We start from the raw sequence: 110441 nt of genomic DNA, 5'->3' as shown, positions 1-110441 counted from the left end.
TGCCTAGGCTGAAACAGCTGTTGAGATAAACCCAAGCCAAGTAACTGTATTGCCAAATCATAAGAATGTATGTTGATTTAAACCATTAGGTTTTAGGGTGATTTGTTACACAGATTTACTATCTGATGGCTTTTCCCGGTGGTTCAGTGGTAAAGAATCTGTCTACAATGCAGGAGACACAGGAGATGTGGGTTCGATCCCTGGGTTTGGAAGATCCCCTCGAAGAGGGCTTGGTAACATACTCCAGTATTCTTGTCAGAAGAATCCCATGGACAGAGTAGCCTGGTGGGCTACAGTCCAGTGGGTCACAAAGAGTCAGACATGACTGAATCGACTGAGCATGCATGCACACACTATCTGATGTGATTTATCTCAATACACTATTAGCATCAGGACCAAACCTTTTAGTTCCATCTTAATTCTTAAAGATATTGAAGTAAATCATTATTCCAGGTGGTGGTAGTGTTTATCTTTATACTTTTATAAACTGTTGTAAAAATGCCATGCATTGGTTAAAAATTTCACACACTTATCCTTTCAGCTCTTAAATCATATTTTTAACTTCTTGAACATCAGCCAATGCTTAATTCTCTTCAGGAAACACAATATTTTTGCCCTCAAGAAACATTCTTTTATAGATTTATCCTCTGTGAATGTTCTTGTACTTAGAAAACTTTTTGTTTCTTATTGAGCATGTAGCTGCATTTCATAGTGGTAATATTTAATTTATGAACACTAAAAAGAGGCCCTCTTTAAAGTTCAGCCTTTTATTTTTTAGTTCATTAATTTCTTCAATGTGCATCTTTCTCTAGCCTGTCATAGTTCTTGCTATAGACTGTTTTACAGTAGTAACTTTATTTGTGTCTAATCAAAAAAGACACACTTTGGAAGTTCCCTTGTGGTCTAGTGGCTAGCATTTGGCACTTTCACTGCCATGGCCTGGGTCCAATCCCTGATCAGAGAACTGAGATCCTGCAAGTCATAGGGCTTGGCCAAAAAAAAAAAAGATATACTTTATTTGCATGGATATATAGGACATATATATGAGCCAATTAGTCATATTTTAAGATGACTGAGTTAGTGGCTCTAGCAGACTCTTGTCATTTGCTATATTTGATGTCTTGAGTACAACACACCCTTCTATCATAACTTTGATTTCCTTTTAGGTGGACTCACCTGATGCATGGTCTTGGTGAGGAATAGTGCAGCGTCTCCTTTTAAAAGCCCAATGAACAAGACTATTCCATCCCCTGTTCCTGTGCTGTCAAGAGATAGATGTGAGACCCATGCTCAGCCTGTTAGTCCTCTACCCCAGGACTTTGCAGCTTGAGCTGGTGGTATTAGGGTATGGGGTTGCTGCAGTGGATAGATCAGTGAGTAGATCACATTTCTGTAGCATGACATTTGCTGTGGTCTCTACTGCTTAGACCGCTTACTCTTTTGTTCCTATCCATTTCCTAAGCCTAGTCATTCCACTTTCTGAGTTGCTAATATACTTTCAGTTAAATATCCCCATTTTGAAAAGTGAGCCAGAACTGATTTCTGTTTTAGAACAAAAAACCCTGACTAAAATATTATCTGAAGATTGGAGATGAGAAGTGGGCTTTCTGTAGTCTACTCCATTGATTAAACTATGAGTGTATGTAGGGTTCTATGCATTTGCCTATGTTTGGAAAAAGGTCGTAGCAGTAACATGGATAAAATTCACTAAAGACTTCTTGGTAAATTGTATTTTGGAATGTCTGTAAGGAACAGTCCTTTCCATAACAATGATGATAATAGCAACCCAAGCATTAAAATAACCACTTATTATATGCCTTTTTACAATAGGCATTTATTTCTTAGAAGGTCTCAATCTTATAACAGCCCTATAAGAACAATTAATCCCATTTTATAGATAACATAACTGAGATTCCGAGAGGATAATAATTTCCCAAAGTCAGACAAGTGGTAAAAAATCAATCAGCATTCCCATCCAGTCCAAATCTTGTCTTTTTGTCCTGCCATGTCACCTCTCTTCCAAAAACAGAAGATTCTAGCCCAGAATACCTTGTTAAGTCTCTGCAGTTACCTTTTTAACCAGTAGAATATGCATAGACATAGCAAAAGGGACTAACACATGATTGAGAAGACAAAGAAGACTCATAATCTGCTGTCTGCAAGGTGGAGGCTCAAGGCAGCCAGTAGTATTGTCCTAGTCCAAACCTGAAAGCCTGAGAACCAGAGGAGCCAGTGGTATAACGATCTGAGTCTGAAGACCCAAGAGCCAGGAGTGTTGATATCTGAAGTCAGGAGAAGATGGATGTCCTGGCTCAAGCCTTTTCTTCACCTTTGTATTTTAATATGGTCCTCAACAGATTAGGTGATTCTCACCTGCATTGATGAGGCTAGGTCTTTACTCAGTCTATGATTCAAGTGCAATTCTCTTCTACAAACACCTTCACAGATACACCCAGAAATATCCTTCTACTAGCAACACTGGCATCTCTGAGCCTAGTCCTGTTGACAAAACTCACCATCGTACGCCTCAACCTAAAGTTGTTTGTCGGGTTTTTGTTTTCATCTGAAGCTGTTTGTCAGATTTTTATTTTTTCTTTTCTTTTTTTCACCTTCCTTTTGTCTATGACATATTAATTCTGCAGACACCAGGGGCTGTTTTGACCCACCATTCCTCTTTTTAGAATTTATTTTCTTCCCTTTATTTTCCTGAAATATATGTCTTGTCTACTTTGCCTAAAGTTTCTGGAAATGTTTCAAAGATTTAAATTTTTTAAAATTTAAACCATTTCAAAGATTTAAATGTTTCCTTCAATGAGCAAAGAGTCTGATGGTGGTATAGGGCAGGAAGTGAAGGTGGGGACAAGGAGGACAGGAGAGACTGTAGTATTTGGGGGACCATGGACTCTGAAAATTTTGGTATAAAAGAAGAAAGGCAGGTCTGTGCTTTCAGTTCAGTTCAGTTCAATCGCTCAGTCGTGTCTGACTCTTTGCAACCCCATGAACTGCAGCACACCATGTCTACCTGCCCATCACAAACTCCCGGAGTTTACCCAAACCCATGTCCATTGAATCAGTGATGCCATCCAACCATCTCATCCTCTGTCGTCCCCTTCTCCTCCTGCCCCCAATCCCTCCCAGCATCAGGGTCTTTTCCAATGAGTCAACACTTTGCATGAGGTGGCCAAAGTATTGGAGTTTCAGCTTCAGCATCAGTCCTTCCAATGAACACCCAGGACTGATCTCCTTTAGGATGGACTGGTTGGATCTCCTTGCAGTCCAAGGGACTCTCAAGAGTCTTCTCCAACACCACAGTTCAAAAGCATCAATTCTTAGGCACTCAGTTTTCTTTATAGTCCAACACTCACACCCATACAAGACCACTAGAAAAACCATAGCCTTGACTAGGTCTGTGCTTTAGAGACAGTATAATAAACTTTCTGTAATGATGGAGTTATATTGGTCTCAATTATTTTATATTTCAGGTAATGGAAACCTCATTTCATAACTATTTAAAATCCCTAGGACTAAGGATTAAGTGGATTCTGGAAAGAATATTCCCACTCAAATTGCCCAAGGAAGCCTTTTTTATTCTTTTAAACTTATCTAAAGTTGAAAGTTAATCCATCGATGGAAACTGTATTAAGAATTAATTAGGATTTTGGTCAGGGAGAATGGAAAATAGAAGGTGCAGAGTGAGGAGGGAAACCCTTTATCTAGGAACTTAATGACTTTAAGGTAGTTTTTCATATAATTAAGCTACATTAATGTAATACAATGTAGCCTGACTACATAGTTGCAATAGAGGCAGATGAATATAAAAATATACCATTGACATAGAGTCATTGTAACTGTTTGTTTTTCACTAGTTTTCTTATTCCAATTACTTACACCAATGTACTTACACCACATTATTATGTTTAATTTGTTGATTTATTCTAACCTCATGAAGTAGATGATGATATGATGACCATCAATAATATGATGATCAAGGCTTGAATGCATGTCCAAAGATTAAAAGTGAAGAAATGGGATAAACTAGTAAAACAAACCATGAGTGAACATGACATGCATACCAGAAGGCCTTGCCTGATGGTAAAAGTGCTTGAAAGCTTATCTCCTCCCACTGCTTGCCAAGTTGAGGGCCCTCTGTCACAGTTAAACCTAAGAATTGTGGCAAAGTTTCCCCCGGGGGGTCTGTGACTTGCAGCCAATGGCCTGGTGCAAGGCTTCTGCTCACTCTGTGTGTGCAGGTGCTGACCACATAGCTGCCCTCAGGGGATTTGGGGGCAGCCCCTACTCACGAAGCTTCCCTCTCCCTTGTGTCCTGTCTGTGACCTGGGTCTTCCAGCTGAGGGCCCTAGACTATGCTGGCTTCACTGTAGTATGGTATAGTCTGGGTGGGGGGAGAGGGTGAAGAAAACTGGAAAGACGACTCCAACTGCCACCCCCGGTCCCTGAAGGAACCACAAGGTCTGGGCCATGAGCAGGTCATGAGGACGATATTCCCATAACCTTCTCTAGTATCCTCAGAGGGTGCTTCTTAGCCCTGACTTTCCTTGCTGTTGTTCAGTCTCTAAGTCATGTCTGACTCTTTAAGACCCCAAGGACTGCAGCATGTCAGTCTTCCAAGTCTTTCACTATCTCTTGGAGTTTGCTCAAATTCATGTACATTGAGTTGGTGATGCTATCTAACCATCTCATCCCCTGCCACCCCCTTCTCCTTTTGCCTTCAATCTTTCCCAGCATTAGGGTCTTTTCCAATGAGTTGGCTCTTTGCATCAGATGGCCAAAGCATTGGAGCATCAGCTGCTTACTTCAGCATCAGTCCTTCCAATGGATATTCAGGGTTGATTTCCTTTAGGATTGACTGGTTTGCCCCCCTTGCAGTCCAAAGGACTCTCAAGAACCTTCTCCAGCACCACAATCTGAAAGCATCAATTCTTTAGCGCTCAGACTTCTTTATGGTCCAACTCTCACATCCATACAAGACTACTGGAAAAACCATACAGACTATATGGACTTAGTCAGCAAAGCGATGTCTCTGCTTTCTAAAACGCTGTCTAGGATTGTCATAGCTTTCTTTCCCAAGGAGCAAGCATCTTTTAATTTCATGACTGCAGTCACCATTTGCAGTGATTTTGGAGCCTAAGAAAAGAAAATTTGTCACTGCTTCCACTTTTTCCCCTGCTATCGGCCATGAAGTGATGGAACCAGATGCCATGATTTTAGTTTTTCTTCTGTTGAGTTTTCCTTGCTGAGTCCTGCCAGATAATTATCCTTATCCTTAAAACAATGACTGAGGACTCCTAGGAGAGAAGCACATGGGTATCCTAGTGGGTACTTCAAGACACCAAGGATCCGAGTCAAGGTCAAGACATGCCTGTAGGACCTGTTCTAACTCACTGCAGGTTCCTCTTAGGCTCCTTTCACGCTCAGACCTGCTCAGTGGGGCTGCTGGGGACTGTCTTTTCTCCACTTCAGAAGAGACAACACAGGAATTTTGAGGAGGAAAAAAACTCATAAAGAGAAATGAAGCTAATGTTTTATTGAGGAACTACTGTGTCTCATACACTGAACTACATATTTCATTGAGGGAGAATAAATATTGGGACAAGACAAGCCAGGAACATGGAAACACTTTGCCTTCCAGATGTGTTCCTAGGTGCTCTGCTGGGGAGGAAATTAGAAAATTAAAAAGAGGGTGAAAAAAAAAAAGGAAAAAAGAAAAAGAGGGTGGGGGGAGCCTCTTTTTTTTTTGGGGGGGGGGAGCCTCTTTTATCCAGTCCTTAAACTTCATCCCCCAGGATTTCTGTCTCTCTCCCAAGACAGGGAAGAGACACAGAGGCACTGAAAGATATGGCCATCGAGAGAGACCCACATTCTCTTCCTATGTGCAGAGTGATGACTGCTATCAGTGTCAAGGGGCAGAAGTTACTGCTCTGGAAATCTCTGCTGTGTCCAGCAGCCCACTTAACCCCTGAGCTACAGCAAAGACAGAAGCACTGCCCCAAAGCTCACCTGCACCCTTCGGTCCCTGCTGGATGCTCTGGACCTGGGAATGAACCGTGCACCGACACATCGGATTCACTGAAAAAAGGGGACAAGGTTAGAGAGGAGGTGGTGGTCAAGGGCTCACAGAGGCACCTTTTCCCAACCACATGCTTCATACTTCCCTTGACCACTCCAGCTGAGTCGCAGTGGAACCTGGTATGTTAAGGACATCCCTGCAAGCCTCACCTCATTGGTCCTTCACCTATACCTTTCCTTGGCTGGAGACCTTACCTAACAGCCCTTACTCATTCACCACTGATCTACACAAGCTCCTGGTCCCTGGCTGGGGCAGATGAACTGGAGTGGAGGCATTTCTTCAGACCTGAGCTGAAAGATTTCTGAAAGCACAGAAGTAAGTGTCAGTCCTGGGAACATTCAATTAAAAGGGGAAGAAAGGCTGGCAAGGGGGCTAACATGTAGACAGAGTTTCAGAGGATTCAGTACCCAGAAAGGCACAGGGTCTTGAAAGGTTGGTAGACTGCTGCCTGATATACCTGTGCATGGGCAATGTCATGGAGGCCCAGCAAGGGCAACCCCTGAGGCCTGGTAGGACCAAAACAAGTCTAAGCTGGGGACATCCAAGTCAAGTTCAGAGAAAAATAATCAGTTGTTTGGAAACTTTCATCAAAAGTATAGCTCATTATAATTTCCTTCAAAGATATAGATTGTGTAAGTATCTTTCTATTATGTTGGGCTAATATCACAGAAAAGATACTTAATTTTCAATAACACATGATTTAATCAAGGGATAAAAAGAATCTTGCACTTTAAACAAAGTTTTGTTGTCTCTGATGTACCTCACAATGATATTGTCACATCTAAAATAAAGATTCCTGTGCATTGCTGTTGACCAAAGTGGTTCAGGAAAAGTTCAAACTCTGAATGTGATGAAGTCTTAGACAAAAAACGTAGTAATATCCAGGAAGAAAATGGGATGCCATTATGTGAATATATACCAGTTACCATCACCTTGAGGTTTTAGTTTATATTTAAGCGGTGTTTCTTTTTTGTGTTCCAAAATACGTCATAAAATATTGTCTTAAATCTATAGCATCTTTGTATGGATTCTGGTGCCAGAATTCTAGTTTCAAAACTAGACTTTGTCACTTTTTAGCTGTGTGATCTTGACTAACTTACATACCCTCTCTGTGCCTAATTCCCTCATATATAAACAATACTCTATATGATCAATTAACCTATGTCAAGCATAAGAACAAAGCAAGTGCTACGTTAAGAACTGGTTATTATTATCAGCAGGAGTTATGATATTTCATTATTATCTCTGAAAGCAGAGTTGGGAGGAGAGTTAGACTTCTCAGATACACTGACATATGAATTGAAATGTGAAGAAGTAGAAATCAGACAGGGATAGAAGGTGAGGGTAGTAGAAGGGGTTGTTCCTGAGGAAATAGTCTGAGCTTAGTCCCAGAAAGGGGGAGGGATGCAGAACATGGCATGTCCAAATTTCCATTTTTGAATCATTTCCCAAATCTTCCATTTTGAGCTTTGAATAAATCAGAAGGAGAATGCCAGCATCTTTAGCACATGGGACATACACACAAGATATTGAATAAATGAACCAACACATGAATGTGGACTAGACATCGAGGCCTCACATGTGAGGACTGACACCAGAACCTGTTCCTGTGAAGCAGAGTAAACTAATGTCCTCCAAGGGGAAGCTCTGTGTCAGATGGATTTGACCAAAGAGAAGTCTACTCATTTCACATATCCATAGATGATGGTCTGGAAGGCCCCATGCTGGACAGTTTGCACTCAGGGTAAGCATCCCACATTCCGCATGACCACTGTATGTGTGTTCCTTGGCAATAAACTCCTGGCTCTGTCCCACTGTGTTTCTAGCTCCTGGCACAGTGCCTGGGGTCAAATTAGTGCTTAATAAATGTCAGTGGAATGGATGAAAAATATGAAATGCCTGTCTTCCCAGGGACAGATAGTAAATGCTTTACACCTGGAAATTTTAGTGATTTGGCTACTGGCTGTGTAACCTAAGTAACTTGCTTCTCGAGACCTTGGTGTGCTCTTTATGAGTGTAGTGCATTGTGGTTGGGTCACTTTAAGTAAATTACTCACCATTCCTGTATCTCGGTTTCTGTATTTGTGAAATGAGGAAAACAGCAATAATAATAAAAAGTGAAGATTGAATTAGTCACTGCATGGTAAGTGATTATAACAGTATTTGGCACATGGTAAGCACTCAATCTTTGTTTCTATTATTTTTATTATCATTTTTTATTTAATAGCCCAAACTAACCCAACGTCGCTATGCATTTGGGTTACTATACAAACAGTTTCTTGATCCGCATCTCCAGAAATTAGAATCAGTAAGTCTGGGTTGGGATGGGATATTTGTTTATCTTATGGCTGATTCTGTTGTGCAGTCAGATTTATTGGCTCCAGAGCCATGCTCAGTGCTATGGGATGCTGTCTCTATAGATGGCAGAGTGAACGACATCCCCGTGTGAATACCATGTGGTGACTCTGACCTGGTTTCTTCCAATCTTAGGTTGTGGTTCTGTTCTGTATCCCAAATATGCACAGTTCAGAGTAACCCTATGACATAAATTCAGGACATATTTGATTTTGAAATTAAAGCAGCCACAATTTTGAATCCTTGAGGATTTTTCATTATTTGGCCATCACTGATTCACTTACACAATCTTGCCTGGAAGGTTTAAAAAGTGAATACCTAAATTAAATCCATATGAACTTTAATAGGTACCCTCAGCAGGCACAGTAGTCTTCACCCTGCTGGAGTCTATGTTCTCCCTTCCTTTGTCCTGCAGGTAAGGCATTTTGAAATTTTCTAGAGATCTTTTAGGGACATGAGATCTTCAGCTACTTGTTTGATGTACACCAGGCTCTCCTTGTCCTTCTGGTTAATATCTTCATGGGGACGTTTCACTCTGGAGGTCTTCTGCAGTCTCTTGGCACAGGGCATTTTAACCGTCTCCTTTCATGACTGGGGGACACTTAGTGAGGGCTGGGATCCTTTAACCTCCCGGTGTCAGTTAGGATTTTCCCTAAGTTTATTCTTTGTCTTTATGTGAGCTTACTGGGTGTCTGGAGGGATCTTCAGGATGGAAGTGCATCTTTGGCACCAATATGCTGGGCGTCCCTAATGCATCTAGTGAGTGCATTTTGTCATAATATTACAAGAGCTTTTTTTAAAAAAGGTAAAAGAACTGGAAAGAGAAACATCAAAAGCCTCTCTTGGGATGAACAGCTCTTCTTTTGCCCTAAGAATTGAAAAAGGTAATGGGAGGGAGATGAATTGGAAAAGAAATGTGATTATTTTATTGTGGGTAAAGGACCTAGCCTACAGTAATTTTGGAAAAGTGACTTCTTGGAGTCAAGGTAGTAATGCCTGATTGCCTATTGTCAAGTTCTTAGCTATCTTTGTGTGTCCAATGAAACCTTCGTTTGATGGGAGGCATGCATGCATGCCAAGTTGCTCAGTCATGCCTGACTCTTTATATCGCTGTGGGCTGTAGGGTTCCGCCAGCCTCCCCTGTCCATGGAATTCTCCAGGCAAGAATACTGGAGTGGGTTGCCATGCCCTCCTCTCGGGCATCTTCCTGACCCAGGGGTCCAGCTCAAGCCTCCTGCATTGCAGATGGATTCTTTACCACTAGCGCCACCTGGGAAGTCCACAGGAGAGGCACCCCTCACCCCTTATATGACAACTGTGCTTGGTTCATGAGGTTTTGGTGAAGCTGACTCCTCCTTCCTCACTCTGGTGAAGGGAGGGCTGTGTGCCATTCATGCCCTAGGCCAGCTCAGCCCAAGTTCTTAAGACTTCTGCAGGAGCAATCTGGAGCCTGAGCACTAAACAAGCAGCAGCAGACTTGGAGCAGCCAGAATTCTCCTGCTACCAAGAGAACAGTCTAGGACTGGACTCTGTGTGATTACAAACTGAGGCAAGCAAGCTGTAGCTAACTTCCATCTATTTATGTTTCCTGTGGGCTTGATTCTCTATTTGCACTTCATTCTCCTCTGTTGATAGTTTTTTGTCACAAGTTTTCTCATGAAGTGAATTAGGAATATAACTAAATGAAAAAAATGGAGTGAGACATTTTATATAAAATATAAATGCATGAATATCTCCATTTTCAGAGAAAGATAATGAAACTCAGATCAAATCATTGTCTTGGTAGGTTTTTGATATATCCCACTCAGCAAATGGCAGAACTGTGGCTAGAACTCATCTCTTTACTTCCAGCCCAAAGCTCTTTAAATACCAATGTATTTAATTAAAATATAACATGCTATACTATGCATAATTATATATGATGTGTAATATAGCATATTAAAAAACACAGACATTACTTTGCCAACAATAGTCCGTCTGGTCAAGTCTATGGTTTTTCCAGTGGTCATGTATGGATGTGAGAGTTGGACTGTGAAGAAAGCTGAGCACTGAAAAAATGATGCTTTTGAACTGTGGTGTTGGCGAAGACTCTTGAGAGTCCCTTGGACTGCAAGGAGATCCAACCAGTTCATCCTGAAGGAGATCAGTCCTGGGTGTTCATTGGAAGGACTGATGCTGAAGCTGAAACTCCAATACTTTGGCCACCTCATGCGAAGAGTTGACTCATTGGAAAAGACCCTGATGCTGGGACAGATTGGGGGCAGGAGGAGAAGGGGACGACAGAGGGTGAGATGGCTGGATGGCATCACTGACTCCATGGACATGAGTTTGAGTAAGCTCCGGGAGTTGGTGATGGACAGGGAGGCCTGGCGTGCTGCGATTCATGGGGTCACAAAGAGTTCGGACACAACTGAGGGACTGGACTGAACTGAACTGAGTATATCCATTGTATTATAGTCTATTGTCGCTATTCAGTTGCTAAGTCATGTCCAACTCTTTGGGACCCCATGGACTGCGCTGCATCAGGCTTCCCCATCTTTCACTATATCCCAGAGTTTGCTCAAACTCACGTCCATTGAGTCAGTGATGCTATCCAACCATCTCATCCTCTGCTGACCTCTTCTCCTCCTGCCCCACAAACTGTAGCCTAACAGGTTCCTCTGTCCATGAATTTTCAAAGCAAGAATACTGGAGTGTGTTGCCATTTCCTACTCCAGGAATCAAACCCACGTCTCTTGTGTCTCCTGCATTGGCAAGCAGATTCTTTACCAACTGTGCCACCTGGGAAGCCCATTATAGTCTATAGTACTTTAAATACTCAGGTTATTTCTTTTAAAATCTAGCTCCCTGTTGTTTTTCCCCTGTTTATGCATCTTCATGGAAATTGCTTCTCACTGAGAGTCATTTTGTCAGAGTTCTATTGAAGAAACAAATGTAAATGTGCAATCAATACTTCCTTGGAGGGCTGACTTGCTTTAACTGACAGTCTCACCCATTGGGTGGCAGCTTCCAGGCCACCTGTGTGCCATCTACTCCACCAAAGCAGCATTTCTGAGAGAGCAATAAAGAATAAAGGCAGATGTTACAAACCTGACTTCCTCTGGAAACTTAGGTAAAAAAAAAACAGAGCAGCAGTTGCCAGTAAACCAAGCAGAGATTCCCCCAACCCCCACCTCCATCACTGCAGCCAGAAGGTGGCCCTTGTCTCTCCAAACCTTGAGGATAGAGGCCGGGACTCAGGCTGGAATCCTGCGGATACTCTGGGGGAGGGGAGTGAGGTGGGGATCGGGCAGAGGCCTCAGTGGGTTTTGCCTTGGCTAGACGTGGTGGAGTGGATGTTCAATTACTCCTCCAATGACCTGGAATGTACTCCACGTCTCTCTGGTTAGTGTGAGGCTGGCTGTTAACTTTCACAGTCTCTGGTCTCTGCTTCCCGTACAAGTCACTGAGGAATTTCAAACATTTTTTTTTTTTTTTCTTTTTCGGCTGTCCCATGTGGCTTGTGGAATCTCACTTCCCCAAATAGGGATTGAAAGTGGGCCACGGCAGTGAAAACACAGGCCTGGTGCACTAGGGAATCCCCAAGGAACCCTAATCTTCTTCTTTTTTTTTTACTTTTTTTTTTTTTAATTTATTTTTTAATGGAGGAAAATTGCTTTACAACGTGGTGTTGGTTTCTGCCGCACAACATGAATCAGTCATAATTATACATATATCCCCTCACTCTTGAGCCTCGCTCCCTCCCCTCCAGCCATTCCAGCCCTCTACGTCATCACAGACCACCAGGCTGCGCTTCCTGCACTGTATAACAACTTTTCACTAGCTTTGTGTTTTGTACAAGATAGCGTATATATGTCAATGCTACTTTCCGTGGAATCCAGATCTTAACCAAATGCCCTTCGGTGGTAAAAAACCTGTCTGCCAATGCCAGTGCAGGAGACGTAAGAGACGCGAGTGCAATCCCTGAGTCAGAAAGATCCTCTGGAGAAGGAAGTGGCAACCCACTCCAGTATTCTTGCCTGGAGAATCCCATGGGCTGAGGAGCCTGATGGGTTACAGTCCATGGGGTCTCAAAGAGTCGGACACAACTGAAGACTTAGCACACATTGAATGGCACGCTTGCAGTCTTTCCTCTAGAAGGGAATCCCATAGCCCTGGCTCAAGTAACCCACAAATGACATTTAATAGCGGTGCCTCACTCCACTGGGCCCGCAGGCCATTGTCAGTCTCAAATAACAGTTTCCAGAATGTTCTGTGGTCAGAGAAGTTGAAGGACACGCCTCCTCCAAAGGGGCCTGAGCTGCTGCCCAGGGCGACATCTCGTGATAAAACTGATGTGGGATTGGGGGAGAGCCTCTCGGGGTCTCAGAGTGAAGCGCCACCAAGTCCCCTCCCCTGACACCGCCTGGGTCCCTGGAGCTCTGAGGGCGAGGACAGGGCAAGACATTGGACCTGAAGGGGTAAATGGGCTGTCAGAGGGTGTCTCTTCTGCCTGACATCTCACCACCTACCCCTGCCTCTGTCCCCACATCCCAGATTTAATCCTTAGAGCAGGGCTGTCCAACGGAACTTCCTGAGATGCTGGAAATGTTCGACGTCTGTGCTGCCCAGCAGACTACATACATATGGCTGTTGTGAACTTGAAATGTGACTGATGTGAATAAAATAATTTATTTTTTATTTTAATTAATTTAAATGTGGGGCTTCCCTGGTGGCTCAGACAGTAAAGAATCTGCCTGCAATGCAGGAGACCTGGGTTCAATCTCTGGGTCAGGAAGATTCCCTGGAGGAGGAAATGACAACCCATTCCAGTATTCTTGCCTAAAGAATCCCATGGACAGAGGAGCCTGGAAGGCTACAGCTCATGGGGTCGCAAAGAATCGGACGCGACTGAGCAACTAATAACAATTTAAACGTAAATAGCCATATGTGACAAGCAGCCCCTGTATTGAACAGCACAGGTGTAGAGGCATTTACCCTAGAGCTATGAGGATGAATTCTAGGAAGCCTTTCTCTGGCTTGCTGACTGCAGCAGTGTTCTTTCACCTTACTATCTCTTCCACCTTACTATCTTCTTTTTCTACCAGATTTGTAGCTCCCCTAAGGCAGCTATTTATTTTGGAAGATCTGTTTTTGTCAGAAAAGATTTAGCTCTTCATAGCTCTGGTCGCTATAACCACCTTAAAGTGTTCTCACGATCCTACAGGATCCCTGAGCCTTATGTGAAAACCTCTGTTTGAACTGTGGGATCTCACCTTTCACAGGGATATTTCCTGCCTCAGTCTGGATGAGGCCGTAACTGTCATCAGCTGTAGAGTAGTATCCTCCAGCCTATCTGCATCCCCCACAACCCGGTGATAACCAGTATTTCCAGCTCTGCTCCCTGGAAATGCCACGTTTTCATCCCCAAACTCTTCTTCATGCCCCCCCTGTGCCAGGAAAAGGTGGTTTCCCCTGTGCCTTCAGACACGGAGCAGACAAGAACCAGTGTCTTCCCTTCAATCTCCTGCCTTCTGGGGCAGAGTTTCCATGGAAACAGAAGACACAGGATCCCTGTGCAAACAGGAGACAGAAGATATGACTTGACTCTGGGGAACATCAAGGCTGAAGTGGTTGGTATCACCCTAAACATGACAGCAGATAGAATTGGCAATTTTGAGCAAGATCCGAAAACAGAGATACTTGCAGACAGAATTGAGGATGGTGATTGTCAGTTCTGAGTATATGTCTGTGGGAGGCAAGTTCTTCACTTCCCAGCCTTCAGTCACATGAGGTTTCTCACCTCATAAGGTGCTCACTTCAGGATTCTGATTCCCCTAGGGGGCCAGAGTGGGCAGTTCCAGGGAAAAGTCCTTGGGTTTGTGTTTGGTGACAATGGGTAGAAGTCTTGTGTTGAGAACTAGGAAGGAAATGGAAAATGTTAGCCTTCCTTTAAAGTGACATCACACAAAAAGGTAAATTGCTTTTCTCCCATCCTTTCAGATCTACTTCAAGACCCCTGCTTCAATACGGTCTTCTCTAACTGCCCCAATATAAAATGAGTCTCTATGTTCTTTCAAATCCTATTGTGTTGGATTTGCTGCTAAGCTATTCTCTGGCTGTCAGCTCCTTCTACAGCCTCTATAGCATAGGCACCTTGTATATATCTGCCCAGGAGGAGGAAATGGCAACCCATTCCAGTATTCTTGCCTGGAGAATCCTGTGAACAGAGGAGTCTAGAGGGCTACAGTCCATAGGGTCGCAAAGACTCGGACACGGCTAAATGACTGAGCACACACACAGTATATATCTGACTATGTTACAAGAGGAATGTGGTATACCTGCCAAGGTTCTGTAGTTCTTGAAGTCTCTTGAAAACTGTTTTATTCCTAAAACACTATTATAAATGAGAGGAGCACAGGATAGCATCAGTATCTCTCTACCACAGACCCCCATTCCTACCTCGGGGAAAAGGAGGAACTAAGGTCTGAACAGTGCCCTGCTCTACCTCTCTTTTCCAGACCCAACCTCCCTTTTCACCAGAACTCACTCCACGTGTGAATCTGGGGTCTCTGACTCTGTTTTCAGACACAGGAAGCCACTGTCTGTGCCTCGTACCAGGAAGACCCTGAGTCTTTTCTTCACCTGGCAGCAATCTGGAGCTTTGGGGGGGCTGCTCCAGTCTGATACCAGGTCCTAGACTTCTCTGAAGAGATGTAATTGAAGTTGGGCATCTGACTCTGAAAAGAGCAGAGTCTCAGATCAGGGTTACTGGACTCCTGTTGGTGGGCCAGAGGGTGTTGGCTACCAGCACAAGAGTTGGAAACAGTTCTAAAGAGAACAAGATCTCAGGGCAGCAAGGGTCAGAACACCTGGAGAGACCCATCTGTGTCCTCAGCACTATCGAATAGATCTCACAGAATCAGTTCAATAACATCACCACCCATCTCCCTGACACAACTGAATTATCACAGCTTCTGCCTCTGGCTTTCTAGCAAACTTTGATAAACACACCCTCTCCTTCCGCACTCCTTGACCAGCCTTGTTTGCACCCAACCCTGCTATACCTGGAGTATGGTTATGACCTTGAACTTTGATCCTTTGGGTTTCCCTGGTGGCTCAGTTGGTAAAGAATCTACCTGCAGTGCAGCAGACCCGGGTTCCATCCCTGGGTTGGGAAGATCCCCTGGAGAAGGGAACGACTACCCACTCCAACATTTTAACCTGCAAAATTCCATGGACAAAGGAGCCTGGCAGGCTGTCATCCCTGGAGTCGTACAGAGTCAGACACAACTGAATGCCTTTCACTTTCACTGCTATACTTGGAGTGTAATCATTACCTTGACCTTTTATCTTTACAAGGTTTGAAATCCTTTCCCATAGAGATACATAACATTCTCCAGAAATTAGTAATATATAAGCCACTGTTTCTAGAGGCTGGTTTTGGTACCCTAAAAAGCTTGATTCCTTGTAAAAGCAGCAAGTTTTTTCCCATCCTTGTGGTAAAACATTTCATTCAATTCCCCTCCCTCTCTTCCCCAGCATCTCAGAATCACTCCATCTTCTTCAAAGATAGAGTGAGGGAAAAAAAAAAAAAAAGATAGAGTGAGGGACCTGGAGAATCAGCTGGCCTGCAACAGACGGCAGACATTCAATTCATTCCTTGATTTTCCATCGTCTGCGTGCCTGGTGAAACCTTGCACTCACTTTCCTCACAAAACCTATGCATTCAGTCTATTCAATGACAGTTTTGCTTTTTCCTCATGAATTTGATCCTTTGCTCAGGAGCAGGTGATTTCTGAAGTCTGACCCTCTTCTCTCTCACTTGAAGAGACTACTGGGTGTATAGGGTCACTGGGACTCAAGTTCAGGTTATAGCACTTCTAAAGGAAATCAACTCTGAATATTCATTGGAAGGACTGATGTTGAAGCTGAATCTCTAATACTTTGTCCACCCAGTGCAAGAGTTGATTCATTGGAAAAGACCCTGATGTTGGGAAAAATTGAGGGCAGGAGGAGAAGGCAGGGTAACAGAAAACGACATGGTTGAATGGCATCATCCACTCAATGGACATGAATTTGAGCAAACTCTGGGAGATAGTGAAGGACAGAGAAGGCTGGTGTGCTGCAGTTCATGGGGTCACAGAGAGTTGGACACGACTTAGCAACTGAACAACAACTTGTGCTTTCCAGCATGTGTCTCTTGAATAGTGTTTGAAAGGAAATTACTAGTCCATCTTTGTTCTTAGGCTCATCATGCTCTCTCTGTTCCAGGATAGACAGATGCTTTGCATGTCATTTTTACCACTGTGATGGTCCGCGGAGAATGGAAGATAGCACAGCTCCTGATTGGGTGACTGATGGAGGAACCTGACATGAATCAAGTTTCCACTAGGCATCAGACACCTGTTAGACTCTTTATATGAGGTCGTTGAGTCCTCACAAATACCCATGGGGTCATTATCATCACGTCTAATTTGTAAGCATGTAAATGAGTGGAGGTTTAGACCTTTTTGCCCATGGTCACAGAACTAGAATGCAGCAAAGGTAGGATCTGAACTTCATTCACTAAATTTTAGGACCATAGTCTTTCTACTAAACCACGCTTTATGCTTGAGAAGGTTGCCAAAACCCTCACCCTCTGCTTGGTAGTTGCCAAGCAAGCGATGAGCCCACATTACTCTGGGGTAGTTCTGGGACTTTCTTTCATGAATCTTTATTAATATCAGGGTCTGAAATGAATCAGGCAAATGAGTAAGTAGTTTCTTTTCCCACACCCAAAACACTTCTGATTCTTGTTCAGACAAGAAAATAAGAAGCTGAAACAAGGTCAGTATGAAATACTGAGTTTGTAGGTAAAAATGATGGAAAAGACAGGAGTTTGTTCTGAGCCTGGATCAAAAATTTGAGTGAGATTGTGCCTGTGAATATTTCTTTCAGAGCTGCCTTCCTGCTCCTAATAGGGACTTCCAGCTGGGGCTCCCCACCCCCCCAGGAGCCTTAGTGCACCTGCAAACAGATGAAGACATTGTCTCCTTGCCTGCCTTTCCTTTATCAGGTTTGCCCTCCTCCTCCTGCAGAAGAGGTCAAAGAGCAAGCTCTTGAGCAGAGCAGAGCAGGAAGGTGTCAGGAATAGAGAGGTAGAAGGACTAGAATGACTGGGGCTCGTGGAAAGGGGGACACTTCCCTGCATCTGTGGGGAGAAGGACTGCTACAACTGCCCCAGGCTCCTGTGCTGGCCATGACTCCAAGGCCATGAAGAAGAAACAGAGATGAACTTACAGGACGCTTGTCAGCCAGGGACTGCGATAGAGAGAGAGACATGAGAAATGAACACAGCACAGGTATCCCTTCCTCAGCTGCACACTCACACTTCCTCTACCTTTCTGGGCCTTTTCTACGTCACCCTGTCCCTACCCAAACAATGATGGACACTGCTCAAGTTCATTATCAGAGCGTATTGGCTACTCCAGCAGTTCTGTTCTTTGTGTTTTTGTTTTATTTTGTTTTGTTTTTTCAGTCCCAAATGCTGGTTTAGAATAGCATGGAGGCAGGAAAGACAGAGGAGAAAGACCTCTAGCCCTTCCTTTTCCTCAGCACAGATCTCCCCTACCTGCTTTCTGGTTTGACTTTGGTGTCCAGAGGAGGGTTTAGCAGAAGTCTGATCTCACCAAGTCCTCATATGAGGGATTGTCTCTTTGTACTCAATAGAGGCAACTTCCTTCTTCACTTACTCATTCATTCAACAAGCATTTGGTAAACACTTACTGTGCCAGGAGTGGGTCTAAATATTAGAGTTACCAAGAATTAAACACTGCCCCTACCCTCAAGATAATTACAATCTAATGGAGGAGATGCTAAATTGATAAGGAATCACAAGACAGTGTGATAGGGCCATGACAGTGGGAAGAGAGAGAATTATTAAGAACACAGAAGTGTACTATCAAGGGTGAAACAGATCACCAGCCCAGGCTGGATGCATGAGACAACGCTCAGGGCTGGTGCACTGGGAAGACCCAGAGGGATGGGATGGGGAGTGAGGTGGGAGGGGGGATCGGGATGGGGAACACATGAATCCATGGCTGATTCATGTCAATGTATGGCAAAAACCACTACAATATTTTAAAGTAATTAGCCTCCAGCTAATAAAAATAAATGAAAAAATAAATAAATAAATAAAAAATTTTTAAAAATAAAAAAGAACACAGAAGTGGGTATAAAACTTCTCTCTTTTACTGAATAAGAAAAGATCATTTAGGTAGTTTTGCAATATTACAGGAATACATCAGAGTAAAAATGCTAAGCCTATTATCAGAATTGAAACTCATTATTTTTCAAATATTTTGATATTATTTATATTTTAAAAAATAAAACGGTCCATGTGTACTTTCAATTCCACAGCTCATTAGGTTTCACTATTTCCTCCCAGACACTTTTCTTGTATGTATATTTGCTTAGCCTAATTTTAGCACTTGTTAAGATATATTTTAGAATTTTGCTCTCATTACTTCAATATTATCATATCATGATAAATATATACAATGAAACCATCATTGTATATATTATCTTCTCCATGCTTACCCTTTATTTTAGATTCCCGGACCTGGGTTTACTAGGTCAACATGGATGCCATTTTTTAACTGGCTTTCCAAACATGCTTTACCACTTCTGTTGCCAAGAGCAGTGTATGACTACACCTGCTTCACTCAATCTGCCCACACTGGAAAATTAGCATTTAGCCTTCTGGGGTTGTTCTTGTTGCAAATTTAATGACTGTAAACGGTACTGCCATGTTTTAGTCGGTGTTTCCTGAATGGATTTATTCATTCATAGAGGAAATATTAACCAAATGCCAACTATGTGCCAGGGACTCAGCTAGGTTTTAGGGACAGACAATGCTTTTGGTGATGCTGATGGTCAAGGAAGCAGCTGCTGGAGGAAGTAATTTTTAGCAGATCATCATGATCTTTATCCAACTTGGGGAGAACTGACATCTTTATAACATTTCTATCTTAGTGCTCCTATCTAGACTAATGACATGTCTTCATTCATTGAAGTTTTCTTTGTACAGCTTTATAGATTTCCTTATAAGTCAAGAAACATTTTTATCACGCCTATTCTTTCACTTTTATGGCTATTTTAGATGGAATTTCTTCACTATAATCTGAAAGTAGTATTTGACAATTTTCAAGGATGTCACTGTTTTGGATGTTTATCTTGGATCCTCCTAATTAATTAATTCATATGCATGTACTTCTAACTATACCGCAAAAAATCAAGAATAGAAGCTGTATAGTTTGTAACGCAAGCAAGTGCCAAATAAGTATGGTGGGATGTATAAAGAATGAATAATGTATTTTAAATCTTGCCTTCCAATGTGTACGCCTCTTACTTTTGCTACCAATGTTAGTGTATTGGCAGAATTTAAAAACTATAGCAAATAACAATGACAGCAAGCATCTTGGTTCTAGCTCCAATTTGAACGGCAGTTTTAGTGCTGTTCTGTTATGTATAATATTGACTGTCAATCTAGAACAAGCATTCTTTGTTATGTTAAGTAAGCAGCCTTCTGAAATACTTATTTTAGGAATAGATATTGATTTTTTTATATGGGCTTCCCTGGTGGCTCAGATGGTAAAGAATCTGCCTGCAAAGCAGGAGACTGAGGTTTGATCCCTGGGGGAAGATCTCCTGGAGTAGGAAATAGCAATGCACTCCAGTATTCTTGCCTGGAGAATTCCATAGACAGAGGAGCCTGGTGGGCTACAGTCCATGGATTGTAAAGAGTCGGCCAGGCCTGAGCAACTATCACTTTCACTTCATTGATTTTTAATACCTATTCTAATATCTTTGGCATCTGTTTTCACCATTTATTTTTATTTGGCATTTTGATGTGGCTTATTATGTAATAACAATAGACTTACACATTCTTCAATTCTGACACAAATTCTATTTGGTAGTAGTTAGTGTAAGATGGAAATAGCAACCCACTCCAGTGTTCTTGCCTGGAGAATCCCAGGGACGGGGGAGCCTTGGTGGGCTGCCGTCTATGGGGTCGCACAGAGTCGGACATGACTGAAGCGACTTAGCAGCAGCAGCAGCAGCATCATAAGATGGAAATACTTCACACAAGCAAATTGCTGGTGAGGAGCCCAGGTGGCACAGTGGTAAAGACTCCACATGCCAATGCAGGAGACACAGAGATGCAAGTTCAGTCCCTGGGTTGGGAAGATATCCTGGAGTAGAAAATGTCAATTTGCTCCAGTATTCTTGTCTGGGAAATTCCATGGACAGAGGAGCCTGGCAGGCTGGTTTCTAGGGTCACAAAGAGTTGGACATGACTGAGCGAGTGAGCATACACAAGGAGCACACAAATTACTAGTGAACACTCTGTAAACATTAGCATTTCTATTGTCATCATTTTTATTTTGATATGCTGCTAAAGTCTCATTTGAGAAGATAAAGATGCACATTCCAAGAAAAGCTCACCCAGTCCCTTCTAACTCTAGAGAATGTCTGAGTGCAAAGCCCGAGGGAAGACTTTATGGGCATCTGAGCTGAGTGCTCTGAGGAGGCTGATCAATCCATCCCATCCAGGTTCTGTTCTGTGGTGCCCACTCTTCTAGAACCTCTAGCAAGAACCATAGCACCATGGAGTCCTGTTCCAGGAGACTCCGAGGAACTTTCTCTTGGAAATTGACAGTTGTACTTGGATCTGAGGACAGAGGCTGTCCATAGTGGCACCAATAAGCATGGCCCAGAAGATTTTAAAAAGGGGAAGCCAAGGACACTGATATTTGCTAATTGCCGTTTCCTCTGCTATGGGTTCTAGGGAAGTGAAATTGTTCTCTTGTTTATAGATTTACTCAAATATAGATCAACAGTGTAGCTAAAGTAGTTGAAAGTCATCCAGAAACATGAGACTTGGTATCTCATTATAATAATATTATATAATATTATAATCTCCTTAGTTTCTGTCTTTGCGGGGGTGGGGGGGGTGGGTTCATTTCAACTACTGCTTATTTGGGTTTGCCAGGTGGCGCTAGTGGTAAAGAATCCACCTGCCAATGGAGGAGACATAAGACGTGTGGGTTCAGTCCCTGGGTTGGGAAGATCCCCTGGAGGAGGACACGGCAACCCACTCCAGTACTCATGCCTGGAGAATCCCTGTGGACAGAGGAGCCTGGTGGGCCACAGTACATAGTGTCTCAAAGAATTGAACATGACTGAAACGACTTGGTATGCATTGCTTATGTACAGTCTCACGGACTGAGTTATATAGGTGAGTCGTATCTTCCTGGCTGTGTTGTGTTGAATGAAGCTGACGTAAAGAATGACATATCTTCTATTTTCCTGGTAAGATCAACAACTTACTTGATGTCTCTCAACAGAATGCTTCTCATCTATCACTTGTTTATGCTCCATGTGGTTCCTTATAGGTAGTTTCTACTCTGCCCACAGCCTGCAAACATACTCATATGCTCTAAGGCTGAATTGTCTCTCACCTCGAGCAGAAATCTCAACTTCTCCACTAAAAGTTGCTATGTAAAAACACTTAAATTAGTACCTGACACATATACGAAATAAATGATTGAAGGGAATATCTGTCTGTCTGTCCCATACTCATTGTGCACCAAATTGTTTCCATTCACCTCCAGAGTGTATTCATGACTAAATTACTAAATCACAGCTCAAAAAATAAAACCTCAAGAAAGAAAGATGTTGGTAAAAAGGGAAGTTGCTTTTAAGCAAAATGCCAGCAATCTGGGAAGATAGGGGACTCAGTGTTCCCCAAAAACTATCTCCAAAGACGCTGTTGGACCATGAGAGTTTTAAAGGAAAAAAGGGAAGTGATCTGTTAATCACTGAGATAGGGGAGCAGAGTCATCACCATCCCCCACTGTGTGCAGGCCCATTGACTTCTTGTGATCTTCCTCTAGATGCTAGTTTGGTCACATAGTTTGTTTGCAAGATTACTGAAGAGGAAGCTAGGGAAGAGATCTGGTTTTCTATTAATTACTTAGTCTTCATTTCTACTTTTTGATCTAGGAAAGAACCAACAAAGTGTTGTGTGATCAAATGATTTGAAAGCTGTGCTAAGCCTGGAGATGAGTAGAGCCCAGGGTAGGGGGTGGAGTTGGAGGTGGGGCCTTGGTTTAAAAGCTAGTTACAATGTAGCTTTGATAAAAATAACAAGAAAAAGCATTTCTTGCTGAGGGCAGTTTCCTGCCAAGAGCTGCTTTCACATGCCCTCCAGCTCCTCCACCCCTGGGTTTTCTAGTGATTCTATCCGGCTTGCAGGTTTCCTGGGATATGTCCTGCTCCAGTTCCACAGGTAAGTGGTGTTCAGTGCACTGAAGCCCATGGGTGATGATGATATCACTCATGTGGCAGGAGTGCTTCCTTGCAAAGAGTACCTCCAGGGTGGGTCCTCTGTTTTAGCATCTGTCCATCACTGCTAGTGTCCACCACTGTCCATTTAGCAGTGTCCATCACTGCTGGATACTTTCAAGATGCCCCTCCCAGTAGTGGAGCCTATGGCTGATTGATCTTGGGATGTCCTGGGACACAGACAGAACCTGGAAGCAGTATGAAAGAGATACTCAGGAGAGCCATCTGTTCAGGAGCAGGTGACTACCTCTCTCCTGGACCCAAAGCCTCTGTTTCTTTTCCTTCCCCTATTCTCATTCCAGGTCTACCACTGCCTCTGCCTTGTCAACTAAAAAAAAATATAGTCACAACCTAAAAGTTGAGAGTTATTTTATTTGGTGAGAATGTTTAGTTAGGACTCTGAGCAGGGAGCCGTCATCTCAGTAGCTCTGAGAAAATTGATCCTAGGAGGTGGGAGTGGGAATCAGGCTATATACAGTTCAGTTCAATTCAGTTCAGTCGCTCAGTTGTGTCTGACTCTTTGCGACCCCATGAACCACAGCACGCCAGGCCTCCCTGTCCATCACCAACTCCCGGAGTCCACCCAAACCCATGTCCACTGAGTTGGTGATGCCATCCAGCCATCTCATCCTCTGTCATCCTCTTCTCCTCCTGCCCTCAATCTTTCCCAGCATCAGGGTCTTTTCAAATGAGTCAGCTCTTAGCATCAGGTGGCCAAAGTACTGGAGTTTCAGTTTCAACATCAGTCCTTCCAATGAACACCCAGGACTGATCTCCTTTAGCATGGACTGGTTGGATCTCCTTGCAGTCCAAGGGACTCTCAAGAGTCTTCTCCAATACCACAGTTCAAAAACATCAATTCTTTGGCGCTCAGCTTTCTTTATAGTCCCACTCTCACTTCCATACATGACCACTGGAAAAACCATAGCCTTGACTAGATGGACCTTTGTTGACAAAGTAATGTCTCTGCTTTTTAATATGCTATCTAGGTTGGTCATAACTTTCCTTCCAAGGAGCAAGTGTCTTTTAATTTCATGGCTGCAATCACCATCTGCAGTGATTTTGGAGCCCAGAAAAATAAAGTCAGCCACTGTTTTCACTGTTTCCCCATCTATTTGCCATGAAGTGATGGGACCGGATGCCATGATCTTAGTTTTCTGAATGTTGAGCTTTAAGCCAACTTTTTCACTCTCCTCTTTCACTTTCATCAAGAGGCTCTTTAGTTCTTCTTCACTTTCTACCAAGTTTGCAACAAAGGGAGCAGTCTGAACATCCTTAAGGAATTCAGCATTCTATGTATGGGAAGATACAGGCCTCTGGGCTCACTGGATTCATTCCTTTCATATGCACTTCAGCTATCTGGGGCCAAATCCTGTTTCCTTAGTCACCTTAAGGAGTGGCAGGTGTGGCAGACGGGCTGCTTCCGGCCCTGCCCAAGCCCCACCCCTACCTCCCACTCCTCAGCAATCACCACGGGGTGGGGTGAGGGTACAGTTTGGGGAAACTTCATTCACTTTTGGAGGCCATAAATCACTGATGGTTGTGACATTTCTTGTTTGTTGATATGGCAGGAGATATTTCCATTTCATGGCAAATAGATCCCATTTCATGGCAAATAGATGAGGAAACAATGGAAACAGTGACAGACTTATTTTGCGGGGCTCCAGATTCACTGCAGATGGTGATTGCAGCCAGGAAATTAAAAGACACTTGCTCCTTGGAAGAAAAGCTATGACCAACCTAGACAGCATGTGAAAAAGCAGAGACATTACTTTGCCAACAAAGGACCATCTAGTCAAGGCTATGGTTTTCCAGTAGTCATGTATGGGTGTGAGAGTTGGACTATAAAGAAAGCTGAGCGCCGAAGAATTGATGTTTTTGAACTGTGGTGTTGGAGAAGACTCTTGAGAGTCCCTTGGACTGCAAGAAGATTCAACCAGTCCATCCTAAAGGAGATCAGTCCTGAATATTCATTGGAAGGACTGATGCTGAAGGTGAAGCTCTGATACTTTGGCCACCTGATAGGAAGAACTGACTCATTTGAAAAGACCCTGATGCTGGGAAAGATTGAAGGCAGGAGGAGAAGGGGATGGCAGAGGATGAGATAGTTGGATGGCATTACTGACTCGATGGACATGAGTTTGAGTAAGCTCTGGGACTTGGTGATGGGGAGGGAACCCTAACGTGCTGTAGTCTATGGTTTCACAGACACGACTGAGCGACTGAACTGAACTGAACTGATTTCCATTTCACACCTTCTAAACTGAAAGTATTCATTCCTTTTTTGAAAGTAACAAATTGAATTGTCTGTTAGGAAGGCCTTAGCCCACAGAAACACATAAAGTCTTGTTTATTCTTCTTAGAATTATAGAGGATTTGGTATTTAGGAACCCAAAGGCCTGTTGTCCACCTGGGGGTGGAGGTGGCTGTTCCCCTGTTTGTCCCCACACCCCTGCCCTGCATACACATTCACCCATATATACTCAGCAAGTATGGACCAAGGACATACTTCACTTCTTGTCAATTTCTTGCTTAAAAAAAAAAATAGTCTAGGACTTCACTAGAATATAATACATATGAAATGACTTGAACATATAATGGCAGTTTGTACAGTTGACCTGGTTCAAATAGGCCACTAGATACTTCTCCAGCAAAGATGGGTTTATTTGGAATCAGGAAAGAATTACAGTTCAGGGTCTGCAACCATGGTGAGTCACATGTAAGTCCCCACACAGCATGGGAAGGAGAATGCTTCTACATATGGAAAGGAGGTGGAGAGGGCTACAGTAAACTGAGTCCAGGACTTCATTAGCTGCTGAGTCTTTCCAGAAGCAAGTCTTGCTCCTTCTCTTCCTGGTCCGGCTCCACAATCGCCACGGGGTGTGAGAGCGCCCCCTGGTGGTCCCTGGCTCTAATTGCAATTCCTGTTCATTAACTTTACAGTGGAGATCTAAGCTGGCTTCTTGAATTTGATAGCTGCCCTTTATGAGATATGAATACAATTGTGACTACCTCAGATGAGGTCTCTATTCCTTTCTGACTGTGTTTATTATATTGTGCAATGGTGAGGAGTGGGAAGAAGGAAAGGTTTTAAAGGTCTGAAAAGGCCTTCACTATGCAGTCTTGCTGAAATTTCAAATATAGTAACAATAATAAACAGAATCATCATCACCCCCATCATCATAAGAGCTAACTTGCACCTCCCCTTATCACCAAAGAAGAGGCAAAATATTTGGTACATTTTTGTTTTTATTTTGGAGGCACTGTCTTTCACATTTAAGTGTGCCCCTCCGACCCAGTCACTGAGCAGCCCAAACGACTGTCAGTTCTGAGTGAGGCCCGGGGCAAGAGGCCACTCTGCAACGAGTCCAAGTTGCCATGGAAGCTGCTCAACTGTATGAGGGGTACGATTCAGAAGATCTGACGTTGCCTGAAGTGACTGTGGAAAGAAGGACGTTGCATGGGGCATCTGAGGAACGGGGAAAGGAGAATTACAACACAGGATCCTAAGAGTTTAGAGCAAAACTATATACCCTCTTCTGGAGATAGCTCTTAGGTAACTCTTCTTCTTTTGAGAAGTAGCATCAAAGTTGTTACGTGGTCTTACTGGAAATCAAATGCTTAACTGTGGGACATCAAGTGACCACACAATCTGAACTTCTCCTCATGAACCGAAAGTGAAACTGTTAGTCATTCAGTCATGTCGGACTGTTTGTGACCCCATGCACTGTAGCCCACCAGGCTCCTCTGCCCATGGAGTTTTCCAGGGAAGAGTACTGAAGTGGGTTGCCATTTCCTAGTCCAGGGGATCTCCCCAACCCAGGGATCAAACTGGGTCTCCGGCATTGCAGGCAGTCTTAACCATCTGAGCCACCTGATGTATAATCATAGTGTGTATCTTTAAGAGGGGAAAAAAAAAAACTGGATTCAAGCAGACATAACTAGGTTGTATGAGCAGGTAACACAGGTTGCTATGGCAGCAACTTTTGCCTCATTTCATCCTCTCTCTCAGTCCACACCTACAGCTTCATGTTGAGTTCCTTATAACTAGTTAACTAAAGAAGAAAAACCAGTGCCTGTTTCATGATGACTTTGTACAAAATGCTGAAATTAATTGGAAGTGAACCACTATAGAGTTACGACCCCAACTAGGATTGTTCTTGAAAGAACATGATGAAGGGAATCCTTCCAAGGGGCAGAACTTCAAGCATTATATATTGGTCGTCTTCTCAGTCAGTCTGACTTTAAACCAAATGAATTCTGATTAATTTATCCTTACAGTTGAGGCTCAAGGAGCTCCCCTCCATGGGGCAGGAAGTGCAGCTTTTAGCTAGGGAGATAGAACCAGCCCTGGAGATGAGACACAGTTACTGTTTCCAGAGTGCAAGTCTGGGTAAGAAGCAAGCTGAGAGTTCTCTGCACCAGCAAACAGGGCATACAACAAGACTCCCATTGTCCTTGAGGCTGTAAAGAAACTTACATACTAGAAGAGAAGGCAGATGTTATACAAATAAATAATTATGTAAATAAGATGATTTCAGACTGTGGGGCTTTCTATGAAAGAAACACAATAGAAATCAAAATATGTGGGCAAATAGAATGAAACAAGCAACAACAATAGCAAAAAAGAAAATAGCTACTATTTGAATGCTTAGTAAATTTCAGACATAGTTCCAAGCCCTTTGAATATGTTAACTCATTTAATCATCACAAAATCTTATGAGAAAATAAATTAATCTCATTTTAACATGAGGAAACTGAAGAATAAGAAAGTTGAGTATCTTGTCCAAGGACACAGGTCACAGGTGGAGGCATCTCCCTGGTTTCAGAGGCAGATTAGTGTCAAGGTTCCCACAGCATCCCAATTTTTGATGCCAGTTTGTTTCTGACCTTCCTGATTAGTTTTCTAAAAGAAATTGTGTTTTTTAAACAATAATCCCCCATTTCTATTGAAGGTCACATAAGTTGGTCCATGCTCCCTGATACCAAAAGAGTGCTGCCAATATTTTATGAATAAAAGAGAAATTTCCACTTTCAGTAGATTGAAACCTGTGTGGAGAGCAAGGCTCTTCTCTTTACCATATTAACATTAGTGTTAGGGGACTTTCTTTCCATCATGTATTAAGGACAAAAAATTGTAGGTAGAAATATTTAAGGCACCTGCTTAATCTGAAGCTGAAACTAAATGACAGGGTTGGATATTGAAAGCAGAGGTTGATCACAAGAATACTACTGTATTCTGGACATGGATCATGGATTTATCTGTAAGATTCCGTTTGCTTTCAAGATCCATCTCAATTGCCGAACCCCTGGAAGACTGATGGCACAGACGATGTTCCATCAGTAGCCCCCTGTATAACCTGCTCTTCTCTTTGAAGAGCTCTTAGTCCTGCCTCGTTAGCATTTCTTAGCAGATAAGGCTGTCTTTTAGGACAGACAGACCCTGGTCGCACAGAAAGACAGGCAGGCAATTAGAGTACAGATGGGTATAGCTACAGTGCTCCCTTGGCCTCAAGTGATGGGAGTCACACTCTTGTAGCATTAGAGAGAAGGGGCTTGGATAGATATCTATCTAATATCTTGGATAGATATTTATGACTCTAGTTTACTGACAAAGAGAGCTAACCTTGCCTGGAAATCATAAAGCAAGAACAGAAGTTGTAGATTTTCTTCTTCTTCTTCCTGGAACTGTCAAAGAAAAGAAACCAGCCACTTGCACAGAATTGCTCATTTTCCAATCTTTTCAATTTGCAAACTTCTGAGAACTTTCTCAGCAACCTACTAACCACTACTTCTTTCTTTTGTGCTTACTTCCCTCTGTTCCTTTTTTACCCCTCACACCACATGTAAAGCAGTCCTGTCCTAGTTAAAGGGCTGAAGAAATAGCAGTTGTTAAACATTAATTATTCATCAGTAGAGAAGAGGGAACTTCCTTCAATCCAAGGGAGAGAGAGAGAAGAATTTACAATTATCAGGGAGGGTAATATGCAAATATGATTTCATCTATTAAAAGGACAATGCAGGGAGGAAACTAAAATGCCAAAGGGATCTGTGAGAGGTTATTGCATTGTAAGTTATAATCCTTGATATACATGTGCTTTTACTTATGAACAAGTCACTGCTTTTGGTTTGTGTATTAAGAATATGTCCCCCTGTAAGTGCATAGCATAGGTGAAAGTGGATGCTTTAACATATATTCCACCATACTTGCTTTTGGAAAAATGAAGCTGTTCTCTAGATGGAATCACCCAAGGATTATGGTTCTTTTAGGGCTTCCCAGGTGGTGTTAGTGGTAAAAAAAAAAAAAAAAAAAACAACCCACCTGCAAATGCAGGAGACATAAGAACTGCAGGTTTGATCCCTCAGTCAGGAAGATCTCCTGGAGGAGGGCATGGCAACCCACTGCAGTATTTTTGCCTGGAGAATCCCATGGACAGAGGAGCCTGGCGGGCTACAGTCCACAGGTTCACAAAGAGTCAGATATGATTGAAGCGACTTAGCATGCCTATGGTTCTTTTAAAGAGTAACCCTTAGTCCATGGTTCTGAAATTGTCCCTTGCTGTTAGGTTGTCTGCAGTTAGGAATCCCTGGCTTTAATTATTTCTGTCTGGCATCTAATTTTCAGATTTTTGAGCATCATGACACTACTCTGCTCAAAGAATGCAACTCAAGAAGTGGCTTGTCTTCTGGATTACGCACGGGTATTTCTTCTCCTCAGGCCAGGTTTTGGTTTCATGTTTAGAGAATTTAGAGAAGTTTCAGCAGATGTCCTGTCTTTTTACACATGGCTAGAAGAGGCATTTTCATAAATGAATATATCTTTATATTCTACTAGATAACTTTGGCATATTAAAATACCCTGGGCAAAAGTATAAGGCAAAAGACACACCATGAATATCTACATCATACCTAATAAAGGATTACTATCTATCATTAGTTCATGGGTCGTCCCAGGGGGCTCTAGCGGTAAAGAACCCACCTGAAAGTAATCACATAGTTCACTAGAAAAAGAAGATTTCAATTTCTAGAAAGAAATATAAAAATATTATCACAAACTATTGGTTTAAAAAAATAGAATACCCCAAACACATGAAATGATATTCAAGTTTGTTAATGACTAAATAAACTGTAAGCAATCAAATATAACTTCTACTTTCATATATGTAAAAAAAAAAATACACCATCCAAAGCTGGAACTCATGTACTTTTCTGGAAAAATAAAATATAAATTTGTATTGAATTAAGAACTTTAATATTCTTTATACTCCTTTTCTAAATAAAAATTTATTGTGAAAAAAAATCAGAGATGCAGACAGAAGTTATTACGTTTGAAAATTTTTACAAGAGTAGAAAAAAAAAAATCAAAATTCCAAAATGGAAAAGTGGTCATTAGAGTATACCTATATGGTGCAATACTATATAACTATTAAACTCATGTTTTAGAAGAGCATTTAAGAGCATAAAAAATGTTGAAATATGTTAAGTACTGAAGGAAAATGATATCAGAGGGAAACTTGGATCTTCAGGAAAAGTTAGTAATATTGAAGTAGCAAATATCTGTAGAAAAATAGAAGATTACAATTTTCTACCCATTTAAAATATGTGTGGCTTCTTAAAACATAAATTATAACCATCACTTACGTGATTTTTTTACATGTATGTAAATACAGTACCTGTGCCAAATATAACCTGTGACAAATATAAAGAATTCAAAAGCCAGGGATATAAAGATATCTATATGGTTTCAAACTTTCTACATTTTCTATGGAGAAGTAGAAACCTAGTTTCAAGTAGATCAGGAAAGATTAAGAATGTGTATTGTAATCTCTAGATTAGCCTCCAAAAATAATACAAACATATAGCTAAAAAGATGATAAAATTACCATATTTAACATACTAAAATAAGATACTGAAATATACAAATAATTCAAAAGAGGGAAAGGTGGAAATAAAGGAACAAAAAACAGTAGAGAAAAATTAGAAACAAAAATAAAATTAATAAATCCAGCTATATAAATAATTGTATGAAATGTTAGTGGTCTAAACACTAATGAAAGGAAAGAGATTATCTGAATAATTTAAAAAATAAGGTCCAACTATACATTGCTTACAAGAAACACACTTGGACTATAAATACAAATAGATCAAAAGTATGTGGATAGAAAAACATATTATTCAAACAATCAGCATAAGAAAACTGGGGTGGTTACACTAATATTGGATAAAATAGACTTCAAGACAGATTATTATTAGAGATAAAATAGAATTTCATAACGATAAAAGAGATAATTTCAGGAAGCCATAATTATTAATGTGTATACATCTAGTATGAGAGCCTCAAAATATGTGATGCAAAAATTGAAGGTAAAAATGGAAAAATTGGTAATTCCAAAATGGTAGTAGGAAATTTTAGCCTTCTTTTCTCAACTTTTGAAAGAACATTAGTCAAAAGCTCAATGAAGATGCAGAAAATTTGAATACCACTCTGAACTTCCTCAACTTAATTGATATTTATAGGAGACTTCAAAGTTGCAGAATACATATTATTTTCAATTGTACATGGTATATTCATCTAGATAGACTATCTACTGGGTCATAAAACAAGTCCCAATAGGTCTGAAATGATTGAAATACTAGAATGTTCTCCAATAACAATGCAATTAAATTAGAAATCAGTATCAAAACCATGTACAAGTCGCTGTGTCCTTGTCTTTTAAAATAAAAGGCTGACTCTAGGGTTAATGACCAGGGAAAGGGAAACTGGTAAAAATTAGACTATAAATCCACCAAATAGCAGAATCACTGAACTTCCAGTTCCCTGAAAGATATAGATAAAGGCCTGACAGGCATTCCTAAGTTGTTTTTACAGGAAGCGGATACCCTTCAGATGAAAACTGAACACAAGAACATAGACTGAGTGAAACCAGAGGGTTGATGATGCTTGAAACTTCACCTTGATGCCAACCAATCCAAGAATGGTCCATGAGCTGATCATGCCCTGCTCCTTGAACAATGTAAGACTCCTCACTAACTCCTTCTCACTAACCACTATAGGGTGGCTGACACAACCTTGAGGGCATTAGCCTACTGTGGCCCCTTTGGCCTCTCAAAGCAATAAAAGCTACCCTTTTCTACTTCACCCAAAACTCAGTCTCTGTCTTTCTGTTTGGCACCAGTGAACAGGGGCCAAGTTTCAGCAACACTAGGACTAGTCAGGTGTGAAGAAAGAAACAAGATAACTGGCCAAAGGTAAACAAAGGCCCGGAAGGACTGTCCTATATAAAGTGATTTAAATCACCTCTTTACTGCACTCTTCATTCAGGATGCCCACACTCCTCTCCAGGCCTGTTTCTGCCTAGCTTCTGACTTAAATCAACTGCTTCTCTGAGCGCTCTCTCATGCATTGTGCTGTGTCTCTAATGATACTCTTTGTACTTGTTTTTACAGTTTTCGCCTCCTTGAAACAGTCTTGCTTTCAAGCGGGGAAAAGAATCAGAACCAGTTTGTCTCTAGCCTCTAGCCCATGGATGTCTAGTGGTTAGGTCCGTGGTTTTCATCCAGCCTACCTACATTCAATTCCTGGGGAGGGAACTAAGATCTCTCTTTAGGACCACTCACTGTTTGTTCTCCCTCCAAGATCACTACTGCACACAAAATAAGCAGAGGAATGAAATAATAATGAAAGAGTAAGGCAGAAAAAAATAGTCAATCAATAAAGAGAAAATCTGATTCTTTGAAATGATCAACAAAATTTAGAAACTTCCTGCTAAACAGATCAAGAATAAAAGGAAACAGATACACCAACAATATTAGGAATGAGAGGCTAGCACTACAAATACCTCAGACAGTAAAAAGGTAATAAAATATTATATAAAATGGTATGCTAACAAATTTGACAATCAAATGAAATGGGCAAATTCCTTAAAAAATGCGCATTGCCAAAATAGACACCAAAAGAATTAAAAAAAAGTGTGACTAGTCCTTTATGTATTAATAACTTATATTTCTTGTATAAAAAAAAGCTTTTTCACAAAGAAAAATCCAGATTCAAGCAGCTTCTTCTGATGTATTCTATTAAATATTTTTAAGTAAAATAATCAGTCTCACTCAAACTCTTTCAGATAGGTAAATGTATAATAACAATGGAACGACGTAGTGTAGAAGTAGACCCACATTTAAATGGTCAGTTGATTGTTGACTGAGTTGACAAGGTGATCCAATGAGAAAAAGTTAGGTTTTTTTTCCTTCAGGAAATGATGGTGAGATAATTAGATATCTGTGTGGGAAAAAAAAAAAGTGACATCAACTTTTACTTAATTATGCATACAAAAGTTAATCTGAAATGCATCGTGTTTCTAAACACAAGAGCTGAAACTATTAAATTTCTAAAAAACAATATAGAAGAAAATCTTCATAACATCCAGTTAGGCAAATTATTTTAAAACAGAATACACAAAATATGAATCATAAGAGAAAAAAACTGATAAATAATTTTCATCAAATTTAAGATGGTTGCTCTTGGGAAGATACAGTTAAGAAACTGTAAAGGCAAGTCACATAGCAAGAGAAAATATTTGCTAAGCATGTATCTGACGAAGGTGTACATATCCCAAATAAGTAAAGAATTTATTACCTTAGTAATAAGAAGACAAAGAATTCAAATTATAAAGAGGCAAGAGAGCTTATTCAGCAAATAGTCCTGGAACAACTGGATATTCACAGGAAGAAAATGAACACTTTTCCCTCATACTATACACACAAAAATTTTCACTCTAGATGGCTCCTAGGCTTATATGTAAGAGTTAAAACTATAACATTTCTAGAAAAACAAATAGGAAGGAATCTTTTGATTTCAGGGTATATGTTCTTATATAAAAACACAAAGCTTGCCAATAAAATGAGAAAGTTGATTAACTGAAATTTATCAAAACAAACAAAAAAAATCTTCTCTTCAAAGACACCTTTTAAAAAGTGAAGGGCAGGCTATAGACATGGAAAAACATTTGTAACACATAAATTAGACTGGGAAATTAAAAAAAAAAAAAAAAAACTCTTTCAACTCAATAATAAAAAAATCCAGTAAAGACAAGGTAAAATGTATGAATAGACACTTCACCAAAGAAGATCTACAAACTGTTAATAGGGAATTGAGAAGATAGTCAATATCATTGATTATTGGGGAAATCAAATCACAGTGAAATAATGGTATACCACACTACACACTCCTTCAGTTCAGTTCAATTCAGTCCCTCAGTCATGTCTGACTTTTTGCGACCCCATGGACTGCAGCATGCCAGGCCTCCCTGTCCATCACCAACTCATACTCATGTCCACTGAGTCAGTGATGCCATCTCAGCCTCTGTCATTCCCTTCTCCTCCTGCCCTCAGTCTTTCCCAGCATCAGGGGCTTTTCAAATGAGTCAGTTCTTTGCATCAGGTGGCTCAAGTATTGGAGTTTCAGCTTCAGCATCGGTCCTTCCAATGAACACTCAGGGCTGATTTGCTTAAGGATGGGCTAGTTGGATCTCCTTGCAGTCCAAGGGACTCTCAAGAGTCTTCTCCAACACCACAGTTCAAAAGCATCAATTCTTCAGTGCTAAGCTTTCCTTATAGTCCCACTCTCACATCCATACATGACCACTGGAAAAACCACAGCCTTGACTAGACAGACCTTTGTTGGCAAAGTAATGTCTCTGCTCTTTAATACGCTGTCTAGGTTGGTCATAGCTTTTCTTCCAAGAAGTAAGCGTCTTTTAATTTCATGGCTGCAGTCACCATCTGCAGTGATTTTGGAGCCCCCAAAAATAAAGTCTGACACTGTTTCCAGTGTTTCCCTATCTATTTGCCATGAAGTGGTGGGACCAGATGCCATGATCTTAGTTTTCTGAATGTTGAGCTTTAAGCCAACTTTTTCACTCTCCTCTTTCACTTTCATCAAGAGGCTCTTCAGTTCTTCTTTGCTTTCTGCCATAAGGGTGGTGTCATCTGCATATCTGAGGTTATTGATATTTCTCCTGGCAATCTTGATCCCAGCTTGTGCTTCATCCAGCCCAGCGTTTCTCATGACGTACTCTGCATGTAAGTTTAATAGGCAGGGTGACAATATACAGCCTTGACATACTCCTTCTCCTATTTGGAACCAGTCTGTTGTTCCATGTCTAGTTCTAACTGTTGCTTCCTGACCTGCATACAAATTTCTCAAGAGGCAGGTCAGGTGGTCTGATATTCCCATCTCTTGAAGAATTTTCCACAGTTTCTTGTGATCCACACAGTCAAAGGCTTTGGTGTAGTCAATAAAGCAGAAATAGATGCTTTTCTGGAACTCTCTTGCTTTTATGATGATCCAATGGATGTTGGCAATTTGATCTCTGGATCCTCTGCCTTTTCTAAAACCAGCTTGAATATCTGGAAGTCCACGGTTCATGTATTGTTGAAGCCTGGCTTGGAGAATTTTGAGCATTACTTTACTAGCGTGTGAGGTGAGTGCAATTGTGCAGTAGTTTGAACATTCTTTGGCATTGCCTTTCTTTGAGATTGGAATGAAAACTGACCTTCTCCAGGCCTGTAGCCACTGCTGAGTTTTCCAAATTTGCTGGCGTATTGAGTGTAGCACTTTAGCAGCAGCATCTTTTAGGATTTGAAAAAGCTCAGTTGCAATTCCTTGACCTCCACCAGCTTTGTTCATAGTGATGCTATGACTTCACATCCCAAGATGTCTGGCTCTAGGTGAGTGATCACACCATCGTGATTATCTGGGTGGTGAAGATCTTTTTTGTATAGTTCTTCTGTGTATTCTTGTCACCTCTTCTTAATATCTTTGGCTTCTGTTAGGTCCATACCATTTCTGTCCTTTATCGAACCCATCTTTGCATGAAATGTTCCCTTGGTATCTCTAATTTTCTTGAAGAGATCTCTAGTCTTTCCCATTCTATTGTTTTCCCCTATTTCTTTGCACTGATCAGTGAGGAAGGCTTTCTTCTCTCCTTGCTATTCTTTGGAATTCTACATTCAAGTGGGTATGTCTTTCCTTTTCTCCTTTGCTTCTTTTCTTTTCACAGCTATTTTTAATGCCTCCTCTGACTTTTTTGCATTTTTTGCATTTCTTTTTCTTGGGGATGGTCTTGATCCCTGTTTCCTATTAATGTCATGTACCTCTGCCTATAGTTCATCAGGCACTCTGTCTATCAGATCTAATCCCTTAAATCTATTTCTCACTTCCACTGTATAATTGTAAGGAATTTGATTCAGGTGATACCTGAATGGTCTACTGGTTTCCCCTACTTTCTCCAATTTAAATCTGAATTTGGCAATTTGGAGTTCACAATCTGAGTCACAGTCAGCTCCTGGTCTTGTTTTTGCTGACTGTATAGAGCTTCTCCATTTTTGGCTGCAAAGAATATAATCAATCTGATTTCAGTGTTGATCATCTGGTGATGTCCATGAGTAGAGTCATCTCTTGTGTTGTTGGAAGAGGTTGTTTGCTATGACCAGTGCATTCTCTTGGCAAAATTCTATTATCCTTTGCCCTCCTTCATTCTGTACTCCAAGGCCAAATTTGCCTGTTACTCCAGGTGTTTCTTGACTTCCTACTTTTGCATTCCAGTCCCCTATAATGAAAAGGACATCTTTTTGGGTGTTAGTTCTAGAAGGTCTTCATAGAACCATTCAACTTCAGCTTCTTCAGCATTACTGGTCAGGGCATATATTTAGATTACCGTGACATTGAATGGTTTGCCTTGGAAACGAGCAGAGCTCATTCTGTCGTTTTTGAGATTGCATCCAAGTACTGCATTTTGGACTCTTTTGTTGACTATGATGGCCACTCCATTTCTTCTAAGGGATTCTTGCCCAAAGTAGTAGATATGATGGTTGTCTGAGTTAAATTCACCCTTTCCAGTTCATTTTAGTTTGCTGATTCCTAAAATGTTGACGTTCCCTCTTGCCATCTCCTGTTTGACCACTTCCAATTTGCTTTGATTCATGGACCTAACATCCTAGGTTCCTATGCAATATTGTTCTTTACAACATTGGACTTTACTTCCATCACCAGTCACATCCACAACTGGATGTTGTTTTTGCTTTGACTCTGTCTCTTCACTCTTTCTGGAGTTATTTCTCTGCTGATATCCAGTAGCATATTGGGCACCTACAGACCTGGGGATTTCATCTTTCAGTGTCCTATCTTTTTGCCTTTTCATAATGTTCATGGAGTTCTCAAGGCAAGAATACTGAATTGGTTTGCCATTCCCTTCTCCAGTGGACCACATTTTGTGAAGACTCTCCACCGTGACCCAACTGTCTTGGGTGGCCCTACATGGCATGGCTCATAATTTCATTGAGTTAGAGAAGGCTGTGGTCCATGTAATTAGATTGGTGTTTTCTGTGATTGTGGTTTTCAGTCTGTCTGCCCTCTGATGGAGGATAAAAGGCTTATGGAGGCTTCCTGATGGGAGAAACTGACTGGGGTGGGGGTGGGGGGTGGTGATTGGGTCTTATTCTGATGGGTGGGGCCATGCTCAGTAGATATTTAATTCAATTTTCTGTTTATGGGTGGAGCTGTGTTCCCTCCCTGCTATTTACCTGGGGCCAAACTACGGTGGAGGTAATGAAGACAATGGTGACCTCCTTCAAAAGATCTCATGCATGTACTTCTACATTCAGTGCCCCCAACCCTGCAGCAGGCCACCACTGACTCACGCCTCCACTGGAGACTCCTAGACAGTCACAGGCAAGCCTGGTTCAGTCTCTTGTGGAGTCACTGCTCCTTTCTCCTGGGTCCTGGTGCACACAAGTTTCTGTTTGTGCTCTCCAAGAGTCTATTTCCCAGTCCTGTGTAAGTTCTGGCAGCTCCATGGTGGGATTAATGGCAACCTCCTCCAAGAGGGCTTATGCCATACCCAGGCCTGCTGCACCCAGAGCCTCCATCCCTGTGGTAGTCCACTGCTGACCTGTACCTCCACAAGAGATGCTCAAACACAGTTTTGTCTCAGTCTCTGTGGGATCTTTAGAGCATGCTCCTTAGAGCAACCAAAATTAAAGACGGAAAATGCCAAGTGTTGGCAAGGATGTCAAGCAACTGTAACTATCAAGCATTGCTTATGGGGGTGTAAAATGGTACAGCCATTTTGGAAAAGAGTGTTGCAGCCTCCTAAAATGTTAAGCATCAATCTACTATGTGACCCAGCAATTACACTCCAAAGTGTTTACAAAGTAGCAGTGGAAACATATGTCCATTCAAAGAACTGTACATGAATTTTCATAACAAAGGAAACAATCCAAATGTCCATTAAGAGATAAGTGGATAATCAAAAGTGGTATATCTGGATAATGGAATATTTATGCAGCAATAAAATATATACACTATGAATACATGAAACAATGTGAATGAACCTCAAAATCTTTCTGCTTGGTAAAGGAAGCCAAGCACAGAAGAGTATGTACTCTATGATTCTATCTGTAAAAACATTAAAGACTACACTGAAATCTACAGTGACAGAAAGCATATCAGTGATTATATAAGATAAAGGTGGAGGGAAAAAACTATTGCTTAGGAGATAAGGAAACTCTGGAGGTGATGGAGATATTTGGGATCTTGATTGTGGTAGTGGTTTCACCAATGCGTGTATTTATCAAAATTCATCAAATTGTACACTTTAAATAGGTGCAACTTACTATGCATAAATTATTAAATTATTTATAAACAAATAAAATAAATGTAAAGAAAAAAAATTATAATAACATCTTTAATCCTAATGCCTCAATTGTTACCTTTTGACTAAAAGTGAAAGTGTTAGTTACTCAGTGGTGTCCTACTCTTTGTAACCCCATAGACTGTAGCCCGCCAGGCCTCTCTGTCTATGGGATTCTCTGGCCAAGAATACTGGAGTGGATAGCCATTCCCTTCTCCAGAAAATGTTCCCAACCCAAGGAGTGAAACTGGGTCTCCTGCATTGCAGGCAGAGTCTTTACCAACTAGTTGGAAACAAAATTTCCTCATGAATCTTCTCCCAAATATTCCTTAGACTCTCCCTGACTACTTACAGATACTCTATCTGCCTTCCATTTGAAGGCTTGTATAAGGGGAGGAATGTCTTCCATACACTTGGAACTATTCCATGGGCTTAGATCCCCTCTGGTGTCCCTCTTTCTTGTTGGCATTTCCTGATTCTCTTCATCTTAGATATTGCTGTCCTTGGTGCTGCTTGCACTTCTGGCTTGCACTCCTGAAGAATGACTTTCACTATCCATGGGAAGCTACTTCAACCTTGTCTTTCTCCCTTAGGGATTTTTTTTTTTTTTCCCTATCAAGTCAATAGAGAAAATCTGGCTTTTGCCACCACTCTTAGATGGGCTTCCACAGCTGGTCTAGTGGCATGTTCCCTTTTCCCTGTATACTTTTATTCATTCTGGAACTCAGAGGGGGGAGACATTTGGAGCAAAATTTAGGCTCAGACACAGACCTGTATTCCCTGCTCTTGCTAAAGGCCAGACATACATTATTATGGACTGTATAGTGTACCTATTAACACAGAACAAGACATGTTAAGTCCCTCTTTCATAATAAAAATATTTATTTCCTCTTTAAGAAGGTGATCATTTTTTCCCTCAGCAAATGACCTTACTCAGTCAGTCAGTTTAGTTGCTCAGCTGTGTCTGACTCTTTGAGACCCCATGGACTACAGCATGCCAGGCTTCCCTGTCCATCACCTACTCCTGGAGTTTACTCAAACTCATGTCCATCAAGTCAGTGATGCCATCCAACCACCTTATCCTCTGTCATCCCCTTCTCCTCCCACTCTCAATCTGTCCCAGCATCAGGGTCTTTTCCAATGAGTCAATTCTTCACATCAGGTGGCCCAAGTATTGGAGTTTCAGCTTCAGCATTAGTCCTTCCAATGAGTATTCAGAATTGATTTCCTTTAGGATGGACTGGTTGGATCTCCTTGCAGTCCAAGGGACTCTCAAGGGTCTTCTCCAACACCACAGTTTAAAAGCATCAATTCTTCGGCACTCAGCTTTCCTTATAGTCCAACTCTCACATCCATACATGACTACTGGAAAAATCATAGCTTTGACTAGACAGACCTTTGTCAGCAAAGTAATGTCTCTGCTTTTTAGCATGCTGTCTAGCTGGTCATAGCTTTTCTTCCAAGGAGAAAGTGTCTTTTAATTTCATGGCTGTAGTCACCATCTGCAGTGATTTTGGAGCCCCCAAAAATGAAGTCTCTCACTGTTTCCATTGTTTCCCCATCTATTTGCCCTTAAGTGATAGAACTGGATGCCATAATCTTAGTTTTCTGAATGTTAAGTTTTAAGCCAGGTTTTTACTCTACTCTTTCACTTTCATCAACAGGCTCTTTAGTTCCTTTTCACTTTCTGCCATAAGGGTGGTGTCATCTGCATATCTGAGGTTATTGCTATTTCTCCTGGCAATCTTGATTCCAGCTTGTGCTTCATCCAGCCAGGCATTTCTCATGATATACTTTGCATATGTCAAATAAGCAGGGTGACAATATACAGCCTTGATGTACTCCTTTTACTATTTGGAACCAGTCTGTTGTTCCATGTCTAGTTCTAGCTGTTGCTTCTTGACCTGCATACAAATTTCTCAGGAGGCAGGTCAGATGGTCTGGTATTCCCATATCTAAAAGAATTTTCCACAGCTTCTTGTGATCCACACAGTCAAAGACTTTGGCATAGTCAATAAAGCAGAAATAGATGCTTTTCTGGAACTCTCTTGCTTTTACGATGATCCAGCAGATGTTGGCAATTTGATCTCTGGCTCCTCTGCCTTTTCTAAAACCAGCTTCAACATCTGGAAGTTCATGGTTCACTTACTGTTGAAGCCTGGCGTGGAGAATTTTGAGCATTACTTTATTAGCATATGAGATGAGTGCAATTGTGTGGTAGTTTGAGCATTCTTTAGCATTGCCTTTCTTTGGGATTGGAATGAAAACTGATCTTTTCTGGTCCTGTGGCCACTGCTGAGTTTTCCAAATTGGCTGGCTTATTGAGTGCAGGGCTTTAGCAGCAGCATCTTTTAGGATTTGAAATAGCTCAGCTGGAATTCCATCACATCCACTACCTTTGTTCATAGTGATGCTTCCTAAGGCCCACTTGACTTTGCATTCCAGGATGAATGTGAAGATCCCCTTCTCCAGGGGCTCTTCCCAACCCAGGGATGGAACCCAGGTCTCCCACATTGCAGGCAGATTCTTTACCAACTGAGCCACAAGGGAAGCCCAATGATCCTGCTAGTTGAATTCACTCAGTTCAGTTCAGTCGCTCAGTCGTGTCCTACTCTTTGCAACCCCATGAATCGCAGCACGCCAGGCCTCCCTGTCCATCACAAACTCCCGGAGTTTACTCAAACTCATATCCATCGAATCAGTGATGCCATCCAGTCATCTCATCCTCTGTCGTCCCCTTCTTCTCCTGCCCCCAATCCCTCCCAGTATCAGGGTCTCTTCCAATGACTCAACTCTTAGCATAAGGTGGCCAAAGTATTGGAGTTTCAGCTTCATCATCAGTCCTTCCAATGAACACCCAGGACTGATCTCCTTTAGGATGGACTGTTTGGATCTCCTTGAATTCATTGGTTGAGGATGAAAGCCTCAAGGGAGATTGTGTTCTGATATATCTTAAACTTTCTGATGTCTAAGATTCTGATACCCATGGGGAAAAATATAAAATTTGAAATACAAAATACTTTTATGCTTGAGTTGTTTTCAAGTTTACAAAGTGTAGTTGCATTATTTATTTACAGTTATCAACAATGGCTGGTGTAAAATCAACAATGCCCATAAATTGTATCAGTTGAGGTGCATCAGTCCTCAATGACCTTCTAGCTTCTTAAGTTCTGATTTTTTGTTTTCAGAGATAAAAAATTTCTGTATAACATTAGGTAATAGAGGCTAACAATTTCATTTGTCCCTTTTCTGCCTCAGCAGGACTCATGATAAAGCGTTTCTGCCATTTTTTTCTGACATGCTTAAAAAGATGTTTTATTCTTCATTGGTAGACACCCAAAGCCTGTCAGTCAATTGAGGAATTGATTAGGAGTCACTGAGCAATGCAAAGGCTGTCCTCCTTTGAGCCTGCTAATTACCTTCCATCTCTACATACACTGCCAGCTCAGCTCAAGAGGGCTCCTGATTGACACTAAACTTTTTCATCTGAGTCATGTGAATCACTAGCTCTAATGACTTTCTAAGATTGGTGTTGATGCTTCTGTAGGCATCAAATAGTGGATACTGAATAATTAAACAGTAAAATTGAGCTGCTACTGGTAGGAGGAATATTTGATCTTATGAGAGAGGAAGTATCTTGAAGACTACAATTCTGTGTGGGTTGGGATGCACAAACACGGACACACCAGCATCGATCTTATCTATGTATCTAACTATTACCTGTCTATCTACCATAATTATCATCCTCAATCATTTTTCATCTATCTATGTATAAATCTGTGCTAGTCTGCTCTGGCTGTCACAACAAAATATCACAGACTTAGTGGCTTAAACGTCAAAAATCTATTTTATCGTAGTTCTAGAAGCCCAAGATCAAGGTGCTGGCAAACTTGGCTTCTGCTGAGATCTCTCTTCCTGCCCTCTCTGGCTTTATAGATGCCTGTCTTCTTGTTTGTCTCCACATGGCCGTTCCTCTGTGTGTATGAAGAAAGAGAGGGCTCTGTTGTCTCCTCTTCTTCTTGCAAAGACACCTGTCCACTTCAATTAGGGGCCATCCTTAAAATCTCATTTAACTGTAGGTACCTCCTAAAAGGTCCTATCTCCAAGAATGTTCACACTGAACTTTGAGATAATACAATTGGCCCATAATACTGTTTAACCAGACAGTTTGGAAGCTCTTGCCCATTAAACTGAAGAAGGAAATAGCAACCCACTCCAGTATTCTTGCTGAAAGAATCCCGTGGACAGAGGAGCCTGGTGGGCTGCTGTCCATGGGGTCACACAGAGTCGGGCATGACTGAAGTAACTTAGCAGGCATGCATTGGAGAAGGAAATGGCAATCTACTCCAGTGTTCTTGCCTGGAGAATCCCAGGGACAGAGGAGCCTGGTGGGCTGCTGTCTATGGGGTCGCAGAGAGTTGGACAAGACTGGAGTGACTTAGCAGCAGCAGCAGCAGCCCACTAAACAGAATGGGTTGTTTTTGAAAATCTTAGCACTGATGTATATTTCATGAAGAAATAGTATATCTGTGGACAGAATGAAGCTTTTTGGTCATTTGCAGTGAGTAGCTGGAACAACGCATGTGCACCAGAATGTCATCAATGACACTATCAACAAAAATGGAAAGGGAAACAAGATGTTTAGAACAAACAAACTCTTTGTGTAGAGACAGTACCCTAAAAGTTTTTTGATCCCTCTCAGATCAATTTTCAATGACTGCATCCTTGTGATCCTGGCTAGACTGCTTTTCCCTTCTCTTTAACAGGCCTAGGAGCTGAAGGCCTACCTGCCTTGCATTTACAAGTATCCCTATTGTGAAAAGACTGCAGAATTCACTCAAATGCTGCTCACTCTGTTCCTAGAGAACACACAGACTTGGGCGCAGAGGAAGTTGGCAGAACTTTCACACAGTCTCACGTCCCCCATTGTCCAGTCTTTGGGATGCTGAGCACTGGAGGGAAAGAAGAAGTGTGGCTGAAGATAACTAAGAGAATGGCACAAGCTGCTTCAGAGGGTCTCTGAGCCACTGTGGGTACAGAGCTACTGGTCTAAGGCTGATAATATGCTTGGAACGTTCTCATAGTTTTCTGCAGCGTCTTCAAGGTCACTATCTCCAATGCTGGCTTGCCCTGCAGAGTCATCTGGATACGCCCTCTTCACATCTGAATAGATGACTGTGGACTCCTAGTGGAAAGGGGAAAAGCACAAACAGTTAGTACCAAAATGTAAGTATGGAAGAGCAGAGGGGAAAGAAAGCCAGGAAATATGACTCACTGTATCTTCCTGATGTTTCCTTGGTGAATTTGCTGTTGAATTGGAAGAGGAAAGAAAAGTATTAAATTGTGGGTAACGTACTGTAACTTACAACATACTCACAAAGCATTCTAAACCAATTTTTCCTCTGCTGACTCATTTCCTAACCGTCTCCTCTGATGAATTCTTTCAAGCCCTCACAGACCAAGTATCCTATCCTCACACACACACAGTAAAGCCTTTCCTCTGCCCTTAAAATGTCCATAATGACTTTCCTGAATATGTCTTTCTTTCTCCACTGCTCATCACAACTATAGCAGAGAAGCCCTGCTGTTTCCACCTCCCCACCTCTATTCAGCACCTCAATGGCTTCCAACAACACAAGAGATGACTCTACACATGGACATCACCAGATGGCCATTATGGAAATCAGATTGATTATATTCTTTGCAGTTGAAGATGGAGAAGCACTATACAGTCTTCAAAAATAAGACCTGGCGCTGGCTGTGGCTCATATCATCAGCTGCTTATTGCAAAATTCAGGCTCAAATTGAAGGAAGTAGGGAAAAGCACTAGGCCATTCATGTTTGACCTAAATCAAATCCCTGTGATTACACAGTGAAGGTGATGAACAGATTCAAGGGACTAGATCTGGTAGACAAAGTGCCTGAAAAACTATGGATGGAGGTTCATAACACTGTGCAGCAGGCAGTGACCAAAACCATACCCAAGAAAAAGAAATGCAAGAGGCAAGGTGGTTGTCTGAGGAGGCCTTACAAATAGCTGAGAACAAAAAGAAATGAAAGGAAAGGATATAAAGAAACAAAAGCAGATATACTCAACTGAATGCAGAGTTTTAGAGAATAGCAAGGAGAGATAAGGAAGCCTTCTAAAGTGAACAATGGAAAGAAATAGAGGGAAACAAGAGAATGGGGAAGACTAGCAATCTCTTTAAGAAAATTGGAAATACCAAAGGAACATTTCGTGCAAAGACAGGCACAATAAAGGACAAAAATGGCAAGGACTTAACAGAAGCAGAAGAGATTAAGAAGAGGAGGCACTACACAGAATACACAGAAGAACTGTATGAAAAAGCTCTTAATACCCCCAGATAACCATGATGGTATGGTCACTCACCTAGAGCCAGACATTCTGGAGTGCAAAGTCAAGTGGGCCTTAGGAAAGATTGCTACAAACAAAGCTAGTGCAGTTGATGGAATTCCAACCGAGCTGTTTCAAATCCTAAAAGATGATGCTGTTAAAGCACTGCAATCAATATACCAGCAAATTTGGAAAACTCAGCTGTGGCCACAGGACTGGAAAATGTGAGTTTTCATTCCAATGTCAAAGAAAGACAATGCCAAAGAACATTCAAATTACTATACAGTTGCACTCATTTCATATGCTAGCAAGACTTTGCTCAAAATCCTTCAAGCTAGGCTTCAGCAGTAAGTGAACCAAGAAGTTCCATACGTACAAACCGGATTTAGAAAAGGCAGAGGAACCAGAGATCAAATTGCCAACATATGCTGGATCATAGAAAAAGCAATGGAATTCCAAAAAAACATCTACTTCTGTTTCATAGACTATGCTAAAGCCTTTGACTGTGTGGATAATAACAAACTGTGGAATATTCTTAAAGAGATGGGAATACCAGACCACATTACCTGCCTCCTGAGAGACCTGTATGCAGGACAAGAAGCAGCAGTTAGAACTGTACATGGAACAGTGGACTGGTTCAAAATTGGAAAAGGAATATATGAAGTTTGTATATTGTCAGTCTGCTTATTTAATTTACATGCAGAGTACATAATATAAAATGCTGGGCTGGATGACTCACAAGCTGGATTCAAGATTGCTGGGAGAAATATCAATAACCTCAGATATGCAGATGATACCATTTAGTGGTAGAAAGTGAAGAGGAACTAAAAGCCTCCTGATGAAGGTGAAAGAGGAGAGTGAAAAAGCTGGCTTACAACTCAGCATTCAAAAACTGAAGCTCATGAAATCTGGTCTCATCACTTCATGGCAAATAGAAAGAGGAAAAGTGGAAGCAGTGACAGATTTCATTTTCTTGGGCTCCAAAATCACTGGGGATGGTGACTGCAGTTATGAAATTAAAAGATGCTTGCTCCCTGGAAGAAAAGCTGTGACGAACCTAGATAAGTGTATTAAAAAGCAAAGACATCACTTTGCCAACAAAGGTCCATTTAGTCAAAGCTATGGGGTTTTTTTAGTAGTCATGTATAGATGTGAGAGTTGGATCATAAAGCAATTCTTCTCTGGACACTGAAGAATTGATGCTTTCAAACTGTAGTACTGGAGAAGACTCTTGAGAGTCCTTGAACAGCAAGGAGATCAAATCAGTCAATCCTAAAGGAAATCAGTCCTGAATATTTATTGGAAGGATTGATGTTGAAGATGAAGCTGCAAAACTTTGGCTACCTGATGAGAAGAGCTGACTCATTGGAAAAGACCGCAATGCTGGGAGAGATTGAGGACAGAAGGAGAAGGGGGCAACCAAGGATGAGATGGTTGGATAGCATCACCAACTCAATGGCCATGAATTTGAGCAAACTCAGGGAAATAGTGAAGGGCAAGGAAATCTGGTCTGCCTCAGTCCATGGGGTCACAAAGAGTCAGACACAACTTAACAACTAAGCAACAACAACAATGTCTATATTGGTCTCTTGGGAGAAGGAAGTAACTATGATTCACTTCACTGCACAGAGAAATTAGAGGAGGCTTCTCCAATGGCAGCTTAGGATTCTAAGACCACAAAGAAAATTCCCAGTAAGCCAAAGATTTGCAGCATTAACACAGAAAATTCAATGTGTATATTTCTCCTATCCTCCCAAGAGACTATTTGGATTTCTTTCATTTACTTAATCACCCAGTAAGCATTCAATGAATAATGACCTACTATTAAGCATTAGTAATCTATAAGAAGGCAAAATTGACACAAACTCAGTGCATATGATCAGGAATCTTACCATTAAGGAGAAAAATAGAGATGAAAACAAATTCAACAAGTATTATTAGCACCAAGATAAAAATGCATATTAAACTATGCTGCTGCCCCAAAGAGTAATCAGTTCCTCTCAGGTTTGGAGGTAGGGAAGGCTGATAGGAATCATTGTGAGTTTCGCAGTGATAACTGAATTATGCCTTGAAATGTGACTAAGGGTTATAGGCCAACTAGAGGCAAGAACATTACAAGACTGACAAGAAGCACAGAATAGCTCGTTTGATCAAGGAAATGCTGAGAGTCTAACATGGCTAAAGCAAGGACAAAAGGCAGAGCTTAGAGGAAGGACAAAAGCATGCAGGGAGGCAAAGGTCGTGCTTTAAAGTGAAGAATCATTGAGGGCAGTTAATCTAGACAATGATGTAATCAACTGCGCATCTCAGAGGGATCATGCCGGAAACAGATTTTTAGAAGGTTGGAAAGTTAAAGTCACTCAGTCGTGTCCAACTCTTTTCAGCCCCATGGACTATGAAATTCTCCAGGCCAGAATACTGTAGTGGGTAGCCTTTTCCTTCTCCAGGGGATCTTTCCAACCCAGGAACCCAGGGATCAAACCCAAGGTTGGAAGGAGAACAATATTGGAAACAAAGAGACCAGTTAAAAGAATTACAATTGTTTACTCATCAGATAATAAAAGGCTTAATTTAGTTATTATGTGCATTCATTCACTAAAAGAAAATATTTGAGGGGGCCTATAGTTTTCTAAGCATAACACTAGATGCTATTGACATATTAGCAAAGAAATACAGTATCTGTCCTTAAAGAATTTATGGGGTAATGATGGCAGTGTACACAAGTAAGAAGGAATAGATATGATTATAGGATTTATGATATAAGAAGAGTAGTTAATGCCTTTCATATTGGATTCATATTTGAGATGACTCTTTGATCAAAACTCGCTTGGTGGATCTGATAAAACACTGCCACCTTACCTCTACTTATTTCAAGTTTGTCTTACCTGAATTTTCTTTTGCATGTTGGGTGCTCCAGATCTCGGAATAAACCAGGTCGCTATCTCTAGGATTCACTGTGAAAGAATAGATTACAGATGGCTGTAGTCAAGACCTCACACTACAGACTCTTCTTCCAGTCACCAAGTTTATAATCACCTTCTATTCCTGACATAGGGCCAGAAATGACATTTTAAAATTGAATGTGACTGAACTATGGACTATTGCTCAATCTCTCTTCCCTCCCTGATTCATTCCTGGAGCTCTCTGTCCCTTAGGAAGTCCTCACCATTGTCATACACTGGCTGCAGTTGCACTGGGTCCGGTGGCTCTTGGGGATTTGTGTTGGAGGTTCTGGAAGCTTCCTGAAACTCCCTGGGACTGTAACTGTGATGAGAGGATGAGAGAAAAAAAGAGAAATGTATTTGTGGATTATATAGAATTTCAGGAAAATCAATATGCAGGAAGAGGCCAGCATGGTTATGTAAAATATCATGGCTGCTTACTTGAAAAGTCTGCATGGCTCTTTTGAGAAAATGTCAGAAGTATGATGCAAGATATAGCCAGGGCAACATTACAGAGAAGACCAGCTGAGGCAAGGTCAGAGGGCAAAGACTACACAGATCAAGATCCCTTTGATAGAGTAAGCACTTGTATTTACCTATTTTTAAAATTATTCTCAAAAGTTGAAATGCTTCAGCATCAATTAACAGAGGCTTCTACATTCCCTCAGAAATTGGCCTTTCTCTTTTTTTAAGTTCCCTTTCAGTTTTCTACCTCATATTATAATGATCTACATTTCCTGTAAAATACCATGAAAGCTCTTCAGGAAAAGTATTTTTTTCCAATATCATTTCATTCCACAGTTAACATTGTGAGTTGAACACTGCCAGCATTCAATCATAGTCTTGTGAATAAGTATATGAGTGGGAAAATGAACAATAGGGGAATAAATAAATATAGCCTTAAGAAAGATGATGTCATTAAGTGGTCAGTTCTCTGCTGGAGCACACTTAAGGAAGAAGATAAATTAAAATGGATGGATAGTAAATAACATTAATTCCACATATAAGTAAGTATTTTGTTGTTCAGTTGCTTAGTCATGTCTGACTCTTTGCAACCCCATGGACTGCAGCATGCCAGGCTTCTCTGCCCTTCACCATCTACTAGAATTTGCTCAAACTCATGTCTATTGAGTTGGTGATGCCATCCAACCATCTCATCCTCTATTGTCCCCTTTTCCTCCTGCCTTCAGTCTTTCCCAGCATCAGGTCTTTTCTAATGAGTCAGCTCTTCACATCAGGTGGCCAAAGTATTAGAGCTTCAACTTCAGCACCAGTCCTTCCACTGAGTATTCAGAATTGATTTCCTTTAGGATGGACTGGTTTGATCTCCTTGTAGTCCAAGGGACTCTCAAGAGTCTTCTCAAGCACCATGGTTCAAAAGCATCAATTCTTTGGCACTTAGTCTTCTTTATAGTCCAAGTATAAGTATGCTCATTCACAACTATGATTGAAAGTAGCCTTCCTAACCACATTTCAGTTCAGTTCAGTTCAGTCACTCAGTCGTGTCTGACTCCTTGCAATCTCATGGACTGCAGCATGCCAGGCCTCCCTGTCCAGCACCAGCTCCCGGAGTTTACCCAAACTCATGTCCATTGAGTCGGTGATGCCATCCAACCATCTCATCCTCTGTTGTCCCCTTCTCCTCCTGCCTTCAATCTTTCCCAGCATCAGGGTCTTTTCCAAGGAGTCACTTCTTCACATCAGGTGGCCAAAGTATTGGAGTTTCAGCTTCAACATCAGTCCTTCCAATGAACACTCAGGACTGATCTCCTTTAGGATGGACTGGTTGGATCTCCTTGCAGTCCAAGGGACTCAAGAGTCTTCTCCAACACCACAATTCAAAGGCACCAATTCTTCGGCGCTCAGCTTTCTTTATAGTCCAACTCTCACACCCACACATGACCACTGGAAAAACCATAGCCTTGACTAGACGGACCTTTGTTGGCAAAGTAACGTCTCTGCTTTTTAATATGCTGTCTAGATTGGTGATAACTTTCCTTCCAAGGAGTAAGCATCTTTTAATTTCATGGCTGCAGTCACCATCTGCAGTACCACATTTATGTCATAAGAATTTGAAACTTAAAAAAAAAAATATTGGGGTATAATCTGCAATGTTGTGTTAGTTTCAGATGTACAGCAAAGTGAATCTGTTATAACATATACATATATCTACCCTTTTTTAGCTTCTTTTTCCATGTAGGCCATCACAGAATATTGAGTAGAGTTCCCTGTGCTATACAGTAGGCCCTTATTAGGTGTCTATCTTATTAATATATATTGTAACATGTGTGTGTCAATCCTGTTCTGATTTCTCCCTCCCCACCAAGCATTTGAAAATTTTAATAGGAAATCCAGCAAAAATACTTTTAAGTGCACATAGTTTCATGTTCTATCCTGGAAACATAAATAAAATGAAAAGGCTAGCAGCACCAGAAGCAGAAACCTTACCTAGGTGTCCCAGTGGTAGCAGGTCTTTCTGAAAAACAGCAAAGGAACATTGATGATAAGTGATCTGTGTCGACAATGTGCTATATGTTAGAATGTCCTTTCCCTGAAATCAAATTCATTCTAGATTTCAGCTATGGCAAATCTTTGAGAACATCTGGCTCCACCCCTTAGGTCATGTTATAGAGAAGGAAGGTGGGATCTGAAGAGATGTTTGCACAGAATCACAATTATTCTCAGTCATTCAATCAATAGAATGAACTCTACGTAGTTTGTAACTGAGTGGCAGAAGAGAGACAACTTAATGTTTAACTCTAGGCCAAGTGCTACCCCTCTTCCCACTTCTCTATTCTGACTGCAGCCCCATGAGGGGGTGACTGTGGCCTACAGAGGGGTTGAAATTAATACTGAATTGTTACACAAGTACGGTTCAATGGGACTACAAGACTCTTGTAGTCAGACCTTCCTTTGTCTATGACCTTGCAAGTCCATTTCAACAGCATTTGGTGCGTACCATTTTCTTCATATCCCTTCTTTCCTTCCTTTTCACTTAACTCCAATTTATCCTTCCTCCTCCAGAGCTTCCCCTGATGAACATAGAACCCTGCTATATTAAAATTACCATATTGCATTGTAATTATGAATTTCTGTGTTTGCCTCTAACACTGCTTCATGAAAGGGTGTGTTACTTGAGGGTATAAAACTCATCTTAATTATTTTTTTATTTCCTGTGCTTAGAAGTTTGAAAATATTTAATAAAGATTTGTTAAACAACTGAACAAATTAAACTATGTACTACAAGGACTAAAAAACAAGTTGACAATTACCTGAAATGAAGTGAAGTGAAGTCGCTCAGTTGTGTCTAACTCTTTGCGACCCCACAGACTGTAGCCTGCCAGACTTCTTCATCCATGGGATTTCCCAGACAAGAATACTGGAGTGGGCTGCCACTTCCTTTTCCAGGGGATCTTCCTGACCCAGGGACCAAACCCATGTTTCCTGTGTCTCCTGCATTGGCAGGTGGATTCTTTATCACTGAGCCACCTTTACATACCACAAAAAATGACTGATTCATGCCTTCAAATCCTGTCTTTGGGAACCAGGTGTCCTGACTTAAACTAAAGCTGTGTAAGTGTGATCCTGGCCTGTATCTCTCTCCTCTGGAATTGTAACCTCATCAATCAACAACCAATATTCTTACTTGTAGACAGGTTATCTAAGTTCAGGGTGCATCTGAGAGTCAGACTATCTCTTCATTTGCCTGAAGGAAAACAGACCCAAAACGTGGCTATTTATAATATAAGCTAATATTCACTGAAGATATTTTGGCCAAGCACTGTGCTAAGCAGTTTACACAGATTGTCTCATAGTGCCTATAATGGTGATACTATTATAATGACCATCACAGAACTAAGGAGACTGGGGTTTGGAGGGCGTTACATTACCAGAATGCTAATCCGAGCAGTTATAGAGCTAATAAATATACCACTCCTTTTGGTAACTTGGAGAGGAAACAGTCAGGCTTAAGAAGCAGAATTCTTCATTTTTAGAAGAATTTGGAAGGCCTGAGCTTTTCCCTGAGAAGACTGGTCAATAATGAGATGGAAGACTTTGCTTGGAGGGAAGTACAGTAGGTAAGATTTTGAGTTGTGATAGGCAGAGACCCTCTGATTGGTAGCCTGTCAGAATTTCTTAGTCATGTTTGACCTTTAAAACAACAATTTCCCCTTAATCTGGAGGACAGAACCTCCTGGGCCTCTGACCTCATGGACCACATAAAACAATGATTGGTAGTCTTTCCTTCTCTTGTGTTAAATGAAATCCAGACAAGCAATGATATAGAAAAGTAACTTTTTAAAGTAGGAGGTACAACCAGCATTTTACAAGTCACCAAGATGTAATGGGGGCTTCCCTGATAGCTCAATTGGTAAAGAATCCAGGACATCCCAGTTCAATTCCTGGGTTGGAAACATCCCCTGGAGAAGGGATAGGCTACCCACTCCAGTATTCTTGGGCTTCCCTTGTGGCTCAGCTGGTAAAGAATCCATTTGCAATGCAGGAGACCTGGGTTCAATCCCTGGGTTGGGAAGATCCCCTGGGGAAGGGAAAGGCTACCTATTCCAGTATTCTTGCCTGGAGTATTCCATGGACTGTATAGGCCATGGGGTCTCAAAGAGTCAGACATGACTGAGTGACTCAAAAAAAAAAAAAAAAAAAGATGTAAAGGAGAAAATATGGACTTAAGGGCTAGGGAGACCCCAGTTATGCCCTAACTCTGACTCTTACTAGATATACATGAATCTGGAAAGGTTGCTAACTTCCCGAATTCTTCATTTCTTCATCTTCAATATAGTTATAACAATAGTGGTTGAATTGAAGTCAAATGTACACAAAACTGGACACATTAAGAAATCACATATAATAGAGTCCAAATGAATGGTAGATGTTATGATGAGTACTATCAGGGTTAGACTCCTTGCATTGGTCATAGCAAATGCCCTCTTCCAACAACCCAGAGAAGATTCTACACATGGACATCACCAAATGGCCAATACCAAAATCAGATTGATTATATTCTTTGCAGCTGAAGATGGAGAAGCTCTATACAATCATCAAAAACAAGACTGGGAGTTGACAGTGGCTCAGATAAACAACTCCTTATTGCAAAACTCAGATTTAAATTGAAGAAAGTAGGGAAAACCACTAGACCATTCAGGTATGACCTAAAACAAATCCCTTACAATTATACAGTGGAAATGACAAATAGATTCAAGGGATTAGATCTGATGGATGGGGTGCCTGAAGAACTATGGACATGGAGGTTTGAGATATGGTACAAGAGGCAGGGATCAAGGCCACCCCAAGAAAAAGACATGCAAAAAAGCAAAATGGTTGAGGAGGCCTTACAAACAGCTGAGAAAAGAAGAGAAGTGAAAGGTAAAGGAGAAAAGGAAAGATGTACCCATTTGAAAGCAGAGTTCCAAAGAATAGCAAGGAGAGATAAGAAAGACTTCCACAGTGATCAATGCAAAGAAATAGAGGAAAACAATAGAATGGGAAGACTAGAGATCTCTTCAAGAAAATTAGAGATAACAAGGGAACATTTCATGCACAGACGGGCTCAATAAAGGACAGAAATTGTATGGACCTAACAGAAGCAGAAGATATTAAGAAGACCTGGCAAGAACACAGAAGGACTATACAAAAAAAGATTTTAATGACCCAGATAACCATGATGGTGTGATCACTGGACTAGATCCAGACATCCTGGAATGTGAAGTCAAGTGGGCCTTAGCAAGCATCACTATAAACAAAGCTAGTGGAGGTGATGGAATTCCAACTGAGCTATTTCAAATCCTAAAAGACGATGCTGTAAAAGAGCTGCATTCAATATGCAAATTTGGAAAACTTAGCAGTGGCCACAGGACTGGAAAAGGTCAGTTTTCATTCCAATCCCAAAGAAAGGCAATGCCAAAGAATGCTCAAACTACCACACAATTGCACTCATCACACGCTAGCAAAGTAATGCTCAAAATTCTCCAAGCCAGGCTTCAACAGTATGTGAACCGTGAACTTCCAGATATTCAAGCTGGATTTAGAAAAGGCAGGGGAACCAGAGATCAAATTGCCAACATCTGTTGTATCATCAAAAAAGCAAGAGAGTTCCAGAAAAACATCTATTTCTGTTTTATTGACTATGCCAAAGCCTTTGACTGAGTGGATCACAACAAACTGTGGAAAATTCTGAAAGAGATGGGAATACCAGACCATCTTACCTATCTCCTCAGAAATCTGTATGCAGGTCAAGAAGCAACAGTTAGAACTGGACATGGAACAACAGACTGGTTCCAAATTGGGAAAAGAGTATGTTGAGGCTGTGTTTTGTCACCCTGCTTATTTAACTTATATGCAAAGTACATCATGTGAAATGCCAAGCTGGATGAAGCACAAGCTGGAATCAAGATTGCCAGGAGAAACAGCAAAAACCTCAGATATGCAGATGACACCACCCTTATGGCAGAAAGAGCCTCCTGATGAAAGTGAAAGAGGAGAGTGAAAAAGTTGGCTTAAAGCTTAACATTCAGAAAACTAAGAGCATGGCATCCGGTCCCATCACTTCATAGTAAATAGATGGGGAAACAGTGGAAAGAGTGAGAGGCTTTATTTTGGGGGGTTCCAAAATCACTGTAGATGGTGACTGCAGCCATAAAATTAAAAGACGCTTGCTCCTTGGAAGAAAAGCTATGACGTAGACATCATATTAAAAAGCAGACATTACTAGGACAAAGGTCCATCTAGTCAAAGCTATGGTTTTTCCAGTAGTCATGTATGGATGTGAGAGTTGAACTATAAAGAAAGCTGAACATTGAACAATTGTTGCTTTTGAATTGTGGTGTTAGAGAAGACTCTTGAGAGGCCCTTTGGACTGCAAGGAGATCCAACCAGTCCATCCTAAAGGAAATCAGTTCTGAATATTCACTGCAAGGACTGATGCTGAAGCTGAAACTCCAATACTTTGGTCAACTGATGCAGAGAACTGACTCATTTGAAAAGACCCTGGTGCTGGGAAAGATTGAGGGCAGGAGGAGAAGGGGATGACAGAAGATGAGATGGTTGGATGGCATCACTGACTCAATGGACATGAGTTTGAGTAAGCTCTGGAGTTGGTGACGGACAGGGAGGCCTGGCATGCTGCAGTCCATGGGGTCACAGAGTTGGACATGACTGAGCAACTGAACTGAACTGATCAGGGTTAGTGCTGCACAAAAATTGTATACATAATATTATTTGAAAAAAAATATTAGGTGGCTGTGAATATCAGTCACAAAATGATGTGAAATGGTGCCATTTTTCATACAAAGAAGCAGAAAGATAAAAGACCATTGATTGACCTGAGAGTAGAAGTAAGAAGACATGCTTAACCACCATCATTAAGATGTTTTTCATTAAATTGAGATCCAGTTATTTATTTGCTTGATTTTCAGTATAAGCCCTAAAAAAAGGAAAACAGAATCATTTGGCCTGATAGAAAAGGAAAGTTTGTGTTATACCACAGAGAAAGATAGAAAGTCAAGGATTAGTAATTCCAAATATAAAGTCTTGAAACCTTATAAGCACCCAAAGCACTGAATAAAACAGCCCATACATCCCAAGATTTCTGATCCACGAAAAGCATTCAGAGAGAAAAATTAAAGCAGTCACATAAGAACAAAGTCAAAGATGATGGCAGATTTCCTGCCAGAAGCCATGCATACAGGAAGACAGTACAGCAACATCTTTTACATGTTGAAAGAAAAAAATTTTTTTTTCAACTTAGGATTCTATGCCAGTAAAACTATTTCTCATAAATGAATGCAAAACAAAGACTTTTATAGTCATACAGAAGCTGAGATAATCAATCACTAGCAGACCCATCCTACAAGAAATCTTTTAAGCAGAAAAGAAATGATATCAGATGAAAATATGGATACACACAAAGGAATGAAGAACACTGAGTGTTAACTGTGTGAGTAAATGTATAATATTTTTTAATTATATGTAAGTTTCTTTTAAAAATAACTGATTGTTTACAAAAGTAATAACAATGTACCAGCGAAGGGAGAAATGGAGTACACAATGATAATATTCTTATGCTAGACATGCAGTGATGCTACGTCACTTGTAAATAGACAGATAGTTAGATATGTATACCATACACCTTAAAATAACCACTAAAATAACAAAACAGAGTTATATAGCTAATAAACCAACAAAGGAAATAAAATTGAATCACAAAAATACCCAAGAGGGTAGACAAAAAAAGGAAATGGAAAACAAAGAACAGACGAGACAAGCAGAGAGCAAATAGGAAAATAATAGACATAGGAACCTAGTTGTATCAACAATCATATTAATGCAAATGGTCAAAGTTCTTAAAGTTAGAAAGTAGAAAGAGACTGCCATATTAGATAAAAAACAGAATTAACTATATGATATCTATAAAAATATGCTTTAAATATAGAAGCACAAATAGGTTAAAATTTTAAAGAATGGAAAAAAGAAATATCAAGCTAACATTAATTATGTGCATACGTGCTCAGTTGTGTCCAACTCTTTGTCACCTCATTGACTGTAACCCTCCAGGCGCCTCTGTTCATGGGCTTCTCCAGGCAACAGTACTGGAGCAAGTTGCCATTTCCTCCTCCAGGGGACCTTCCCAACCCAGGGATCGAGCCCACGTCTCTTGTGTCCCCTGCTTTGGCAGGCAGATTCTTTACCACTGAGCCACCTGGGAAGCCCAACATTAATTATATAATTTTTTATTCCTGGTAGTACAATTTACCTCGAAATATTATTTGATATAAATATATTAATATAGGCTCCTCTTTCCATGGGATTCTCTAGGCCAGAATATTGGAGTGGATAGCCATTCCTTTCTCCAGGGTGGTCTTCCCAACCCAGGGATCAAACCTGGGTCTCCTGCATTACAGGCATATTCTTTACTATCTGAGCCACCAGAGAAGCCCTATAGTTAATACAACATTAATTAATTTTTTGTTAATATCAAATAGTGTTTCAGGGTTAAATGATACCACCAGGAATAAAAAGGTCACAAGGTCATAAAGTCATAAAGGATAATGTGGTCATTTCATCAAAAACACATAACAGGGATAAATATTTGTGCACCAAATAATAGAGTTTCAAAATACTTGAAGTAAATCTGATAGAATTGCAAGAAAATATGAAAAAACCCACAATTATTGTTGAAGATTTTAATATGCTTCTCTCAATAATCAATAAAGTAAGAGAAAAATCAGTACAGATATCAAAGACTTCAGCAACACTATCAATCAAATTCACCAACAAACTCATACTACAAGAAATGTTAAAAAGAAATCCTTTAGGCAGAAAGAAAATGATACCATGTGGATGCGTATATATACAAAGAGGAATGAAGGATTCTGGAGGTCATAACTAAACGGGTATTACCTTGACATCCAGCCAGAAAAAGAAATGACAAGAAATAAAGCTACCAAACCAATATCCCTTATGAATATAAGTGCAAATATTAACAGAATTTTAGCAAATCAAATTCAAAAATTATAACCAAGGAAGGTTAACCCTAGAAATGCAAAACTGTTTCAACATTTAACATTCAAAATCCAATATCTGTATCAGTAGACTAGAAAATAAAATCATATGATTTTCTCAACCTAGAAAAAGCATTTGTCATTGTTCTATAAAAACTGTCAGTAAGTTACAATTTGTAGGGATTTCTTCAGCCTAATAAACTGTAGCTACAAGAAATCCACAGCTAAGATTATCATACGTAAATGGTGAAAGTTCAAATACTTTCCCCTCCCTGAGCTCAAGAACAAGACAAAGATGTATGTTCTCTTAACACTTCTGTTCAACATTGTCCAGGAGGTTCTAGGCAGTACACTAAGGAAAAAGAAAACAGGAATCAAGATTGGAAAGGAAGGCATAAAATTATCTTTATTCATAGATGACTTGGTCATCTATGTAGAAAATCTGATGAAATCGACAAAACTAATACTAGAACTAATAAGTGTGCTTAGCAAAGTTGTAGGATATGAGACCGATATAGAAACATCAATTGAATTTCTATATACTAGCAACAAGGGGCTTCCTTGGTGGCTCAGAAGTTAAACAATCTGCTTGTAAGGTGGGAGACCCGCTCAATCCCTGGGTTGGGAAGATACCCTGAAGAAGAAACTGGTGATCCATTCCAGAATTCTTTCCTGGAGGATCCCACGGACAGAGGAGCCCGGCGGACTAGAGTCCACAGGATCACAAAGAGTTGGACATGGCTGAGCAGCTAACACACACATAGTAGCAACAAACAATCAGAAACTGAAACTTTAATTTCATTCTCAGAATTTCTTAATTTTATCTAAATATCACTATATTTAAATAGTATTTAAATATATATGAGTTTATGGATTGTACCTATGGCTATTGTTTATTTCTGTTGTTTTTACAGATGAAGGACTTTCTCTTTCATTCTTTTTATTTTCAGTAAGCTTTGGACTGAGGTTGGAACAGTAAATACTTAACTTTCTAATTTTTAAATGGAAACAAAACTCTACTCTCTGATTTAAAATTCAAATGAAACACATGGAATAACAACTTCCTTAAGAAATTTGTTCTGCCTTTTTATCTCTGCCAATCTGTGTGATCAGTACTTGGAAAAGAATAATCAACCTTTGTAGGATACACTACACAAGTCGAAATAATAATAGCAATGGCAAAAGTCACAACATCGAAGAGTAAGATATAGCCACTTACCTGAACTCCTTTGGGTCCTGAAGTGATGCACCAGAGCAGCAGCAGCAGCGAGGCCAAGGATGCTCAGTAGCCCTGCGGTGACTCCCTCAGTGATAAGGGTTGTTTCGTTACTGGGTGGTCCTAAGTGAAGAGACCTGTATTTGAGTTCAGTGCCAAATACATTTCATCCAGACAAAAACTATGTAGGTGGGGGAGTAGCTATATATTAGGACAGGTTTTTGCCAGGTTCTGATTTCTCAACTGGAATCATTTCCAGTATAATTTGTATTTTTAAAATAATAACACAGGGAGAGTGATTGCCAGAATCTAACATTAAAATTTATTTCTTTTCCCTCCCCTGTCCCCACAAAATCAGTATCAATCTCCAGAAGCCCCAAGCCTTGGTTTCATGTTAATAACTCTTTGACGTTGGGAGGATTTGTACAGTCTATTGGAGAAATATTTTGTTGACTATAAATGTAACCTGTAGTCCGGGTACCACCAACCTACCTATGATGCTGAGTATCACCATCTCACTGTGCTGTACCCCTAGGCCATTGTCAGCCCCACAAGAGAAGTTTCCGGAATGCTCTGCCATCAGAGTGAGGTTGAAGGATGCTCCTCCTCCAAAGGGGGCCTCTTTGCTCCCCAGCGTGACATTCTTGTAATAAAACCAGTACAGGATTGGGGGAGAGCCTCTTTGGGCCTCACAGCGAAGCTCTAACACATCTCCCACCACAGCCTGGGCCCCAGCAGGACTGAAGGTGATGACAGGATGGGACACTGGAACTGAAAAAAGCAGCATAGCTTATGAGCAGTCTTGGTTAAGTAAGTGCAAAATAATTTAATAAAGGAAATATCCAGCATAGTTCAGTACTAGGAGCATGGACTTGGAATTCAGGAAAACCTGAACTTAAATCCCATCTCTGCTCTTTATTAATGGCAGAGAAAGGATTTAAACTCAAGTTCCTTGGTGTCTTAGATAGTAAAGAATCTGCCAGCAGTGCAGGAGACCCAGGTTCAATCTCTGGGTCTGGAGAAGGGAATGGCTACCCACTCCAGTATTCTTACCTAGAGAATTCCATGGACAGAGGAACCTGGCAGGCTACATACAGTCCATGGGGTCACAAAGGGTCAGACACAGCTGAGTGAATAACACTTTCACTGCCCTTTATTAGCCCTGTGATCTTGATGTTTTAAAACATTTTACCTTCTCCAAGTCTCAGTTTATTCCTTTGTAAAGTGGAGGTAATAGTAAGAATCATGTATGTAAAGCACTCAATAAATACTAGCTACTGTTGCTGATAGGAATAATTACTAGAAGCAAAGTTTTTTGCTCCATATTATTAATTTCTGAGACTTAACTTTAAACCTAGACATCCACACCTATTTGAAGTATCCTCTACTCAGTTACCTTGTTTTATTTTTCTACTTAGCATTAGCACTAACATCTATCAATCTGTTTTCTATGTATCTATCTATTTATCATGGTTATATATCTGATTCCCCCAATAGAATGTAAGCTTCATAAGAATGAGGACTTAACTCTTTGTTCATTTTTGTATTTCCAACTGCTAGAATTTTGCCTTGGCATGTAATAGTTTATCAATAATTGGTGAATAAGTGGATAAGTAAATTAATCTATATTTGGCCCCAAAATATCCAGATACAGAAATAGCAACAAAGATTTCCATTTTAATTTGTGATTATAGAAATAGGGAAGCCAGGAAAAACAGAAAATCATTATGTTTTAAATTAATATATGGAATTATTCATCAATAATTAAGAAATAGGGAAGCCAGGAAAAACAGAAAATCATTATGTTTTAAATTAATATATGGAATTATTCATCAATAATTAATTAACGTGAAATGTGAACTGTAAGATTGCTGATTCTGTTAAGTTGTGAGGAAACCCAGGTAAACCAGGCTGTGTGCAGTGCTTTAGATACAAATGGTGCGCTTCATTGGCAAGAGAAGTTTGGCAAGGATCTAGAGCTTAGCTTTGCATCTGAGATAGGGTAAAGGAGAGGGGTAATGGAGACAATCAGTTGAATGGGGATAATTCAACTCAAAAATGCACCATCTGCTGGCTATAAGGCAGATGGCACCAGTGGTCTCATTTGGGTAGAAATGCCAAGTCATGCTTTTGTAAAATTCAAACAGATAGCTTGAGTTTTGCCCTTCTGTATATCCTTTACAATATACAATGACTTGGGCCAAATGCTAAGGGTCTCAGGGTCTTTATATGTTTGTGCACCTCAGTTTGCCTTTTCACCCATGTCACAACTTCATATATTTTTATTCAATTTTTATTGCTGTAAAATATACATACATACCTTAAAATATTCCACCATAAACTTTTAAAGTGTATAGTGAAGTGGTATAAATACTTTCATAACATTGTGAAGCCAACACCATCATCAATTTCCATAACATTTTTCTTGTAAAACTGAAATTACATACCCATTAAACAATATGTCTCTATGCTCCTTCTCCTCAGCCCCTGACAAATATCAGTCTACTTTCTATTTCTATGATTTTGATTACTCTGAATATATTATATAAGTGGGATCATATAGTATTTGTTACTTTTGACTGGTTTATTTCACTTACAATAATGACCTCAAGATTCATCCATGTTGTTGCATGTATCTGAATTTTCTTTCTTTATAAGTCTGAATAAGTTCCATGTCAAGTGTATACCATATTTTGATTACCCATTTATCTTTTAATGGACACCTGGGGTGTTTCCATGTTTTAGCTATTATGAATAATGTCCTGTACATGAGTATACAAATGTCTTTGTGAGAACATATTTTCAATTTTTTCTTTTTTGTGGGGGGTGAGCAGTATTCAGAAGAACAATAGAAAGGGGATGACTAGAGATCTCTTTAAGAAAACTGGAGCTACCAAGGTAATATTTCATACAAAGATAGGCACAATAAAGGACAAAAATGGCAAGGACTTAAAAACAGAAGAGATTAAGAAAATGTAGCAAGAATACACAAAAGAACTATACAAAAAAGGTCTTAATGACCCAGATAACCATGATGGAGTGGTCACTCACCTAGAGCCAGACATCCTGAACTGCGAAGTCAAGTGGATCTTAGGAAGCATCACTACAAACAAAGCTAGTGGAGGTGATAGAATTCCAGCTGAGCTATTTCAAATCTTAAAAGATGATGTTGTTAACGCACTGCACTCATTATGCCTGCAAATTTGGAAAACCCAACAGTGGCCACAGAACTGGAAAAGGTCAGTTTTCATTCCAATCCCAAAGAAAGGCAAGGTCAAAGAATGTTCAAATTACTGTACAATTGCACTCATTTCACATGCTAGCAAGATTTTGCTCAAAATCCTTCAAGCTGGGCTTCAACAGTACATGAACCAAGAACTTCCAGATGTACAAGCTGGATTTAGAAAAGGCAGAGGAACCAGAGATCAAACTCCCAGCATACACTGGATCATAGAAAAAGAAGGGGAATTAAAAAAAAAAAAAAATCTCCTTCTGCTTCACTGACTATGCTAAAGCCTTTGACTTTGTGGATCACAGCAAATTGTGAAATATTCTTAATGAGATGAAATACCAGTCCACATCACCTGCCTCCTGAGAAACCTGTACACAGGACAACAAGCAGCACTTAGAACTGGACATGGAATAATGGACTGCTTCAAAATTGGGAAAGGAGTACATTGAGGCTGCATATTATCACACTGCCTATTTAACTCATATGCAGAGGACACCACATGAAGTGCTGAGCTAGATGAATCTCAAGCTGCAATCAAGATTGCTGGAAGAAATATCAACAACTTCAGATATGCAAATGATACCACTTTACTGGCAGAAAGTGAAGAGGAACTAAAGAGCCTCTTGATGAAGGTGAAAGAGGAGAGTGGAAAAGTTGGCTTAAAACTCAACATTCAACAAACTAAGATCATGGCATCCAGTGCCATCACTTTATGGCAAATAGATGGGGAAAATGAGGAAACAGTGTCAGATTTCATTTTCTTGGGCTGTGAAATCACTTCAGACAGTAATTGCAGCTATGAAATTAAAAGATGCTTACTCCTTGGAAGAATAGCAATGACAAGCCTAGACAATGTATTAAAAAGCAGACATCATTTTGCCAACAAAGGTCCATATAGTCAAAGCTATGGTTTTTCCAGTAGTCATATACAGATATGAGAGGTGGACCATAAAGAAGGCTGAACACCTAAGAATTGATTCTTTCAAACTGTGGTGCTGGAGAAGACTCTTGGACAGCAAGGAGATCAAACCAGTCAGTCCTAAAGGAAATCAGTCCTGAATATTCATTGGAAGGACTGATGCTGAAACTGAAGCTCCAATACTTTGGCCACCTGATTCAAAGAGCTGACTCACTGGAAAAGACCCTGATGCTGGGGAAGACTAAGGGCAAGAGGAGAAGGGGGTGACAGACAATGAGATGTTTGGATGGCAACACTGCCACAATGGACATGGGTTTGAGCAAACTCAGGGAGATAGTGAAGGTCAGAGAAGGCTGATGTGATGCAGTCTATGGGGTCACAAAGAGTCAGATATGACTTAGAGACTAAACAACAACAACTCACCAGTGGAATTTCTGTGTTATATGGTAGCTCTATTTTTAATTTTCTTAGGAGCTTCCATAGGGGTCTCAATAGTGATTTCATCATTTTACATTCCCACCAAAATTACACAACATTTAGAATCAAACTCCATACCCGCCAGAGATGCTCAGAGGTCTCAAAGAAAACCTTGTGTGCACCAGGACCCAGAAACCCCACAGAGACTGAGACAGAGCTGCCTTTGAGAGTTTGAGTATCTCCTGTGGAGGCATGGGTCAGCAGTTGCCTGCTGCGGGGACAGGGACTCTGGCTGGCTGCAGCAGATCTGGGTCATGCAGCATGTGGCATAAGCCCTCTTGAAGGAGGTCACCATTAGACCCACCGTAGAGCCATTGAGCAGATGACCCACAAACTGCAGGACAATTATACCAAAGAAATTCTCACACTGTTAAGAAAGTTCTAGGACCCACAACAGATTTCCCAACCTGGAGATCCTGCAAAGGGACTGGGAACCCCCAGGGAATTTGACTTTGGAAGACAGTGGGATTTGATTACAGAACTTCCACAAGATTGGGGAAATAGGCTCTTGGAGGGCACAAATAAAACCTTGTGTGAACCAGGAGAAAGGAGAAAGGAGAAGTGTCCCCACAAGAGACTGAGCCAGACTTGCCTGTGAGTGTCCAGTCTGTGGTAGAGGTGTGGGTTGACAGTTTGGCCTCAAGCCAAACAACAGAGAGGGAACACAGCCCTGCCCATCAACAGAAAGTGGGATTAAAGATTTGCTGAACACGGCACCACCCATCAGAATAAGACCAGTTTCCCCCACAGTCAGTCTCTCCCATCAAGAAGCTCCCATAAGCCTCTTATCCTCATTCATCAGAGGGCAGACAGAATGAAAACCACAATCACAGAAAACCAGCCAATCTGATCACATGGACCACAGCCTTGTCTAACTCAATGAAACTATGAGTCGTGCTGTGTAGGGCCACCCAAGACAGACGGGTCATGGTGGAGAGTTTTGACAAAACATGGCCCACTGGAGAAGGGAATGGCAAACCACTACAGTATTCTGGCCTTGAGAACCCCATGAACAGTATGAAAAGGCAAAAAATATGACACTGAAAGATGAACTCCCTGGGTCAGTAGGTACCCAAAATACTACTGAAGAAGAGTGGAGAAATAACTCTAGAAAGAATATGAAGAGATGGCACCAAAGCAAAAACAACGCCCAATTGTGGATGTGACTGGTGATGGCAGCAAAGTCTGATACTGTAAAGAACAATATTGCACAGGAACCTGGAATGTTAGGTCCATGAATCAAGGTAAATTGGAAGTGGTCACACAGGAGATGGCAAGAGTGAACATTGACATTTTATGAATCAGTGAACTAAAATGGACCATCATGGTTGAATTTAACTCAGATGATCATTATATCTACTACTTTGGGCTAGAATCCCTTAGAAGAAATGGAGTAGCCCTCATGGTCAACAGAAGAGTCTGAAATGTAGTACTTGGGTGCAATCTCAAAAATGACAGAATGAGCTCTGTTCATTTCCAAGGGAAGTGAAAGTCACCCTGTCATGTCCGACTCTTTGCGACCCCATGGACAATACAGTCCAAGAAATTCTCCAGGCCAGAATACTCGAGTGGGTAGCCTTTCCTTCTCCGGGGGATCTTCCCAACTCAGGGATCAAACCTAGGTCTTCCACATTGCAGGCGGATTCTCTACCAGCTGAGCCACAAGGGAAGACCAAGAATACTGGAGTGGGTGGACTTTCCCTTCTCCAAAAGATCTTCCCAACCCAGGAATCGAACTGCGGTCTCCTGCATTGCAGGTAGATTCTTTACCAACAGAGCTATCAGGGAAGCCCAACCATTCAATATCACAAAAATCCAAGTCTATGCCCCAACCACTAGTGCCAAAGAAGCTGAAGTTGAACGGTTCTATGAAGACCTACAAGACCTTCTAGAACTAACAGCAAAAAAAGATGTCCTTTTCATCATAGGGGGACTGGAATGCAAAAGTAGGAAGTCAAGAAACACCTGGAGTAACAGGCAAGTTTGGCCTTGGAGTACAAAATGAAGCAGGGCAAAGGCTAACAGAGTTTTGCCAAGAGAACGCACTGTCATAACAAATACCCTCTTCCGACAACACTAGAGACTACTCTACTCATGGACATCACCAGATGGTCAACACCGAAATCAGATTGATTATATTCTTTGCAGCCGAAGATGGAGAAGCTCTATACAGTCAGCAAAAATAAGACCTGGAGCTGACCGTGGCTCAGTTCATGAACTACTTATTGCAAAATTCAGACTTAAATTGAGGAAAGTAGGGAAAACCACTAGATCATTCATGTATGACCTAAATCAAATCCCTTATGACTATACAGTGGAAGTGAGAAATAGATTCAAGGGATTAGATCTGATAGACAGGGTGCCTGAAGAACTATGGATGGAGGTTCATGACATTGTACAGGGGGCAGTGATCAAGACCATCCCCAAGAAAAAGACATGCAAAAAGGCAAAATGGTTGTCTGAGGAGTCCTTACAAATGGCTGAGAAAAGAAGCAGAAGGCAAAAGAGAAAAGGAAAGATATACCCATCTGAATGTAGACTTCCAAAGAATAGCAAGGAGAGATAAGAAAGCCTTTTTCAGTCCTGAATGCAAAGAAATAGAAGAAAACAATAGAGTGGGAAAGACTAGAGATCTCTTCAAGAAAATTAGAGATACCAAGGGAACATTTCATGCAAAGATGGGTTCAATAAAGGACAGAAATGGCATGGACCTAACAGAAGCAGAAGATATTAGGAACAGGTGACAAGAATACACAGAAGAACTATACAAAAAAGATCTTCATGACCCAAATAACCATGACGATGTGATCACTCACAAGGATTACACAAGGACTCCAATATCTCCACATCCTGACCAATACTTGTTATTTTCTGTTTTTTTTTTGTTTGTTTGTTTTAATAGCATCCATCCTAATGAGTATAGGTAGTATATCATTGTAGCTTTTTTGGGTTTGAATTTCCCTAATAATGAGTAATGCTGAGCTTTGTGCGTGTGTGTGTGTGTGTGTGTGTGTGTGTGTGTGTGTGTGTGTGTGTGTGTGTACTTAGAGCCATTTATGTATCTTCTTTGGAGAGATGCCTATTCAAGTTCTTTACTCGTTTTTTAATGGGTTCCCCATGAACCCAGTTCTGGCCCCTACCCCTTAACCCGCAGCATCAGAGTCCACAAACTTTCCAACAAGAGGCAAGGCAGAGGTGCCAGTCTCACCCTGGCTCCCATCCTACCCTTTCTTTCTCCCTGCGTTGGTGAAACGATGACTCAGGGGATCCCAGACATGAGGGAAGAGCCCTCCATCCGGCGGCACCAGGTGACAATAATGCATCACTTCCGGGGGCAAAGCGGCAATAACCCCAGAGACACAAGAAGCGATACCAGAGCCACACCTTTTGTAGAGACGTGGGAGGATGGAAAGTGACTGCTCCCAAATATAATATAACCAGAGCAAGCCTAGGTGTGAGAAAGCAAAACTTATGCCATAGCACCACCTACTGGAAAACAAAAGAAAGGCCTCTAATTTCTAACACTACATCAAAGGCACCAGCGTAGGAAAAACTCAAGTACCGTGAAGAATCACAGTAACGCTGTACCACAAAAAGAAAATGGCAATTCTCCAGAAACCAAACTTACTGTCATAGAATATTATGATCTAACTGAGAAAGAATTCAAAATGGCTTTCATGAAGAAACTCAGCAAGCTGCAAGAAAAATCAGAAAGCCAGACTAACGAGCTCAGAAATAAAACTAGCAAACAGAAAAAAATACCAGAGACATTAAAACTCTAAAAAAAGAGCCAAACAGAAACTTTGGAATTGAAGAACCCAGTAAATGTTAAGAATAATGCCTTGGAAAGCTTTGGAAATAGATTAGACTGTATGAAAGAGAGAATTAACAGGCTTGATGATAGAAATTTAGAAATGCTACAGGTATATGAGGAGAGAGAAGTAAGATAATTTAAAAATGAAGGAATTCTCCAGAAGCTATATGACTGTTAGAAAAGGCAACATTAGAGTAAGGGGTATCCCAGGAGAATACAGGGGAAGGGGAAGTCTCTCAGTTATATTTAAACAAATAATAACTGAGAGAGTATATTTAAACAAATAATAGCTGAGAACTTCCCAAACCTGGGAAAGAAATTGGGTATACAAATTCATGAAGCTAACACCTAATTACCTCAATGCAAAAAGACCTTGCACAAGACATATTATATTAAAATTGTCAAAAGTCAATGACAAAGAAAGGATTTTTAAGGCAGCCAAGAGGAAAAAAGATGGTACCTACATGAGAATCCCCATGAGCCTATGATCAGGTTTCTCAACAGAAACTCTACAGGACAATAGAGAATAGAGTGACATTCTCAAAATACTGAAAAATAAAAGGTGTCACTCAAGACTATTTTTTCTAGCAAAGTTATTATTCATATGTGAAGGAAAAACAAATCTCTTCCCAGACAAATGAAAGCTGAGGGAATTCATCAACACTGGTTCTGCTTATAACAAATGTTTAAAGAAGCTCTCTACTAAAAACAAAAAGGCAAAAATACACAATACTTTGAAGAAAGTTATATGTAGAATCAGAAAATTGCAACTCAGAATAGGCTTTAAATACTTTATTATAGCATAAAGGTAAAAGGAGGAAGCAAAAAAAAAAACAAAAAACTATTGCTTACTTCAATTTGGTAGCAATCTCACAACATAAAAAGAGATAATTTGAGACAAAAACATAAAAAAGGAAGAGGGAATGAATAGAACTCACATAGGTAAATGAAAATAAAATGCTATTAGCAGTGTGTGCAGCAGTTGTGTCCAACTCTTTGTGACCCTGTGGACTGTAGCCCACCAAGGCTCCTCTGTCCATGGGATTCTCCAGGTCAGAATACAGAAAATGGACTACTTTATCTACGAGAGGTTTTATGCAAACCTCAAGGTAACCACATAACATAAATCTAAAGCAGAGATACAAAACAAAACAAAAAAAAAAAAAAGAGGAAATTGAGAAAAATATCATAGAAAGCCACAAAACCAAGATGACATGCAGAACCTTAAGAGGAGAAAAAAAGGAGATATAGAGCAACCAGAAAATAAAAGATAAAGTGGACAGCACTAAAGTTCTCCTTTATCAATAATCACCTTAAATATAAATGGATTGAATTCACCAATCAAAAGACACAGAGTGCCTAGACAGAGTAATAGAAGATGATACTCCATGTATATGGCAACCAAAATAAAGTGGGTGTAGTCATACTCATATTAAATGAAATAGGCCTCAAACCAAGAAAGGTAACAAAGGACAAAAATGGATATTATGTAATGGTAAAGGGGACAATTCACCAAGAAGATAAAACAGTGATAAACACATATGTAGCTAACATAGCAGCACCCAAATATACAAAGCAATTATTAACAGACCTAAAGGGAGAATTGGAGAGCGACACAATAATAATAGGGAACTACAACACCTCACCTATATTAATGAACAGATCATACAGACAAAAAGTCAACAAGGAAATAACAGCCTTAAAAGAAACATTAGACCAGGGAGTCTTGATAAATTTATATAGAACATTCCATTCAAATGCAGTACAATACACATACTTAGTTGCTCATGAAACTTTCTCAATGATTGACCATATATTGGAACACAAAACAAGTCTCAATGACTTTAAGATTGAAGTCATATCAACCATCTTTCTTGATTACAGTGGTATGAAACTGGAGATCAACCACAAAAAGAAATCTGGAAAATCACAAATATGTGAAGACTAAATAACATGCTGAGGAACAACTATTGGGTCCAACAAGACAGCAAAGGAGAAATGAAAAAAATGAAGACAAATGAAAATGAAAATATGACATAAAAAATCTAACTTTACACATAAAGGAACTAGAAAAAGAACAAATAAAGCCCAGAGTCAGTATGAGGAAGGAAATGATAAAGATTAGAAGAGAAATGACATATACACTAGAAGCAAAATAAAAAAGATTGATAAAAACTAGGACCTGCTTCTTTTAAAAGATGGACAAAAATTGACAAGCCTTTTGCTAGATTCACTAAGAAAAATGAAACAAAGCTTTGATAAATAAAATCAGAAGCAAAAGAGGAGCTATAACAATGAATGTCCAAAAATACAGAGGATATAAGAATATTATGAACAGTTATATATGCTGGAATCAAGATTGCTGGGAGAAATATCAATAACTTCAGATATGCAGATGACACCACCATTATGGCAGAAAGTGAAGAGGAACTAAAGAGCCTCTCAATGAAAGTGAAAGAGGAGAGTGAAAAAGTTGGCTTGAAGCTCAACATTCAGAAAACTAAGGTCATGGCATCTGGTCCCATCACCTCATGGGAAATAGATGGGGAGACAGTGGAAACAGTGGCTGACTTTATATTTTTGGGCTCCAGAATCACTGCAGATGGTGATTGCAGCCATGAAATTAAAAGACGCTTACTCCTTGGAAGGAAAGTTATGACCAACCTAGACAGCATATTAAAAAGCAGAGACATTACTTTGCCAGCAAAGGTCCATCTAGTCAAGGCTATGGTTTTTCCAGTGGTCATGTATGGATGTGAGAGTTGGACTGTGAAGAGAGCTGAGGGCTGAAAAATTGATGCTTTTGAAGTGTGGTGTTGGAGAAGACTCTTGAGAGTCCCTTGGACTGCAAGGAGATCCAACCAGTCCATCCTAAAGGAGATCAGTCCTGGGTGTTCATTGGAAGGACTGATGTTGAAGCTGAAACTCCAGTACTTTGGCCACCTGATGCTAAGAGCTGACTCATTGTAAAAGACCCTGATGCTGGGAAAGATTGAGGGCAGGAGGAGAAGGGGACAACAGAGGATGAGATGGCTGGATGGCATCACCAACTCAATGGACATGGGTTTGGGTGGACTCCAGGAGTTGGTGATGACAGGGAGGCCTGGCATGCTGAGGTCCATGGGGTCACAAAGAGTCGGACACGACTGAGCAACTCAACTGAACTAAACTGATATGCCAACAAATTGGGCAACCTAGAATAAATGGACAAATTCTTAGAACCATACAACCTTCCAAGACTGAACCATAAAAAGTGAAATTTGAATGACCTATCACTGGTAAAGAGGAAAACAGTAATCAAAAACTCCCAAGAATAAAAAAGCACAGGATCAGATGACTTCTCAGGTTCAGTCAGTCAGTCAGTCAGTTCAGTCACTCAGTCGTGTCCGACTCTTTTCGACCCCATGAATCGCAGCATGCCAGGCCTCCCTGTCCATCACCAGCTCCTGGAGTTTACTCAAGCTCATGCCCATCGACTTCACAGGTTAAATTCTACCAAATAGTCAAAAATGATTTAAATCCTATTCTTCTCAAAATATTTTTTTAAAAAACTGAAGAGAAAAGATTACTTCCTGACATTTTACAAAGCTAGCATTCTGATACCAAAACCAGACAAAGAAAATTATAGGCCATTATCTCACATAACATAGACACAAAAAATCCTCAACAAGCTATTAGTAAATGAAACACAACAATACTTTAAAAAGATCGCACCCTATGATCAAGTGGGACTTATTCCATGTATGCAAGGATGGTTCAACATTTGCAAACCAATCAACATCATATGCCATATTAATAAAGTGAAGAATACAAACCATATGATCATCTCAAGAAATGTAGGAAAAACATTAGGAATGGCCTAAGTTCCTGAATGTATTGTCGGAAGAAAGAATCCCAGGACTCTCCAGTAGAGGCAGAAAAACAAGGCATCTGAGGGAATGTCGCACCAGCAGGTAGCCCAAAGGAGAGGACATACTCTGTTCTTGTCTGTAACTGCTGTAGGCATATCCTACTCACCTGTGACACTGAGAATCACCCTGTCACTGCGCTGGACCCCCAGGCTATTCTCAGCCTCACAGGAGTAGTTTCCAGAATGTTCCGCAGTCAGAGAAAATTTGAAGGCTGCTCTTCCAGAGGGAACTGAGCTGCTTCCAAGGGTGACATTCTCATGATAAAATCGGTACAAGATAGGAGGAGAGCCACTTTGGGACTCACAGTGAAGCTCCACCACATCCCCCACCATAGCCTTCATCCTAGGAGACGTGAGGGTGAGGACAGGGCGAGATACTGGAACTGAAAGATACAAAAGAGTTGTCAGAGGACTCTGATGCTGTGCCAGACACATAACCACACCCAAGAAGCCTGTTGGTGGTTTAGTTGCTAAGTTGTGTCTAACTCTTATGACCCCACGGACTAGCCTGCCAGGCTCCTTTATCTATGGGATTTTTCAGGCAATAATACTGGACAACATTGTCATTTCCTTCTCCAGGGGATCTTCCCAACCCAGGGATCAAACCCTGGTCTCCCGCATTGCAGGCAGATTCTTTACCAACTGAGCTACCAGGGAAGCCTAAATATAGATATACCAACTGAACCATGAAGAGTAATCTTAGATGATTTTGCTTTCATCACTACTACTGTTTTCAGTTTGCTCCACAAGACATAAGATGTCTTCAGCTTTTGTCATCTTTGCCATTCATTAGTTAGCTTCTAAATCTTTACACCTCTATTCCTTTGCCTCCTTCCAAAGAGCTTCATGGCAAATTGATAAGCTAAACCCTGGCTTGTGAACTGAGGCTGAATAGAAGGAATTGAGAACTTACTGCTCAGTGTGACTCTGACCAGTTTACTGAGGACGGGACCGTGAATGTTGTCAGCGGCACAGTAGTATCTCCCAGCATCGCTCTCCTTCACAGTGAGTATCTGCAGCTCCGCCGACAAGGAACGCTGGGTCTTTCTTCCCAAACTTCTTACTGTGCCCTCTCTGTGCCAGGAGAATGTGACAGTCCCTGTTCCCTTGGCTACTGAGCAGATAAGGAGCAGATTTTCTCCTTCAGTAAGCTGCCCCTCAGGGGGCTGGATCTCTAGATCTACATCAGACACAGGGATTCCTGGGAGGACACAAGATGACACATGAAGATTCTCATGGCAGAAACTTCAGGGTCAAGGAGAAGGCTGGTTCTGCCATGAATAAGTCAACAGCAGCAGACACAATAAGCAGGGGGCCAAAGTGAGAAACAGGGAATTAATCATGTATGTTATTATAAAGGTACCCTTGCACCACACACAACAGTTCCCATCCTTGGAGAATGCAGGGATGGGTTCTTGATCTTAAACCTAATATTGATAGCAGTCACATTTTATGGACATTTATACTTAAGGACTCTTTGGTTCACCAATGACCACAAAATAAAAGTGGTCTTACTTCTGTTCAAAAGAAACAGAACTCTGAGAATATTACTTCTGTCCTGAAATTCAAATCCCTCTCCTATCCTTCAAGACTCTTCTTCAGTCTCACCCCCATCTTCCCACGTTTTTTCCTGATTACACCAATTCCTGTTTAAAGTCCTCTTTTCCTTTTGGAATATGTTTAGGTCAACAAATGGAAGAAGCATAGGGACCTCTAAAGACTGCATGTAGTCATCTGTGCTTCTAATTATCTGTGACTCTTGAGAAAACATATGCTGTATGGCTCTGTCACCCCCAAAGGGCTGGGGACCCAGCAGTTGATCAACAATTACTATTGACTTAGTTACATGGAAGAGAATGTTCTAGGGACATTAGGCCAGTGTTGAACCTGACATGAGAAGGATATCAGGATAGCAGAAAGCTCCTCTCAGTTATGTTCACTGCCCCAGAGAGCAGGAAACATCATTGCTCTGCTCTCATCTCCCCAGCTCTGACTCTGGAAGAGCAACTCCATAAATACTCACTCTGCACATATAACTGGGATCTCCAGCTTCTTTTTCTGATACGTGGAGTCACTGTCTCTGCCTGGCACCAGTAAGACTCCGCATCTTCACTCCACACAGTGGGTAATTCGAGCTCTGGAGAGCTGTTCCAGCCTGACCCCAAAGCCTCGTCTTTTCTGAAGAAGCAGAATCGAAGCTGAATGTCTGACCTCTGTGGAGGGAGCCACGTCTCACATTTCAGGGTCACTGGGCTCCCCTCTGTGGGTGAGGAGGGTCTGGCTATCAGCATAGGAGGGGGAAACAGCTCTAGAGGGAAGAACAAACACAGTTCTCAGGGTAGCACAGCTCAGGCATCCTGGAAAGATGCATATGAGCACTCAGCATCAGCCAGTAGAACACAGGGACCCAAGCAGGTGGAATCACCTCCCATCTCCCTCCCAGAACAGGAAGCATTTCATGAAATCCCCATTGATGAACCACTCGCTAAATCATCACACACAGTTTCCCCGCTGAGTCATGTTACCCACAGGAGGGCAGCCATTACCTTGAACTTGAATCGTTAGATGTTTTGAATTTTCTTTCTTCCATCCCCAAAAGCCTCTCATAAGAGCAGAACAGTGATATTTGTCATCATTCCTGGAGACTGACTTTACAGTGAAGTTTGGTTGAATTTGATATTCATTTCTGTAAAAATGTATTTCTTTTGCTTCTTCTCTCGCCTGGCATCTGAGAACAACCTCATCTCCTTCAAAGACAGAGTGTGGAGCCTGAAGGATCAGCTTGTCTGCAAAGAGTAGAGGAATACACTCGGTTTATTCCTTGATGCTTCTTTCTTCAAACTCTTGTTTTCTCATAAAGAGCTACAATCCTGTACCCCTGAAAATATCCTCCATCAATATTTCTACATGGTCCCCAAATCCAATTCTCCCTTGTCCTAGGGAGAAAATGTCCTTAAGAAATCCCCATGCATATTGTTAAAAGAGGAATTTTATACCTCATCTTTCTTCAGACTTGAATCCCTTTTACATTTGCCCAGCCCTTAGACATGCTGCCCAGGGGTTTAGGTTCAGAAACCACCCCCTTTCCTTTCTCACCAAGTGAAAAATCCACATGTATGGGGTCACTGAGAGAAGATCTTTGGGTCTTGCATTTGTAATACCCAGTCTTGTCTATTTGGATCTCTTCAGATTTTTTATTCAACAAATTCTCATTACAATACCAAGATATGTCTCCTTGGGGTAGAGAAAGGGAACCCCTGCATGTGAGAGTCATTTTGTCTTTGTGGAAGTTTGTGGACCATAGAGGGTTGAGGAGAAGGAAAGCTTTTGGAGTTACTCCTAAAGAGGAAATAGGAAGATGAAGGCCTGTGAAGGTGAATGGGAGGTGGGTGGAACATAGGGAAAGGCCCAGCTGCAACTAGAAGTTTCTCTGGACTAATTCCTATCAGGGACAGGATTGGAAATGGAGTAATACCTCCATGTGGAGGTATTAACTTGGAGAAATACTTCATACAAAATCTGGTGGGGTTTTTTTGTTTTTTGTGTTTTTTTTTTGCCTAGTGGTAGTGGGAGGTAGATTCCTGGAATGGGCTCAGAAAAGTTCAGGAGATATGATTTATAGATGGGTGAAGACTGAGCTATAGTTGAGGGCCTCTGTAAGTGGGCTGATTCTGAAAGCTCTTGTCCTATACATTCTTGTCAAGGGAAAATGAACCTGGGAAGCAGTTTCTAGACTGAAAAACCAGTTCTTCTTTGGTTGTTAATATTTAATGAGCAAGATTTTTTTCACTTACAATTCTTTTAAAACTTGCTTAATTTTAGATTTTATGGAGAGGGCAAAGTTTTTCAACTCTCCACCTAAGGTGAACATAATCAGCAATTGACACACGACACACAAAAAAAGATTGAACAAAGGGGCATGGACTGCTTGCATAATCATATTTGTGTATATAATTGCAAATGACCAATGGGACCAGAAATTGAAACAGTTCAGTGACATGAGTTTCTTTTGGAGATATATAAAGATTTGGCCTCTGTGAATAGGAGCTATTTCTGTGTTCTTTGATAGTGGCCCCAGCTTGGACATACAGAGGGTGGGGTCTTAGGGAATAGAGATTAGATCTGAGGTTCTTTAAACCTCAGTTTCCTGCCTCTGTCATTCCTTCTGCAAACATTTTCTTCCCTTCTACACTGTGGCATTCAGTAATAGGGAAAGAACTAAAGACAGGAAAGATCAGAGGAGGGTTTGCTCACCCACTATCACAACAGGGCTGACCTCAGAGTAGCAACACCACTGATGTTGGTGCATTACCACAGGCCTCATTTATGGGGACAGGTAGTGCTGGCTGGGAGGACCAATGCCCAGAGACTGGGAGGAACAGAGAAAAGGGAAAACTGACCTGATTGATCTCTTCCAGGAGCTGTGAGGGAGCCAAGATTTAAAGATTAGCACAGAGCAAAATTTTTCAAACATTTCACTTAGACAATTTAAGAAATGTTCCAATAACACAGCCACCACCACTCTTTCCATTTTTCTTCCCATTTCTTTACCCCCATTCTATGATTCCCATAGTCCTCAAACAAACAAAAAAAGAATAGCCTGTAATTTGTTTATAAATATGAATGACTTGTATCCACAACCCTCTTAGCAGGTTCATAGTTCATTCCTTTCCACTCTTCTCTAGCCTGAACTCAGCAATGTAGGGAAGGGCTTGTAGAAATGGCTTATTCTCCCCTCATTTCTTGGGCATTGTTCCTCCTCCTTTTTTGATCTCTGGTTAAATTATGGCTCCAAGTCTCAAGAAGGGAGCCATATTTCTCAGTAGATCTTCCCTTACTCACTTAAATGTTGAAAATAATTATTTATTTGAGGGATATAGAGGGGGTTTGACAGAAAGAAACATCCAAACTTCCTATGAAATGAAAAAAAAAAAAAAAATTGGTTGAGGAACCAAGGGTAATATACTTGATTTGCCATTTTGGTTATGTGTAGAGTCTTTTAGTTTTCCTGGGACCCAACTCTGCTCATTTTCCATCTCTTGTATAAAGAAAAAAAAAATGTTGCCTGCCATTCCAGTTTGTACAAGGATCAAGCTATTAGCCACCACAGTTGCCCAGAGACAGTGTACTCTGAAGGGAATTCAGGACAAAGAAAGACAGGAAACATTCTGTGCTTTGGGTATATTGGCTCCTCAGATAGTTAAGATACATATCTAAGGGAAATTTTCAAATGATTCTTATGTTTTCCCATACAGAGAAAAGCACTAAAATTATTATAAATCTTATAAAATTATAAGATTTCTCTTCCATGTGATTAGCAGTAACCTTTTGATGCTTGACTACATGTTTTCGCCACCAAAAAAGTTTGTGTGTATGTCCTGGCTCCTGCCTTACTTCTTCAGACCAGTTCCTCAGAGCTATCTGAGGCTATCTTCTGGACTATAGTCCCTCAGTAAGGTCACAAATAAAACTTGACTCAAATTTTACGTTGTGAGCTTCTCTTTCATTCTCTTTCATTCAATGGCATTGGTAATCACAGACTTCATTCCTTTGCCTGAACTCTACAAAGATCTGGAGCCCTGATACCATCAAGAACTCTTGTCCCATTCTTCTCTGTGAACTTAGACAAATTTGGGTGAGTCCCTCCTAGTTCTTGGATCTCCCAATTATTGGCTGATGATCCTGAGTTTTATTCTGTGGTATACAACAGGGATCTAGCCTCCGCCTCCCCTGATCCCAGTTTAAAGATACTGGGGGAGCCTGGTTGAAAGCCATGAGGATTTACTCAGTTGAAAGACACTGAGTGGTCTAGACTGGGTGAAATGAGGGGCAACAGAAAGTCAGCCTCCAACTAACACTCAAGCCTTGTTTATGTACCTATGGAATTTATTCTTATAGGTACTTGCTTAACTGGAAATCAAAGGAAATCTTGTCCTAAAGTGGCCAAGATAAGCTTCTTTTGACATTTCAAGACTGATTAGAAGAAAGTCAGCCTGATAAAACATCTTTTCAAACTTCTGACTTTAAAGGAACAAAGCCCATCCAGGGGGAACTTGCATTTCTCTCCTTGTGCCTTTGAGATGTAAATGTTATGTCTTGACTTCTTAGGCATTTGATTCTGTGTTTTGAGAGCTAAGTCTCTGCCATGGGAAGGTATACATATGGTGTACATTTGGCAGGCAATTGAATCAACTGGGATTTCAAGCAGTCATTTTGTCTGGCTATGCCAGCTCTTGGAAAAATTTGTCATAAAGAATCCTAGCCCACATGAAAAGATGCTCACCATCGCTCATTATCAGAGAAATGCAAATCAAAACCACAATGAAGTATCATCTCACACCGGTCACAATGGCTGCTATCAAAAAGCCTACAAGCAATAAATGATGGAGAGGGTGTGGAGAAAAGGAAACCCTCTTACACTGTTGATGGAAATGCAAACTAGTACAGCCACTATGGAAAACAGTGTGGGGATTCCTTTAAAAACTGGAAATAGAACTGCCATACAACCCAGCAATCCCACTGCTGGGCATACACACCGAGGAAACCAGAATTGAAAGAGACACTTGTACCCCAATGTTCATCTCAGCCTCGTTTACAATAGCCAAGAAATGGAAGCAACCTAGACAGACAACCATAGGCAGACAAATGGATAAGAAAGCTGTGGTACATATACATGATGGAATATTACTCAGCTATTAAAAAGAATGCATTTGAATCAGTTCTAATGAGGTGGATGAAACTGGAGCCTATTATACAGACTGAAGTAAGTCAGAAAGAAAAACACCAATACAGTATATTAACACATATACATGGAATTTAGAAAGATGGTAACGATGACCCTATATGCGAGACAACAAAAGAGATGTAAAGAACAGACTTTTGGAGAAGGCGATGGTGGGATGATTTGAGAGAATAGCATTGAAACATGTATATTATCATATGTGAAATAAATCACCAGTCCAGGTTAGGCGCATGAAACAGGGTGCTCAGGGCTGGTGCACTGGGACGACCCTGAGGGATGGGATGGGGAGGGAAGAGGGAGTGGTTTCAGGATGGGGAACACACGTAAACCCATGGCTGATTCATATCAATGTACGGCAAAAAACCACCACAATATTGTAAAGTAATTAGCCTCCAATTAAAAGAAAGGGGAAAAAAAAAAAGAATCCTAGCCCATAAAGGGCCTTTGTCATTTCAATCTTTGCTGTGTCTACCTGTACAACAAAGGCATTAATTTCTTAGACTATTTTGGGGAATAAGCTTTCTGTATCTTGTGAAGGTGGCATCCTTTGCATTCTCTTCTGAGAATGCCTCTTGTGTCTTATTAGTTTGAATCAGTATTTAGATACTATTCAGGGCTTCTCTGGTGGCACTAGTGGTAAAGAACCAATCTATCAATGCAGGAGATGTAAGAGATGAGGATTCGATCCCTAGATTGGGAAGATCCCCCTGGAGGAGGGCATGGCAACCAACTCCAGTATTCTTGCCTGAAAAATCCCATGGACAGAGGAACCTGGCAGGCTACAGTCCAGAGGGCCACAGAGTAGGACACAACTAAAGCAACTTAGCATGCTCACAAGATAATATTCATCAATGGCCAGACAATGGATTCTTTAAATAGGAGAAATGTCTAAACTGGTAAATTTTTAGAGAACTCTGAAATTAAAGAGCTGTTCTTATCCATTCGTCTGCTGATAGGCATCTAGGTTGCTTCCATGTCCTGGCTGATTCATGTCAATGTATGGCAAAAACCACTAAAATATTGTAATTAGCCTCCAACTAATAAAAATAAAAGGAAAAAAAATAAAAATGCTAGTCAAAGATTAAATAAATAAATAAAGAGCTGTTCTATTGTTGCCTATGAAAAATAGTACACATCAGTTCAGTCAGTCGTGTCTGACTCTTTATGACCCCATGAATCGCAGCATGCCAGGCCTCACTCTCCACCACAAACTCCCGGAGTTTACTCAAACCCATGTCCATCGAGTCAGTGATGCCATCCAGCCATCTCATCCTCTGTCGTCCCCTTCTCCTCCTGCCCCAAATCCCTCCCAGCATCAGGGTCTTTGCCAATGAGTCAACTCTTTGCATGAGGTGGCCAAAGTATTGGAGTTTCAGCTTCAGCATCAGTCCTTCCAATGAACACCCAGGACTGATCTCCTTTAGGATGGACTGGTTGGATCTCCTTGCAGTCCAAGGGACTCTCAAAAGTCTTCTCCAACACCACACTTCAAAAGCATCAATTTTTTTCCTTGCCCAGCTTTCTTCACAGTCCAACTCTCACATCCATACATGAGTACTGGAAAAACCATAGCCTTGACTAGACGGACCTTTGCTGGCAAAGTAATGTCTCTGCTTTTTAATATGCTGTCTAGGTTGGTCATAGCTTTCCTTCCAAGGAGTAAGCATCTTTTAATTTCATGGCTGCAGTCACCATCTGCAGTGATTCTGGAGCCCAAAAATATAAAGTCAGCCACTGTTTCCACTGTTTCCCCATCTATTTCCCATGAAGTGATGGGACCAGATGCCATGATCTTAGTTTTCTGAATGTTAAGCTTTAAGCCAACTTTTTCACTCTCCTCTTTCACTTTCATTGAGAGGCTCTTTAGTTCCTCTTCACTTTCTGCCATAATGGTGGTGTCATCTGCATATCTGAAGTTATCGATATTTCTCCTGGCAATCTTGATTCCAGCTTGTGCTTCTTCCAGCTCAGTGTTTCTCATGATGTACTCTGCATATAAGTGAAATAAGCAGGGTGACAATATACAGCCTTGATGTACTCCTTTTCCTGTATGGAACCAGTCTGTTGTTCCATGTCCAGTTCTAACTGTTGCTTCCTGACATGCATACAGGTTTCTCAAGAGGCAGGCCAGGTGGTCTGGTATTCCCATCTCTTTCAGAATTTTCCACAGTTTCTTGTGATCCACACAGTCAAAGGCTTTGGCATAATCAATAAAGCAGAAATAGATGTTTTTCTGGAAATCTCTTGCTTTTTCGATGATCCAGAGGATGTTGACAATTTGATCTCTTGTTCCTCTGCCTTTTCTAAAACCAGCTTGAACATCTGGAAGTTCATGGTTCACGTATTGCTGAAGCCTGTCTTGAAGAATTTTGAGCATTACTGTACTAGCGTGTGAGATGAGTACAATTGTGTGGTAGTTTGAGCATTCTTTGGGATTTCCTTTCTTAGGGATTGGAATGAAAACGGACCTTTTCCAGTCCTGTGGCCACTTCTGAGTTTTCCAAATACTACACATATGTAACACCTAATCTTAAAAACTCCCTTAGTTAGAAAAAAAATGAACAAACAAAAGCTTTTTGGAGAAGCGTTATTTGTGGTATCAGGTTCCCTTCAATAAGCCTTAAAGATGCTAATAAAACATTTGCTTAATTAATGTAAAATAGGTAGATTAACAGAGAAATAAGAAACTGAGGGGAAGTCAAGAGACTTCTTTCTAACAAGGTGGAAATTTTAAAGGGGCTTATCTCAATAGGATGGAAATCTTTAGATGGTTATTGGGAAATGAGATAAATAAAATAGCTGCTGATGGGATTAAAACAAAGGTTTTGAGTTAACACTACCTGAGGTTGGATAGTGAAAAACAAAAGAGAAAAGGAAAGATATTCCCATTTGGATGGAGTGTTCCAAAGAATAGCAAGGAGAGATAAGAAAGCTTTCCTCAGCAATCAATGCAAAGAAATAGAGGAGAACAACAGAATGGGAAAGACTAGAGATCTCTTAAAGAAAATTAGAGATGCCAAGGGAGCATTTCATGCAAAAATAGGTTCGATAAAGGACAGAAATGGTATGGATCTAACAGAAGCAGAATATATAAAGAAGACGTGGCAAGAATACACAGTAGAAGTGTACAAAACAGATCTTCATGACCCAGATAATCATGATGGTGTGATCACTCACCTAGAGCCAGACATCCTGGAAAGTCAAGTGGGCCTTAGAAAGCATCACTATGAACAAAGTTAGTGGAGGTGATGGAATTCCAGTTGAGCTATTTCAAATCCTGAAAGATGATGCTGTGAAAGTGATGCACTCAATATGCCAGCAAATTTGGAAAACTCAGCAGTGGCCACAGGACTGGAAAAGGTCAGTTTTCATTCCAATCCCGAAGAAAGGCAATCCCAAAGAATGCTCAAACTACCGCACAATTGCACTCATCTCACACATTAGTAAAGTAATGCTCAAAATTCTCCAAGCCAGGCTCAAAATTCTCCAAGCCATGATTCATACATGAACCATGAACCTCCAGATGTTCAAGCTGGTTTTGGAAAAGACCACCTGACCTGCCTCTTGAGAAACCCGTATGCATGTCAGCAAGCAACAGTTAGAACTGGACATGGAACAACAGACTGGTTCCAAATAGGAAAAGGAGTACATCAAGGCTGTATATTGTCACCCTGCTTATTTCACTTATATGCAGAGTACATCATGAGAAACGCTGAGCTGGAAGAAGCACAAGCTGGAATCAAGATTGCCAGGAGAAATATCGATAACTTCAGATATGCAGATGACACCACCCTTATGGCAGAAAGTGAAGAGGAACTAAAAAGCCTCTTGATGAAAGTGAAAGAGGAGAGTGAAAAAGTTGGCTTAAAGCTTAACATTCAGAAAACTAAGATCATGGCATCTGGTCCCATCACCTCATGGGAAATAGATGGGGAAACAGTGGAAACCGTGGCTGACTTTATTTTGGGGGTCTTCAGAATCACTGCAGATGGTGACTGCGGCCATGAAATTAAAAGATGCTTACTTCTTGGAAGGAAAGTTATGACCAACCTAGACAGCATATTAAAAAGCAGAGACATTACTTTGCCAGCAAAGGTCTGCTGGTCAAGGCTATGGTTTTTCCAGTGGTCATGTATGGATGTGAGAGTTGGACTGTGAAGAAAGCTGAGCACCGAAAAATTGATGCTTTTGAAGTGTGGTGTTGGAGAAGACTTTTGAGAGTCCCTTGGACTGCAAGGAGATCCAACCAGTCCATCCTAAAGGAGATCAGTCCTGGGTGTTCATTGGAAGGACTGATGCTGAAGCTGAAACTCCAATACTTTGGCCACCTCATGCAAAGAGTTGACTCATTGGCAAAGACCCTGATGCTGGGAGGGATTTGGGGCAGGAGGAGAAGGGGACGACAGAGGATGAGATGGTTGGATGGCATCACCGACTCGATGGACATGAGTTTGAGTAAACTCCGGGAGTTGGTGATGGACAGGGAGGCCTGGCGTGCTGCGATTCATGGGGTCGCAAAGAGTCGGACACGACTGAGCGACTGAACTGAAGTGAACTGAACTGAGGTTGGATAGACCAAAGGGACCCCCCGTTGGTCCCTGCAACAGTGTAATTCACTCTACTTATCCCTGTTTTAAAACTGTCAGGAAGCATTTAGCAAGAGGCATTCTCTGTGCTGTTTTGGATCTGTCAGGAACCCTCTGGCCCTTATTAATTCCTGAATATTCAGGAATTAAGAGGAGAGGCACGCCTTTCCTGGGGCTGAGGAATCCAGGCATTTCTCATTACAGTGATAAGTATCCTCTTCCTTATGAGAAGGTGATTGTTTGCAACTCTCTCTTTAATAGGGATCGACTTATGTTTTGTATATCTGGAATTTTCATCTTTATCTTTGCTGAGAATAACCACCTTGTAAGACAGTATATATGCCCATGCCATGTTGATTAAAACACCTTTGCTCCATCAGAGCTTAGGTCCCCGTGTCTTTCTTTCTTTCTGTCTTTCTCTATATATACATATCTCTATTTCTGGCTAATTCCTTGGAGCACGGAGGCCCGCTGAGCTCACTTTCTTGCCCGGGCTTCTAAGACCCTCTCGAGAAGGCGCACTGTGCCTTCACCCACTCGAGAGGGTGCCTGGTGCCTACGTGCAGCAGCGCGAGCCCTAAGAACGGGACTCTATTGGCTTTCCGCGTAAACCAGGGGATAGCAGCCTCTTTCTCTCTCTTACTTTCTTATTGTTGACTCCGGACCACCAGGTTCCAGTCCATTAAAGGACCAACAAAAACAAAATTTAAAGGCTGGAAGAAAATTACGCTGAGATACCTGACTAGCATTTACTTGGGACAACAGTGAGATCAATTAATCAAGTGAAGACTGTCAAAAGGGCCTGTGTCCCTGGGCTTGACCCCTCACTGGTGACCCAAAAACATTTTACACACAAATGGATTAAATGGCCAGGGCGGTAAAAAGGAGAGTTTCAGGACTCCTTTTAAGACCAAGACTTGTTGATGGGGTCCTGATGGAGGGAAGCTAAAGTTAAAGGTATAGGAGTTATAAAACTGAGATGAAATCTTATAAAAACTGGAGTATTTGAATGAGCTTTCAAGAAGATGGTTACATCTCTTTCACCTAATTGTAATGTGGAATAGACATTACATCTCTGAGCAATGCTTCCCTTGCCTCGTATTATAAGATGGGACATAAACATCTGCCCCTTGGGCAGTATTAGTTAAACATACTAAAAGAAACCAATAGAGTTACCTGAGACCACACAGTATAAAGTAAAAACTGGGGCTAATATTCAGGGACTAATAAAAGCAATAATTTTTTTTTTTCTCTCTAGGATAAATTGCTATGTTTAACTCGTCAACTCACAAAGAGTGTCCTTATTGAATATTTTATATACACTTTTGAAGACATAATAAATTGAATCCTAAAGTTCTAGAATATAGAACTCTTGACTTTCAGTTTAGCTGAATATCATCTTGTTGATTAAAAAAAAAGTAAATTAAAGAAAATATAGCTGGATGTAGCTGGGCAAATCAACTTTTTAAAATCATTTAGGCAGCAGACCAGTTCTTTGGGGAATTAAAAGCAACAGTCTTCGTCCCTCAGATGGCTACAAATCAGAAAATACAACTCACAATGACCTGAGACTGAGCCTAATTAACTTAATCAGGTAGAATCTGAAGCTGAAGAGGGAAAAAAGGAAAAAAGAGACCTCTTAAAACTCAAACTGCTGGCTCTCTTGTCTCCTGAGATGGCTTGCTCTCTGGAAGTTAAGCTATGATCAACCTAGACAGCGTATTAGAAAACAGAGACATTTCTTTACCAACAAAGGTCATTCTAGTCAAAGTTATGGTTTTTCCAGCAGTTGTGTATGGATGTGAGAGTTGGACTATAAAGAAAGCTGAGCACCGAAGAATTGATGCTTCTGAACTACAGTGTTGGAGAAGACTCTTGAGAGTCCCTTGGACTGCAAGGAGATCCAACCAGTCCATCCTAAAGGAAATCAGTCCTGAATGTTCATTGGAAGGACTGATGCTGAAGCTGAAGCTCCAATACTTTGGCCACCTGATATGAAGGACTGACTCCTTGGGAAAGACTCTGACGCTGCAAAAGATTGAAGGCTGGAGGAGAAGGGGACAACAGAGGATGAAATGGTTGGATGGCATCACCGACTCAATGGACATGAGTTTGAGCAAGCTCCAGGAATTGGTGATGAATAGGGGGACCTGGTGGGCAGCAGTCCATGTGGTCGCAAAGAGTCAGACACGACTGAGAGACTGAACTGAATTACGTATGTTATACAGATGATATATCTTTACCTTCAGATAATATTATCAAAATTAAATATATAACAGCTCTCTATTTAATTGGCTTAAAAGTAGACACTTACTAATTAAATATTTTTAAATGTTTTAGAAACTTACCCAAGTGAATTTAAAATTCACACTATCTGGGAAATATTCAATATTAAATTAATATTAGGTATTATATTCAAGTTTGTTGGTTTAATTAATACAGACATGTTTTATTTTTATTACACTTAGTTTTACTAAAATTCAAATAAGATCATATTATCTCTTATAAAATTTATCAGCAAGAAAAATAGCTTGAGATGATGGATGACTTGGTCTCATATCTCATAAAGTTTTCATGCATAAGCTAAACAGAATTGTTGAAAACAAATTAATTTAATAGATACAAATGGGGTAAGAATTTTGAGGTGAACACTTAAGAAATAATTGTGTTTTATGGTACATCTACTTGAAAATTTTTTTCCAGATTTTTGATATCTTAAAGCTTTAGAATTTTTCTAAGTGAATTCAAATGATGAAAATTTATTGTCAGATCATTTGCAAATAAAATAATGAAAATTGATTACTAAATATAGGCTTCATTTTACAGAGAAACTATAGATACTTAGAACTATTAATAAAAATTTTGGTGCCACACTAAAAAATATCCTATAAAAAGCACAAATTTTTAGGAATCATAAATAATATTTATGCTTTCCAATCTACAGAATGCTAATGTAAAAGACAGTTCATCATTTCTTACTTCTTAGTGTTTACTAGAAATTAAGGTACTTAAAAGTTAAGAATTCTAATTTATATAAAATCTAAAGTACTAAAATAATTAAGGGCAATATCTTTGTGTAAAAGGAAAAGGACATAAAGAATGGAAAGTCATTTTGTTGTGGAAAAAAGTAGTCATTTTATTCTGGAGAGAAAAAAAGAAAGAAAAATCCCAGGGCAAAATCTGAAAGCAAAAACGAAAGTTATAGAAAGTTTGTGGGAAAGGAGCTTTAAAAGAGTTTTGTGCATGGTCAGGACTGGCTAAGATTAAAATAAAACTTTAGTAAATAAATTTAAATATTAAAAGTAAGCTGGTACAAAGCTAGAATTTTTTTTTTTTTTTATGTTCAGAGAACAGTTTTTTTGGAATATTGATCTGCTTTTGTTAACGGATTGTAAAGTTTCTTTACCTTTTAAGTAATTTGTTGTAACTTTCTGTCTGTATTTGCCTTTAAAATCTTTTATTATCACTTTAGTTGGGTGAATAAGTATTGTTTCACAGTGACCTATGGTCGTACTTACCAAATATTTTAAAAAGTTTTTAGTATCTTTAATGAACTTCCCACGTCAAATTCCAAATGAAGTTCTTTAGACATCTAGCTAACTTTGAGATGTTTCAAAGTAAAGAGAAATATTAAACTAATTAGGTTTGTTGGGTATGTTAAATTATTAATACATGGGAAATATTGTCAAATAAGTGGTGATAAAACTTCTTAGGTTTTATTATATGGATATATGTCATTAACATGGAGATTCCAAAAACTATATGAAATTTCTAAAAATTTGATATATCCTGGTATAATGTTATTAGTTATCATTCTAACTATTATCTCAAAATGTTGTATGTTGCAAAATATTGTATATTCTTTGTCAATTACATTGCAATCAGATATTTAACCATGCCATTTAAAATCTGTTGTCTTTTATAGGCAGTCATTGTTTTACTCTGATGGTTTTACAAAATGAAGATCTTTAAGAAGATTCACAAAAAGGACTTTTTAACAAATAAGTTTTCTGATGACTTTTAAATCATACCACTGAACTGGGTAAGAAATTGCAAAACGAAAAAAAAAAAAAAATGATGATTTCATCCAGATCAATAAGAATCAATTTATGGGACTGAAATAGCTAATAAATACAATTTTTTTAAAAAAAAATTTGACTGCCATGTACCATGTGGGATCTTAGTTCCCTAGCCAGGGATCGAACCTGCACCACTTGCACTGGAAGTGTGGACTCCTAACCACTGGACTGCCAGGGAAGTCCCTATAATTTATATTTTTTCTGAAGTATTGCTGACTTTTCATCCTTATTTTTCCAGAAAACCTTTCCTTTAACACTATGACTTACAACCAATTGATAACGTATACCTTTGTAAACAAATATGAAACATTTATAGTTTTCTCTCTACCTGATCCTCCAGAATTTGGCTTTTGCCGCTGGCCCCACTCTGGACTTCATGACTTATTGTGATCCAGGTTATACCTAGTTATAGGAATCATTTTAATCTGTTCTCTCTTTGTTGTTTTCAAACTATGCTTTGCTTCTGTTTCTGCTCTAGTCTGACCCTATTAATGTTCCTAGTTCTGTTACTTATACTCTGTCTATTTTGTGAAATTGTTGTCCCTTGACAACAATACCTACTGTGCATAGTTAAGCCTCCAACAAAATTAATGATGGCTAAAAGTCTTGAAGCAATGATCACACATATAACTCTATACAGAACAATTGTAATCGTGCAACTCTAGACATGGGGAAAAGTAACAAGGGAAAAACATTTCCTGGATCATAATAGACAAGTAAGATAGATGGTCTAGAGAACTTTAAGTTACTAACAGGGCCTAATCCAGATATAGTACATGAATGGCCTATCATGGAGATCTTTGCCTTAATTAGGAGTAAGCGTTCTTAGCACCACGGGATAAATCTATCATGAAACGCCTCCGAAACCTTGGTCAAATTTATGACTAACAAAGGGCACTGTAAGGAAAAAACTGTTGCTTGCTATTCCAGGCCTACAAGGATCAAGCCATTAGCTGCTGTGGTTGCCCATTGGCAGTAGGCTCAGAGGACAATTCAGGATGAAAAAAAAAAAGAAAGAAAAGAAAACATTCTGTGCCTTGGATTTAGTTATCTTTAGATAGTTAAGCTGAATACTAAGAAAAAAAATTCAAATGACTCGACTTTTTCATCTTCCCATATATTGAAAAGCATTTCAATTGCTAACTTGAGATTCCTGTTCTTTGTGATCAGCAGTGATCTTTTGATGCTTGACTACATGTTTTTCCCAGCAAAAAAGTTTATATATATCCTGGTTTCTGCCTTACTTCTTCAGAGCAGTTCCTCCGATCTATCTGAGAGGCTGTCTCCTGGTTGATGGTCCTCAGTAAGGTTCCCGAATAAATCTTAACTCACTTTTACGTTGTACATTTTTCTTTTGGTTGACACTTCCTATATGTCTCTGAACCCTGAGTAGAAGCAGAGACAGAAGTTCCTTGTTTTTTCCCTGGCTGATATTAGGAACAGAGGCCCCTGTCCAGTCCAACCCATCTACTCACCCAGGAGCAGCAGCAGCAGCAGCCACAGAAGCATGGGGAACTGGCGTGGCTGAGGGCAGGGCAAATCTGTCTCACCAAAGCTGGGCTTATTTTCCATCCACAAAGAAGACAGAAGGGAGGTACTCAGAGGAGATCTGCAAGAATTAGAAAAAGGGAATTGAAAGAATCATATTTCACATTGGGTTCTGAAAAATTAACATAGCTACCTTCTTTAATGTTGTTTGTATTTCAACCCCAGCAGCTGTGCATTTTCAGATGTTGACAGTCATCTTTCAACAGCTCTCAATCAGCTCAGCTCTCTTAGGAGAATTGTCTCCAAGGTTATGCTGGGTTCTTTAGTCATGCTATGGGTTTGCTAGTATTTAAATAACTTTTTTTTTTTTTTCCATTTTTTAAAGGGGAAAACCCTCATTACCTTGAATTCATACTAATCCTAATATAGATTGTGGTGTACCACTATGATTTGTGGTGTGAGTCGCAAAGAGTCAAAGTGTCAAAGCAGACATGAAAACCTTTTGGCGCATTGGCATAAAGTTTTTGAAGAGGATTTTTTTTATTTTTTTTAATTCACAGACTAGGTAAAGGGTCTGTCCCTAAATTCCTCCCAGATCTGCGCAAATTAGGAGATAAATGAACAAGAATTAAATAGGAAATTGTTTTGTGCCCACCTCAGCCTATAACTGGGCTTCCCAGGTGGCACTAGTGGTAAAAAAAAACACACCTGCCTATGAAGGAGACATAAGAGACACAGTTTCCTTGGTCAGGAAGATCTCCTGGAGGAGGGCATGGCAACCCACTCCAGTATTCTTGCCTGGAGAATCCCATGGACAGAGGAGCCTGATGGGCTACAGTCCATAGGGTCTCAAAGAGTCAGAGGCAACTGAAGGGACTTAGCACTCAAACACCCAGCCTATATAATGAGTGGTGTGGCTGGGCAGAACATTGTGGTTCTGATTATGATCTCAAGACATACTGTTGACTTAGAAAAAAGCGCAATGTGAAAATTGTGAGTTAAGCTTTATTTGGGGGCAAAATAAGGACTGCAGCCCAGGAGACAGCATGTCAGATAGCTCTGAGAAACTTCTCCAAAGAGGCAGTGGGGAAAGGTCGGTATATATGTGATTTTGGTGAAGGGGGAATATCTACAATCAAGCACACATTTTTCCAGAAGACTTCTACTAGTCTCGTGAAGCTTTCTGCTAGTTGTAAGGAACAGTCATCATCATGTGCTTTTCTAGATATGAGCAGATACAAGAATTAGGCTCATAAAATTGGCTCCTGAAAATATCTAACTATCTGAAGACCTGTCCAGCCAGTCTCACCCCCATTGAGCACAGAGTGCCTCATTTCTGATCTCCACCCTGAACTCCTTTCAGAGGGTATTGAAAATTGGCAACTGCAACAGCGCATGATTTGATCCTTGTAGAGGTAGATGGCAAGTGCCAATTTGTAGTTGACAACCCTCAGCAATAAGCACGAAAAAACTTTGAAAAGAAAAAGTTTATTACTCACAGATCTGGGAGAGCACGTGGCACGCCTGAAACTATACTATGAGGTCTAGCGCCTGGGGTTCTGCTTTTATTAATGGGGAGGTAGGAGCCTAGTGTTTCTGAGGGCTCAGTCCTTATTGGTGAATTTAAAACATAAAAGCCAGAATTTAAAGCACAAGAAGAGAGAGGGAAAAAAAAGCAAGCCCAAATTGTCAGTTATGAAAATCAACCAATGTCTCTAAAACTAAGAAGTCTGGGATTGGGGGATGGGCTTTCATGCTGCCTTTTTATCCAGTGGCTGGAAACATGTTTATTCAAAGTAGTTCTTTGAAGTGGATGCCTCAGCAAACAAAGTTTAAGTTAGGTGTTTGTCTTACAAAGGAAAGACCAGGTGTTAGGCCTCATACTGTGAAACTTCTGTTTTTAAAGCCAGAGCCCTTATCAGAGAGGCCTTCCCTAAACTTTCAAAGAGATCAGCTGTTTATTTTCTATTTCAGGCCTCTGTACCCTTTTTTCACAGCATAATTTGTAATTATTTCCTCTGTTTTCTTGCTTGCTTTTATGTCTTTTCCTCAGCTAACATTTAAGGGCCCATGCTTATATTACCAACATTGTATCCCCTGTGCCTCTACCAATTTTCTCTTGCAGGGAGGCATTTAATAATTATTTTTTAAAGAAACTATGAAAAACTCTAGACCAGGATTTCTTGACATTTATTTCATTAGCACATCCCAAAGGGCCTATTTAGATTTTTTTTTTTCCTAACCACCTCCCTACTGTATGAAGCAATAGCACAGATATGCTGTATATCTTTATGTATTTATTATATATGCTTTATACATAAAAAATAAGATTTTTTTTCACCTCTAAAAGGACCAGTTTTTGCTGCCTTGAGGTTGATATCACCTCTGCTGGGAAAGCATGCTCTACACATAGAGACAGACCATTCTCAGTAGGATAGAAACTTATGACCATTCAAAGACATTTTTATATTAGAAACAGAGAAATCTCTGATCAAGTTTCCCTTCTTTGAGGAGGCCATCCTGAGGCTACAAGGGAAAGAAGTCCTCTTTAAGCAAATGTCTTTCTATTCTTTCCCCCCATGACAGTTACCAAATTTTGTTTTTCTGTATGTATTTATGTGATTGCATTGTTGAGGCAGTCCAAGTGCAGGTTGGAAAAGAATTTCCAGGCACAGAGTACTGCAGAAAGGAGTAAGTTTATTAAGAATAAAGAACAGAGATAAAGTGGGCACTGTGAGCACAGAGGGCTGACCTCCTGACAGACCAGGGAGAGCAGACAGTTTTTGTGGTTTAATAGCTAATTCTTATGGCCTCAAGACAAAGAAAATTCCTGCTGGAAGGTTGGCATTAGGTGATTGGTTGGGAGACTATAGGGTGTTTCTTGGAGTGGACATCCTTGCCTAACTAGGAGTCAAGAAGCTTGCTACTGATAATCAAGGGCTTTTGGCAATGGTTACAGTGGGTCTCATTCAGCTTCAGAGATGACCTTGGGCTCTGCTTCTGTGGCCTTGCAAGGCATCTCACCTGTGGCCTGGGGCAGGACTCAACATGTATGATGTTCCTTTCTCTCCTTAAACTATAGTATCACAGGAGCTGAAAGGAGTCTGGTGGGTTCTCCATCATGCTTTCTTTATTTTCTTCTTCCCTTCTCTTCTTTCCTCCTTCCTTTCCTCCTCCTTTCCTTTCTTTTTCTATTATTGAAGGAACACTTTACATGATGTCTATGTTCTTAATGAATTTTTAATTGTATGACACATTGTTTTTGACAATGGATGCAACAGTTATGCAGCAGGGCTCTAAAGCTTGGGCACTGGTAATAATTTTTGGCTAGTAGAGTATGAGTGAGGATCAGTATCATATATCATTTGGAGAAATTCTTTAGATTCTTGGACTTGCAACTAATAGACTACAAAGAGATATGGTTATGTTGAAAATGCTAAAAACACAACAGCTTTATGAAAGTGTTGGTTAATAAAAGGTGCATGTTTTTATACTTCTAGTAAGCAGGTCAAGAAGCAACAGTTAGAACCTGAAACACTGGACTGGTTCCAAACAAGAAAAGGAGTAGGTCAAGGCTGTATATTGTCATCCTGCTTATTTACCTTATATGCAGAGTACATCGTCTGAAATGCTGGGCTTGGTGAGTCACAACCTGGAATCAAGATTGCTGAGAGAAATATCAATAACCTCAGATATGCAGATGGTTATCTGAGGTTTCTGCATATCTGAGATATGCAGATGGTTTCACCCTTCTGGTAGAAAGCAAAGAGGAAATAAAGAGCCTCTTGATGAGTGTGAAAGAGGAGAGTCAAAAAGCTGGCTTAAAACTCAACATTCAAAAAACAAAGATCATGTCATCTGGCCCCATTACTTCATGGCAAATAGATGGGGAAACACTGGAAACAGTGACAGACTTTATTTTCTTGGGCTCCAAAATCACTGCAGATGGTGACTGCAGTCATGAAATTAAAAGATGCTTGATCCTTAGGAGAAAAGCTATGGCCAACCTAGACAGCATGTTAAAAAGCAGAGACATTGCCGACAAAGGTCCATCTAGTCAAAGCTATGGTTTTTCCAGTAGTCATGTACGGATGTGAGAGGTGGACCACAAAGAAAGCTGAGTGCTGCAGAATTGATGCTTTTGAATTGTGGTGTTGGAGAAGACTCTTGAGAGTCCCTTCGACTGCAAGAAAATCAAACCAGGCCATCCTAAAGGAAATCAGTCCTGAATATTCATTGGAAGGACTGATGCTGAAGCTAAAACTCTAATACTTTGGCCACCTGATGCAGAGAACTGACTCATTAGAAAAGACCTTGATGCTGGGAAAGATTGAAGGCAGGAGCAGGGGATAACAGAGGATGAGATAATTGGATGGCATTACTGACTCGATGGACATGAGTTTGAGCAAGCTCCAGGACTTGTTGATGGATAGGGAATCCTGGTGTACTGCAGTCCTTGGGGTCACAAAGAGTCAGACACGACTGCACGACTCAGCTGTGAGATTGGGAGGCATGGATTGGAATTCATGTTGGTGAGTGTGTGGAGATGTTTAAAATATGAGTGTAATATAAAAAAGAATAAAATGTTGCCATTTGCAGTGACATGGATTGATCTGGAAACTACTACACTTAGTGAAATGTCTGACCAAGACAAATTATATCACTTATACATCTAATCTAAAAAATAACACAAAGTAATCTATACCAAACAAGAAAGAGAGGGACGGAAGGATAAACTAGGAGTATGGGATTAATATATACAAACTATTTAATAGTTAAGCCATAAGAATTTACTGTATAGTATGGGAATTATATTCAATATATGGTGATAATTTATAATGGAATATAATCTGCAAAACAAAAACAAATCACTGTGTTGTACACCTGAAATTAATGCAATATTGTAAACCATCTATACTTCAATTAAAAAAATACATATGGTTGTAAAATTTTTGACAGTTCCTTTATTTAGAAGTGGAGTCTATACTCCCTCTCTTTGCATCCAGACAAGTTTGTTGGACACTGTTGTTGTTATTGTTTAATCAGTAAGTTGTGTCCGATTCTTTCAACCTCATGGACTGTAGCCCACCAGGCTCCTCTGTCCATGGTATTTTCCAGGCAAGAAGACTGGAGTGGGTTGCCATTTCCTTCTCCAGGGGATATTCCTGACCGAGACTGAACCCGGGTCTCCTGCATTGGCAGACAGATTCTTTACCACTGAGCCACCTGGGAAGCCCTTGTTGGGCACTGTGCTCAGTTGCCCAGTCATATCTGACTCTTTTCGACTCCATAGACCGTGGTCTGCCAGGCTCCTCTGTCCATGGGATTTTTCAGGCAAGAATACTAGTGTGGGTTGCCATGTCCTCTTCCAGGGGATCCTCCCCACCCAGAGATCAAATTGGCATCTCCTGCATTTCCAGTGAAATTGTGGTGGAAGTGACACTGGTAATTTTTAAATTAGTTGATGAGATGTTGTAGATTCACTATCACACTTTTTTTTTTTTTTTGGACGCCTAAGCCAACATGTAAAAAGGCCTACCCTGAGGCCTACCCTGAGGCCACCACACTACCCAAGAATCCAGATCACATTTACATTCACTCTCTAATTGACTGTTCTGGCCGAGGTCCCAACCCATACCCAGTGTAAACCACCAGACATGTACGTGTAGATGGCCACTTATGATCTGTAAAATAAATTCATGAATTCATAAAGGAGTCTGTCTTCTTGTAATGAGAAGGGTAACTGAAAAGAAATGGATAAGTAAAAGAGAAAATATTGTACAAAGTTGTTTTAATTTATTTAAATATAACTCCTTATTATATCCTACTCCATTGAGTATAAACTAATTTTGTCTATTGAAATTGTTAAATTACATTTAATAATTGGACTTTTTATTTAAAAGTCAAGCATGGAAGAATGTGTTAATGATTTTAGTCTCAAGTGACTACATGCAGGGGAAAATGACATATTGCAAAATTAGTAATATAGCAACATTGCCCACTGCATGGAACCTTAGAAAATTGTGAAGCATAAAAATAATTGAGCAAATTTTTGAAGGTTTTCTTTTTTCTTTTCTCTGTTTTTTTCAAATCCAATCTATATCAGTAATGGGCCCTGGAATCCTTGCTGATACTATGCAGGAACGGTAAATATAAATTCATGTAATTTTATCTAAATATAGTGTGTACTTTTCAGGTTAGTGCAGAGAATAAAAGCAGTCAGACTTGGAATGAGCTCATTTTCTCCAACTCCTCCCACTTAGCCAGCATCACCTAGATACTTTCACCTCTTTTCTGAAGTTCTTATGTATTACCAATAAAAAGTCATTGATTATAATACTATCCCTGTATCCGGGGATTCCCTGATAGCTCAGTTGGTAAAGAACCTGCCTGCAATGCAGGAGACCCCAGTTCGAATCCTGGGCTGGGAGGATCCACTGGAGAAGAGTAGGCTATCCATTCCAGTATTCTTGGGCTTCCCTTGTGGCTCAGCTGATAAAGAATCCGCCTGCAATGTGGGAGACCTGGGTTCGATCCCTGAGTTGAGAAAGTCCCTTGGAGAAGGGAAAGGCTACCCACTCCAGTATCCTGGCCTGGAGAATTCCATTGACTGTATAGTCCATGGGGTCGCAGAGTTGGACACGACTGAGCAACTTTCACTTTCATTTTCTGTATCCAGGGACCATCAACCCACCTGCGACAAAGAGTCGGGCCAGTTCACTGAGCTGGAGCCCCAGGCCTCCGTCGGCCTTATGGTAGTTTCCAGAATGTTCGGTGGTCAGGGAGAGGTTGAGAAATGCTCCACCTCCAGAGGGTGCTAAGTTGTTCCTCAGACTGATGTCCTCATGATAAAGCCAGTACAGGACTGGGAAGATGCGGGAGCAGCTTCAAACCTGACAGCAAAGTTCCACCACATCCCCCAGGACTGGCTGGGTCCTGGGAACCCTGAGGGTGAGGACAGGACAAGACACTGGAATTAACAGGCCCAAAGTGGGGCTATCAGAGAGGACTGGTGATGCCCATTATTAGACTCACAAATTCCCACACCAAGCTCTCAGCAAGGAGCCTGGCTCTCGGTCACTGTGTATTCCTTCATTCCCTCATCCCCACTAGTGTTATCAGAGGTTGTTTCCTCAACAGTATCTTTAGAAATTTGGGGAAATATAATTCTGGGTATTGTCTAGAGACATGATCATTTGTCTTTCTCATCTTATTTGTTTCTAATGCCAAGCCAGCCCCCTTTGTGTTTTCTTCCATGGAAAGAAAGCTGTCAGCAGTTGAACTTGTAAAGGAAACCCATCCTCAAATTGTTGTTGGTTCTCCACAGCACTGATCGCTGGGATCTCCTGGAATTTCCTCATGACTCCTGGCTCTTGGTTTGAGGATTTCTGTCTGAGATGAATGAGCGTGAAATTTACTTCTCACAGGGATATTCATCACCTTGCTCTGGATAGGATTGTGGCCATTGTCAGCTCCACAGTAATACTGGCCAGCTTGGTGGCCCTTCACAACTGGGATCTCCAGGTCTGCTGATGGGGAATGCTGGGCTTCTGTCCCAGACAGGTTCCTGTGGGCTCTCTGTGCTAGGAAAATGTGATGTTTCCTATACCTTCAGCCCTTGAGCAGAACAGAACTAGATCTCCTCCTTTAATCTCTTGTCCTTTAGGGACCTGAGTATCTTAGCTTACATCACAGACTAGGACTTTTATCTGAATAGAAGATGACATGTGAGAACCTTGACTATGAAAAACTCTGGGACCAAAAGGTAGACTTATTTCACTCTCTAATGCAAGGAGAAGTAATATGGGTATTGCCTATGTAACATATAATAAGTACACAATGGTATGGAATCCATGGTAATATTCTTGAAGTATGTTGATACCTATGCTTTCATGACCTGACCCAGATCTTAGCTAATTTCTTGGGGGGCAATCATTAAATAACTGTGATGAATCCACTCCATGAGAGAAGAAACATTTTTTTTAGATGAGTCACTGTGCAGACACAGTTTTTGCATAGAATGAAGAGGGTCACTGGTAGACTCAATTCTACCTTGAAAAAGACACTGTTCCTAATAATAATAAGAACATTTCCTCTATTATTCCCAATTCTAAGGCACAACACAAATCGTCACCCCTCCTCTGACCACTCCTGTTCACTTTGATTTCTGCTTTCTCTGATACTTCATTTAGCTAAATATGTGTTGCAGTTCAGCACATGGAACCATTTGGAGAGTAGGAGCCTTGCCTTTTAAAGTCCCCAGCCCACTGCTAAATGCCAAGGCACACAATGAATGATCAATGAAGATTTGACTGATGACATTACTTTCATAAAAAAGAGAAAGATTATAAGGAGCTTAGTGCATTTGTTATTCTTATGAAATGTCAACGGCAACTTGCAGAGTGTCTCTAGTCCAACTCCTACTTTCCACAAGGACAGGAATTGCACAAAGAAACAGATTAGCAATCCATGCTGAAGCTACCGTGTTCACGTTTTCCCCCATGCTCAGCTCCACTAATACTTATTCAACTCATGAATTTAGGATTGGAGGCTCCGATTTCTGACACTGTGAATCACTGTCTCTGCCTGTGTGAGCCTTCATTCTGTGTGGTGGATATCTGGAGCTCTGAGGAGCTGCTCAAGTCTGACCCCAGGGTCCTGCTGTCTCTTAAGAAGCAAATTAGAGTTGGGCATCTGAGCTCTGCAAAAAGGACTAGGTCTCTCAAGAGAGGTCAGGGTCACTGGGCCGCCGTCAGTGGGCCCAGAGGAGCTAAATGTCAGCCTGAGACGTGGAAACAACTCCGAAAAGAGGGATCACAATGGTTTTCAGAACAGTGTGACTTGTGGTTCCTGCTGAAAAGGACCTAGTGAAAAGCAATCCCAGCAAACAGGGCATTCATAACAAGACATGTATCATCTACCGTGTCTCCCTTGTATGGTCACACCAAAGGACTCCGATTCATATTTGATATATGGTTGGGCTTCCACTAGGAGGTTTTCACCTGCTCTGCTCGCTGTCTCCTGTCCAGTCCAGCTTCCACGAGAGTGATGATTTTGCCTAAGACAGTAATCTTTGCTATTATTATTATTATTATTTTTTTTTGGTTGTGCCAGGTCTGAGTTGTGGCATGCAATGAGATCTTCAACCTTTGTTACAGCACGTGAACTCTTTTTTTTTTTTTTTTTTTTCAGTAACACGTGAACTCTTATTTGAGGTTTGTGGCATCTGGTTCCCTGATCAGGAATCGAACCTGGGCCCCCTGAATTGGGAGCTCAGACTCTTAACCACTGGACCACCAGGGAAGTCCCCCTAGTATTTTTTTTTTTTTTTTTTACTATTTCTTTCTTTAGAATTTTCTCCCAGTAAGAGTACAGTAATATTTGCCAGTGTCACTCACAACTGCCAATTTTGGACAGGGAAGCTTAAGACTTCATTTGTGAAAAATAACTCTTTTCACAAGGTAACTCTTGTGAGGTATTCACAAAATACCTCTTTTCTTTTGTTTGTGGAAAACAAAACTCTTTTCCAGTTTTGTCATAAGTCGCAGTCTTTGTTTTCCGGGCCTTTTCTCTCTGGAGTACCAGAATCACACTGTTTCATTCAAAGACAGAAGAAGGAGCCAAGAAGGTGAGACAGTCTGAAAAAGAAGGCAGGGGTGGGGACTGGGCTTTTCATTTCTGCAGAGAATCTAATGTCTAACCTGCTCCCTTACTCTTAGGCAGTGCAATTGTACTGGGGATAATCTCTTCACCTTTAGACAAGATGGTAGTTGCAACCCATTAGGCACACAGAGGTGCATCTTATTTTTCCTGAGGGAATATTTTAGTCAATTTGGGCTGACTTCCCTGGTGGCTCAGACGATAAAGCGTCTGCCTACAATGCGGGAGACCTGGGTTCAATCCCTGGGTTGGGAAGATCCCCTGGAGAAGGAAATGGCAACCCATTCCAGTATTCTTGCCTGGAAAATCCCGTAGACAGAGGAGCCTGGTAGGCTACAGTCCATGGGGTCACAAAGAGTCGGACACAACTGAGCGACTTCACTTAGCACTTAACAAAATATCATAAACCATAATACTAGAGTGGTTGCCATTCCCTTCTCCAGGGATCTTCCCAACCCGTGGTTCTAACCCAGGTCTCCTGCAGTTCAGGCAGATTCTTTACTGTCTGAGCCACCAAGTTGCCAGAGTAAATAGCCTTAACTTCCCATTAGGGAAGCCCCCATCATAAACCAGAGGGGCCTATCAATAACACAAATATTTCTCACAGTTCTAGAACCTGAAAGCCCTGTCTTGGTGCCAGCACGGTCTGGTTCTGCTGAGGCCCCTTTTCCGGGTTGCAGACTGCTGACTTGTTTTCTCATAAAGCAGGAAGAAAACTAACCAGTTCTGACCTCTTCATATAAGGGCACTAATCCCATTCATGAAGACTCTGCCCTTATGATCTATTTACCTCACAAATGTCCCACCTCCAAGTACTATCACTTTGGGAAGATGGTTTTAACACATGAATGGGTAACTGACTAAAACAGTCAGTCCATTGCAGGGAACAACTTTTCACATGGATAAAGAGTATTCTGCTAAAGCCCCTACTTAGCTTTCTCCATTGGTGACATCACACAGGGGACCACTGTCCTTAGTGGGCATTTGCTTTCCCATAGTTTATGCTTTCTTCCAATCTTTTAAGGCTCTATGCCATATTATAAATTCATGTTCTGTTCCTTCTTCTTAAGTAGCTAGGTGAAACCACAAAACGGCCTGGATAACTGCAGAATAAGCTGGTTACTAGAATAAGATCCAGTAATTTTAATTCTCAGAACTTTCTTCTTAAATGCTTCCAAAATTTTTTGTCCAATCATTGAATGTATAATGAGGAAGATATGAGTTTAAATCCAAGGCTCAGTTCTTAGGTGACTGATAATTATGAAAAAAAAAAGTCATTGCCAAATACAAATGTCCTCCCCCAGGGCTGCCCTTCTTAGATTGGTCATGGATTATCTAATTTCCACCCTGTGTCTTCACTTATTTATGTACCAAACTATGTTTTGTGTTTGTCACACCTGCATTATATTTTAGGATTATAGTTGAGGATTTTGACCCCAAGGTGAGGAACTAAGCTGTATCTCAAATGAAAATATCCTCCCTACCACTGTCCAGTTACACCATGATTACCAGAATTTGGATGTATGGTGTAAGGAAGAGAGGTCAGTCATATAAGAGATGTCATACCTCCTGAAGTATTACTAAAAATCTAGAGCCAAATGCCACAAGAAGATTATGGAATTTAGAATTGTAATTTTTGAGAAAAACGTGTGGTTTGTTACTGAATTATATAGGTGGAAAATCAGACTTACCTGTTGAATATTGAGGGACAACCTGTTGTTTAATAAAATTAGAAGAGCAGAAAAGGTGCATTGCAGTAACAATAGCTTAATTCAAGAATTTTGCTCTCCTTTATAGATGGAGACTAGATCCCATGGGGACTTGGCCCTGGCACTTATGATGAAGCCAATCTTTAAACCATTTCTAGAGTCTTCACCTAGAAGCTGGAAAAAATTCCCAGGGATAATGCTTTCCAAGATAGGAAGGAAATATTCTAAGTCATGATTAGAAATGCTATTGAAAGGGCTCATGATGAGCAACTTCACAGGTTTGGGGCTATAGTTGACTAACTAAACCTTTGAGTCGGTCACTAATGATTATTCAAAGGATAGAGTGAATGCAAGAGATCAGTTTTGCTCCTGAGGAAGCTGAAAGCCAAAACTCCTGTAGGTGTCGCTATACATTTCTGTTCCATTAATGTCTCACAGTTAAAGGTGAGACAGGGATCTGTTTATCCCAGCACAATTCCTTAGAGCCCACAGAGACCCTCCCATTTGGTGGTTATCATTGGATAAGAAAGGGGACAATTCTCCAGCTCCTCAGATTTAGTCTTGGCTCATGTGGATTTTCTGTGTATAGAATAAAACATTCTCTTCATTTACCTCCTTTGTTTAGCACAGTTTTAAATCAAGCAGTAAGATGAAATTGTATTTATTTATACAATGTTAGAAAAGAATCACACATATGAAGAAATTCAGAGTTGCATAATGGCCTAGAGTCAGAACTAGCAGACAGTGCCTTGTGAGCTGATCAGCTGCCTGTTCTGGTAAATGAAGTATAATTGAGACAAAGTTGTGCCCATTCATTTATATATGGTCCATAGTGATTTTTCTGCTACAATGACAGAGTTTACAAGGTTACAACAGAGACCTGAAAGGCCTGAACTATTTACTCTCTGGCCTTTTACAGAGAAAGTTTGCCGACTCCTGATCCAGAGTCAGAGAAGCAACGATAGACACATGGTCATTCTGAAGAATTATCAGCAATAGGAGATGCAGGGCAAGCACATTCACACCTTTGAAAGTTCACAGCTTGAAGGTTCATGTGCAGGGGACTTACTGAATTTAGTGCCTATTGAATGTAGAAAAAAGGAATCTTGCTTCTCAGCAGCAGCCCTCTTCTCCCCCATTGCCCACGATTAAGCAGAGGAACATTAGCTAAAGGTACCAATACATCTTTTAAGCCAAAATCTTGTTGATAACTATCTAAATACTTTTCAAGGAGAGGTATTAAGCATTATGAAATTTTGAAATAATGAAAATTTTATTTATGAGAACATATTACTCTCTGAGATCTAAGATAAAACAGATTCATTCATTCACTCCAATCATGGTCAACAAATGGTAAAGGGCCTGCCCTGAGCATTTAGAATTAGGATGTATTGCAGCAGGATTTTCCTGGGGCCACTGTTTTACATCTGCCTTTGAAATCTAAGCTGGAAGCAGAGACCCAAGCATTTCTATTGGTTCCGGGGCTCTGAGAAATCCTTAGACCTTTCAGGAGCTGGAGATCTCATCTTGCTTCCACATTAGTTCTAAATTCATGTTAACTCACCAAAGATTATCAGCAACGACCATAACAGTGTGAAGGCCTGGTTCAGCTATTTGAGATGTTCCCACAACCACCAGCTGAATTCCACGATCAGGAAATGAAAACTACTTTTCAAAGTAAGTTTTGCACAATTAGCTAAAAAGGAAGTAGAAGAGCTCTTCAATGTCTCACCACTATCTTTTCTGTAGGTGCCAAGAGAATTGAAGATGATCCTCTCGATGGCAGAGAAATTCCACATCTTAATGCTGATGATAACTAACACTTATATATGGTTATTAATAAGCTGAATGCATTCAAAGTGCTTTATGCTCACAAAGTTATTTTTAATACTCAGTAAACTTGTAAAGTCCATGCTCTACCTTTCATGCAATTGAGGTAACTGAGGCACCAGAAAAAAAGCCATCAAGATCAACGTGGTCAATTTCTAGTAGTAACAACTGGGGGTCAAATCCAGGCAGTCCAGTTCCATAGCCTGCCTTTTAAACACTTTGATGTCTTACTATGAAGTATTGTCTCTCAATCTGCCCTTAAGATAGCAGGGCCATTGTTAAAATGGCTCAGGTTTCGTAGGTGAGATTTTCCTAAGTCAATTTCTAAGTTTGTAGAATGAGATTTTCACTGAGATTCAAAGCACTTGCTCTGTATCATTGCAAACATTGTCCCCTTCCCTATTTCTAAACCATATTGCTTTTTGTACCACAGTTCAGTTCAGTTCAGTTCAGTCGCTCAGTCATGTACGACTCTTTGCACCCCCATGAATTACAGCACGCCAGGCCTCCCTGTCTATCACCAGCTCCCGAAGTTTACTCAAACTCACGCCCATCGAGTCGGTTATGCCATCCAGCCATCTCATCCTCTGTCGTCCCCTTCTCCTCCTGCCCCAATCCCTCCCAGCATCAGGGTCTTTTCAAATGAGTCAACTCTTCGCATGAGGTGGCCAAAGTATTGGAGTTTCAGCTTCAGCATCAGTCCTTCCAATGAACACCCAGGACTCATCTCCTTTAGGATGGACTGGTTGGATCTCCTTGCAGTCCAAGGGACTCTCAAGAGTCTTCTCCAACACCATAGTTCAAAAGCATCATTTCTTTGGTGCTCAGTTTTCTTTATAGTCCAACTCTCACATCCATACATGACCACTGGAAAAACCACAGCCTTGACTAGACGGACCTTTGTTGGCAAAGTATTGTCTCTGCTTTTTAATATGCTATCTAGGTTGGTCATAACTTTCCTTCCAAGGAGTAAGCGTCTTTTAATTTCATGGCTGCAATCACCATCTGCAGTGATTTTGGAGCCCAAAAAAATAAAGTCTGACACTGTTTCCACTGTTTCCCCATCTATTTCCTATGAAGTGAGGGGACCAGATGCCACGATCTTAGTTTTCTGAATGTTGAGCTTTAAGCAAACTTTTTCACTCTCCTCTTTCACTTTCATCAAGAGACTTTTTAGTTCCTCTTCACTTTCTGCCATAAGGGTGGTGTCATCTGCATATCTGAGGTTATTGATATTTCTCCCGGCAATCTTGATTCCAGCTTGTGCTTCTTCCAGCCCAGTGTTTCTCATGATGTATTCTGCATATAAGTTAAATAAGCAGGGTGACAATATACAGCCTTGATGTACTCCTTTTCCTATTTGGAACCAGTCTGTTGGTCCATGTCCAGTTCTAACTGTTGCCCTGACCTGCATATAGGTTTCTCAAGAGGCAGGTCAGGTGGTCTGGTATTCCCATCTCTTTCAGTATTTTGTACCACAGACTGGTCTTAATATCGCTGTACCCTACAGAGCATGCATCATGTTAAAGCCTACTGTCATTCTCATCCTGATAATATGTAGTCCTCATAAATGTCATATAGAACAATCTGCTAGCGTGTCCAGGCAGATGGAAGTCGTGTTTTTGGACCTTATGCAACATGAAACTTTAAATCACAAAATCATAGATGTTTGTAACCTGGAGACTGACTGATAGTGAAATAATAATCATAGATTCAATGTTATCTGTTCAGGTGAATACTTAATATCATTCACTATAAATGTAGTTTTATTTTGGGAAATGCTGATGTATATATGTGATGTTATGAACCATTATAATCAGGTAAAAAGAAAATGCTAAAAACACCTAGCAAGGGCAGTTTGAAAATAAATTATACATGTACTACCAATCTGCCATTAAAATGATTCTGCAGAAGAATATTTTATAGGAATAAAAGATGTTTATGATATATTGCTAAGTGGAAAGTGAAAAGAAAGTGAAAGTTGCTCAGTTGTGTCCAACTCTTTGCAACCCCATGGATCACAGAGTCCATGGAATTCTCTAGGCCAGAATACTCAAGTGGGTAACCTTTCCCTTCTCCAGGGGATCTTCCCCACCCAAGGATCGAACCCAGGTCTCCCACATTGCAGGTGGATTCTTTACCAGCTGAGCCACAAGGGAAATCCAAGAATTCTGGAGTGGGAAGCCTATACCTTCTCCAGCAGATCTTCCTAACCCAGGAATCGAACCTGAGTCTCCTGCATTGCAGGCAGATTCTTTACCAAGTGAGCTATCAGAGAAGCCATCCAATGCTACTTTAGCTATCTGCATAAATGGTTTATTTGTGTTTCAAACAGGGTAAGTTTTCTTTCCCTGCGATCAGAGCTGATCATCAAGTCCTTACCTGCTGGAAGTATTCCTAGTTGGTCTATAATTCCTCCTCTTCTTGACCAGCCAGAAAATCATAGAATGTTGATGGGTGGAAGCAAATTAGGGAAGAGAGTAGAGAGAGGAGAAAGTAAAAGATGGTGGAGGAGTTAGTGGTAGGTGTAAGTTTTCATAAACATTTGAGGAAATTTTTCAAAATATTCACAACCTTTCATTAATCCCAATATGTCTTGTACAGAAATATAGCCTGTTTGGTTGGAAATTAATATTTCCTAAGGTGCTAGCAAATGGTGTGGGATAGAATTCATGGTTTGTGTGAAGGTGAGTGTTGTAGGTGGAAAGGAGAAATAACGAGTTATTAGAGACAATCATTGCCATAGTGAGGTGGATGGACCACAGTGGTGGCAACAAGTCCTCTGAGATGATTGACATGCTCCATCTGGGTGCTGATTTTTTAAAATATGCATTTATGTATTTGGCTGCCACAGATCTTAGTTGCAGCATGCAGAATTTTTCAGTTGTGTCTTGTGAGCTCTTAGTTGCAGCATGTGGGATTTAGTTCCCCAACTAAAGACCAAACCTAGACCCCCTGCATAGGGAGTGTGGAGAGTTAGTCACTGGACCATCAGGGAAGTTCCTGGATGCTGTTTTGTATTTGACAGATGGCAGACATTTGCCTGTGGAAAGACACAGACAGAAAACTTGAAGCAAGATAGGGACCACAGCCAGAGATTAGGAAGCTAAGTAATACAGTGGAAGAAAAGGTAACTTAATGTTTAAGATTGTAATGGCAAAAGTGAAATTGCTGGGGGTTGGGGGGGGGTAGTTAACCCAAGTGAGAGATTAAAAAAATTCCCTTGTGCAGAGATAATTAGCCACCAGCAAGATGGAGTCAAGGGTACCAGAGGAAAACAGATTTACTCATAGATAGAAAAGTTTCTTGGCACAACCACGTAGATGCTTGACTTGGAGATTCCACAGGTGGTAATGTACAGAAAGACACTTTCTCAGATGCAGAGCAAAAGCAGTCTCTGCAAATTCTGTTCAGCATCTTGAATAAGACACACAGTACAGTGCCAAACCAAGATGGAGCATGCCAGAATTGAAACCAAGAGCACTTTCATGAAATACAACTAAGAAGGGGAAAACATAGCATCTCCCATTTCAGGAAGTTGACTACTAGGATAGTTAGGATAGAAAAGGTAAACTTCTCTAGGCTGGTAAACTTCAGAGATCTCTGGACGTATCTGGTTGAATGTGGGGCTCCAAGGTCACTCTGACAGATTAAATGTCATTATACATACATACACACACACACACACACACACACACATGGCTATAGAAGTAGTCATTGGCAAGGTTATCATCACTGTGTGGTGGTTGTTGTGGTAGTAATTTTAATAGTTACTATAATTATTTTGGACAACATGATATGTCGTTCTTGATAAGTCTTGACTTAGGAATTTTATGTCCAGGCTAATAAATGCATACTTTTGGAGGTATGGAAATGGTAAGGAAATTACAACCCACTCCAGTATTCTTGCCTGGAGAATCCCATGGACAGAGGAACCTGGCAGGCTACAGTCCATAAGGTCACAGAGTCAGACACGACTGAAGATACTTCGCACGCATGCACAGAGGTAATGTTTGTTGGAGACTTTCTGGAGAAGAATTGCCTAGTGGAAATATTGATGTTGTCTATACAGACAACATCCAGATGTTGTTAAGGCAGAAACAGACCCCTCTGCCCAGCAGATTCTCTACAATTCAGTTAATTAATTTCTAGAAATCTACTGGGGCCCTATATAGGTCAAATAGAATGACACAGAATTCCGACTAAGAATGCCTGGAAGTTGTCCTCTATTACCTCCTTGGAAGATGTAAAGATGGAGATACTCCAGGGATTTTCCCACTGATGGTCCAGTGGGTAAGACTCAGCACTCCCAATGTAGAGGGCCTGGGTTCAAATCCCTGGTCAGGGAACTAGATCCCACATGCTGCAACTTAAGATCCTGTGTACCACAACTAAGACAGCACAACCAAATACTTAAAAAAAATAAAAAAAAGGATGCTCCAGAGATCCAGCTTCTAAAAGAGTTATCCCCACATTTGCTCAATTAGAGAAGAGCAGAAGTAAGTTTTGGCTTCAGATAATGATTGTTTTAAGAGACTGAAGTTTTACAGAGCTCAATTTTTTCTTCACAAAGAGTACCAGTTTCCTCAATATTAGTAGAAGTTGCTATAAACCCCTTCTACAGAAGGCATTGCCATTCTTGTGGTGGGGAGTAGAGGCAAACCTAGTCTTGGGGTCTGAGGGGAGACAGAGGCACAGGATGACTTACTGAGGCTCTTAACAGATGTCTGCATAGCATCTGCAACAGGGAGCTGCCCTTCCTCCATGTGTAAAAATACCACCTGGTAAGTGGCCTAGACTCCCTGGGGATGGCAGGTGCAGAGGGGCTCCCAAGAATCAAGCAATTCAATTTGAAGCTTTCTACTTTCTATTTTAATTGTATGTTTGTGGATTTTCCAAAAGAGAAATGGGTTATGACTTTCATGTGGGAAGGACAATTACTGAGAACTGTGGGTCATGGGTCATTGACTATCCCATCCCTTAATAGCATCACCTACAGCAGCTTTCTATGGGTATCTTCCTGGCAGCTAAACATCAGTTTGTGACAAGAAAAATAAATAAGCACTAAGATCCAAATTATATCCTGGCTTTCAATTCTGATGTCCCTTCAGAGGTTTTTGCACACTCTTCTAACATGCTCTTCTAGCAACTGTTTAGGTTGCTAGGTATATAATAGGTATAATCCCCAGTCAGAAAAAGCATTCATACATTCATTTAGGGATGGATAAATTGTACCTAATTTTTAAAATGCATAGCCAAACAGGTAAGAAGGGAAATTCCTGTATTATATATTTTAAAAAGGAAGTGAAAATAGAGTATTAAACATGTAAATTACATTACTGTTCCCCTGGGGAGGAGTAGGGGAGAAAATATTACACTAAATAATTTTTATGGGCTTCACACTTAAAGTCCAAATTGAATCAGGAGACAAAATCTTGTTCTTTACATCTGTGTCTCCATTCCTACCCTGCAAATAGGTTCATCAATACCATTTTTCTAGATTATATATATATGTGTGTGTGTGCGTGTTAATATAAGATATTTGTTTTTCTCTTTCTGACTTACTTCCCTATCTATCACAGGCTCTCAGTTCATTCACCTCACAGTTTTGCATTTGTACCTTTTGGACAAATGAACTCACAGACTGTAGCAAAAAGAACTAGAAAGCAAAAATTCATGAAGAAAGAAACTGGACCAGAGTGATATTATCATCATAGGAGAATAAGAATTTTCTTCCGTCTTTCCTTTAATACCACCAACTTAGACAATCACCAAAGAACAAGAGAGCCTTGTGGAAATCCAGGAGTCCAGCAGAGAATTTCCAACACACTATTGGAGCAAAAACTCAGATGTTGGATAGACTAAAGGGGAATATTTAGGTGTGCTGTGTGACAGTGATGGGGAGCAACTCAGAAAGTGGCAGGAAGGACTCTCAGAGGGGACCAAAGGGACATAAATGTTACTAACTGCATCACAGGACCCATCAAGATGTCTATCCATGAACCACAGGGGATGGCATTTGTAAGTTCTTACACATCTGTAATTATTTAAATTTAAATTCAATTCTTCTATCAAGTGGCTGAATGGATAATAAAACAAGGCTTAACTATACGCTGCTCAGAAGAGAGACGCATCACCTATAAAGATAAACACAGAACAAAATAAAGGAATGAACAAACAAATTCTGAGTAAATGAAACCAAAAGAAAGAAGCTATATTTATAGCAGACAAAATAGACTTTAAGTCAAAAGCTGTAACTCTGGGACACAGTGGGGGACGGAAAGGGTGGGGTGCACGGAGAGACAAAGAAGGTCGTTGTACATAGTCTGCTGCTGCTGCTAAGTCGCTTCCGTCGTGTCCGACTCTGTGCGACCCCATAGACGGCAGCCCACCAGGCTCCTCCGTCCCTGGGATTCTCCAGGCAACAACACTGGAGTGGGTTGCCACTTCCTTCTCCAATGTGTGAAAGTGAAAAGTGAAAGTGAAGTCGTTCAGTCGTGTCCTACTCTTAGCGACCCCATGGACTGCAGCCTACCAGGCTCCTCCATCCATGGGATTTTCCAGGCACGAGTACTGCAGTGGGGTGCCATTGCCTTCTGGGTTAATTTACCAAGAAGATATAACAATTGTAAATATTTATGCATCCAACATAAATACATAAATCAAACACAAACAGAACTGAAGGAGAAAGCACCAATACAATAATATTTGGGGACTTAACTACCCAGTGTCTACAATGAATAGATCACCCAGAGAATCAATAAGGAAAGAGCAAACTGGAACAACACTATAGACCTAATAGACCTAACAGACATATATGAAACATTCCATCCAACAGCAAAAGAATACACACCATTTTCAAGTACACAGGGAACATTTTCTAAGCTAGATAATATGTTAGGCCACAATACAAGTTCTCAACAAATTTTAGGAGAAATAAATTATATCAAGTTTTTTTTTTTTTCCCTACTGTAATGATAGGAAACTAGAAATCAATAACAGGAGGAAAGCTGAAATTTTACAAATACATGGAAATTAAACAACACACTTATGAACAACCAATGGAGCAAAGAAGAAAACAAAAGGGAAGTCAAAAAATATCTTTAGACAAAGTAAAATAAAAACATAACACAGCATTACTTGGGAGCACAGCAAAAACAGTTTAATGAAGAAAGGTTAATGCAAATGCCTAAATTAAAAAAAAGGTTAATGCAAATGCCTAAATTAAAAAGAAAAGAAAGACCTCATTGAACACCTAGCATTATACCTCAGAGAACTAGAAAAACAAGAACCAATTAAGTTCAAAGTTAGCAGAAGAAAGGAAATAATAAAGATCATGCAAAAATAAATAAAATAGAGAATAGGAAAACATTAGAAGACAATAAACCTGATTCTTTGAAAAGGTAAACAAAATTGACAAATCTATTAAACAAGAAAAAGAGGACTCACATAAAATTATAAGTGAAAAAAGGATACATTACAACTAATACCACAGAAATACAAGGTATCATAGGAAACCACTATAAATAATTACATCACAACAAGTTGGACGACATAGAGAAATAATTAATGGGTTCCTAGAAACAAGCATTTGAATGGATGCTTTCAAATCGTGGTGCTAGAGAAGACTCTTGAGAGCTCTTCAGACTGCAAGGAGACCAAACCAGTCAATCTTGAAGGAAATCAATCCTGAATATTCATTGGAAGGACTGATACTGAAGCTGAAGCTCCAATATTTTGGCCACCTGATGTGAAGAGCAGATTCATTGGAAAATATTCTGATGCTGGGAAAGATTGAAGGCAGAAGGAGAAAGGGGTGGCAGAGGATGAGATGGTTAGATAGCATTTCTGACTCAATGGACATGAACTTGAGCAAACTCTGGGAGATAGTGGAGGACAGGGAAGCCTGGTGTGGTGCAGTAATATATTAATTTAATAGATAAGAAATTAAAACCATAAAATTATCTCAATAGGCACAGAAAAGGCATTTGACAAAATGTTTCATGATAACAACTTTCAAAATTGTATATAGAAGGAATGTACCTCCATATAATAAAGGCCATAAATGACAAATCAACAGCTAATATCATACTTAAACATGAAAGGTTGAAACTTTTCTTCTAATGTCAGGAACAAGCAAGAGTACTCACTCCTACCTATTCTGCTTAATACTAGAAGTCCTAGCCAAAGCAATTAGAAAAAAATTAAAAAAATTTAAAAAGCCATCCAAATCAGAAAAGAAGTAAATTTTTGTTTGCAAATGACATGATTTATATATAGAAAACCCTAAAACTCCACCAAAAAATTGCTAGAAATAATAAAATACAGTTGTTTCAAAATAAAAAATAAAGACAAAAATCAGTTGCATTTCTATGCATTAACTACAAATTATCTGAAAAGAATAGCATTAAAAACAGTGAAATATTTAAGAATAAATTTAACCAAAGGGGCAAAAGATCTATATAATTAAAACTGTATGACATTGATGTAAGATGTAGAAGACACAAATAAATGTGAATATATCCTTTGTTCATGGATTGAGAGAATTAATATTGTTAACTACCCAAAGCCATCTCTAAATTTAATGTAATCCCTATCAATATCCCAAAGACATTCATTTCACAGAAATGTAACAAAGAATTCTAAAATTTGTATGGTGCTACAAGAGTCATCAAATAACCAAAGCAATATCGAGAAAGAAGAACAAAGCTGAAGACATCACATATCCAGATTTTAAACTATATTGCAAAGCTATTGTAATAAAAACAGTATGGTATGGACATAAAAACAGACACATAGACAAATGAAACAGAATTGAGAGCCCATAAATAAACTCATGCATGTATGTTCAACTAATAGCTCACAACAGAATGAAGAATACTCAGTGAAGAAGGGACAGTTTCCTTGATAAGTGATGTTGGGAAAGCTGGATATTCATATTCAAAATAATGAAACTGGACTCCTGTCTTACACTATTCACAAAACAAGACAAAAACCATCACATAGATACAAAGAACAAATTAGCAGTTTCCAAAGGGGAAGAGGGGTGAGGATAGCAAAGTGGGTAAGGGAACTAATTATATGGTAATGGACTGAAACTAAACTCCTGATGGTCAGCACACAGTAGTGTAAATAAAAGTAAAATTACAAATATACATATAAAATGTATACACTATTACAAACCAATGTTATTGCAATAAAAAAAAATAGAAGAAACACAAATGAGAAAAAATAAACAAAGAATTTGACAAGTGGAAAATAAAGAAAAGACTGGTAGCTCAAAATTGATTAAAGTTGTGAATTTTATGTTATTTATACTTTACTAAAATAAAAAAGAAAATATATATTATAATTTATCACATCACAGGATACTACACAGCCTTTTAAAATAGTACAGACTCTAAAATATTTCATGGTATTTTATTAAATATATATACTTCTAAATATATTCACATGTACGTAGAA

General features: G+C 40.4%; 2 protein-coding genes across 7 annotated transcripts in view; both read right to left on the bottom strand.

The window, feature by feature from the left end:
• Positions 1-42893: 42893 nt before the first annotated feature.
• FCRL3 (Fc receptor like 3) lies at positions 42894-88079 on the bottom strand. Of its 3 annotated transcripts, none has more exons than XM_043878863.1 (14): positions 87971-88079; positions 87765-87898; positions 75283-75303; positions 73429-73668; positions 72906-73190; positions 71796-72083; positions 70990-71265; positions 59023-59301; positions 58534-58653; positions 50248-50275; positions 48024-48121; positions 47743-47811; positions 43778-43809; positions 42894-43687 (listed from the first exon to the last, which is right to left on the bottom strand). In XM_043878863.1, exons 2-14 carry the CDS (start codon positions 87859-87861, stop codon positions 43544-43546), a joined length of 1977 nt encoding a protein of 658 aa, XP_043734798.1. In that variant the 5' UTR covers positions 87862-87898; positions 87971-88079; the 3' UTR covers positions 42894-43543. The 3 variants fall into 3 exon arrangements, with proteins under 3 accessions (XP_043734798.1, XP_043734799.1, XP_043734800.1); XM_043878864.1 differs by having other exon boundaries at positions 48024-48115; XM_043878865.1 differs by lacking the exon at positions 75283-75303.
• A 22301-nt stretch (positions 88080-110380) lies between these two features.
• FCRL1 (Fc receptor like 1) overlaps positions 110381-110441 on the bottom strand; it is a 16309-nt gene continuing 16248 nt past the window's right edge. For all 4 annotated transcript variants that reach the window (XM_043878356.1, XM_043878355.1, XM_043878359.1 and 1 more), the window contains one exon: positions 110381-110441. This exon is cut by the window's right edge and continues 1034 nt beyond it. The gene's annotated coding sequence lies outside the window, so the exon portion shown is untranslated.

This window comes from Cervus elaphus, chromosome 20 (assembly GCF_910594005.1).
Source record: "Cervus elaphus chromosome 20, mCerEla1.1, whole genome shotgun sequence".
In the NCBI taxonomy this organism is placed as follows: Eukaryota; Metazoa; Chordata; class Mammalia; order Artiodactyla; family Cervidae; genus Cervus; species Cervus elaphus.
The sequence above is the reverse complement of the archived record's forward strand: the minus strand, read 5'-3'. Positions and strand labels throughout refer to the sequence as shown.

What these genes read in the sequence shown, in the direction of transcription:
- FCRL3 (XM_043878863.1), bottom strand. Translation starts at nt 87,861, where the DNA reads ATGGAAAATAAGCCCAGCTTTGGTGAGACAGATTTGCCCTGCCCTCAG. An exon ending in GCTGCTGCTGCTGCTCCTGG is followed by an intron (nt 75,304 to 87,764) that starts GTGAGTAGATGG and finishes GCTCCCTCACAG; the next exon opens with CTCCTGGAAGAGATCAATCA. An exon ending in ATCCCAGTTATATGTGCAGA is followed by an intron (nt 72,084 to 72,905) that starts GTGAGTATTTAT and finishes GTGTCCTCCCAG; the next exon opens with GAATCCCTGTGTCTGATGTA.